General features: G+C 42.7%; 2 protein-coding genes across 4 annotated transcripts; both read right to left on the reverse strand.

The window, feature by feature from the left end:
* Positions 1-265: 265 nt before the first annotated feature.
* DCUN1D4 (defective in cullin neddylation 1 domain containing 4) lies at positions 266-61668 on the reverse strand. 2 transcript variants are annotated; one of them, XM_016207002.2, is made up of 11 exons: positions 61567-61668; positions 40713-40783; positions 40500-40539; positions 31796-31910; positions 28587-28678; positions 24737-24807; positions 20976-21067; positions 15337-15445; positions 3322-3426; positions 1159-1261; positions 266-1066 (listed from the first exon to the last, which is right to left on the reverse strand). In XM_016207002.2, exons 1-11 carry the CDS (start codon positions 61589-61591, stop codon positions 1011-1013), a joined length of 879 nt encoding a protein of 292 aa, XP_016062488.1. In that variant the 5' UTR covers positions 61592-61668; the 3' UTR covers positions 266-1010. The 2 variants fall into 2 exon arrangements, with proteins under 2 accessions (XP_016062488.1, XP_016062495.1); XM_016207009.2 differs by lacking the exon at positions 3322-3426.
* A 20486-nt stretch (positions 61669-82154) lies between these two features.
* CWH43 (cell wall biogenesis 43 C-terminal homolog) lies at positions 82155-119492 on the reverse strand. 2 transcript variants are annotated; one of them, XM_087816793.1, is made up of 16 exons: positions 119450-119492; positions 117537-117728; positions 115265-115385; positions 114740-114894; positions 112091-112292; positions 108143-108231; positions 103879-104136; positions 101261-101386; positions 98982-99061; positions 96603-96708; positions 95443-95578; positions 93658-93807; positions 88632-88776; positions 86260-86321; positions 85303-85458; positions 82155-82319 (listed from the first exon to the last, which is right to left on the reverse strand). In XM_087816793.1, the coding sequence occupies exons 1-16, from the start codon at positions 119490-119492 to the stop codon at positions 82241-82243; spliced, it is 2100 nt and encodes a 699-aa protein (XP_087672919.1). In that variant the 3' UTR covers positions 82155-82240. The 2 variants fall into 2 exon arrangements, with proteins under 2 accessions (XP_087672919.1, XP_087672918.1); XM_087816792.1 differs by having other exon boundaries at positions 96603-96728; positions 98978-99061.
* Positions 119493-144179: the final 24687 nt, after the last annotated feature.

Genomic DNA, 144179 nt, shown 5'->3' on the forward strand with positions numbered 1-144179 from the left:
AACAAGGAAAGAAAACGAAACAAAACACCTCACTTACAATAGAGCTCTTTTTCCAAAAAACTAGAAAATTCGACACCATGAAAGTTTAACTAAAAATCCAAGCCACAACTAAACACTGCTCTGCAATTAGAAAACGCCAGCAAACCATCGGGTTTCCATGGAGGAGGCAAAACTAACTTTACTGAGAATAGCACAGAGGCATCAGCAGGCCAAACACTAACGAGAAGAAAGCAAAAGACAAAGGAAAACCACTGAAGAAAGTATAAGTTTATAACCGTTCTATTAAAAAAAGGTGCAATTTTAATTTGTTCATTTGTACCTATATTCAAATCACTACAGCTTCTTAACATTAGAAAATAAAAACCTAAACCTTGCATGGTGGAAATGATCGGTGACATGGTACATGTCTCTATGTTCAAATAATTGTAAGTCTCATCATTTAAAAATGCTAATATTCAGGTAAACCAAATTATATTTGGCATATGCCTCTGCAAAGTAGTAACTCCCACCTCCTTCCAAAAGTTGGCCTCTTGAACAATAAGGTGAATTCTGGCAACATTTACTTATGGTAAAATTCTTCTGTCTTGTTTTCTGAAATGCTACATTTGAGACCAAATAAAGTATAATTGGTTCATCTGAAAAAAGGGACTAGAAATATGCCACAAAAATTATTTTTACAATACATTTTTGCAGAAATAATCTCTAGGTGAAGCTTTTTCTTTTTATACACATATACAAAATTTAAACAGCAATATACACATAATCACAGTGAGGACGTTGGCAAATTCACCAATCTGTAGTGTAAATACAAACTGCAAAAGCAGCCTTCCAAGAGAACAATGCTACTCAGCAGGCAGAGCTGGCCATTCAATAGCAAACACCAAAAACGTCCCTGCAAAAGGGAGACAGTGCAAGAAAAGCAGCATGCGCTTTGATACGAACAGCAATTTATGGCTAATGGCTGACAGAACTGTGGTAACAGCGACTCTCGAGCTGCTATGAGTCAAGTCCTAGGACATCTGCTTGTCTTTATACCACTCCACAAACTCGTCCAACAAAACTGGCCCTGAAGAGAGAGAGAAAACAGATGGTTCAGGCTTTTACAACAAGGACGCGCGAGCATGCCGCGCAGGGAAGGGGGCCCAGCTACGTACTTACATGCGCCATCTTCGTCGTAGTTGCTGAGGTCAAGGTTAATTGTCCTGCTAAACTCTAGCACATTGCACCACTGGTCTTTGTTAATAACTTTGTATTTTGATTGCTGATGGAGGGAAAAGTAACAGGAATTACTGACACAATTAACAAATGTGACGCTTCAATTGCTGTACGAATCGACTTAACACAGTTCATAAAGGTGAACTCCGCCCATCTGGTGTGTGAGCACCCGTCTAGGAAGACAGGGAGAGCGCAGGGGCAGAGCTTAAGACGACAACTTTCCTTACAAAATATTACGGGGCCCACACAAAATGAAACGCACATCAAAGAAACACAATTTTATACCCCTAGAAGTGAAATTTCTAGCCTGTAAAAGCCCTTTTATATAAAATGGGAATAATGTCTACTTGACAGAGATGCTGCAAGGATTAAGAGATAACTTAGGTAATTTATGTAAAGTCCTTCATTCACGCTTGGCACACAGCAAGCGCTAAATAAAGAGTAGCTCCATGAAGAAGTCCTGAAATGGCCAGGATGCTCTGTGCCAAGCTGTGAGCTAAAGCACACCCAGCAGTGGCAACCTGACCAGAGGGCTCAGACTATGTGCTCTAGCCATTGAAGAAATTACTGTTCTAATAAGTCAAAACTTCAATCTGGTCATAAAAGTAATCAGAATAGCCATGGAGTAGTTTTCTATTCCTCTCAGACAAGAAATATGCCATTTGTGTATTTTAAAATACAGTATTCTTGTATGAAGATTTGAAAATAAAAGCCAGATCCAACAATTTTTAAATCCTAACCACTAATATCAGATATACTAGAAAACAATACAAGCACACAAAAACCAAAGAGAGTTGAGCCAATAGTTTTGAGGGTGCAAACACAAGAAAAGCTAAAAATGAAAAAATTACTGTCTCCTTTTAAAAGAAAAATGCAAATAAGAAAGAGAACAAAGCAGACTAGATGTTTCACTTTCTAAGCAACTAAAAGCAAGAACCAGTCACTAAGACAGTTGGTGAGGCTCCTGGAACTGTGCAGAGTCGAACTGGCTTGCGGCAAGGACTTCCGCTAAAGAATCCTTCACACTCAGGCTCAAATCCACTAAACTCTCTCAGAGCAAGAACCTGTTTCTACTCAGCTTCCAAATAGAGCTAACACTTCACAGGATTATCAGAGGAATAAAGAAATACTTCTTATATTAAAACTAGTTTTTATACCTTTCTTGAGGAGTTCCAGCTAGCAGCGTTACAAGAACTTTTTAGTAACAGTCCTCAAAGAATCGTATCAGTTGGAAGTTCTTCCAGACAATTACATAAAGTCGTAAGAAGGATTATTTCAAGAGCGAAGCTGGAGTCCGGGAAAGGTCCAGGAATCTCTCAAAGACCCAACACCCTCATCCTTTCATGCGAAGAACATTTTTTAAAAGGGTTTGGGGCAAAGGGGAAAAAAGAGGGAGTTTGGGGCTGGAGGACAAGAAGGATGCTATCTATATATGACAAACCTACTAACTCACACTTACATCTCAAGTACTTCCAACTCCTACACTATCTCACTGCATCAAAACCAGCTCCTCATAGCCAGTAGCTCAAAGTTTTTATTCATCCTTAAAGCAACAAATGATGAGGTAAAGTGCTGGATTGTTTCTAACACAAAGTGAAGGAAATTTAAACTAAAGCAGATTCTGTCAGTTTGCCTAACGCTTAGATTGATTCAAGGTCCTCAAGTTGCTTGGAGATAAGAGTAAAGATGACTACATTACACACTTCTTTTAACAAGAAGGCCGACGTCTACTTTTTAATCTCTGCTTAATAAAAGTGAAAATTCACCTAAAGCCACAGAGGAGAGTAAATCTTGTTTTACTATTGTTATAAGGAGCAGGAAATCTGAACAAAAGTAAAGCCTTTAAAATGGTGACGAGAGAGGAGAGCAAAGCACAGAGTTGTAGCTGTTTCTGATGGATTTGTACTGGGAGCGATGCAACACAGTATTAAATTCACACAGATGCCCGCAGAGAACAGGAGTTGCTGATTGACAGCAGTTATGCCACCATAATTCCTATAGGCAGAGAAGTATAACAAACAGAAAATTACATAAAATAGTTAAATAAAGTATACTTGGTAGTTCTAAGCAAGCAAAAATACATTCCATAAAATAACAATTTGGTACCTCTAAGAACTGGTGAAAAACTGGAAAAAGGGGCCAGATTTTTCCTAATAACAGTCCCAACATGCACTTGGCAGTGTTTATGTCTAGGCTGCGCTGGTCCTTTTCCTGTTTAACAAACAAAAACAAGGATGAGCCAGATGCCCCAAATAATAAATTCCAATCATCCAAATTTCTATTTCATGTCAGCAAGACATTAGCAAGCAGCTCGACCATTTATCATACACCATAAAATCCCTGGGTCTTGACTAAGATGGGGGAAGGGAGGCAGGCAAACACAATGGAGGTTTGCTCACTCAGGTACTACATAAACATACTGGCAGGAAGATTCATGTCAATTGAATGATCACCCTGATGCAAAATCCATTAGTTATGTAGTAACAGTATCTACCATTATTTCACAGGATAAATAAAAATCTGTAACTCAATCACTTGCTGTTTGACATTTATGATAATTACCAAAATCATAACTGCTCACCCCAAAGCCCAAAGTTTAACTAAATGGAGTTTAAAGGTTTTGATTTCCATGCTTAGGAATCAGGAAAATATTATTTTTCTAACAATTTATTTCGTTGAGTTGTTTTTCTTGTACCTGAAAACACTGGCATTAAAATCAGCTCACAATAAATGCTGGGGCGCTGGAGATTCTCTCCAAGTAAGGGGGTGTACTCACCCACCCTCTCTGGGAGGTAACAGTCTATTAGTCTTCTTACCTTGGACTTGTTGGATGTGAAATCTCCTAGCAGAATACCCCTAACTAGTAACCGAGTGAAAGACAACATTTCATAAAGAAACCAGAAAAATAGTAGTACATAAACCTGAAACGGGCAGATGAAGCTCATCCACTTATATTTGCAACTAGGGTCCTAATTTCTCATTCTCTGCTAACAAATTCTCCTTTCGGAACTACAAATGGGGAGTTTCTATGTGAAGGGACAGAGGACCCGGGGCCATAAGCCGTAACCAGACACACAGCCAAAGCCAGCCTCCACGTGACAGCTCAGCTCCCGTGGAAATTTGCAGAAGCCCGCTCCTACAGAGGGAGAGCTCCCGGCTACCGCGCTTGCAGGGGAGTCTAAATGCTCGCCACACTAAGGGATGACGCCGTGACCACCGCAGCAGCCCACGCAGCCATGCGCGTCTCCCGCTGAAATGCAGCACTACCTCACCGACTCGGACGGTGAAGTGCTCTTCAGTACACGGAGACTTCTGGCCTTGACACTGAATTTAAAAGCGAAGGATTTAAACACAGCAAAGGTAAGGCCTCACTCAACAGCAAACACAGTGGATGAAGATACGGAAAGATGTGCACTAGGTCTGTCCTTTGGTCCCGGTCATACAACCTAACGACCGTTCACCAACAGACCAGGTCAGGTAGCTCCGCATCACCCTTCTCTGTTAACAGGCCACACAACTTATGTCTAGTGGGGGGCTCCCCGATCCCACAGTTCAATGCCAACAGGGAGGGCCTCCTTCCCACAGCATTCTCTGCCTGTCTGGACCATGCAGAGCACCCTGCTCAGGGCCACAGCCTTAGTCCTGGAGGGGAGGACAAGAGAAAGGTACTCTAGAGACTGTCCACCTTTTGCCAACCAAGCCTCACTGGTTCGCTGCATTTCAAAGGCTTCTACTTCTGTGATACACTGTGCAAGAAATGGAAAACTTCCTCTTACCCGTGACAGAGGCATGGCAGACGGCGCCAGCACACCATTCTATAAAGCAATCCACATGAAAAATGAGTCAGCTGCTGAAAACACACGTGGCACCGCAGGGCTGGGCCAAAGTTGAACAACAGCCCACGTAGCACCGGGCTGACGGCACTGGCACTTGGGAAAAGCTTTCCCTTGGAAAAGTTTGTAATCATTCACTAAACCTGAAATCACTGGTCTTGCCATGATACATACTGTGCCTTTTTCCCACATCATCAACACCTATGTCCCCATCACAATGGACATACACCAAGGTGACAAAAAGAAAAAAAAGATACAAAAGACCTGGACAAGACTCTGCAACAATATAATCATCTGACAAACTGATGATCATGAAGGACTTCGATGTATGTGTTTGGTTGGCAGTGATGCCCAGACAGGGAGGAAAGGCATCAGACTCACAGGACCGGAAGCTGAACAGCACTCACTCACTCCTGCTCTGCAAGGGTGCCAGCCGGCAGCTCGCAATCACTAACACCATCTTCTGCCTAGCAAATAAGAGAGAGATATTATGGATGCACTCAAGATCTGAACAGTGGCATCTCACCGGTAACCAACATTGCCTGTGGGTAGATTTGAGGCTACATGCAAATGTCCGTAACTGGAAACACTCAGAATTCCTGGGAACAACAGTCGAGAGACCCCACAACAAAAAGCTACTGGATATCAAAATGGAGACACGCCCATGGGTTCTCTGACAGCAATGATCCTAACAGCATTCTCTGCCAGGGAGTTCCCAATTAAAAGTAAAATGAATCTCCCAGGATGCTATGAAGCAGGGCGTTTAAAAAATGATGATCACCATAACTAATTCAGAGAGTACAGCAAAGCCATCCAGAAGCTCCTCGCAAGAAATCACAGTAGACAACTGCTCCCAGGTCCATCTAAGCAGAAAGAACCTTGAGACAGGCTCTCAAGAGTCAATCAGCACCCCCAGCAGGCCCATCAAGTTCAAAGAGGAAATGAAACTCTTCTCTGTGCTCACCTCTTGACTCAAGATGTGTTGGTATGTATTTCATAAATTTTAATTTACATCAGATCAGGCCTCTCAGTGGTGCAGCTATAAAACCAAAGGATCCTACTCTGAATATTCTAAGAAGTTATGTTTTGTATATGGAATAAATGCACTCCTCCAGCTAAAGACTAGTAACAGCTAATGTACAGAATATTGACATTTTATTAAGGTCTGATTTGAAGTTCTAATATGAAAAAAAAATTACTGCCTTTGTTTATGTAACACTGTTCCAGTATAAGTCTTCCTATGATATGTGAAAATTAAGCATTTTTTTCTTTAAATGGCACAAATGGCTTAAGAAACAATAATTGAAACAAATAGGTAACTATATATAAGCAAATATAAATGGTATCATAAAAATGAAATCCTTAACTATCTAGGTATCCAGATATGCTAGTCAGAGGCCCCCAAGTACTACAGGTGACCCATTTCCAATTTTCACAAAGCTTTGATAGCTTAGGACTTGTATGTGAAAGGTGAACATTTAATTATTAAAATTATAAAGAAAAAAATCTTCAAAAGGAAAAAAAATATTCCTAAAATTTTCAAGAACTAGTTGGACTCAAAAAAAACCATGATTCACCAACATAAACGGTGACAACCAAGTCAGAAACTGGCACGTGAAATCAAAAGGACTAAAATGAAGACCTATGACATACATCACAGAATTCCATCTGATACCACAGGGATTACAAAAAATAGAGAAAATGCAGTCCCTTCTTTAACACAGCTACCTAAGTCAACAAACACAAGGTAAAAACAGAGAGCTCTAACTCGAATCTTAAGTAATGTGACTCAGTTTACTGAAAATTTAGTCAATCAGTTATTTGAATGGGAGCTGAGTTTTTTCCTTTTAATATACATTGAAAAAAACCACACAGCCAGGCTGGGAGTGGCTCAGTGGCTGAGCATCAGCCTAGGATCCAGGCGATTGGGGTTCGATTCCCAGTCAGGGTACATGCCCGGGTTGCAGCCTCGATCACCAGTCGTGGGTGTGCAGGGGGCAGCCGATCAATGACTCTCTCATCATTGATGTTTCTCTCTCTCCCTCTCCTTTCCTCTCTCTGAAATCAATAAAGATATATTTAAAAAGAAAAAAACCACACAAGCCATAAAACCCAAGAGTATCGTCCCACTGGGAAAAATGAATCTAAAGAATTATGCTCTTAGAACTTACCCAGAGTTATTTACAGATCACAATGTTTGCAAGGTAATTCATTAAGCTTAACTATTGACATTTCCTTAACAAAAGAAAAAAATCTGCCAAAGGGCACAGTCTTTCCTCATCGTTTTATTTGGTACAGATTCTCTTACTAAGCATCTCTCTTGGAAAATAACGAGGTTTGCAGACACCTAAGCAATATGAGTAATAATTCAACAACCATTTCTAATTCTCTGGTTAAATTTTAGTGAGAATTTAATCTGAGTCAGAAATTGTTCCAAGTACCTTATACTTAAATTCATTTAATACACTAACCCTTTTAGGATAGGCATTATTATTATCCCCAATTAATAAATAAGAAAACTGAGGCAAAGGGGGTTAAAATGATAGTTATTAAGTGGTAGAGCTGGGACTTGAACTGGGAAGTCTGATTCCAAACCTTCATTGTGTACCATCTCACTTCCCTGAGAAGTAATGAGGAAGAGAGGTTTAAATATAAACTCACATACAGTCCAATTAGCTCTACAAGTAACTGGAGAGCAAATCTGTGTCTGCAATAACCAGAGTAATTTTTTTAATTGAGGTATAATTGACATACAATATTATATTAGTTTCAGGTGTAAAACAGAGTGATTCAACATTAACATACATTATGAACAAAGAGTAATCTTAAAGATAAAACTGACAAGGTTTTCAGGATAACGGACCTGGGATCCGATGACTACATATTCTTCCTACTCGTGTCCTCACCTAACCTACCTTCTCTCTTTTCTTTGTAGTTTACAATGAAAATATGAGAAAATGTAGAGAGGTGCATGTGTGTGTGTGTGTGTGGTGTATTTCAGGAGTTGTGTGGAGAGGGAAACAAATACATTAACAAGCATAGTAGTTAAGAAGAAACTGACTTGTTAGGACATGAATGAAAATGGTCATGACAGGCTGAGGTTAGTCTGGTGGATCCTCTGATGAACACAAGACCCAGTAAATTTTCCCTAGCAAATTCTATGAATAACATCCATAATAATTTCTAGTTTAAATAGAAGTGACTGAGCTATTGTTTTACCTAGAAAGAGGAAGCCTTAACTTTAACAAGTGTGAACTCTTTCATCTTCCAATACCTCCTCAGAGATGGCAAATAGAAGCACTGGTACCTAGTGCTGGAGAAGTGAGTGCATCAAGGGACGGCCTGGCTTTGCCTCCAGAAAGCCCTGCTTACACCTTCTTAAAGCTTTATTTCAAGGAGTGCGAAAGCAAAGACCCCTCCCCACCGAGAAAGCTCCCAGAGTCCTGCTCACTGCCATTCCTTCTTCCTCACCTTGCAGGCCTCCTTTCTCTCCATCTAGCAGCTTCTCCTACCTTCGCTGACCCATCTCAATCCATCTCCATCACTCTAGGAAGGGGCTCCTCTCGACTCCCCTCTGCCCTCCAAGCCCACACACTTCTCCCTCCCAGTCCATCTCATTACTCTCTCCTTCCTGCATCGAGGCTGGACCACACCATTAGAACAGAATCCAAGAGCAGCATCACCATGAATTCATGGTGTCTGCTCTTGGCCAGGCCAAGATGCTGCTGCTACCAGGGCCTCTCTCAGCCCAGCATTTATCCTTCTCAAAATCCAGTGTCAACTCCCCCATGACTTTCAGCATAGTGCCTGGCCTCTGACTCAGAGAATGGAGAAAAATCAAACTTAACTGATGGTCAACAACTATTCCCAGATCAACAAAAAATTACTGTACTTAGTCTTTTATCTCATTCTCTCTGTCCAATCTTAATCTCTCCAGGTCCTTTCAAAAAGAGGAATCAAGGAAAAAAAAAAATGGCTCTTTTATTTAAAGGAATTAATATAACAATTTTTGTTTATATAGTAAGTAAAATTTACATAGGGGAGAAAACCCTACATATAAACATACTGAGATAAAATTCTACTTGCATGAGAGAACTGGCCATTTCAGCCCTTGAATTTATATCCCACCATCTTCCTCTAACAAGATCCCATAGGATGCTGACAGCTGTAAGTCAGGGAAGGTGGGGTGCCCCTGTGGAGAGGACACTGGCCTGCACCTTAGGGGCAGAGCTCGGACGTGTTAGCCCCTTCTCTCTGGCTGTTTATCCATCTGCATAGTGACAAGACTGGACCAGATGGCTTCTTATGGTTTCTGTCAGCTGCAAAGTTTCATAAGTCTATGATACCCGTAACACTACAAATAAGTTCAAGTCAAAGTAAAATTAGGAGAAAAATAATATAACTTGATAGCCAAGTGCTGTTTTTAATTGGCTACAAAGTGTGACGGTGAAGAAAAATATGATTACTCCCTTAGAATTATAATCTGGGTGCAGAGATGTTAAAGGGGTCATTTGATCACTTCCTGGTATTGTACTATAGTTTCTTTCCTAGCATATTAAAGCATAATATTTAACATATGCCATTGTTACTTTGAATATTTAGGATATTATAACTACCGAAAAGTTTAATTCCATTACAAGTTTGATTTTCAAAGGTCTGCTATGTTAATTATAAGTTACTACCTCTAGGACTCATTTTTCTAGTAGAAAAGAAATTGGAAAGATAAAAAGCTGAGTTCTGCTTCTACTCAAGGTGGAGTTAGAAAAATTAGATTTCCCCTTTTCACTTCAAACAGCCAGAAAACTGGATGGAATATATGAAATGATGGCTTTCACACACTGGACAACAGGAAGCACAGCACCATGACCCCTGAGAAAGAGGAAGCCTAAGGTGAGCTCTACAGTGATACCAGCTTACTGGGTGGAGGTGGTTTCCAGGCCACACAGCACAGGAAGGGGGAACCCAAACTGAGCCCAGTGGCCTTGCTGAGTTGGAAAAGACAGAGTTCGAGGAGGTGAAGATAACTACAATCTGCAGGTCAAAATACCAGCAAGATGGGAGCTGCACAGAGAAAAATCTGGAGCTCTACAGTGTGTCCCCAATCTGTGACTGAGGACTTATCTGTGCATATGTGGAGGAAACTGCTCGAGCCCAGAGAAAGACCACTGCAAAAGAGTAAGCAGGAATCCCCAGAGTTCACACAGGGCTGGGATCAGTTCGGATTCCCACCAGCCAGAGTGGAAAGATCTCATAAATGCTCAAGGGCTTAGGGTAGTAGAACCCTCAGAAGGGTACTGCTTTCCGAGTGGGGCTAAAGGCTGAAGGCTGCTCAGGACCAGCCCTTTCAAAGGATCAAATTAATTCTATGTAACTTATGTACCAGAAAAAAATTTAAATCCAACACTATTTAAAGGCATACAAGAAGACCCAGTAACCAACAACATAAAATTTATTATATCCAGCATCCAATTAAAAAAAAACAAGAACTACTAGTAACGCAAAGAAGCTATAAAATATTACTCATGGTCAAGATAAAAATTAACCAACAAAAAGAGACCCAGAAATGGCAGGGATGATGGAATGTGAAGACAACACTGTTAATACACTTGCTAGAAATATGTTCTGAATGTCCCAGAAGGTGGAAGAAAATATTATGATGGAGAGAGAAATGGAACAAAAAACAAAGAAAGACCCAAATGGAACTTCTACAGATGAAAAATAACAGTATCTGAAATGAAAAATATACTATACTGGCTAGGATTAACAGCAGATTAGACACTGCAGAAGAGCAGATTAATATTAGAAGACATAGTAATAAACACTACCAAGGAAACAGAAAGGGGGGAAAAACTGAAAAAAACTAAACATGGCATCAGGGGCCCGTGGGACAAGCATCTAACAGATATAACTGAACTCCCAGAAGAAGAATAGGGGAAGAACAGAAAAAAATACTGAAAGAAACAACAGTTGAAAAATTTCCCCATTTAATACAAACTATAAGCCCACAGATCCAAGAAACTCAACAAACCCTAACCAGAAAAAACATAAAATTATGCCTGCCCTGGACAGTTTTGCCCAGTGATTAGAGCATCAGCCCACGGACTGAAGGGTCCTGGGTTCAATTCTGCCCAAGGGCACGTACCTCGGTTGCAGCTCGATCCCCTATGTGGGAGGCAAGCAAGCAATGTGTCTCTCTCACATCGATGTTTCTCTCTCCAAAAAACAATGGAAAAAATATCCTCGGGTGAGGATTAAAAAAAAAAGAAAATTATGCCAAAGTCCCTTGTAATCAACTTGGGAAAAGTAGTGAAGAGAATAAAAGCAGCCAGAAAACAAGGCATTACGTTCAGAGGAATAATGAACATCAGACTTATCAGAAGTTACCAAAGACAGAAGGCAACAGAGAGGTCTCATTAAAGTGCTGAAAGAATATTTGACCAACCTAGAATCTTTTATCCAGAGAAGTACCTTTCTAAATTGAAGGCAGAACAAAAGCTTAGAGAATTCATCATCATCAGATCTGTACTATGACAAATGTTAAAAGAAAATTTGGGGGACAGAAGGCAAATGATAGCAGAAAGAAATCTATAACTATACAAAAGAAATGGAGAGCACAGAAATGACATATATTTGGGTAAATATAAAAGACATTTTTACCAAAATAAAAAAATACATATGCTATGGTCTAATGTTTGTGTCCCTCCAAAATTCATGTCAATATCCTAACCTCTCAGGTTGGGTTCCGCCCTCACGAATGTGGGTTAGTGCTCTAATGAAAAAGATCCCAGGCAGATCCCTGCTCCTTTTCGACACTGTGAGGTCACAGCTAGTGGCCTTTCAGCAGATATCTGATCTAATCTGTCGGTGCCTTTTGTTGTTTATAAACTGCTCAGTCTCTGAAATAACAGCCTGAAATAACTAATATGAGATTTCCAGCTTACGTATAAAAATGTATGACAACAGCAGCAAAAAGTACAGGAGGGCAAAATGAAAGCATCCTGCTATAAAGGTTCTTGCGTTATAATGAAGTGGTATATTCTTATTTGAAGAAAACGTGTGAAAATTTAGATACTGTAAAGCCTACAGCAACCATAAGAAAAATAAAACAGAGGGATATAGTTAACAAGGCAATAGTGGAAATAAAATGAAATCATAAAAAAAAATTCAATCTAAAAGAAGTCATGAAGAGGAAAAAATGAACAAAAACCAGATGGGACAAATGAGAGGGGAGGGGGGATATAGCAAGATAGAAGTTGTAAAGTTAACCATACCAATAATTATAGTAAATGTAAATGTAAAGGGTTCAAGCATCCCAAGACAGATAATGTCAGACAGACCTAACTATATGTTATCTATAAGAAACCCACACTAAATATAAAGACACAAACAGGTTAAAAATAAAAGGATGGAAAAGACATATCTTGCAGGCTTTAATCAAAAGAAAGCTGGAGTGGCCAGACACTTCTGAACAAGTACTATTACCAGAGATATAGACTTTCATAATGCTAAAGGGTCAATTCTTCACGAAGACATAACAATACAAAGCGTATCTCAACCTTATATCTGAGCATCAAAATACAGGAAACAAAAATAATGGTAGAAGTGACAGGAGAAATATTATAGTTGGAGAGTTCAACATCCCTCTCAGTGACTGATAGAACGGCTGGGCAGAAATCGGTAAGGGTATAGAAGACTGAGCAACACTATCCACCAGCCTGACCTAACTGACATTTATGGAACTCTCCACCGAGCAGCAGCACAGTGCTCCTTCTTTCTGGGACACATAAAGCATCCACTGCAGCAGCCCATATTCTGGGCTATAAATCAAGCCTCCACGCACTTAAGGGGACTTAAATTATACAGGGTATGTTTTCTGACCACGGCAGGATTAACCAAGGTATCTATAATAAAAAGATCACTAGGAAAATCCTAAAAACTTAGAAAAGAACACAAACAACACACTAATAAATAACCAATGAGCTAAAAAAAAAAATCACAAGGGAAACTGCAAAATATTTTTAACTGAATGTAAATAAAAATACAATATCTCCTAAACAAAACAAAAAAAGGATGTGATAACAAATTTATCTTACAGCATAATTTAGCTGAACAGTGGCTGTTAGTTATCATTGTGTAAGACAGCTTAATTCACTGATATTTACTGATCCTCCCTTAAAAGCAAAGAACTCTGCTGGCTGCTACTGAGGATACCTAGAAAAAAAACATGTAGTCCCTTAATCTGGCAGATAAAATTAAGGCCTTTACCTAAACTCCAAAGCCAAGCTAGAGGAGATAGGAGCACTCTGTAAGTGAAGACACAGACCCCTCCAGGACAAGCAGGAGCAGGCCAGGCTGTGACAGTGGAAGCGTGTGGCTTGGGCTTAGAAGCCTAACAATGCAGAGAGCTGTGTGAGTACAACCAGGGCTCTAGCCAGAGGTCCAGCATGACAAAGACAGAAAGGCCAAAAAGGCAGGTGGCAGGTTCAATGAACAGCTAATTCAACTTCATTAGACAGGCATGCACCACAGGCCCCATATGAAGAGAGGAAGCTTAGGACTCGATTGTAAGGGCCTGGAGTGACTTGCAGACTAGACTTGGAGCCAGAACCTGGGTGAGTCCTGGGTCTATTGTTGATTAACAATGGGACCATGGTCCAATTTCTCCATTCTCTGAGGCCCACTTTCCTCCTCTGAAGTAGACTGACAGCATCCTGTCACTCGGAGTTGCTGTGGAAGCAACTGCACCACACACAGGGTGAAGCACTACATGACACAAGGCAGGGGGAAGGTACCGAAGGCTCCTGTGAGCTGGAGGGTGGCCGAGAGACCCTGGGGCTGAAGGAAAATGAACTGACACCCTACTGCCGTGAATGCTGGATGAGAAGAATGTGGAAATAAGGCAGTGCAGGCAAGAAGCAACAAGGGCCTCAACTAGTGAGGCTGGGGGAGAAGCACCAAGGAGAGGCGAACAAGGGAGCCATCAGGAGACTGACGGGGGATGGGATGGGAGGCCAGGGAGGAGTAAAGTGGAACCTGGGTCTAAAGCAGTGGACACGTGAGAAAATTTGACCCCCAAACAGGGAAGTTAGAAAATAAGCCTTATTTTCTAGGTATAATGCTTCCAAACAAATTTTCACCCATACAATAAGAAACAGCTGACTATGGAAGGAAAATAAAATCTCATGTAAAAAAAAAAATTAATCCTAGAAACTATGCATCTATTCTAAAAGCATCTAGCAAACAACTCCTATATGTAATTATGCAAGTGCCATTTAGTAAAACACTATAGATGAATTTTACCATCTAATTTCTAACACATATGAATTTTCATGCATGTTGTCATTTTATTTGAAGGTTGCAATAATGCAAAAATTCACAAATGAGGACACCACAGAAAACTACTAATGTAATATAGTATATGCACCAGAATTTATCAACAAAAAAAATCTTTGGTGCCACACTGGCAGAGCCAAACAGGTAAAGTGTGAAAAAGTCAGCATGGTGGTACGGGGGGAAAAAATCATTTGTCACTGAGTTTTCTGCTTTAATAAAAAATTCATTATAAAACGCAATCAATCAAGAAAGCCTGAATCTACTAAACACACAAACGTAACAGAAAACACCATTCTTGAATAAAGTGTAATTGTATGAGCTGTGGATTGTGTATGAATGAACACAATGCCAACTAGTGCCCCAGAATTCTACCTATGCTTATTAGGCTGAAAAATAAGACCTATCTCACTCCAACAGAACCACTGTCACATACTTGGACCTGGTTCACTATGTAACAATATGATCACTTTTCAAAATGATTAGAAATCATGTATGAATAATGTTCATTGAAATTAGGTTAGGCCTGAAATTCTTAAAAAAAAAGAGTCAAATGATTTCCAAATACAATATAGCACTCAAAGTAAAAATAGATTAGATATAACTAGCTTATTCCAATAAATTCAATGGGTGAAGGCTTGTTGTTTCGCGAGGTGCTTTTCCAAGCTTATCTAAGAGATACTTAGAACAGTGTCTATTACATGCCCATTCACAAATTATGTCTAAGACAATCGCAAGAACCATTAAAGGTCTTCCATTACAGCTTTCTGCTAACAGACTCTGTTTTTTGCGCAGAATCAGTTAGTTTAGAAAGCATACATGTAGAAAGAAATTCTAACTAGTGTCCTGGGGGTAACTTACTTAACTTCTTTGCTGTCATATGTAAAAACAAACCTCACAAGGCAATCAAAAGGGGGAGGGAGGAGGGAAACATCTGGATAGGCTCCAGAGAACTCACCCGTGCAAAGTCAAACGCATATCTGTAAATAAGTTTAAAGTTTGTAGAATCATTTAATAATGATCTTAAGTAATCCAAAGTATTTCTGAGTTTTTCTGTTGTATCACATCTAGAAAAACAGAATAAAGGCAAATTATAACCTGAGTTTTTTTCTTAATTGGGGCAGTAATATAAAACACAATACCAAAAGACAGAATAAAAACTCTGGAGTTGTAACACATCCATGATGACCTATTTTTCCTACACTTTTTATTTAAAAAAATTTCAAATGTACAGAAGTTGAAGAGTAAATAAGCACCCATATATCCATCACCTCGGTTCACAATAAACATTGTTACACTTGTGCTCTCTCACATACATGCACTTTTTTTCTGTACCATTTGAAAGCAAGTTGCCAACTAATGACATCCCTAACACTTAAATACCATCATCACTCTTAATTTTCTACCAATGCTAACTTTCTTAGCTAATATACAACTCACATTGTCAATTTCCCAACTGTTCCCCCAATTTTCCTTAAAGCTGCTGCTTTTTTTTCAATCCAGGATCCAATCAAGGTTCGTGCACTGCTTTTAGTTGTCATATCTCCTTAGTCTACGAAGGGTGTCCCACCTTTTTTCTTTCTTGACAATGTCATTTTTAAAGAGATCAGGCTAGTTGTTTTGAAGAATTTCAACTTGTCAGATAACTTCTCTGTGGTTATATTTAGGTTAAACAAGTATGATAAGAACACTACACATGATGTCCTTCTCAGTGCACTCCACGAGGAGGCTCACACAAGTCTGCCCCATCACTGGTGGTACTGAGCCGATTGATTTCGATAAGGTGGTGTCCACTAGATTCCCCATGTAAAGGTACCATCCCCTCTGGAATAGTACATAATCTGGGGGATGAGATCCTGAGACTCTGAATCCTGTTCCTCAACAACCTTCCTCGATTCTGCCATCCACTCACTGATTATACCTGCCTGAATTGATTTTACATTTGAAGATGCAAAATGGTGATTTTTCCAACTCTATCATGCTTCTACACTTACTGGCTGGAATTCTTCTATAAAGAAAAGCTCTACTCACCACTTTTCTTATTTTGGGAATTAAGAACTTTTGTTTTTTATTTGGTGTTATAAGCTACTACTGTCTTTATTCTTTTCGATGTACAAACTGTCCTGATTTGGGCCATGGCCCCTTCAAGCTAGCTCCTGTGTCCTTCTGACATGCCTTCAAGCACGTCCTCACTTTCTGGCACAAGATATTCCAGCTCACTTTGTACTTTCCCTGCCTTAGACTTGAAATCAGCTATTTCTCTAAAGAGCCCTGGTGATGATAACCTATTTTTACAGGAAAGTGACACACTGTTTATTTTTCCTAAGGAAGTAGACTAATTGGTTATTTTTACATACTAATTTTGTTTGTAATATCTAGCCCTTAAAAATGAGAACCAAGAGTTCCCATTTTCACCGGCAATATTCAAGCTTTTCAAATGCTGATGCATTTTTTGTGTGTTTCTCTATAGAGCTTTTATACCTACTACTAAGTATAGATCACACATATTACAAGTATTACCAATGTTAATATTATAAATACTTTATAAACTAAAATATGGTTCATAATAGAACACACCGATCTATTTTTAGGAAATCTGTGGAAGCTAAATACAAAAAAGTCCCCATGATCTATTAAGATAAAATATCTAAAAGCGAAAAATTAGAGTAAATGTTTCATTTGTGAGTCTATAACAACTCAGAATGTCCTTTATTTCTTCCTAATGTTTGAAAAATTTTTTTAAAAAGATAAAAATCAGATATTTTAGAAGTCAGAAACAGCTTCAAGGGACTAACATGTAAACTGGGAACTGAAAGATAAGAAGAAACTTGATGTTTTTGGAGGGGATGGGTTTCCAGATAAAAGGAACAGCATGTGCAAAGGCCTTGTGGTAGAAGAGAGCACAGAGAGACCAAAGATGAAAACCACTGTGACTAGACTAGGTAGAGCAAAAGCGGACGTGGTACAAGATGAAGCTGAAAGGGAGATGGGATCAGGCCATAAAGAGTTTCTGTGGCCCACAGTGTTTTATTTTTTAATTGAATCCTAGAGCCAATGGAAACCACCTTCTACCATGGAAAGACCAAGATCAGGCTTGCATCTTGAAAAGCTCATTCTGGATCTCTGTGGAGAAGGGTGGGGAGGGAGGAAAAAAGAGACACTGAGAGCCTACTCAGAGATCCAGAGCCAGAACCCAGCTGAGGGCCAATGGAGAATAAAAGGACAGGATACACAAGAAAGCAGTAAGTGGGAGCACAGCTCACTTTGCATTGGGCACTCTACAGTATGGTTTTATTTATTAGCATAAATATAAATAAATAACAGTAATAATATGGGGAGTGTCAAAGAGGAGGGAGTGCTAACTGCAAAACATACAAGGTTGAGGTCCCTGCTCCTCAGTGGAAACGAAAGTTAAGGACCAAAGCTACAGGAAACTGGCCAGATTTTGGCTGGTGATTTAGTTTAGCCCTGCTCAATGAGAAGAAGAGCAGTTGTTTGTTTCAACAGATTCAAAGACAGGAAGCACTCATTTAGATAAGGCTACATAGTTAAAAGGAAATAAAGAAGCTTAGAGTCTTTGGGTAGAGCTGCAAGGCAAAATGTCAAGTTCTGAAGCATGCTGGGGAGTGGGAGTGAGTCCAGCCACCCTGGCAAAAGATGTCCCTATATTTGAAAGACCAGAGATCTTGTCTGGAGTGTAAAGTATAAAATGCCCAAAGTAACATTTCAATTTTATGTATCTATTAAGGATAGTTACATGGGTTAGATATGATATTGTCAATAAAGAATTTAATCTCCTTTAAAAGGGGCTTTAGACAGAAGACCCTCTGGACCAACCCCCAATCGGGAAGCAGTCCATTGAGTCCCCAGGTCTGAACCATAGACTGCCATCTAGTGGCCACTCAACAAGCTCATTCACAAAGGTGTCGGTTCTTACAAAAGGCCTGTGAACAGACAGGGGTGGGAAGTGTAAGCAACCAGCCTGAGATTTTTCAGGAAGCAGCCACATCTTCAATCAGTTTCCCCCTGCTGTTGTGTTAACCACATATAAGAAAACTCGCAGAAGCTGTAGGGTGATAGTGCCACACAGCTATGGAACATCATTTGTCAAAACAAGATATACACATGTAGTGGGACCATTTCTTGAGTTTTGCTGCCACAAAACACATTTGTAATCAACAGAAATCAGGACAATAACCCTCAAAAGTTATAAAATCAAAGGTAGTTCTCCCCCATTACCCAGAAAAGGCCTTCACTCCTTCACGCAGTCAGCCAAAAAGGTATTTTCCCAGCCCACTATCAGTTCTGTGCAAAGTTAGCTACAACTCTAACACACTTCATTTTGTTTTTAGCTTAAACATCCCTACAAAGCAGCGATTTTCAACCTTTTTCATCTCACAGCACACATAAACCAATTACTTAAATTCTGAAGCACATCAAAAACTATATTTTTTGCCAATCTGACAAAAAAAATAGTTATAATTTTGATTCATTCACACTGGACAGCTATTGTTGTGTTGGCTGTTGTCATTTTTAAATTTGACAATCTAAGGGAAAAGAGGTCAGTGCCCCTAACTGAATAGTCAGATATTGCACGTTTTAAAAATTCTTGCAGCACACGGGTTGAAAATTGCCGCTATAAAACTTATTTAATTCATCAGTGGTAGCCTTAAAACTACATGTTGGAACAAGGCAATAAATAGTTAAAACAAGAGCTGTGCCTTCTCTGACTGAGGATGACCTAGGGAGCACGAGGAAAGACATTCCCTACCAGCTGCTGTCACTTATTCCAGCCTGGAGAGGCCACATTCACAAGGCTCATTTCCGAGTGCCCAAATGTCTGCTGCATTTCATAGCTTCACCCTCCTGGTTTTACAAATGCTACCAGAGACGCCCAGGAGGTGGCCAAACTGATTAAAAACTGCATATTTCACTCCTCAGGTGGTGAGGCCTTCAAAGCACATGGGAAAGGCCTGGCATCATGTAATATTCTTTTGTAAAGGCAAATATAAGAGTACAATCGAGAACTATACAAAAATATTATATTCTCTTAAGACAAATGAAAATGTGCCTGAAGTGGTGACGGTGCCTCCTCTGAAGCCTTGAAACAAAATCTTCATGTGGCCATACAGTCACATTACAAGGACACTTCACAAAGAGCAGTCATCACATACTCTATTCGGAAAGCAACAAAGAAAGGCAGCGAGGAAAACAATGAAAGAGTTAAAGGCTTAAAATCATAAGTTGTTTGCCAACATGACAACACAATTTTAGAGATTTCAAAGACTTAACCCTAAAATTCTGGAGTATTCTGAGAGGAAAGTGTGTTTGTAAAAAGGTGATTTGGCTTTTACTTAAAACTCACTTGCCATCAGACAATAGTTGTTAGAGGAAGAATGTGACTTCAGAATCAGAAGTCTTGGGTTTCCTCCCATCTCTGCCGCTTACTTTCACAAATCACGAATCCTGAGCCTCAGTTTCCTTACTTATAAAATGCACAAGGATCAAGCTTGATCTGTCTAAGTAGCCGTGAGGCCCAAATGGGAAAACAGCGATAAGGCTCCATAAGCCACTAAAGCCCAATGCCAATAAAGCATTCCTATCAGTAACAATGGACAAGGATACTAAAAGTAGACAAATCCCAAAATTACTCCATGAAAACCACTTCAACTCCAGTTTTAATCTAATAAAAACTGAAGTCTTATTTCGAGTTAAAGTGAAAAAAAGAGGTCATTTCAAGCACTCTAGATCAAAGCTATGTATCTTCCATTAACGTCTAAAATGTTTAGTCACCCACCTCAACTGTGTCCTTCAATGCATAGTACAGAATAACAATTTGTTTTCTTGAATGAAACTCTTAGCAAACGCACACATACATACACAAACACACCAAACACAAGCACAAAGTGAACACATAAAACCACTGATTTTTTTTAGGTAACACAAACAGAATCTTTATTATTACTATTTTTTAATCACTAGAGTAATGAGGTCCCGATTTTACCCTAAACTAAAACAGAATATATAAAATAGAAGATATCAAACATTTTCACTTATAAGTTATACTTCACTCAACTTTTTCTCATTAACTGTAAACCAGAGTCTAGAAAGCCTTTGCTTTTCAAGCTCTAACCCTGTGCAGTCTAATACCGTAGCCACTAGACACATGTGGCTACTGAGCACCTGAAATGAAGCTAATGCAAACTGAGATGTATCATATAAATAAAATATATTAAAATTAATTTTACCTGTTTCTCTTTACACTTTCTTAGTGTGGCTATTGGAAAATTTTAAATTACATATGTGGCTCATATATATGAGAAAAGGCTGGTCTATTTCTACTGGGCAGAGCTGCTCTAGAAGAATACTAAAATAAATAATATACACTCACATAAAAATCTTAATTGCTAAAATTCAACCATAAAGCCCTCCTCATCATATAAAAACGGCACATGGTCTTCACGCCCATGGCTCCAGTGGAAGTCTACCCAGATCACCTGGCTTTCCTCCAGGCACTCAAGCCAGGCTCCCTGAGGTCCCAGAGAGCAGGCAGCCAGCTTGGGAGTAGCGACCCCCTAGGACAGTCTCAGGACTTACTGTAGAGAAGTCATTCCTTTTAACCATTCCTGCAGAGTAAAATAACCCATATTTTGTGCATCCAATTTCCAAGCTAGGACAAGCATAACTACCTGTTTAAAAAAAAAACAAGAAAGCCCAGTCAAATCAGAACAACATATCTCAGCAATTAAATACATTAACATCTCACCAAATGCTTCTGTTCACGGTAGTTTGATCACTGAAATATGAACAGAATAACTTCAAAAAAGTTCTAGTTGCCAAACATCTAGAAGTTTGATCATTCAGTGTGCTGACAAGGGTTTGGAGAAACATGAACTCTTATAATGCATGCTGGTGAAAATGTAGAGATTAACCTCCTCAGAGGGCAATTTATTTTTATTTATTTATTTGTTTGTTTATTTTAAATATATCTTTATTGATTTCAGAGAAAGGAAGGGAGAGGGAGAGAGAGAGAGAAAAACAACAATGAGAGCGTTGTCATTGATCGGCTGCCTCCTGCACGCCCTTGACTGGGGATCAGGCCTGCAACCCGGGCATGTGCCCTGACCGGGAATCGAACCACGATCTCCCGGATCCTGGGTCGATGCTCAACTGCTGAGCCAGGACCAGCTGGGCCCCAGAGGGTAACTTAGCAGCATCAAAATTAAAGCCAGTTGTTGACTCAGCAATTCCACCTACGGAAAGTTACCTTATAGATATACCTGCACATGTATGCTAACATGTATGTTCAGCAATGCTTACCACAGTACTATCTGTAGAAGCAAAAGACTGAAAACCCACATTTCTAAATAAGGGACTAGTAATTAAATACTTCTTTGCTAAATACACTCCACAGGAAGGAATACGATGTCCCCACAAGACAAATAAGTAGAGCTATCAGTACAAATAGGGAACGACCTCCCAGATTTATTAAGTGAAAAGAACAAGGTGCAAAACAGAGTATTAAAAATTAAAAAGGTGGGTGGTGGGATGTACACTGGGGTTGTACCACAAATGATGTTTGTAAATTCAACTGTATAGACTGAGGCAAATTATATAAAAGTAGCTCAATACTCCACGTAAACAGCACTGTGCCTGTACTGAACACCAGAGTAGCAGCAGGGCCAATCACTTCTCAGTGGAGTGCCACACAAAAACACCACAACGGCTGTGCTGCGATGGTACAATTAAGTGTACTTTTTCTGTTTAAAATCTCCTTTCATCAAATATGAATTAAATCAGTACATATCAATTTTTAAAGTCACCAGGTGTTTTAGATTTCAAAAATCTAGATTACTAGGTAGATTATGAGGACTGATTAGTAAGCCAATGTTTCTATCTTATTTTGCACATCACAAAATGATTGTTAAGTAGGTTACAGAATGGAACTTAAGAGACCAATGGGCTACTTAGAAGAATTTTCCCAAAAGTAGTAGTTGTATGTTCTTCAAAGTATTCACACATTAGAGGATTTTCTCATCTCTTGAACATTTTCTAATTCAAACTTGGTATGTTCTCAATACATATAATCAATCATCCACTAGGAAAGATTAAAAATCCCACATAAGCCCAGCCAGTGTGGCTCAGCTGTGGAGCATAAACCTATGATACAGGAGACTTCGGTTCGATTCCCAGTCAGGGCACATGCCCTGGGTTCTGGCTCCGTCTCCAGTAGGGGGTGTGCAGGAGGCAGCCAATTAATGACTCTCATCATTGATGTTTCTATCTCTCCCTCTCCCTTCCTCTTTCTGAAATCAATAAGGACATATTTAAAAAAAATTCCACATAAACATGTTAAAAAAACGGTGAAGGCACAAGAACACAGACACTGTACATGAAATGTGTCTAAACTGCCAAAGTGAATGTTCACAATGGGTATTAATTACACAAAACACCTTTTTCTTATGACAGCTAGTAAGAAAGCTAACTACTTAAATAAAGGATCTTGCTGTTACTTTAGTAAATGAAAGTAGACTTAAATTTTACAACCTGCTTAAATGTCATAAGCTATAAATAACAGGCAAGGTGAGAGTTTAAAGTACTTTAAAGTGCTTACTCATTGATGAAAATAGCCTTTTAAAAACTATTTTGCTGCTCGTTTTCAAATATTAACATTTCTGAAATTATGATGTATCCCCCATTAACAGGCACAGCAGAATTTATTTAGCATCAATTTTTTCTTTCTTAGTGATGACACAACTTACATAACTTCTATTAGTGGCATCTTAGAACTGAAGTACAGTTATAAATACTTTAAAATAATATTCTAAATTCGGTCTTTTAGTCTTCAATGGGCGTGATTCAACATCTCAAGACTAATTCTACAGAAAGAAAGAGCTAAAGGACTCATAACTGCCTAGAAAGGAGTAATAATAGGAGCTCTCTTTTATTGAGTACTGGTGTTTGGGGATGAGGAACTCTGAAGAGCTGGGAACCCCCCTTTCAGTTAGAGTCCACATCAGCACTCCCTCACACCGACAGGCCGTTCCACCCGAGCGTCAGTGCTCGCCCAGCCCCTCCCACCCCGCAGCCTGCCCTGGCCCCCGGCCTCCGAGCCTCCTCAGCCCGCTGCCCGTCCTCTGAGCAGCCGGGGACTGCTGGCCTCTGGCAGAATCTCCGGAGCCTCTCTCAAGCCCATTCACTCATACTCAGAAAACACCCTGCCAGCCTCGGTCCAGCTCCCATCAGGACATGGCCTTCTTAAAGTCAGTGAATGTTCTTTTCTGTGTCTACAAGTAGTCTATGGACCAGAGCAGGAAAAATACTATTGACCCAGTTGTCCCCAAACCTTTACGCCAAGCTGAATAATTTATCTAGATACCTGAACTAGATCACATTAAAGTTTAAAATACAAGACAAAAACCCAAGTAATAAGTTAAAAGACATTCCAAAGGCTCTTTATAAATTTTAAAATGTTATTAGGGGAAAGTAGGGGAGAACAGAGGCATAGAAATGGTAGGGACCCAAAAAAAGTTTTAATGAAAAAGTGTAAAGTCTCAATTCCTAGTTTTCTTTAAGAGCATGGCACATATGCATGGGCACCAGATATCCTGATAAGAGCCTGAATGAAGAGGAAGATCCTGAGATCGCTTCCAGATCATAAGTTAATTTAGGATCCAAGGCATATTTGTTAAACTGAAGGCTAATGTAATATTAAACTGCACAGTTAATGATCCAGGGCATTTGCATGAGCATAATTTTTCATTTTAGTATAAGAGAGATGTGGGAACAGGAAAAAATATTCAACAATAACATGCTGATAATTAGGCAAATATAATTAAGCATATAAAATAACTTCTAATTAAAAATTTTAAGGGAAATACTTAGGGCCCTTACACTGAAAAGCAATCACTTTCTGAGCTAAATGCAAACGGAAGTAAAAGAGCCATGAAAAATTCTTGATAATTACAACCTACTCAAAACCCTTTTTCAAAGTCCTGGATAAACTCTACATTAGGCTAAAACAGCTACAAAAGGAGAGAAAGGGACACATACTGCGCCTCGGCCCCCAAGTTGATCTGTCACTGTTGATACACGTGCCCACACCACTTTTAAAAAGTCTAGTTTAACTACCTTATTAGTGTACCTTTTAGATACAGGAACTAAAACACGAGAAAAAATGTACACCATACCACTTACAACAAAAATTTCACTTACAAATCAAATTAGAATTGAACCTAAGTTGTTAGATTGCCTCATAAAAACTAACTTACTTTCTTATTGTTGCTTTATTTGTCAAGGGACAAAAGACTTAAGAAAAATAATTAACTGATTCACCCGAATTAATAACTTAGACTCACGTTTTCTGGTTCAACACCAATGTCTTCACAAAATTTCTCCATGCCTTCAGGACCTACAACATCATCAGTACCTGCAGTGAAATGCAATCTTATATAAATTAAACCTAACCATGTACTCTATTACATTGTGGTAGTATTATATTGTCAAATACTTATTATCCAAGTAAACTAAAATCAAATAACACTTAAGGCTAGAACTCCCTTCTGAAGAAAGAAATCACCAAGTATAAATTGAAAAATATTCTAGCATTTCAATTATATCTTTAAAGGATTCGACTCTGCAAAATGAGTTAAGTCAGTTTACTGCATGTCTCTCAACCTATGGACATATGACAGCCATAATTTATGTCTAAAGATAAGGGTACCTGCAAAGTCACTAATACCCCCTACTTGCCAAATGTAATAGACAGAGTCCATCTTTATGTTATTGGCCCTCAAAGAAGGTTTGCTGATGTATACTGTGCAGGAATGTTAGTTATCATGGTCTTCCTTTTCTCCACATTTTATGCAATGCCACTGTCTTATTAATTGCATACACTTGCCCTGTGTGTTTTAAGAGAGCCAAGTTTTCAACAGTATGATTTGCAATGGTATCATTGCAAATGTAACTATTTTATCCTAAAAATATTAAAATATAGTTTGTCAATTTACATTATTTAAAAGCCACCCATAATCCTGCTATCTAAAACAACTTTTTCATCTCATTATCTTTCTCATACACTTATTTAGATCTATCTGTAATCACACTGTTCATTGGGATTATGGTTATATTTATACTGAAGTTATCGATTCCCCTATAGAACTGAGCAAACTCATTCTAACAAATATGCCACTGGCTAACATAAAGTGGGTTAGAAGTGAGGTTTGAGGAAGATGTTTTAAAAAAAGCCATTATATCTAAAATAAGCTATGGAATGCCCTGGTGACAAGATACTGGAGATACATTTGGAAGACAGACATACTGACAGTAATCTAGAAAAAAGTAGTCCTCCCACGTTCCCTCCCATTTTAAGCAGGGGCCCCTAATTATATTTAACCTTTTCATGATGGGCCAAGATCCTCCTGGTCAAGTTTCCATAATTATACCATGCTGTGTCATGGAGGCAAATGGGCCCCACCATCAACTTTGGTAGCTTTTAACATCTCTTCCTTTGCTGACAGTGCACTTGGTCACTTAGCACCTACTTCTGGTCCCTAATCTCATATTGGTAAACCAAAAAATCATTCTGCTATAAAACTTAATCAAAATAGAGACTAAGGGCCTATAATCAGGACTTGTAGAACTTCTATGACCTACAAATGTGAGCTTTAGGGTAACTCTAAAATCAACGTTGGCACTTGTGTATTTGGCTTAATTTCTTAATTTTATATATACTCCCAGAAAGTGGAAGTTCAAAATTAGATAAATTATTTATGTAAAACAGGGATTCTAGTTTCACAAGGAGGTCTAAATAACCACCTCCCACCTTCCCCCACCCCATCCTTTCTAAAGTCACAGAGAACTGAAGTACTAAAGTACGAAAGGGAGTAAACCACACAGAACAGTAGAAAGAGTCTTCAGTGGAGTGGGTTTCATTTATTAAATTTCTGAGAATCAGTTACTGAGTTGATAGGGATTTTAAAAAGTGGTTAGTTCACATCATAGAACGTGCAAAGGACAGCTGGGGTTAACTGGCCAGGCAGACGCTGAAGAGCTGCGCTCAGACTGCAGAAGCCATGGATAGCAGACAGCAAGGAAAGGAGTGGAACGGAAAATTCTGGAAAGAATTGAAGGTCCATCCATGTGAAACAACTGCACACCAAGACCTCTGCTGCCCCACCACCCTCTCCAAATTAAAGTACGGGAGTCAGCCCACACCAGCAGCTCTCTCCTAGGGAAAGCGAACACCATGGGTGGTAAAGCCTTCCTCATTTCAGGGGGCTCACCCTACAGTACAACCTGTAAGTCATCTTTGAAAAATACTGACCTACAGTTTTTATTCATGTGGTTGGGGGGTATTAAAAGTGAAACAGGTGCCACTTGGGACTTTTAATTATTCCCATTTTCAAACCATTTTCCCTACTGATAAGATACAGAAGAAGGAAAAGGGAGGAGGCAGGTATAAAAACAGAGCTAGCCACACCCCCAGAAACTTCTTTTGGGAATGGACTACCAGGAACCACACAGCAGGCATCTCAGGGAACCTAAAGAATGTGGCTTAAGCTTTATCCCAAATGTCATCTTTCTGAGCCAAAGAAAAGCAAACAAGAAGGGAAATTGTAGCCTGCTCTCTTTTTAAAGAAAACAGAAGTGTGGCTTATACTATGGAAAAATTTATGCTTACTTGTAAAGGAAGACACAAAAAAATAAAAATAGCTATGCTATGGTGGTGGGATTAAGTGTTCCTTTTATGTTTAAAATTTTCTTCTTATAATACATTTCATAACAATAAATGTGAGCCAAGAAGAAAGCAAAAGGTCTTCATAATCAAAGTGATACAAATATGAGCAATGAGCAAACTCTTCCTTCATTTCAGCATCCACGTACCAAATACCTGGAAAAGTGCCAAACACTTTTACTAGGAAGACAAATGTCTTCAAGAGATTTGTGTTCTTATGACACAGATGTGAAAATATATAAATACTATGTAAGTGTTTGTACTAGTGTCCATGCCCTACAAACAAAATCCAGCTCAACTTGTTCAAATAATGAAGGAGAGACAATTCCCTAGGAAGACATTGGGGTAGCTCACAAAAATCCAATGAACTACAGGAAGCAGGATCAGGATTGCATCCTTTCAAGTCCACACCAGAAGAGAAAGATTCTTCTCCTAGCTTCCTGATAATCCTAGGAAGTTTAATCTGATTGGCCTGGCCTGGATTCCCTGTCAGTCCCTGGAATAATCTCTGTGGCCAAAACAGGCAAGGCTCTTACCAAAAAAAAGGGTGGAGTGTGGGGAGGGGGGGCGGAATGGCAAGATCAGGCCATGGGAGGAACCCTCACTTTGATACCCAGTAAAATAGTATCAGAACTAGTTATGAACAATGTCCTAGAGAAGTACAAAGGCAATTAAGCTAATTAGGGGGCTTTAAAGTGATATAGCATCTTGAGAGATGGAAAAATGGAGAAAAGCACTCCAGACAAAGGGATGGCACGGAACTAGTTTCTTTTTTCCTGTAAGTAGCAAGGATTTTAAGTGATATGAAGCGGGACTTGGGTAGGTAGATAATAGGAACGTTGTTTTGAAGGATGCTGTGATAGGTTGATAGAAAATAAGTTAGGGAAGAGGAAAAGTTAAAGAACCTACAGCTCAAACTTGTCTGAAAATTTTTTTCTCTTTTACAATATACACAACCACAAAAACCACCAAACCCTAGATTTCAGTATTACACTAGCCAACCAATTATAATAAGTTGCAAAAATGGAACTGAATTTAACACATTTAAATGACAAAACAAACATTTTCTGCCAAATGATCTTTCAAAATAGACACTTAATATAAGAAATTCTGTTGCATTACGTAAAGGTTCAAAACAGCAAAGCTTATTTTAACTACAATGTGTAAACCAAATAATCACCTATTACCAGCATTTGAATAGGTTTCCTAGCAATGCAAAGTATTTCTTCCAAGAGCATTTCATCTTTTCAGTTCGGTTCTAGTGTTCTGAATTCTTTGGCTTAGCTGCTGGCTATAAATAGGACATTTGGTGATTTGTTTCAACGATGTTCTCTCCCTCAAACAGGGACACACACATACACACACACACAACCCAAATTCAAAAAGTACACATTTCTTAATTTCCTAATCTCCTCTAAGGTAGTCCCTACTTTGAAGGTGATCGGTCTTAGATGATATAAGTGATTACCTACCTGCATATTCATAGAACCACTCTAAGCACCTCTTACTTGAAAAAGCTTCTTCCTCAGTCTTTATTCTAGTTGAATCATATTTTCTGTACATGCTAGAAATTGAGAAAGCAGTTTTAAGTTATTCAAAGTAGAGATTCTGATTTCTTTTAAAGTAGCAGATAAATTTTATTCATTTACCCAAACCACACATCTATTTAATCAGTATTTCAAGTACATTTTAAATATTTTACTTCCTGCATTTGGAAGCTTCAGCTTTTATAACTAGTTTTTAAACACAGTCACACCCAATAGAATTAAACGGCAAGCACTTAATATGGGTTTTTCTCTAACAGATAATCAGAAGAACTGAATAGAACAGGTATTTTGATAGACCCCCTTCTACCTCACTAGCCAGCACTAAGTGCAGAATCATAGTGAGATACAGCAAGAAATGTCTACAGTGTTTTCTTCAATTGATGACCCTACAACTCACTCCTGTCTCTCATTAAGTTCTCCTGACTTGTGTGTCTTATGAGTCACACTGGGCACAGTCTAAGGAAGACCCTTGTCAATATTAGACACTTCAAGAGAACTTTAAGAAAATAAAAAGAAACCTCAAAATGTTCAAGCCTCCGGGGGGAAAAAAAAGTGACGTGTATGGTTGATCACCTCATTGGATGGTTTCTTGATTAGGATAACCTTAAAAAGCTCAGGAGGGAGAAATATAGAGAAACCCTGGCTTATGTCATTCTCTTACAATTCCATACTACTGTGGAAACAGCCAGCATAAGCTGATGAACTGAACCAGGAAGCAGCCTCTTCCTGTAACACTGTGACCTTCAGCAAGAATTTCTTATTTCATAATGACCTGGGGCTGAGGACTGAAATATTCCCTACCTAGGAAGGGAAGGCAGTTTCTTTACAAATAGTAATTTGGATAGAAAACTTATTAGTATATACTTTTCTTACCCTTTATTTATATATAAATTGCCTAAATAGTTATAAACATAAACATTTATAAATATAATTTTCATTTACATAGTATAGAAAAAGCACATGTAATTCTTTTCTAATGAGCATTTATTCATAACCCACACATTCACCAGAATATCTGTATACACCTCTGATTAGAGATTCTGAGTTTCAATATCAAAAAAGGAACATGGCTATAGGGTGGTAAGATACTGAAACTGTAGACCACCAGTTTTATTTTCTTTGAAAAAGGTAGCCATAATACTGGAAACAAAGGTGGATACCGTCCGAGGGTTCAAACAGATATGCTCCTATCCTGGGCCTCAACAGTTCTTTCTCAGCTCAAAGTCTTTAACTGTTTAATAATCTAGAGACCTTTATATAACACTGTAATGTCTGAACTGCTTAAACATGCTCTACATAAAAAAGGATAATGGAATACCATTTAGCCAGTAGAAGAAAAGAAAGATATGTGCTGTAACGTGGATGAACCTCAAAAAACATTAAGTGAAAGAAGCAACACACAAAAGATCACTTATATAAAATGATCAGAAAAGGCAAATCTGTAGAGCTAGAAAGCAGATTGATGGTTACCTGGAGTGCGGGATGGGGAACAGGGAGTGAATGTGAATGGGCTGGGCATCCAGAATCTCACTGGGGTGATGGAAATCTTCTAAAACTGGTTTGTAGTGATGGTTGTACAACTCTAACAACTTAGTTAAAATCACTGAATTTGTACACTTAAAATGGATGAAGAATCCGGCCAGTGTGGCTCAGCGGCTGAGCATTGACCTAAGATCCAGGAGATTGAGGTTTGATTCCCGGGCAGGGCACATGCCCGGGTTGTGGGCTCAATCCCCAGTTGGGGGCGTGCAGGAGGCAGCTGGTCAATGACTCTCTCATCATTGATGTTTCTCTCTCTCTCTCCCCCTCTCCCTTCCTCTCTCTAAAATCAATAAAGACATATTAAAAAAAAAAAAGAAAAAGGGGAAAAAAAAGGATGACCATTATAGAATGTAAAAAGAGTTGTTTAAAAAAAAAAAGACCAAGAATGAAGCTCAGATAATGCTATAGCTCCCTCCCCCTTGGGTGACCATGGAATATTATCAATAAAAGTACCTCACACCCTTCTGCAACTCCACTACCAGTTCTTAAACTGGCTTTATCATCTTAAATAATATAGGCTGTGGTGAAAAGCTAATACACGCCATATATAGTCACAAAATGCTACGTGATTATTAGAATTTGACAATTCTCCCAATAATCACATCTATACCACCAAGGAAGTATAAAGTAACCTGGCTTCGTAATGCTGAAAAGCACTGGTCTACACATTGCTAGTGATTATCTACTAACTCATTACTATCTGCTTTTAGATAATATTTTCTACTCATTTGGGATATGAACAGTGACATTATTTTCATATTTTCAGAGTCCATTGCCCTATCCCTCTGAGTTGTAGCATATTAAGTATCAGAGCAAGAAAGAAACAGAAAAGTCTCATCCAATCTCCTTGATTTGTAGATGTGAAAATTCAGGCCCACTAGTGAATTGACCTACAGATCTAGAATAAAGGGAGACGAAAAGAGGCAGAAAGGATTAAAACTGATGTTTGTTGATTGTTTTAAAAAAAAGAGAAGAAAAAAATAACTTATTAAAAATCAGGGTGAAACAATCAAGATGCCTAAAATAAACAGGTCCACCAGACCTTTGGAGTCACCAAATTAACAGTTCACTTGTCTGAAAGAGAAGTGGTTTAAACAAATTTTCTAACAAATCTGTTTCTAACAAATTCTCACTCTTCTGAGAATAAACCTCAGCTCAGCTAATACTCACACTGGCTTAAGAGCATTCAGTGCAGGCAGCTCTCTCTGGCCACTCAGCCCAGGTCCCCTGCAAAGGCAATTATGGGATTCCTGTGGAGTATTTAGTGAGAACACATACCAATCTTGTGGTCCTCAGCAGGCAGACACCAGGCCCATAAAAGGAAAGAAAGAAACTCTACACCAGTTTTGGTGGGTCAGTGGACTAAGATAAAACTTTAATTTCTAAGAACTCAAATTACCTAATATGTTTTTGTTTTATAAACCCACACATAAAATAAGTGACATGAAATAATTACACTTTGAAAGTCTGTCTGGCAGAAACAAAATAATGTTCCAGTTGGCATTTGTACACTTAGAAGACCCACAATGGATCAGGCAGAATTGTGCCTTTTTTACACCAATGTCATTAATTTTGACCTGTCTGTGTCATACCTATCATGTCTACTTTTCTTGGCAGATAAGTCATCTCCAGAGGCAGGTCTTCTCTTTTTCCTTGGTGGCATCACTTTACTGAAGCAGTCCGAAGAACTACAAGACCGCAGGCTTCCTACAAAACAAGGAGTCACAAGGCATAAGACTGAGGTATGCCACATGCCGACACTTCCAAAAATACACCCCGCCAAATCAGAAACTGTCACCGCCGGTACTGTAAAGGGTTTAGATGTTACCTGTAAATGCTATGAAGTGAAAAAAATGGTTTTTAGTTTCTCTTTGAGAAAATGTTATAGTCAAGAATAAACCTAGCAGTGACACAAGTTAATACTTTCCCCCAAATTACACCAGAAATAGAAGTTATCACAACTTCAATTTACTCTCCAAAAACACTAAGATAAATCACCTAGGCTTTCAGCTCCTCCTATATGTCAATGTTCCTTCAAAAGAACTGCACGGCTATCTTATGCATGCACTTCCCTCGGCAAGGCCAGTCTAGCCTTCGAATCAAAACACAGGAGTGTCAGTCCCGATATTCTTAAGCTTTAGGATATATCTGGTTTGGAATTTAAGAAAACAGGATTTGGATTTTGGGGGAAGAAGCCTGACATGATCTTGAGCAAAGTTTCCATAATAATTTTTAGTTTGTCCTTGCCACCTGAAAAAGAATTTGCCACTTTCATTCAGGATTTTCAGAAGCATACCCTTCATCTGGTAAAACATTAAAATGCAGTAACAACAGACGATAACAACATGAAACACTTACTGAGACCTTCCTGTGAGTCAGGTTACATGTATTAACCTCTTAACCTCATAACAAGTTTATGAAAAAGAACCATCATTACTGCTTATGCAGATGAGAAAATGGATGCAGAGTTAGTTAGGTAGGTGGCAAAATTGGGAGTCAAACCCTGACAGTCTTGCTTCAGCCTGCCTTAAACCATTATAAATTACAAGACAATTAGAAGATAATTGAAATCCTCCATCTTAGCACAAGTATTAGCAGATATATTATGTCAACAACCCCAAATGACAGCAGGGCAGAGGTAATTATCTCGAGAGATGGAAAAACTGAGGCTCAGGCATCCGAATCACTTTCCAAGGTCTCAGAAGTGCTAAGTGGTGCATTCTGGACCACAAGTCTTACTCCTTCCACTGGTAGAGACCCTGGGCTCTCAGCGACCCAAGAGGACAAGAGCAAAGGGGTGCTGGGTATGAATGATCTGCAGTCAATGAATGAGTTCCCGGTCTTCACCTAACTACATGGCTTGGTCAATCGTTGACCTAGTCTTGGTCTCTGGTGCGTCACTGGAAGAATGAGAACTGTGGTATACAGGTACATCCATTCAACAGTTGCCAAGCACTGTGCTGACAGATGTGGGAGATATAAAGAAACATGTTTCAAGTGACATAATGGAGGTATGCCCGTGGTCTCTGGCTGGACCTTAGTGCTCAGTGGATCCTCACAACCCTGCATTGTAGGAATCTGTTAGCATCCCCATTTTTACAATGAAGAAATTGAACCACAGAGACTAGATGGCAGATGGAAAGCAGTAGGAGAAGTCAAGGGTCAAACCCAAGCAGCCCAGCAGCAAAGCCCAAGCTCTCCGTCACTACTTACTACCGCTGCCACTAGACCGTAAGAGCAGAGGCTGAGAAGCAGAGAGAACTAAGGACAGAGCCCTGGGAGTGTGGAAAATCAAGGGGCCGGGAAAAGAAAGCAAAACCTGGGTAGGGAGAAAACCTAGGGGAGGGTAACGTCCTAGAAGCCAAAGGAGAAGAGAGTGTTTCAAGGAGGGAGTGGTCAGCTGCACACGGACATCGGCGCAGGAAGCAGTGACGGGACGCCTTGAATTTAGCAATCAAGTCCAGTAGCAATGGGCTGGTGATGGGGAGGCTAAACTGCAGTGAGCTGGGGAACATGGGAGGTGAGGGAGAACTACTGAACTGGACAACTCTTTTAGAAAGCTGTTCGAAAGGCAGGGAAAGCGTTGTCAGGAGCTAACACAACCCTGGTAAGAGCAATGGTCAGGACTGGAACCTAAATCCCCATTTATACTTGGGCTCCCACCATTGTGGTAAGTTACCAGGCTAACATACTTCAAGAAAATACCAGCCAAATGCACTATTCTATCATAAAACAAGACTATAGCCCGAATGGGGTGCCGGCCCAGTGCCGGGTCCTGGACAGCGCATGTGCCCGAGGACCGTGCCTGCTGCTTCAGCACACAAGCAGCCCCTCAGCCACCTGCCTGGGGGACCAACCAGGCCCTGCCCTTCCCGGGGGCAGGGAGTACAGGGTTCTTCCAAGACACAAGATGCCCCAATTTCTCTCCCCACAATAGCAAGAACTGGAAGAGAATGGGCCATAGAAAGTGCTGCCCATCACCAACAAGCACCTCACTCACCTTCCCTATGAAAGGGCGGCCCTGTTCACAAACAACACTAAAGCGTTCAAAAAGGTGCCAAGAGCTGCACAGTAACACAAGCATTTGCAGACTGCCACCATACAGGAATGCCTTGGGGTGGGGTTTGCAGATGGAAACGGACCCCCGCAGAGGTGAACAGCCTGCACCACAGCTGAGAAGTCAGTCTGCCTTAAGCCTCGAGGCGCGCTTCTCTGCCTTGGGTGTGCGCAGGGAAGGTGTTTTCTTCCTGCCCTGGTCAAGGTTTGGTTCTGAGCATCGGCTCTGGCAGGAGCCTCCACCAGTGTCTGCAGAACACAGAGGAAAACACACTCACCTCCTCGGCCGTGGAAGGTGAGCACTAAAGTACTTTCACGGATATTCGCCAGTCAGGGCGCGTCCGCCGGCCCCTCCACCACCTGCGCGCTCGCGGAGACACGGCCGTAACGTCGGCCTCTCACCGCATCCGGCTTGTCAAGGGTCACCAGGTTCTTGGTAAACTCACACACCACGTTCACCAACCTTCTCAACCTTCTCTACTTCTCCTTAGTGATGAACACTTTACGTGAAAAAGTTTCACGAATCACCTTTTCTCACGTCTGTGTAAAACTTATTCAAAGTTTGACTCCCAAATTATCCCCAACTTGGCATTTTATTCTTTCATTTATTCAACATTTTTATCTCCTGGCTAACGCCACTGCTTCTGCTCAGGTCACTGTACTCTAATGTTCAGCATGAGCGAGTGGCCACGTCGGGGCCATCTTTCGCAAGAATCAAGCGGTTACTTGTCAACACAAGAAACGATGTCTGTTCACCTCCCTGACGCCCACAGGCTTGCTGACCTCTGACCCCACCTCACAGGAAGGACGAGTCAAACTCAAACCCCACGGATGCTGCAAAGGACACAGCTCTTCCGGTAGAACCCTAGAAGCCACGACGACAGCGAAAAGTATCAGGCTACATAAAAAGCCATTTTTAATGCTGTGGAAAACTAATTTTACTTAAAATAATTTGCCAACATGAACCAACTCAACAAAATACACAGAGAAAACACAATTCAAGGCTTGTTTGTCCCAAACCTAACATGGCTCCAAGGATCCTACCTGAGCAAGGGTAACAACAAGGGTTTTTAAGTGCACTACAAAGGCACATCTTGGTTGGCAGGGCCCGTTTGGGTCACCTGTGCATACACAGCAGCTAACAAAGTATCTTAGTGCAGTAATAATAAGATACATGCACTGGGAGTCCTGCAGCAGACTCTCAATGTTTGTTGAATAAATGTTCCTAAAAGATGTGTAAATCAAATTCTGCTAAAAAAAAAAAAAAAAAGCCATACATTTCCCGAGATTTAAAACCCTTATGAATAAATAATACACTGTAACTTCAGACTTTTTTCCATTTCTCAGTAAAACAAACACTTGACTTTAAGTTTCTTGGCAGGTAGGATTTTTTTAAAACACATATTCTAGAATGTTTGCTTCTTAAAATAACTGTGATGTCTTTTTATAATAAGAATACTTAAATTTAAGCAAATATATTTTACAAATTTGTATTTATTTGTATAGTTTTGTTTGTTTTTAAATGTCCTTATTGTTAAATTTAAGGGAAAAGGAGAGAGAGAGATAGAAGCATCAATGATGAGAGAGTCATGGATCGGCTGCCTCCTGAGCGACCCCCACTAGGGATGGAGCCCGCAACCCGGGCCTGTGCCCTGACCAGAAATGGAACTGCAATCTCCTGGATCATAGGTGGATGCTCAACCGCTGAGCCACGCCAGTGGGGCTATTTGTAGAGTTTTAAATTCACACATTTTGTCTCAGAACCTTTATCACAATCTACTTCAATTAGACTATCTTTAAACTAAAAAAATTTAGTAAGCAAATAATATAAACAAGCATGTTATGGAATGTTTATCTGCTTTAAAGAATGACCTATTTTAACCCTTTAAAGTATCTACTTGAGTACAATCTGATATTACCGGCAGAGGCAAAATATTAAGGTTGATGTTTCAAATAAAAGCAACTTTCTAACAAGCTTTAAGAAACCCAGAAATTCATGTGAAATGATCAGAGCTGCAAGTTTTCATTTTCTTACACTCACCAAGGAAAAGCAGTGATAAAGATTCTGGGGAGCTACCTTAAATCTCATAAGAAATGTTTGGCAGGAACATATGAAAGAGGAAAGCCTTTTATAATAATAACAAAGAGTGAGGAATAGGAGAAGAATAATCTCAACCAGTAGTCCCAAACTATGAGTCAGGCCCCTTACTATTATTATTGTGGTTGATCTTCCGGTGTTCAGTCTAACTATTTCTATATTAAATGAACAGTGAGTAAAAGCCCTCCCAACTCTCCCATGATTAGAAGCTCTTTCTTGATGCTTTCATATTTATATGATCCCTAGGAAGACAATTTTTTTATATTTTTTATCCAAGGGTTATGATTTGAGTTCAGGTCTATTTCCTTTTGGTTCAGTGTTCAAAGAGAACAAAAAAATTGTTCTATTAACCAGCTATATTTTCAAATAAATCAGGTACTGAATGAATATAGCCATTCTCCCCACATTAAACAATTAGAAATACTGACAACATTGTTCAACAGATCTATCCTGATATTTGGTCCCAGAAAATCATTTTAAAAAGCAACTTGAGTTTACCTGAATCAGACCCAAGGCCCTTTAATGTCTACTACCCAGCTTGCTGTTTTTGTTTTGATAATGATTTAACTAAGCATGTTATTCTCAATAATGCTACCTAAGTAGGTGCTCCATTGCCTCTATTATTTTTAAATCTTTCCACTTGTGGGTCTCAAGTGAAAAAAAGTCCTGTTTAGGATTCATTTTCTGTAAAACACATAAAATCGTGTGCCCAATTTCTAATAAAAGGTCTATAAAATCAGAGAATTTTTCTGACTTTTCCAAACTTAGTATAAATTCATGTTCCAATACAAAAACCTTACTGTCTAATTCTTCATTTTGGTGACTTTGTTGTATCATGTAGCTTTGTTTCACTTAATAACATTTTACATGGTTCAATGTGCCACTTCAATACTTTTTAGATAGCTATTTCAACCTCACTTGTCACTGAACAATGTCACAAAGATGTAACAATTTGAGCTGATAAATAGGTTGCATTTTAAGACACCTTACCAGTACCTAATATTTTATTTCACTTTCTTGAACGGTCGTTGAACTACTTGCTTGCTTCAGTAAAACTACTAGTTTGTCTAAATGCACAATTTTTATCCCACTATTTAAGGCAAACAATTTTCCTTTCCTTTCTCTCTAAATAATATTGACATCTGTCATCTTTCTTCACCATTTTTTGCCTCCCTGGTATTTTTTACTTGCTCCCAGTATTTTGGGGAACTTCTCCAATATTAACTGTCTCTCTCTTACTTTTTTTCTTTTGGTGGTAGGAAGATTGAAAGCACCCAAGAAAAGTGGTGGAAACAGAGCAGGAAGATGCCGGCCTCTTTTGCACTTGGCGTTTGGCTCTTCCATACACAGTTGTTACAGCTATTGCTCAGACGATTGTTGGGAAAGAGATTCAAACAGGCATTACAGTGATTAACTGCCTCAGATTCCTAAACATTATACATTTTATGTTGCTTCATTTTTAAAGTATACTCTGTCAGGTATAATAATCACCAGTGATGCAATAACCAGATGTAGAAATGTTAATGAAATTGACAACTCTTAGAAATTACTAACACTAATTGACATTGACAGCACTTACGAGGTACCAGGCACTGCACCAGCATGTCACATACCAAACATCAGACATACCCACTATCCCCAGGGGTGAGAGAGGAGGCATGCGGCCAAACACACTTTCCACTTTCATTTTCCTTAGAGTTATTAAACTGCCACATTCAGATAAAATATTTAAATGTGAAATTACTAGAGTAACCATATTCTTTTTAATCCAAAGTTCAAAGTTAACTACATAATGTACAATATTCAGAACTTAGAGGTTTTATTACCTTAGCTAAGGGGAGGACAACCTAAAGGATTTACAAAAACAAAATTCAGTTTTAAAAATCCCCAAAACCACCCGGCCAGGCGTGGTTCAGCAGTTGAGCGTCGACCTTGGATCCAGGCGATCAGGGTTTGATTCCCGGTCAGGACACATGCCCGGGTTGCAGGCTAGCCAATCAATGACTCTCTCATCATTGATGTTTCTATCTCTCTCTCCCTCTCCTTTCCTCTCTCTAAAATCAATAAAGATATATTTAAAAATTAAAATTAAAATTAAAAAATTCCCAAAACCTACCAACATACTGTTGCAGAATAGGAAAGAAGTGTGCTTTTTTCTTAACTATTAAAACTGGCCCTGAAAATTTTATTTCAGCATTATCAGTAGTTAAAAGTTAAACACACTTAAATGTGTACCAATAGAGACATATTATGATATATCCATGAATTAGAAGATTATGCATTGTTTAAAAAATAAAGCAAATGCTTTACAAATGTGTTACTGTGAAAAGATCTCCAAGATATCCTGAGTGACAAAAACAAGAGGCACATACAGATGTACACTTATATTTGGGGGGAAATATGTATTATCATCATCACCATCACCATCTGGGAACAAATAAAAGAATGTAAGAGTTACCTGTGGAGAGTCAAATGTATAGTACTAGTGGGGATGAGACGGGAGCTGGGGTAATAAAATGCAACAGAAACCTTCATTTTTTGTTGTTGTTTTATACCTTTTCGACGCTTCTTTTAAAACCGTGCATACATTGCTTTTAAATATTAAGGAAGCTGCTTCTGACTGCCTTTCAACTGATTTATATTTACGAAAACAAAAAGATCGGCTATAGGGGGATCTGTGGCCTGGCCTTCTAGAACACTCCTGGCACAGACTCTGCCCCCTGGTCTCACTCCTTCCCCTGGAAGGAGCAGTGTCTGATCTAACTGGTGATCCAGGGAGAAGGAACTGAGTAGAGGGGCCCAGCCCCTTCTTGAACTCCCTTTCAGCTCAGCCTGCCAACAGAAGCTCAGGCCCTTCCACTGTCACAAGTGGGGGTTCAAGAGGGAACAGAGGGTGTGCTGTCCTGTGCTCATCTGGTTGTGGGGATGATTCAGTGTAAGGCTAGTATCTAATTCAGGTGAAATACTGAAAAGCCTCTGCATTTTTGCTACAGAACTAAGCTGTGTTTTCCAATGAACTTGTTACTTCAATCTCCATCTTGTTGTCTAATTTTCAACTGATTCTGAACCAATTTGGAGAGGTGGGCGGGGAGAATTCCAAATCCCAACAACCTCCAAGATATACCATTAAATGAAAAAAGAATGATGCTGTACAATATGTACAGTATGATCTCACCAATGCTAAAAACAAAACAAAACACTACTATAAAAATATATGCATGTATAAAAATATCTGAAAGAACAAACATTAACCTGGGAGAAGGCTGGATTGGGAAACGTGAAAGGGGACTGTCACTTTTTACTCCTAAATTTACTTTCATGCTATTCAAAATTCTCCAACAAGCATGTATTCATATATTATTGTGATAATTTTCAAAAAAGTTAAAGTATATTTTAATTTGTGCTGGAAGTTTTAGCAACTATAGATCAAGTGCAAGTTTCTAAACTTTATGATTATCAACAGTTTAAAGAGGTGTTTCTCCAAGTGTGATCTCCAGACCACCTGCATCAGCATCTCCTAGAAGCTTGTCAAATATGCAAACACTGGGGCCCCACCCCAAACCTATAGGGATCAGAAACACTGGGGGTGGAACCCAGCAATCTGTTTTAACAAGCCCAGCTAAGTGATTATAATGCTAACTAAAACCTGAGAACCACAGGGCTAGAGAATCACTTACAATAATCAAGTTTCAATTTTCCCATTCATAAATCCTCAGGACCTATACAACACACACACACACACACACACACACACACACACACACCACCTATGAAATCATTTTTCATCTCAATTCAATAAATATTTATAGAATATCTTTCAAATTGCATTACTGTAGTAACTTTTTAGTACAAACTAAAATACTTCAGTAGAGAAATGATATCTTGAAACCACTAGGGAGAATCTACATCCGCTCTAAAGGGACAGAAGTATTCTCTCTGTCATAGCCAGAGCCCGGAACAGATTTCCAGCTGCGAAGGAACTGTAACATGGCTGCCTCATACACTCTGAAAAAGTCCTCAACCAAGTAACAACTTGTTAATGGAATGTATTAAAATGCTGAGCATTCTCAGCTAATATTTCTCCCTTGTAACTTTATATTAGGAAGTTTCTTTAAAATTGAGTAGCGTTAGTATTTAGATACCTGTTTGGTGATCGTCTTGGCCAACGTCTTCTGTTAGATTCTGCAAGAAATAAGTTCATTATTACCAAGAAATCACATACCATCCTAAGTTTTAAAGTTCAATATTTTCATAAGCAGCTGATATCTTAATATCTATAAACTAAACTTTTATCAACTACATTTAAAACAACTATTTAAACAGTTGGTAGTTTTGTCATTAAAAGATTGACTTACTAGCTTATTAAGGGTGTGGTAGATCTTATGAATATTTGCCAGTGTTGAGAGATGAGAATTCAGCTGAAAGTCTTTAAAAAAGAAAAAGAGGAAAATTCAGTGTCATTTATTTCCCAAACTGGAAAGACTATAAAAAAAAGAAAGCTCAGACTGATGATAAACAAATGTTTTGATGTAACTGAATAGTATCTTCATTAACTTGATACTTATTAAATAAAATACAACATGCAACTACTGACCTATCTCCAAGAAATAGTCTGAAAATAAAGTTAAATTCCCAACCAAATGTTAAAGTTGATGAAATTTTCATGTGAATTGTAAGGTAAAATGAAATACTTCAGTAGTGATCCAATCCTACCAACAATGAACCTGAACTTAATAGAAGAATATCAATAATGTTAGCAAATTAAACAAGTTACACAAATAGAAGGCAGATCTCAAATGAAACGTGTTCACTTTCTCTTTCCTTTTCTCTTCCTCAGAATTACTAGTAAAATATCAAGCTCCTCACAAGAAAATAATAGAAAAGCATATCAACTATTTGGCAGTTCTTACAGTATATTTATTTTATTGGCTCTACTACAACAGAAAGAGCAAAAGAGGAACCTAAGCTCCCCCACCCCCTTCCATTAGTCAAACATAGACAAATGATTCTGCAAACTGAGTTTGGTAGGCTGAGCCCTACAATGGAGTCTATAGTTACTTGTACTGCAATACTCAATGTCCCCAGGAACCAGAAACACAGAAGCAGAAATCACACTCAGAAAAACATGTCCAAAGCAAAGAATGCACCAGCTATTGAATCATCACCAATAGTTGAAGAATTACACATTAAATCAGACATGAGAAGAATTAGGTTGCTCCATCTTAGAATCCTGCACAATAGAACGCTTTCAGTTAAGCCATTAGGCTTTTGAATTTCTAATGTTGAATGATTTTTATAAGGTATGCTTGCATGCATAGTAGGCTATGTAAAAGTGAGTTAAAAGTCTGTAAGTAATCTCATTTGAATAAGCAGCAACAGATGTATTTTCACAAAATATCAGGATTTATGTTAGTTGCTTTTCTTCACTATCAAAAAGTTAGTCTTAAAAGCAACCTAGAAAAAAACCTGCAACTCTCCAACTTATGCCATCCCGATAGAAAAGAAAAAAAATCACTCTTCACTGGGATATTTATTTGGGGCATGTATCAGATGCCAAGAACAAACCCAAAGGGAAGACTACAATAAAAGTTGTCTGTGCAGGGGGACTGGATTCTCTGGGCAGCTGCTTTGAATCTGGAAAGCAAGCTGATTTCCCTGCCAGTATTTAGAAAGCTTTTCTTTCTTTTCTAAATCGTGGCAGGAATCCAGTTCTTGGCTGGCCTACAGGGCAGAGGGGCCAGCAGGCAGCAGAGTCCTGACATTCACACTCCACGGTCAGGAGCAGCAGGCCACACATGTACTCGTACACATGTACTGCTCCAGCCTACCTGGCCGCAGCCAAACACCTAACACCACGGCCACAGCCAATGGGAATGCTCCACGAGAGTTTTGGCTGAGAGACAACCACAGCAGGGCCTCAGGTTCTAAATGGGCCTCAAATATAGACAAGTGTTAATTGTTTGGCATCTAAATAGCTTAGCCATATTTAAAGTAAATGGTGACATAATGTGGCACAGAACCTTTTCCATCTTAATTAGTGCATTGCACAGAGAAGGTTTAAAGTATCAGGAGTAAGTGCATGTCTGTATTATGTATGTGTGTGTATTTACTTATGTTTATATTTAATAAACATGGATAGTGATCTCTAAAGCTAGAAGCAACAGCTCTCTCATGACCTGCAAGAGGCAATGAAGAGCTTAACCACACAACACTCCCTCCCCCTGCATCTACTACTGAGCCAAAACCCCCCTTTTTGTTCTCTCAATTTAAAAACAGGAAGACAAATGATACATTCCATTATCATCTTGAAATTAAATCCTGAGTTAAACTCTTGGGCCCCCCAAAGAACAAAAACAAAAACAGAAAACTTAAGGATCTCGATTCTTTTTTTTTTAACTGAGGCCTCAGAGGAGGGAGGGAGAAAGGGACTCACCGAAGATTACAGAGCAATGTGGCGTGCAGGCCCCCCATGCTATACTTTTTTCACCACCCTGATGTTAATTCAACTGTCAAAATTCACATAAAAGAATCTTAACAAGTTAAAATTGCTAAATCCTTCTACACACACACACACACACACACACACACACACACAGAGTTCCTGCCCAAATACCACTGTTCTTTAGTACCTCTCTCTGGAGTCTGACAGCTGGTTTGAATCTTAGGTCTACCAGTTACTTAACCTAAATTTCTATGTCGTCACCTGGAAAATGAGGTTATAATGCCTAGATGTGGCAGACATTCATTACAATGCCTGGACCATAATAAGTGCTCAATAAAAAATATCGATTACCACTATATTTGCTTATACCATTTTCCATACCACACAGCTATCTAAAATGGTCTCTAATTTCCATGGGTCCAAAAAAACCCCACCTCAGAAACCCAAAAGTTGGTGCTCCCTCCCTCTGTGAATGAGGCACATGGCCTGGTACATCTCCACAGCCTATGATGGCATTGCTATATTTGTACACCATGTTCATGATAGTTGAAGATAATCTCGATATAGTGGGGCGGCGTTTAAAAGCAGGTTCTGTACACGAAGTTTCACTTTACAGGCAATGAGAATAACAAGATTCATTTCACAAATCACAAAATATATGACAGCAATTCTCCATTTCCATATCAGATGTTTACTACCATCACCACCTCACTGTCACTTCACACACACATACAAAAAGCAAAAAGCAAAGGAACCAACAACATAAAGAAATTTTCTTTAGTTTCATGAAAGTAAGAAGAAACTAAGGAGGAGACACAAATTTAAAGAAAAAAGACAAAAATCGCATTAAAAGATAAATTCACAAAGGTTAACACATTAAGTTTGTGGTTTATCTGTTCAGGGCTCAGAGCAAGTAATAGACCCTAAAATCTAAAACAGATTTTACATCCTTAAGGAATAGATGTTAAGGGTAAAGAGCAAATGCTTTACAGAGAACATACTTGGGAAAGCACTAACTGACTCATAAAAATCTCTGGCTCACATTTCAATTTCAAAGGATAATGCTAGGTTAGTCAACTTTATTCCATGATCAAATGGCTCTCCACAGGAAAGCAGTGCCTGGATTTGACTCTCCTGTGTGACATGCAGACTCTATCTTCTGTATTAAAAGCAACAAATGACTCTGTAAAAAGGCACAGCCCGCTTGATAAATAGCTTGCTTAAATTATTGTCTGGGTATTTTTTAAAACATCCAACAAAAGCTGATTGGGCATAAAGTTTCTGGTGCTTGCTTGTTTATTTTTAATTGCTGTGACCTATATAACATGAAAAAAATGAATGCCACTGAGAGGTCAAAGTCCATTCCCCCATACTACCCACAACATACACAAAGATATAAATATTCAGAATGAAACAATTACGGGTAAGTTCAGACAATGACCATCAACCAAAAAAAATCAAATTTAAAAATTAACAGTCCTAATAGAAGTTTACTTCTATAAGAGGGTCAGAAACAATCTGAATGCATAAAAATCAAAAACTTTTCTTCATACCATAGTCACTTGTAAAGTACAGCTGGGAAGTGATCTCAATCATAACAGCAACAAAAAGCAGTAATACATGTAGAAATAAACTTAAATATGCAACATTCAAGTGAAGAAACAATGAAAGTTTACTGAAACACATTATATTCCTGAAATGGAAAGACCCAGTATTGTTAAACATATCTCCCTTTACTAAACTACAAATTAAATGTAATCAAATTCCTACTCTTTGTTCCTCCCAGTTCCCCACCCCAAGAAAGAGGTGGGGAAAGGGAGGCAGGCTGGTTCTAAAGTTCATCTGAAAGAACAAACATGCTAGACTTGCCAAGAAATGGTTGAGAAAGAATGAGGAAGAATTTGCCCTATCAGATATCAATACATAGGGTAAAGCAGAGGTTGGTAAACCCTCTGTAGAAGGTCAGATCATTAATATTCTGGACTTTTTGGGCTATATGATCTCGGTTGCAACTACATTGCCATTGGAGCTCAAAAGCAACCATAAACAATACATAAACAAATGAGTGTGGCTGTGTTCTAATAAAACTTTATAAAAAACTAGGTGGTGAACCAGATTTGGCCCATGGACTGTAGTTTGCCAATGCCTGATATAAAGGTACAGTAGTCAGTCCTATCCATGCTTTTGCTTCCTGTGGTTTCAGCTGACCAAAGTCAACCACAGTCCAAAAATATTAAATGGAAAATTCCAGAAATAAACAATTTAAAAGTTTTAAATTGTGTGCCATTCTGAATAGCGTGATGAAACCTCATGCATGCCTAAATGTAAACCAACCCTTTGTCCAGTGTATCCACACTCTATAAGCTCATGACCTGTTAGTCACGTACCAAATGGACTGTTACGATACTGCAGTGCTTGTGTTTAAGTGATCCTTATTTTACTTAATAATAATGGCCCCAAAGCTCAAGAGTAGTGATGCTAGCAATTTGGATATAACAAAGAGAAGTTGTAAAGTGCTTCCTTTAAGTAAAAGGGTGTGTATGTATAGGAGAAAACATGGTGTATATATATATATAATCTGCGGTTCAGGCATCCACTGAAGGTCTTAGAACATATCCCCCATGGATACAGGGAAGCACTGTATAGTAACTATAACAGGATGGTATATGTGCAAGAAGACAAACCAATGGAAGAGTGTTGATAAACATGTATGTGTGTATGTATGTACATATGTTTGTAGAAACACATATAATCAATACATGATAAAGTTGCATTTGAAATCATGGGTAAGAGATAATTATTCAGTAAGTACAGGGGCAACTCGCTAGCATGTGAGCAAATAAAAATTAATTTCAACTTCACCCAAAAGTTACTGATGGAAGGGCACAGCATTCAAGGCAAAAGGCAAGTCGTCGTCATGGACTCAGTGCTCTGCACACTCTGCCTCTACCCATCTACCCAGCCTCATCTGCTGCTCTCCCCCCCTCGCTCACGCTTCGCAGTCACAGCGCCCTGCCCGCTGTTTGCGAGCGCTCTAAGCGCACTCCTACTCAGGGAACTGCAAGGCCAGGCTGCCTCTGCCTTGGGCCCTACTCCCTCTAACAGTAACGGGCCTTGCGCTTGCCCTAGTACTTCATCAGCCTGTCGCTTACAGATCACCTACTTCCGAAGCCCTGCCACAGCCAACAAACAGGGCTCCTTCACTCTATCGCCTACCCTGCTTGACTTCTCTTTGTGGCACTGGCACACTGGTACTGCCTGATACTATGTCATACATCTGTCATCTTCCTCTCCCATTAGAATGTAAGCTTCATGAACTGCTGTATCCCTAGTACCTAAGACTATTCATACTTGGCATATACTAAGTGCTCAATGAATACTCAGTGAATAAATGGATTCAGACACAAAGCCACCAAGACCTAAATTCAGTACGTTCAGAACATTTCAGTGCACCCACACAATTAGATCTTCCACTGTGAGCAGCATGGTGATAGAGGAGAATCTAGAGGATGGGGAAGGTCAGGAAAAAAGACTGAATCCTGCTTTAGAGTTTAGATTTCATCTCCTAAATATTTCCAACTGGGCCACCATATAATATGCAAATGTAACAGATACACATGGCACATTCAAGCAGCATCAATTCTACTCAATGGTAATTCATCTACAAGAGTTTTACATGAAAACAAAAGCAGAATTATGGCACTAGACTTTGAAGAAATTTCACCATACTGAGTTAGGCTCCCAGGACCCTGAGGGTACCTAATTCACTGAACCTCTGCCAGAGCAGAAGGCTGGGAAGAAGTCTGAGAAGCACTGGGTGCCATGCAAGTTGTTTAAATTAGGAGTTTTTTAGGAAGCTCATTCTATGGCAAATGTGTGGCAGAGGTGATGGGTGGCCTGGGTTTAGAATGGCCTTTCATGAAGACTATTGGAAGTGAGATGGGAAATGATTAAGGCCTTAAGTTAGATAGTGGCAGTAAAAATAGAAATCCTAAGTACAGTGAGACTACGGAATGCCCACATTTAACTCACACAAATTCAACTTTATTCACTTGGCCAAAAAAAAGGGGAGGAAGGGAGAGAGACAGGCAACATGAATCCCATAGTCACTTAGTTTCCACATGCCAATCACATATACACATCTCACAACACTGTATGAGTCTAGTATTTAAAGATGTATTTTTCATAAAACATGGTCCCTAAACATAAGCCAGCTGCTTCAACTGGTGCTCAACTGAAGAGCCAGCTACCTGTTCCAATGCTGGAGGAAAGAACTGACTGTGCTGGATTTATCTGACACAACCTCCAATGGGGCACCTTCTGAAAGTATTTCCAGGTATATTTCTAATATGAGTGACTGTCACCTGACATACAGACGACTTTAGAACTAACTTCTATATAAAATATGACTGCACTCTAAGGAAAACCACTAAGGCTGCATTCGGGAGATGAGACTGAGGAACTGTGTTGCATGTCCTTTTGCCCACTTCTCACTTGACTAGCTCAAGTAGGTCAACCAGCTAGCTACAGCCAGCTGGGAGTCAGTCACAACTTCTAATTCCCAATCCAAAGCCCATTCCTCCATGCTAGCTTATTTCTAATCAAAGCAAACACTGATCTATTTTCATGCTCCATATGAGGAAAAAAGCAACATCTTTTCCCACCCAAAGCTGTTACTTGTCAAGCACATAAACTTAGGGTAATATTTCTTTAAGTTACTACAACTAGCTACATCTAAAACCTACCATCTTTTTTTTTTTTTAAAGAAAAGAAGTGCAGAAAAGATACTATCAGTAACACCAATGCTATTTCTATTCCAAGTGCACTTCTTTCTTCTGGTCACTAAAGTTTCATGGAAGTATTATTATCTAAAGTCCAGTTGGCCAATCAGTGAGCAATGCTCTCAGGTATAAAAGTTTTTAATGCAGCACTATGCACAGGTATGTACTTAATAACTATTTTTTGATGACAATGAAAATGATGAACTAAGGCTTGGGGTGGGGGAGTCACTGGACACCGGGATAACGATAGAATAATGACCATGTTATTGCCAAAACCGTGAAACAGAATTGGGCAAAATTAAAGGTTAGCAAAATCAGCATTCATCCTAAATGTTTCTCAGACAGAACAAGTCATGATCTAGCAGAGTAGGGCCAGGCCTCTAACTGGGAGTCAACATGGAATGTTTAGGGGTTTTCTAAGCCATCAGTGATGTGGTCCATCTACCTAAAATGTCAATTTTAGACAGCGATACAAAAAAGGAAAATAATTTCGTTGTTAAAGTTAAGGGAGTAGTGCAGTTGAGAGCCATGGTGTAGGTCGCCTTGCCTCCTTCCTTCTAGAGAACAGCCTTCTGTCCCATGGACTTTAGATAAACAGAGGATGAGAACGTCGATGATGTCGGATAGAGACCTCCATCAACTTCCAAAGGACCTTTGATTTCAGTCAGAGATTTTGGATTTGTTACTGCAGCATGAATGAAAAGAATCCAAGTTTTCAACAAGTCCTTATAAAGCCCTACATAACCTAAGTTACCTGACCTAAGTCATCCCACTCCACTATTCTCGTTCACTCCACTGCAGTCATATTCCTCCTTGAATAGTCATGTGAATTCCTACCTCAGGGCCTTTGCATTTAACATAACATGCCCTCTGCCTCCAAAATCTCTGATGTTCACAAGACCTGACAGGTGACTTTGTTGAAATATCTACTCAAATGTCACCCTGTCAGAGGTATCCCCTGACCTTCATATCCAAAGCAGCACCTCCATCTCCCACCAGATTCAGATGATTACATAGCACTCGCCACTTTCCGACATTTAACAGCTTTATTGAGATATAATTCACAAACCATATAATTCACCCTTTAAAGTAAATGGTTTCCAGTGTATTCAAAGAGTTGTGCAACCATCACCACATCTAATTAAAAATTTTTTTTTAAAAATATGTCATTATTGACTTTCAGTCACTCCCCAGTTCTCCCCTCACTCCCTTCAGCCCTAGGCCACCATGAATCTACTTTCTGTCTCTATAGGTCTGCCTATTCTGGATTTTCTATATCAAAAGAATCATACAATCTGAGGTCCTTTGTGAACATGACATTGTATTTTACATATATTTACATGTTTAAGCTTTATCACTCTCCCGAGAGCACAAGCTCCATGAGGACAGGGACTTTCTTTCTTTTGCTTTGTTCTCCACTGTATCCTGATACACAGAATAGCAAAATCCTAGCACATGACAAGTACCAATAAACAGGGGAATGGATGCTTTAAAAGTATGCAGTCACTGGATTTAGCAACGTGGAGGTTACTCTGTGATCTTGGTGGAAATTTCGAAGCCAGAACTGAGGCCAGCTTGAAGAGGGCTGAGGATACAACAGGAGATGAGGGAACAGTCTATGCCAAAAATAAAAATCTTATCCCAGAAGTTTCAGTGTGAAAGGCAGACTACAAATGCACATGGGATTGAGGGGGTATTGATTTGGGTTTTATGATGGCGAGGCTAGAGCATGTTTAAAATACTGGTATTAGATCTGCTTGTATCCTGGAAGGTTGCTTAGTATCCTGGAAGCCCAAGGGTAAAATGCAGGTCAGATCACAAGTCAGTGCAGATCTACACATGAGCTCAAATGTGTGATTTTAAAAGAAAAATACAAAATGCAACTTTAAGTAAAAAAGATGATTAAAAATGAGTTCTACCTCAAAATGACTTGGAAAATCTACCATAAAGTGAAGGCTTTTTTTTTTTTTTTTTTTAACACTATAAAAAGTAGTGTCTTAAATGATCCACAATACCAATTTACACCTTTGCCTACCAACTGACAGTCATTTAGCTATATGAGATGGTACAGGTATACATCTCATTTGTAGAAACAAATATATTCCTAGCTGAGGCCAAATTATTAAAACACAAAGATGTGAAATGTTTTCCATATCAAAAAACTAGGAAAACCCAAAAGCTAGGTTTGAGGGTCAGTTTCACTCTATACACCCTTCAATGCCAGAAGTAGAAATCCCTTTATCTATAAAATGGATGATGACAGTTCCAGCTTCATAAGGATATTGTAAGGATTAAATGAGCTGCTGCTGCAGTGTGCTTAGAACAGTGCCTGGCACACAGTAAGAGCTACCTAAGTGCTGGCTATGATATCACATGGTGAGCAGAAATGGTCTGTGCTACCTACCCAGGGCAGGGCCCAGGAAAAGCTGAAGCTTTGAGCCCTCTCCCCCACAGTTCAAACCAAACCGAGTTTACAAATTAAGCTATTTAAAACCAATCCAGTGACTGCACATCAGAATGACCCTGGGAGCTTGAAAAAAATGCCAGTGCCAGGGCCCCAACCCAGATCAAGAAATAAAAATTAGGCGGGGGTAGGGGGGACTGATCTTTTCTCAAGCAGCCCAGGTATTTCTAATGTGCAACCAGAGAGCTGAGTTCTATTTCCCATCCTCGACTCAATCCCCCAACTGCTGGCAGCCAATCCATTCCTGGAACAACCTCAGCACAAAACACGACAGAAATCCAACTCATTCACAAGTATTTAGAAAGGAAAAAAAAAAGATCAAGACTCAGGGAAAAGATTACAAAGCTGAAAAGCCAGGGAAAAAATGAAAAGAAACAAAGTAGCCATGACGAAGGTATTAACGTCATTGTCATCAATAAATATTTGCTATTTACAAGGCACAAAGCCAAAAAGGCAGGCATAGAAAGGGGAAAATCACTAAGGAGTGGGAAGCAGGTCATCATAGGTGACTCAGCATTTTCCCTGAACACACGATCCAAAGTTAAAGCCATCCAAGCACACCGCTGCTGGCTTTTTCCTAACTCTCACAGGACCCATAAAACAGGCTGGGAGGAGAAACCACCCGCACCCTATCTTCCACCTCACAGCCTGTGCCTGCAGGAGCCATCTCAAAGGAGTCGGCCACTTCAGGACACCCGGTCTGGCTGCACTCCAAATGTGACAACGTACAAAGGGCCCTAGATTCATTCCCTCCACCCCACTCTCCCACTAAAGAACACAGATCCACTCCACAGTTCAGAGTAAAAAAAATCATCCTTTAACCTCATTAATGTTACAAGAGCCCAGGTTTAGGTTAGAGAGTGCAGCTTTGGCATCTGAGAGCCCTGGGTTACAGTCCCAGTTCTGGGGCAACCTAGTTGAGTGACCATTCCCCTACCCAACCTCACTGTGTCTCAGTGTCCTCATCTGTACAGCTGAAATAACAGGACCCTCTTTCACAAGGTTACTGGGAGGATTAAATGAGACGATGCATGCCAAGCATTTAGCAGAGTGCTGGCCCACTAATATGCACTAATAAAGGTTCATTGTTTTAATCCCTATTATTATTGGAATGTGAAAGAGCCTAAAACAGACTGAACCTAGATCAAAAAGTAAAGACAGCAGAAGGGATGACAAGGTGACGGGTCTTAAAAGCTCTGACTTCAATAGCCAGGACTTGAATGTACAACTCTCCTTTCTCAGCTTCCTGTTTAATGAAGAACAAGTAATCAATTGGTGGCCTAATTTTGGGAATGGCACTTGAAAGAGATCTTAAAGGGAAAAGAGATTTCAATTCATCCTCAACTAAAGAAAAGAAAAAAAAATGTCAAAGATGTTACACAAAAACCACATCAGTAAGTAGCTCTACTAAAAGGTAAGTTTTACATTTTCTGAAATGTTGTTACATATCTCCTATATTTTTAAAAATAATATAAAAAGTGTGCATTTAAGAAGTATTTAACACATGTCTAAAAATCTAAGAAGACTAAAAGTGAGTTAAAAAGAAGTCTGGAAATATTTTTTTCACAATTAAAATCCATTTTAAATGCCTATTGTCATGGCAAGTAAATTGGCAGAAATGAGAAGAGGAGGAGTGGGAAAGAAGGAATTCAACCTAGACCCTGATCCTCTTGGGACCCATTCCAAGAAGGAAAGAACCAAAAGCAAAAAGGAGATATCATAGCAACTGGCTCTGCTGTCATCTTTCATAGGCCAGTGAAAAATATGGAATTCCAATATACCTGCAGGGTTACCACAAGGATGATATGAAAAGCACAAATAAAATGTTGAGTATTACTTTATTGGCAGTGGTGGGGCATCTAGACCCTGGAGTCAGAATGCCTGAGTAAGACTCTCAATGCACCATTTACAAACTGTAAAGAGTTAACCTGAGGTTAATTAATTAAGCTTTCCGCACCTCAGCTTCCTCATCTGTAAAATGGGGATAATAATAGTACATAACCTACTTCAGAGGGTTGCTGCAAAGCAGCTGAGCAGCCCAAGAATAATCACCAGTCCCCCTTTCCCTTTGTTCCTCCTCTCTCCCTGCACCCACCTTCTAACTTCTCTCTTCCCTTCTCTCACTTTCTGGTGTCTCTTTTCAGCCCCCCTCCTGTAGCTCCAGCTCACCCCTCCACCTCCTCTCCCCTTCACTCGGCCTCCCAAACTCCCATTCGGCAGCCACAGTCCTGGGTACTCTCACCCATGCTGCTCCCTCTGCTTGGAGAGCACCCTTCCCCCTCCCCCTCCCCCCTCCCCAGGTGCACACAGATCCTTTTCTTCATGTAATAAAACTTCAAAAGCTAAACCCACATGACAGTTGCTAACCCTTCCCTGAAGTCTAATTTTAATGACTCCATATTTATTCCCAATGCACCCTGGCACCCATCTAACCCAGCAGCCACAGCCCGTCCTTCACGTCCATTACTCCTCTGCCTCCACCACTTAACCTGGAAGGAAGCTCCCTAAACACAGGGACCCTGCCAGCCGTGTCTGCCACTGCAGTGCCTGGCCACAAGGGAAACCTCCAATGTTTGGTGAATGGCTGAGTGAGGAAATGCCTCCCTCACTTGGTGGTTCTTCCAATCTCTTTTCCTGTCCAGGCTCTCCTTTTAAAGTCTGAGGAGACTGTCATTACCCAGGGATCATTAGCAACAAAAACAGAAAAGTGCCAAGCACTTCTTTGAACGCTGTATCTCCTTTAATCCTTCAGATCATTTTTGATCTTTCCTACTCCTCTCTTCTCCTCAGCCCAACCCCAACTCCACTCTAAGCACACCGGCCTCTTTGCTGTTCCCCAAATACAGGCCTGCTCCCCTCTCAGGGCCTCAACATGTATGTTCCTGCTGCCTGGAATGACTCCTCACCTCCATCAGGTCTTAACTAAAACCTTCTTAGTGAGGCCTTCCCTGACCATGCTATTAAAATTACAGCATTCTCCACTCCCCCTCCTCCCCACTCAGTTACAGAGGTGCCTGTGCTCTCCCCCTTCCCTGCTTTATTTTCCTCTATAGAACTCATCACCATCTGACATACTACACAATTTACCTGTTTATTATTTGCCTCCTCTCCTACACCAGAATGAAAACTTCATGAAAGATGAAGAACAAAGCCTGGTATATATAGTAGGTGCTCAATAAACACTTGTTGACTGATCAACTCCATACCCTACAGTAGCTATTTCTTATGCATGAGAACTCTGAAGCACACACAAAGTAGTTGAGTAACTTACCCACGCTCACACAGCTAATACAGAGCAGAGGCAAGGATTTGAACCCAGACATTATGACTCTTAGACCCACACTTACCACCTACTACGCCTTCCTGCCTCCCAACCTGAACCAGATAACAATTAAAAGACATCATCATATCCACGGAACAAATCCAAGCATTGTATGTCTTTAGGCCACAGAAAAGCAAGAAAACCCATTCACTGGAAAACCTTTTAAGAGAACAAGTCATCATCTAACTCTAGAGTTTCATGAGGTAAAGTATTAACAGATTTATAATCTATACAGCAGTGATCATTTTTCTTTGGATTTAATAGTTCAGAAAAAAAGAGGAAGATTTATCACACCTTTTTATACTGTAATATCCCATGAGCAGCAAAATAACAAATTACCACCTAACACGGAGAAGGCCTAGGGTGATACATATGGAAAGCTAAACACTACAGTGAGAAGCACAGACTAGAAGGGGCACAGGGATAGGTTACACCAGTATAGACATTTATCAAAATTATCAAACTGTATATTTAATATACATCCAATTTTATAACAGGTAAATTATACTCAATAAAGTTGATTAAAAAGCAATTAAAACTATCAGATATGAATTCTAGCTAAACAAATATTCCTCCAAAAGAGCCACAAATATTATTTCCACAGCTAATATTCCCAAGTCAGATCCAAAAAGATGCACAAGAAGTTACACATTAGCTCCTGAACACACCTCTTTTTTGGGGGGGAGGGGGTGGGATAAAGGTGATTAGGGAAAGACAGCAATAGAGAGTTCCATATGATGAAATCCAGTGGGGTGACTCATATGTGGCTCTGAATCCTGCCTGACCACCACCAGCAAAGGCAGCCCCCCACAACTGACATGCTTGTGTGCTGCACTCCTTCAGTCCTCTAAGTCACCCGGAGCCAGGACTCTTGGACTGGGAACCTACCAGGCAGATCACTGCTCTCCACAGGGCCTCCACGGGTAACTGAGCAGTGAGTGGTCTGGATGCTGAATTTGTCAGAAGTCTCAGTTGTGAGCATCAGAAATCAATTAGTCAACTTAAACAGAAGAGTGATTTGTTTTTCAAAGGCTATTGCACAGTTCACAGAATTTCTAGGAAATCCAAAGAACCAAGCGTATCAGCTACACAACCAAAACAATGCCTACAGGCACACAACAGAGTGCACCATCCACACAGCCAGGACCAACCTGGCCCCTGGGACCACAGCCTCAAGACTCTAGAAACAGAAACAGCACTGCTACCACCACTGTCCATCCTCTCCAAATGGCCTGAGGCACGCCCCCCCCCATTCTTCCCATCACTTGCCTCCAGCTTCAGATTCACACTCTGGGGTGGGTGTGTCTGAGCAGCTTTGCCTCGAAGGTAGGAATTCCCCAAATAAGTGGAAGAGCCAGGTCCCTGCCCACCAGACACAAATGGATGACACACCATCTCTGCAAATACTGCTGATATAGGTCAGCAAGTAATGAAAGGTTTTCAAAAAATATTCACAAGAAAAAAAAAAATCCTCAAAGATAGAACTAAAAGGAATCATACCCAGAAGTAGTGCTATTTGGGAAGGGTCTTTTTCATATTACTTAGTGTTTTATTCAGTATATTAATTAGTTTCAAAAACTACAAGTTTACCTTCCTAGTTTGAAAATAACTCATTAACATTTTCTAACTGAAAGAAAAAAATTCAAATCTGAAGTAACAGTTTGTCTGCTTGAATACTGAACATGATATGAAAAATATCCTTAGAACTGTAATAGCCATGCAATAATTGCTAAAATATATGATTCTATGTAAAATGTAGTATTTTGAGCCCGGCCACTGTGGCTCAGTGGTTGAGAGTCAACCCATGCACTAAGAGGTCACCAGTTCAATTCCCAGTAAGGGCACATGCCTAGGTTTTGGACTCGATTCCAAGTACAGGGTGTGCAGGAGGCAGCCAACTGATCTTTCTATCTCTCCCTCTCCCCTTCTCTCTAAAATCAATAAAAACATATTTAAAAGGTAGTATTTCAATACCTTTCTCTACCAGAGGGAAGGGGGTGCACGGCTGGGTGGAAGTGGGCAGGGGAAGGAAATAGGGACATCTGTAATAGTGTCAACAATAAAAATAAAGTGGCCCTGGCAGGTTTGGCTCAGTGGTTAGAGCGTCGGACTGTGGACTGAAGGGTCCCGGTTGGATTCTGGCCAAGGGCACGTACCTCGGTTGCAGGTACAATTCCCGGCCCAGTGGTCAGGGCATGTGCAGGAGACAACCAATAGATGTGTCTCTTTCACATCTATGTTTCTCCCTCTCGACATGTCTCTCCCTTCCACTCTCTGAAAAGCAATGGAAAAAGTATCCTTAAGTGAGGATTAAAAAAAGAAAATAAAAATAAAGTAAAAATAAATAAATGTAGTGTTTCGATACTTCCTTCTACTTAAAACATAAGCCACAAATTATAACCTCTTTTATAGCCACAAATATTTTTAAGTGTATGTTCAGCTTAAAAGTCTAATTCTCAAGAGGTACTTCTAACCTGAATCTCAGAGTAAGAGAAAAGAACAAGCTATGAAAAGCTATTAACACTAGTTCAAGCTGACCAACTATAAAAAGGTATCAGGCATTGTCAGTCTCAGAAAACTCACTTCCAACTAAGAAAGTTTACTTTCTAAATGAAGAAAGTCTTTCATTGATCTCAATGTATTGTTAATATTCAGAAATAAAACCTTAAGACCAGAATTGGTGATAAAACAAAGAGGGCAGAAGTAGAAACACTCCAGGCCCCTTAATGTCACACCTGTCAAGCCCTGCCTTAGCCTTCCTTCTCCACACAGGACTGTTACACACCAGATCTGAAATGCACAAGTGCACTTTCCCATGAAGACTTTTGGCTCTTCAGTACATCATTAGCATTTTATTCTCTCCTTGAGAATTTCTCCATGCCATAGGCCTTCTTCAAAATTGATATATGCATGTATTTTTAAAAGAAATATCATTTAAATTGGTTTGCATATGGCTGACTTTGTCAAAAAAGGCAGAGATAAATGAAAGTTAGCACTCCCTGAAGATAATGAAAGACAACTAAAAGCAGGCTAGATAGCAGGAGGAAGAATTAAAATTTTCCAGGTAATTCACAAACTAGTCAAGAGCTGACCAGTTAAATTCAATTCAATACATATATGAGAACCTAAGCAAGACATCATGCTGGACAACCAAGTGGATACTAAGTAAGACATAGTCCCAGATCCCTAGGGCGTAATAATCTAATTGGGAAGAGGAACAAAAAGTAAACAAGCAGCTATTGTTATATAAGATACAGCTGAAAAGTGAAGTAAATAGTACTTTGGAGATTCAATGGAGTGAGAGTCTCACTGGAGCAAGGGAACAAGGAAGGCAGTAAAGTTCCATCAGAAGTAGCAGTGAGGGCAGTGGGCAAGGAGGGAGAAGTCCAGGGGGAAGAAACTGAGCTGAAACTGCAGAAGCTGGTTCAGCCCCACTTTCTGAGGAGTCTGTGTTTCAGTATCAACGGGGAGCCCACAGGGCTTCTGGGTAGGGGAACCGAGAGCACGAGGATGATTCAACTAGTGACAGGAAAGACAGTTACAGGAGGCTGAGCCAGGCAAAAGGACTATTGGTTATTACAATACAAGAAAAGATGGATCAGACCTATGGTGATGGCAAAAGACAGATACAGGAAAAGACAGGATGGGAAGATAAGACATGCAGCCTCTCTTTCACAACTGACCAGGGAAAGAGGATGAGAAATGTCTAAGCTTCTAGCTTTGTTAGTAAATGAATTAGAATTTATTAACCAAATGAATAGAATTAGTTGGTCTTGTTTTCCTCTTTGTTTTGCCTACTAGGAAGCTCAGAGCCAAATATATGGCTTATTTTTAATATATGGCAAGCATTTATGTGCAGCCTGTAAATCTATAGTTTATTTTCCTTCCTTGACAGGATTTTAATCTATATTTCGTAGGTCACCTCTAATTACTTTAGCATGAGACAGAAAAAAAGTCAACATATAAAAAGACCAGGGAACAGTTAGACCAAGTGCTGGTTCAGGGATATAACCCGTATGTTGCCAACAGAGAGCATTCTCCTCACCCTTCTTCCACACTAGCAAAGGCCATGTCCCATGACAGAAGCTGAAAAATGCCTGATTTCACTTTCTCAACCTCTCTCACAAGTAGCAGGGGCATGAGATCAGTTCTAACTAATGAAACTGGAGAAGTCTCCAAGGTGACCTTCTGGAAAAGACTCCTATCTGTTAAGAGGAAGTTGTAAGTAAATAAACTCGTTCCCTATCTATCTTACATAGGCATGATGTCTGGTGCTGCAGCAACCACTTTGCAAACAGGAGGCAATGAGCCTGAGACTTTTGATAAGCCAAAATACTAAGAAGAGAGGAAAAAAAGGCTAGAAGCAGTATAGGCTCTTAAGTTATCATTAAGATGCTGCACCAGCCTTAGAACCTAGACAAGATAAAAAAAAAGTCTTATCTCTAGATGTCTTGCTTCTGGACAATAAGCTCTATTATTTAAGCCATTTTTAATTGAGTACTGTTACCTGCCAAAGGCATTCTAACTGAAACGGAGGTCATAACAAGGTCAGTTTCTGACAGTTTGAATTTTAAACTGCTGAGTTAACATTATTGAAATGAGAATAATGCAAACATACTACGGTCAAGAAGACAGCAGTAAGTTAGTAAGTGCTTCAGCACCCTGGCTGGTTTGGCTCAGTGGTTAGAGCATCAGCCTGCGGACTGAAGGGTCCCGGGTTCGATTCCAGCCAAGGGCACACCCTCGGAGGCAGGCTTCTTCCCCGGAGCCAGTCAGGATCCATGCAGGAGGCAACCAATCAATGTCTCTCTTACACACGGATGTTTCTCTCTGCCTCTCTCTCCCTTCCACTCACTCTGAAAAGGAATGGAAAAAATATCCTCCATTAGGGATTTTTAAAAAAGCTTCTGGGAGCACCTAAAGATAAAAACAAAATGATTAATAACATTTGAAAAGATGTGATCACAAGTTAGTAGGAGCACTTCTCAGAGGCAGGAATACAGGAAGAAAAACGTAAATGTACAGAAGTGCGCTTAAGTGGAGAAAATTATGGAGACTTTCTTTTCTGGCAACGTTATAGACAAGATAACCTAAAAATCCTTCCCAATATAAAAGAATCCAAAAATTCTGGGCAAAGTGTAAGAAACATCTGTTTAAATGCAAAGCTAAGTTCACAAGAAAATAAAGGACCTCTCCAAAGGCCAAAAATCAAGGAACCTAAAAACCAAAGCAGAAAGTATAAGCTGATAATGTATAGACACCTAGGGTTTAGGGGGCTAGGGTAGGGAGCGGGTTGTATATGTGTAAAGGATACCTGCCCTTTGGACTGTAATACAAAAAGAACAAGGGAAGGAAATGACTAACCTAATATTTTCTTTAAAAAACACCATCTTGAAGACAATTACAACTCATTTTCAGCCTCCTACACTTTACCCTTTATGAGAGCAAACTGCACAATTAAATGTACATTTTTAAAAACATGTCCAAATCACATATTTACATATCATAAAGGGTTTCCTGGATATTTCACCACAAACAAATAAAACATAAGATAGAGATATAAATTATTTCCTCCCAAAACCGCACACTGCCCAATTTTTCAGCCATTATGAAAAGAATCATCATTGAATCAAGTACTCATGTTCAGTATATTTGTAACCATACTAAAAGGTTTCCAAATCTTAGGACTTTGGGGTAAAATATGTGTCATTAGGGTCATTATAATATTCTTCTAGTGACTATGTTACCAATAGTTTCAAAAATACCACATAAAAGTGATCGGTCACCTCTGGGCTAATCTTATGGCACTCTATATTACAGATTTTTTAAATCATTGCATATAAATGGTAAAGGGAACCCACAAAGGATATGATGTTTGGGGAATCTACAGACTAAGAGGATTGGGCTCTAATATTAAAAAAGGCAGGCAGAAGGAATTATAATATATGCCACAGCAAAACCCATGAAAACCTCTAAATATCCTCCAATGAATTTACTTTCCTCTAGCCTCATTTGCTTCCCATGCTTCTTTGAAAACTGAAGACATATATTCCCATTATTCATCATCATATTTTCACGCTGGCTTAATGAATGGGACCACCCTAAATTCTATTAAGCCACTTCCATCACTCAGTTCAAGATCATGTTTTTTTAAAAAGTCTCCTCATTCTTGGACAATCCAGAGCCCAAGAAGTACACACACATAATTTATAGCATCATCACAAGGCTCACATTTGTTTCCACTGCTTTCCCACATTTATATAAGACTGAACCTTTTAACCTAGTGTTTACACACAACAGATGCCACAAAAAATACACCATCTTAAACACTTCTTTATATTGTGTTGTATCTTGAATGTTTTTCCCACAACCTATGTGGTAGATAGGATTTATTCTACAAATAAGGCCACCAAATGCAGGGGGGAAATAATCAAGTCCGGGATCAAAAACCCAAGTGTGAAAGGACTGTACTTGGCTTGGTTCTCCCCAAGGAGACGGTCTAGAGAACCTCCTCCAGTCCCAGGGGACAGGAGAGCCTCCCGAGAGCGCTCGGGGATCCTCTGGGAATAAAGCACGAGTTAGCTGAGAAGGGAGGCTCCAAGGGGCGCGCTGCATTCTGGGACTCGTTTCCACAGTTACCCACGTGCACCCAACCCAACCGCGGCCAGGACTACAAGTCCCAGAATTCCATAGAACCGCCTTTCCCCTTCACACCCGGCGACTGGAGGCAGACCCTAAAGGAAACCCCTAAAGCGCTCTCCTCACAAGCCTGGGAGAGGTCACGCCCCCCCAGGCGCTCCTCGGGGTCTCTGATCCTGCGCTCCCTTGCAGGGAGGTGGGTCCCGAGGCACCAGCCTCCACACCTGACGACCAAATATTAGAAAACTGCGTCACAGACTGCCAAATCCAGGGACCGTCAGGGACCCCCGCCACCTCCTCTGCGCAAACACTCCCCCCCACCAGGCCTCCAGGGCCCGACCCTCCAGCTCCTGCCGCGGAAAACCCGCAGCCCACGCCCCTGCCCCGCCCCCCAGTCCTGCAGCCCGAGCCCGCGCCAGCGCTGACCTCGCTACCCGCCGCTCCAGGGGAATCGCGGCCAGCGCCAACCTCGGGGCACCTCCCCCGCCCCCTCCACCTCGGCCCCGCCCCCTCCTTCCCCCACACCCCGAAGCTCAGGGCTCCCCACTCCAGAGACACTGCCTTGGTGGGGGCGGGGGAGGAACACCTCCCCAAAACACAGTCTCACACCTTACCTCCCACCCCCAAGCCCAGCATAGACGGAATCTGGACTTGACAGTCCATCCCCTGCCCTAGCCTCTCCCAACCTCCCTTTCCTCCCAACTAGCTCTTCACCCACACCGCACCTCCTTTACCCCTGCCCCCATCCTGTATCCCAAACCCTCCCCTCCTTTCCTCTCCTCTTACTCACAATTACTCTGTCTTCCCAACACCTGCTCCATCCTATTACCACGACGTCTACCCCCTCTCACCACTCCGTTACCCCACCAGCCTTCCAATGCCCCTCCACCCGCCGGACTGCCCAACTATCCCATCACACCCCAATCCCTCCCACCATCTCGCTCTCCCGTTACATCAGCCCTCTTCCTCTTTGCCCGCCCTCCTGCCCCGCTCGGCCGCTGCCCCCATTCCCCCACCCCATTGTTCCCCCCCCCACCCCCGCCAACCAGCCCTTCTTCCCATTGTCCCCGCCCCCGCGCTCCCCCCAGCACTCACCCGCCTTTCTCACCCAGCCGCCCGCACCACTCGGCTCAGCCCCTAGGAAATCCTCACCCTAGCGCCCCGCTCGCTCGCTCTCTCCCTCTCTCCTCCTCCGGTGCCACCCCCGGCCCTGCCCGCTAGCGCCCGCCACCGCTTCCACCTCCATTCACCCCAGACACTCCGGTCCCGGCCCTTCATCACACGTCCCACCCCCCTGCCCCCAGCACTGAAATGAAGCCAGTCCCCACCCCCCTCACCTCCGCCCTCCCCTAGCAGGCCGGCCCCTTCCCCCGACGCCCGCCCCCGCCCCGCGCCGCCCGAGGCGTCACCGCCCGCCCCGGCCCCAGGAGGGGTAGGGGTGGCTCTGGGGCAGAGGCTCCCGGCACATTTCGGGACAGGAGGTGCGGGCGCAGGGACTGAGAAACCAGAGCGGACAGTGCTGGCAGCCACCCGGCTCCGACCCACTCTCTCTGTTACTCACTGACAGCGGCAGCATCCGAGTGCATTTTCGGACAGCTCACACCCTGCTAGCCGCCCAGGATCCCGCGCTCGCCTCGCGGTATCCCCACCGGCTCGCCGCACCTCGGCTGGAGCTGAGGACCCGCCGCCAGGCACTCCGGGTCCGCCCACCTCGCCGCCTCCATTGGCTGAACCTCGGATGAAGAACCGCCCCTCCGCGTCTCTCATTTGATAAAAGGAGTGCAGAGAGCGCCGTTCTGGAGCGGTCAAGGAGGCCCCGCCCCCTCACGTCCAATGCGATTGGTCCCGGCGCCTGGGCCCCGTAACGCCCCTGGCGGAGACCACGCTCTGGAGTATCATGTTGGGCCCGGCTGCTGTCACTCATCCCCGGGGGTCCAAAAGCGCGTGTAGGGGCGGGGCTGGGGAATTGGTCCACCTTGACCCTGACGCTCCGCCCCGTCGCGGGCGGGATTGGTGGAGCTGCAGACCAACCAAGAAAGATGGGTCGGCGTCTGAAACAAAGCACGCGAAGTGTTCCCAGAAAAACCTAGAAGGGGAGGCGCGGTCGGGGCAGTTTGTATCTCGCTGCTCCGAGGGGGAGAGGCCGCCATTCCCCCGCACCTGGCGCATCGCGACCGGGACTCCCGCTCGTCTCGCACGCCTCAGAGCGGCTCTGCGCAGGAGCCCGTCCGCGCCGAGCTCGGACTGGCGCTCCTCTCGCCAGCAGATTCCTGCAGCTGGAAACTGGAATCGGAATCGCCGCGTCTTCATTGCCAGCGAGCCCTCTGGTGAGGAACAAATAGCCATTCCTTGTACAACAGTCCATGCTCTCGCCGTTTTCGATGTGCGCTTTTCCGGAGTTAGCGCGCTTCGCCCGCGTCGTCACAGATGGGCAGTTCTAACGGCGTCGAATGTTCCAGGCAGTGCCCGTCGCACGCACCTGCGGGCTGCCGACGCTGACAGCGAATCCAGCGCCGCGTCCTGACGCGCGGGCGCCGGGTGGCACGTGGGCAGGTCACCAGCCCTCCAGGGACGACGAGCACAGCTGGCGTAAGCTAAGACCACCGAAGTCATCGACGCTGGGTGGCGGTCCAGGAAACAAAATTGGCTGTCCCTTCGCAGAGGAAGACGTTCATTCAGGGGAACGCTAACCATTGAGTTTCCTAAGTCAAAAATTTGCACCATTTTCATGAGTTCGACCAGTTTTTTCAGTGCTTTCAAACCAACTCATCCCACATTATTGTAGTGAGTAATAGTATTTTGAGGCATTACCGGAGGGTTGTCCCCTCCTACCCCAACCACAGCACACCGGACACCACCACTTCCCTGTATGCCAAGGCCCTGCCCCAGCTGGCACCGGGGCACTCTGCTGATCCTGCCTCGGAGAGTGGGTGACACCACAAACAACTGGTGACACAACATCAGCCGTTTTGGGTTTAGATTTCTACCGCCAAGGCTCCTGAGTTGCAGGGTTCTGAAATTTACGTTTCAAATCAGGGCATAATGTGACACCAAACACAAGGAATTTAAGAACAGAATCAAACCAGTTCCTCCGTCCAGCACCACTGGCACTCAATCCATAGTGTCTCAATAAATTATATCCTTGTAATTTATAAAACATAATCTATGGTGTTCCTATCATTCAAGCAGTTATGAATCACTTCATCTAATCATAGAATCTCAGGATTGAACCTGAATTTATCCACCTCAGTTTCCTTCTCAAGACAAGAGTATCATCCGTATGGGTGACTTTAACCTGACAGCGTCAGCTGGGCCGCACAGAGAGGGGTAGGTACCTCTGGGCTCCGAGATAGGCCATCCTTGTCAAGCAGATTAATTGTAAAAATATCTGTCCTTGCTCTCAGCAGAAAAGCTGCTCCTGCATTCTTTATCCCATTTGTGTTTTAACCTATATCTAGGAAGTAATAAATTATATATAGTTTATTCAAGTTTGTAATATTCTGTATATGTAATATTTGTATGGGTTTTTTTTCGTGCTCATCATATTTCAAGGGCTGAGACACAGATGTTATTTGCATAGGAAAAGGCTTGCTTCCTGACACCTCTAAAATTCAAATAAGTCCACAATTCATTTGTTTTAGGTAGCCATTTCCTATATGGATTTATCTGCAGCAAACTTAGTAATAATGTGTTTAATAACAATTAAGCTACATGAGGGCCCTGCCGGCTACTTTGCCCCTAACACCCAGCAGTCTTTGGGCACAGGGTGTCCCTAGAAAAATATAGAATGTACAGCCTTTGTTATTTTTTTTCAGTTGAGTCAGTATGATTATTTTCAAATAAAAAACAATAATTTATACAGATCTTTGTAGTGGGTTACCTACAGCTGGAAAATTGAAAAGCAAACCTCATTCTTAGTCTGCTAAACCTCACTGCCCCCACATGTTTTTGAATAATAACACAGGTATAAATGACTACATAATATTCTGTAAATATTATCCCATCATTTTAATAATTCATAAGATTATAAACCTTTAAGGGCAGGAAACTTGTTACATTTAGCTTTATGTCCCTAGTACCTAGTACAGTGCTTTCAAATAGTAGGTACTAGTTAACTGTTCCTTAAAGTGAACTGAATGTTGACTGTAAAATGAAATTTTAGGTCTGGAAGGAAACTTGGAGATTATCAAATCCAAATTCCTCATTTTAAGAATATGAAACTTGAAGTCCAAAAGAGTTAAATGTCTAATCCAAGTCACTCAGCTAGTTAATAACAAAGCATTAATTAAATTCAACTTTCCTAACTCCTAGACCAGGCAGGTATTTTCCCCTGCACCACACTGTCCAATCAGTATCAAAGCTTCGAATTCCAAAGATGGGTAAATTATTCTCCCTTCCCATTTGAAAGTTATTATATCAATCTAATACAAATTCTATACTTCAGAGCTGGAATATTCACTTTTTAAATGAAATTCAGTAAGAATTTTTTTAAATATACATTTCAATTTTTTTCTTGTTGGTAGCATTCCCAAATAACTTGATCCCTGTGGGGATGTTTACTGAGATAATAGAGTTACACTCTATGTGTTTATATTCAAATCCTTGGAGAAAAAAATTAATAATTATCTTAGGACTGTGATGGGTAGAGATATTTGGGAACACAGTCTTTCTGCCATCTTGCTTCACCTGGTTACTGCTTTAAGGTGATTTTAAAGCAAGTAAACTTGTGTCAACTGATACCTAATTGCATTGGATTTTTCTATTTTATTAGTTGTACAATATTAATTTTAATCAGATATATTTTTAAATACCCTAAACCTAGATTAAAATTTGATAGGGAAAAGTCTAGTGAGAGAGAAAACAGCAGAGCTCTAAATCAAATTTTAAAACTTCCTCCCCCCCAATTCTACAAACCCCACAATAGCATGGTTTTCCTGCAGGTGTTAGGGTTGGTGGTATAGAATGAGGAATGGCATAATCCTCAAAACTAAAATAACGTTGGGCCTTCTCAGACAAATAGATAAATGTGCCCCTGGTAAGATTTGAAGAGAGTGAGAAAGAACATATGCCAGGGAGGAAGTAAATACAGTTGACCCTTGAACAATGCAGGACTGAGGGGTGCTGACCCCACTCACAGTCAAAAAGCCACATACAACTTTTGACTCCCTCAAAACTTAACTGTTAATAGCCTTAAGGATAGCATAAATAATTAACACATACTTTGTACATTATACGTATTACATACTGTATTCCTACAATACAGTAAGCCAGAGAAAAGAAAATATTAAAATCGTAAGGAAAACATATTTACAGTATTTATTTTTTTTAAAATCCATGTATAAGCGGACCCATATAGTTCAAACCCTTGTTGTTCGAGGATCAACTGTATATCCACAGAGGTCAACATCGTTCATTTCTCCAAACTCATAACCAGCTCACAGTTTGCCAACCCAAATAATGATAACTCTTTTTAGTGTTTCCAAGGTGATAGACACTACTCTTATAGTGCTTTGCTTGTAAATTATTCCACCACCCCAGTGGGGTACTACTATTATCCCCACTTTATTGGTAAGTTGACCAAGGCTTAGAGAGCTTCAGTAACTTGCCACTCAGCTAATAGATAATAGTGTCCCTAAGTAGCCAAACTCCCTATGTTATAATGTTCCCATGCTGGGGTTCAGTTCCCTCTCTTTTTATTAATACATGCCCTACATACCTGAGAGATTTATTTATAAGATTACAAGAATATGGATGTGAATGTGTTTTAAAAGATAGTGACATCTGACCTCTTTCTTGAGTTGAATATCTAACCACTCAGGCTGCCTTTGTAGACACATATTAGGAAAAATATCAGTCAGATTATTTCCAGGTTACTACATCTTTCTTATCTATTTTATTCTTTTGACCTTATTTCAACAGCAACTATCCACTTCACGGTATATTATTAATAAAATTATCCAGAGTCTCTAGTGAGGCTCTGCTGAATGTAAAAAATTCTCTACTCTGAAAAATCAGTGAGAGGGGGCAGCCTCTTCAACCTACTGGAATTCACCTTTTAACCACTGAGGCCTGTGTTAATTTCAGCTTGTAAGCTTTTAATTACATATGATTGTCACTGTAACATATGTTGCTTTTCACATACATACATAGAACAGTTTTGCTAATAGCCACTTGCCAGATGCTACTAGGGTAATAAAAATGTTGGTTTAATTTTTCAATACCTGCATACAATCAGGTCTTAATTATCAGGTTAGTGGGAAAAGCATAGAAGTAGGCATTGACCTCACTGTCACCAGTGAGGACGGCCTCTCCTCAAAACTGGCAGTGACTGACAAGCTGTAAAGATGGCAATGGCATCATTTGCCTGCCATCTTGCTTTACTACGCTTTCTCTGTTATCAGACTCCTTTTTCCCTACCTACCTCACACCAGAGGTCAGACGCTGACAAACACATAATCACTACAAGTTACTTCATAGAACTGTTATGTCCCTGTCACGTAGGCTTATAATGCACATTCAAGAGATTTCCATTTTTTCATCATCCTTCACTGGGGCTACGACATGTTCCTCAATGTAAAAAAACCCTTCACAGATGGAACTTTCTAGAACCAATTCACACTGGGCATTTTATCCTTGGGAGTCCTTTTGCCATTTTTTTCTGAGGCAGAACTAAGGCTTTCTGGAGCTAGATGGTCTGGATCAAAATCCCATTGGGTCCACCACTTAAGAAGACAAATTACTGCCCGGCCGGGCGTGGCTCAGCGCTTGAGCATCGACCTAGGATCCAGACGATCGGAGTTCGATTCCTGGTCAGGGCACATGCCCGGGTTGCGGGCTCGGTCTTCGGTCGGGGGCGTGCAGGAGGCAGCCGATCAATGATGTTTCTATCTCTCTCTCTCCCTCTCCTTTCCTCTCTCTGAAATCAATAAAGATATTAAAAAGAAAAAAGACATTATTTCACACCACTGTGACTTGGTTTCCTATCTGCAAAACAGTGAAAATATAGTATCTACTTCATAGGTATGTTATGAGGATTAAATGAATGAATAAATTCAAGTAAAGCACTTAAAAGTACCTGGCACATAGTAATGCTCAATAAATGTTAGGGGCAGCCCTGGCCAGGTAGCTCAGTTGCTTAGAGCATCATCTGATTACGCCAAGGTTTGTGGGTTCGATTCCCAGTCAGGGCACACACAAGAATCAACCAATGATGCATAAATAAGTGGAACAACAAATCGATGTTTCTCTCAAAGCAGTAAATAAATAAAAATAAATGTTAGGGGCTGTTGTCATTGTGACGATCTCCAGTACTCCTTACATTCTTGTATCAACTTTTTAAAAAATTTATCTTTATTGTTGAAAGTATTACAAATGTCCCCTCTTTTTCCCCATTGACCTCCTCCACCTGCTCCCGCCTCCTCCACAGGCCTTCACTGAGGTGTTCAATCAACTCTTCCTCCTCATCCCAAATCTGTCTCTTCCTCTAAGCTAGTCTCCGGTTGCACAGTCACTGTTTTATTAACTTGGCTTCCTTCCTCCCTTCTAGAGTTAACGGCGAACATTGAGTTAGCATGCAAAAGTGTCCTTCCCCAGGACATGCCACCAATGGGAAATTCGCCTAGTTTAGAACTGAAATGTGAGACTTTACACAGTGAAGTAAAAGATGAATACCCAATATCAATGCTGTGTTGTTCAAACTCTTTGAAAACTAACTTAATAAGGATTGATACTAGAAGCTCAAATGTATATAGGAAATTCCTGTGGATATTAGAAAGACAGCATCCTAAACAAGTAAACAGATTTTAATAAATTACACGAGATTCTACATAAATAGAGACACATATTGTGTTCCCAGAATGAATAATTTCTCTTGTACTTTGAAATAATGTTACCCTTCCCTGAAAGCCACAATTACTGATATAAAAGATTTTTAATCTACTATACCAGAGGCAAAGGCAAAATGTCTTCAAGTATTACCCTTGGGCCAGGCTGAACTAAGACTCAAACCCTACCACTTAAACCCCTGAGCAGGCATTAAACTTGTCTGGAGTTTCAGTGCCTTCATCTATAAAAATGGTAGTAGTACCTTCAAGGAATAAATAGGGCTAAATAAGATAAAATATGTAAAAAGCATTTATCAAAGGAGGAGAGGGAAGCAGGAATAAATGCATGAGCACCAGTTATGTGATGCAATCGCATATTTCTTTGTGAACCTAATGCGATCCTATGCAGTGCAGTTGGCTAATTTTTATGCTCGAGACTATTTCAAGTAAAAAGGAGTCCATATTTTTAAATTTCTAGAAAATCTTGGTTTCTTTCTTTCTGAAGCAGCCATCTTAAGGATTTTTCAGAAAAGCTAACAATGTTCCAATTCTGCTGAGATTTGATATGAGTGTTTCAATTTCATTTAGCAATAATTTTTTTTTACCTCCCCTCAATATAGAGAAAATTTAATTTATTTTTAAAACTATTTCTAACTTCCAGGATTTCTTGACACATGACTATCAGGGTAGCATTAATAAGCCTTTTTTTTCTTTTTGCTAATCTTTTTCTCCAGCCCAACTATAGGATACTTAAACTGACACTTTTCTTTTTGACCCAGGGCCTTTTATTTTACATAAACCACACCTGCCTACAGATTTAACAGTGTGTTCAAAGAGAAATGCATTTATTCATCGCCACATGTTCTTCCCCGAATTGGGTATTTCACCTGATTCGCACTGAGCTAATCGAGTCCTAACGATGTCACATTGAATCGATCTCAGAAGGTGTAATTTTCCAATTGAATCTAAACAATGCATGACCTTTACAGTGACTTTCAGGAACATAGCATCGCTTCAGTTACTCCAGCTAGCAGGGAATGGACAAGAAGAATGAACATTTTACTTGGACAGTGGCTTCTGCGTGTTGTCAGGCTCTTTCTCCATTCCTCCTTGCCTTTTCTATCCTGCTCCCAAGAATGCAACGCCTTTTAGTGTCCCTCTCAGGGCAGCCCAGGGGGCCATCCATCTCCAGGCTGGGTGGCGCTCAGCAGCCGGGCCTCTCGTTAGGGCAGAGGGAAGGCCCTGGGGGGCCGGGAGGGGAGGAGAGGAGGGAGCTGGGGGAAATCTATGCTCCCTTCCTTGGTGACGATGCCATATTACGGAAGTAAGGACTTCCTGTTCAGAGAGGCAGAGAATGGAGGATGTCAAAAACCTGTGACTAAGCAGGTTCTGCAACCAAGTCTCTACAACGCGGTCACACCTGCCTCGGCCACCCGGTGCCTCCTGACACTCAGACCCGAACCCCCAGCTGAAGCAACCACATGAGCCGTGTGGGTGGGAGGAAAACAATGAATCCAAGCATCTAAGAAAAAAATCTGTGGCCCCGAAATAGGAAAAGAGAAGACTCTGGAGACACACACACACACATACACGTACATGCACATACGTGAGCGCACACACGTGCACACATCACTAACTTATGGAACTGAAAATCATTCTCTTCCAACTAACCTAAACGCCTACAATTTACTTTGTTACACTGTCTTAGCCAAACTAGATTAAAGCAAATTCCCTTAAATTTTTGAGTCACAGGCCCCTTTAAGAATCATTGAAAATGATGACTCTGTCAAGGGCCTGAAACCTGCCTATTCCCACCCCATTACTCCACAAATTAATAATTCCTAGATTAGATATTCCATGTGCGTTTCCAAGTATATTCTTTTTAGAATCCAGGCACTTCAGGGACTGGTCAGTGGCTATTGGTAATTTGGTTAGTGACGAATGAGTTCTACTTTGTTAGTTTTGCTCCCAAGTCTGGGTGACATCTGAGCCTGCACTCAAATAATGGGAATTTTGTTAGGGAACTGTAGCGGAGGGAGGGGGCCGAGGCGGTTTCAGGCTGTGGAGCAGCGAGTGGGAGAGGAGGAAGGCTTGGCTCTGGGGGCAGCATTTTGAAAGCAGAATGGAAGTATTGGACATAGGGCAAGAGAGAAGTGCTCTCTGGAGAGGAGATGCCACATTTAAACTTCCATCTCTTTCTACATTTTGCTCACCTCTCCTTGCAAAACTGCTTTTACTGCAGCTACCCACACCCAGACTCTGGGTCCTACTCTACCCACAGTCGCCCTTTGCCTTCTCTCTCATCTGATTGCTTCCTTCCTTCACCCCCTGACCCCAGGCCTCACTGCACTCTAGGCCCCCAGCCACCCTGCTCCCACCCCCAGGGTCTGGTCAGTTTATCCTGAAAGTCCAGCCTTGAGTCCCTACAACTGCTTCTGTTTTATCTTTCACCCCTCTATCTGACAATCACTTTTCTGGCTTTGAAGCTCTCTCACTGCAACCTTAGTCTGTTCTAAGCCTCCACGCAAATTTTTTATAACTTTAGCTTTGGGAAACATTTCAAATCCACAGACAATACTTTGGGGAATATAAATATTGACAAACACTTAAGTCCCATCACTTGGCACCAGATACTGTTCTAGTGCTTGAATTAGTTCATTGAACCCTCCCAACAATCCCAAGAGGTAGGAACTTTTGTTAAACTCATTTTACAAGTGAAGAGACTGAGGCACAGATGGGTAAAGTAACTTGCCCAAAGTCATACAGCTAGTAAGCGGCAGAACTGGGAAAATTAAGGCCAAGCAGACCAGCTTCAGACCTGTATTCTTTATCGCTGTGCTATATCGCGGCTTTGTATAGCATTTTACAGAGGGCTGCTTGTTCACCCCATTCCCCCTCCCTCAACACAGACTCCATGCCCATTACTGTGGAAGCTGTACCTATTCTAGCACCAGGAGGCAGTCACATGGAGCATAGTTCTAAGGCCCAGGGCAAATGCCCAGCGTCCTCTCTGCCCACCATTCTAGCAGCAGGGAACAGTTTCCCCAGTTCCAGATTCTGGAACTTTACTCTCTTCCTTGTGAAACTGATTTGAGGATCCAACAACAGGACTACAGGTTGGGGTATGTATGAGGAGGCCCCAAAGCCGCAGAGTGTGGTCGCAGGCAATTAAGCTTTAAAGGGTAACCACTTGCCTGGCAGGGCGTGGCTCAGCAGCTGAGAGTCGACCTAGGATCCAGGTGATCGGGGTTCGATTCCTGGTCAGGGCACATGCCCGGGTTGTGGGCTCGATCAATGACTCTCTCATCATTGATGTTTCTATCTCTCTCTCTCCCTCTCCTTTCCTCTCTCTGAAATAAATAAAGACATATTTTTAAAAAAATAAATAAATAAAGAGTAACCACTGAACACAGTCTAAACTGTACCATGTGCCCCTGCTCGCACTTCCCCTTGGTGAGCTTCCCTCGCTCTCCCAGCTCCCCTTCCAGGTGCCCAAGCTCCCACTGAAGTGCCTGGTGGACAGCCCTCCTGGACAGACCACTTCCATTTTCAGGATGAGGCCCATCCTTAGCAAGTGAAGGCGAACCTCACTGTCCCCAGTAGGAACAAGACTAAAGAAGACTGAAATGGGCTTAGTCAACATGCCACAAAGGGGGAACCTGAGGATTTGGAAGGGAGGCAGACAGGTGCCTAGAGGTTATCGTACTTAATGATCATGAGAAGGGTTTAGGGCCAATTGTGTAAGGGTTTAGGGATCCTTCTTTCTTCCCGGCCTCGCTGAGACACTCTCCTGCATTGGAGCAAATCCCCTCCACCCCCCACCCCCACAGCCCTACACCCTCACCCTGTCAGCACAGGTGCAAAGTGTACATAGACCCCAGGCTGGCCCGCCTAAATGATACACCCTAGAGATGCTTGTACTCCAGAGTCTCATTTTCTCAGATCCTTGTAGCTGACAAGCTTGCTGTTCTCGAATAAGCTAATTCAAGGGAAAGTATAGATGAGTTAACATGGTACATTTACAAAGATATTCGCATTTAAAAAAACCCTAACAACCCGGCCGGTGTTGCTTAGTGGTTGAGTGTCAACCTATGAACGAGGAGGTCACGGTTCAATTCCTGGTCAGGGCACAAGCCAGGGTTGCGGGCTCCATCCCCAGCAGGGGGCTTCTCTGTCTGTGGACTCATAATCTGCAAGCAACCATGGCTCCCACCTCATAGAAAAGCCAGTCCAAGGGAAATAAAAAAACAAACACTCATTTGCTTGCTCATCGGCAGGAGGCAGCCGATCAATGACTCGCTCTCATCATTGATGTTTCTCTCTTTACCTCTCCCTTCCTCTCTCACTGAAATCAATGAAAACATATATTTTTAAAAATCTTAACAAACAAATGGCGCCACACCGATACCTAACACTTCTCCCAGCCAGCCCCTCACCCTGAAGTCTCTTCCCTTCTTCCTCTCTCCATGTACGACAACTCCTCAGCCTTTCCAACTCAGCTCCAGGCTCACCTCCATGAGGGCTCCCTTGACTGAGGCTGCCCACAGTCATGTCTTTTTCCACTAACACCTGCAGCACTAGAGGGAGTTTGGGAGGAAGAACAGAACCAGAACCAGAACCCAGAACAAAAAGGACTAGAACATTGAACTGAACGATCTTAGTGGTGAGCTCAGCACATTCCCACATGGCAGATCATGGCAGGGTGGGGGCACCTGGAGTTGTTTCTGTCCACCTCTCCCCTCTTTCGCTAGGAAGAGCCCTTTCTTCTTTGGGGGAACTGCTCACCCCACCATTCATTTAACAGAGCTTTGATATGGGGTGCCAATCAGGGTGCCTCCCACTCCCAGTAAGCATGTGATCCAGCTGGGCCAATTAGCATCCTTGCCTGGAATTTTCAAAATCGGAATTAAGGTGAGGCAGCCTTCTCTGTCTGTGGACTCATAAGCTGCAAGCAACCATGGCTCCCACCTCATAGAAAAAGCCAATCCAAGGGAAATAAAAAAACAAACACTCATTTGCTTGCTCATTCATTTATTCATGAAACAACCATTATTTATAAAGGACCTTCCATGCGCCCAGACACTTCTGGGCTCTAGGAATAACACATGGAGCAAAAATAAAACCAGTTGCTGCCCTCTTGGGACTTACAAGCTTGCAGGGGAGACATTTCTTTAAAAATCATGCAAACAAAATAGAACAGCTATTTTGACAAGTAGTAAGGAGAAAAGCTATACAATTTTCCGAGAGCATAGAATAGGGGATCTGACTCAGCTGCTCTGTACACTTGTACAGTTTGCACACTGCACAAAAAACACAGCCGAGAGGGCAGGTGAGCTGAAATCCCACTCACAGTCCACTCACCAAGCCATGGGGGCCCAGAGGAAGGGGGCCCAGAGGAAGGGGCCCCTTTTTCTTCACACACTGGCACTGTCTACACAAAAGGGTCAGCTTTTTCTAATTTGCCCCAAAGTCTTGAATAGATCAGCCAGGACTCTGTGTCATACAGTCGGGCAGAGGACTGGGGGGAGGGGAGGCGAGGAGGTGACTGGAGGCACATGAATAATGAGTGTGGTAGGTAGACTAAGAGGGAGAGAAAAGCTTTCCAGACCAGGGAACAGTGGCCTGCTTTTGATGGCTATCTAGTCCTTGGTTCCAGTCACTCTGAGGCCTGGCTGATCCTCTCCCCTTCCAGGGGATTGGTTTCCTGACAGTGCATTTTCTCTTTGTAATTCAAATTACGTCTGTCACTTGCAACCAGGAAATCCTGGCTCATAAGGCCAAGCTTGGTGCAGCTCTTCTCCCTAACCCAGTGGCCTCCCCACTCTTCCAGGCTGCATCCTTCCGTGTTAGAAACCTTCAGCACAGGAGCTCTGTCTTTGATGATCTAGCACCGTCTCCAGTACGTAACAGGAACTCAATAAACATTTCATGCATCAGGAGTTAATTAACCCTCTGCTGCTGATCTTCTGTCCGAAGTGTCAGAGGACAAAGGGGCTTTTCTGCACTCCTCCCATCACCCACCAAGTTCATCCAGGGTTTCTCCTGAGCACATGCCGTCTCCCGCTTACCCTTATGTTAATAGATGACTCTGATGTGTCTAGAATTAGGCTGTGGAGAGCTAGTGGGACTGATCTCATAAGGAAGAGTCAGCAGCATTTACTCTGTTTCTGCAATGCTGAGCCCAGTGGGGCCTAGGAATGTGCCAATTTCACAAGCTCTCCAGGTAATTCTTATTCACTAACGGTTGGGCGCGCTTCCCAGGTCTCCTAGGGAGAAGCGTTGGCCAACACTTTTCACCATTTCCCATTTACTAACTGGGCTGTGTCTGCTGTCAGGTGTCTGCCATCAGGCTGAGCATGCACAGCTGGAATCAGAGGCTATCTTTTCTCTCAGGATAAGCAGACGTGGCTTTTCCTACCTGTTCCTCAAGACAGTGTGACACTGAACTGCTCCAGTCTACAGCATCACTGACACTGCTATTCTTTGCAGCTTGGAACTTCAACGGACAATTACATGCAACTCTTGGAAAGGGAAAATATGTTGAATAAACTCATTCCTTGCCCTCTCCATCTGTCATCATTGTCAAGGCTTCACAAAGTGTAATTACCAGGTTACAGTCTGTAGACCATAAGAGACTTTAGGGGGGGCTTCCATACATGTAACATACTGATGTGTTTGAGGACCAATAGATCTGCCCTAGCAGGCAGAAGAACTTACTGAACCTGCTGATGCCGTGGGGACCACAGCTCTAAGGGGAAAGGCAGAACCAAGCATCTATTTCGTGCTCAAGGCTCACTACGTGTTTCTGGTATACACGAGCTCATTTAACTCTCATCACAGTCTGTAAGATAGTAACACCTCACTTTATTCTCATTTTCCAGAGTGATTAAGTGACTTGCTTAAGCTCACCCAGGAAGAAGAAGAGGCTACATGACTTCCCCACCCCAGAGTTCATTAGCAAAACAGACAAGGGAAGAGAGGAATATGTGGTTCTTGAGTCAGCAAGTTTTCACCACAGCATCATCTTCAAACCTCTTTGTTTGAGCATCCATCCCATCAGTAAAGACTTCTGAGTGCATCTCCCCCATGTGTGCATTTATTTATAAACATATAATATACACTAGAAGCCAGTTTGCTCTTTAAATTTTAATGGGTATCAGAATGACCTGGAGAGCTTGCTCAAGCACAGATTATGGGGCCCACCCCAGAGCATCAGAGATTCTGTGGGTTTGAGATGGGACCCAAGGATTTGCATTTCTAACAGGTTCCCAGGTGATCCCAATGCTGCCTGGGATGGAACTCACTTTCATCACTTTCACTGCCATATAAACATAACCCAAAACAGAAATTTAAAATAAGAACATACTATGGCGTAAAATAGTAATTCTAATTAATTATTTTCCTGTACCTCAGATAATGGTTATATGTAGCTTCAGGAGTCCAAGACCCCATTTTGGAAACCACTGCACTAAACTTAGCCACACTGGCTTTCTTTGCTAGAGAGGCAAGCTCAGTGGCAGGCACTTCATAAATCACCCAGAAATTTCCCAAGCCTTAGACATTGCAGATAAAGGAGATAATAAAGGGATACATCAGACAGGCACAGCTCGCAGTCCCACTAATGCTCCCCCACAGTGCTCAAGCTCTGCCTTTCATTTTCTACTATCATCTTTCCTCTGCTTTAATTTTTTCCCCTTTGTGATAACAGCTCCTATCACTTGTAGGCATTGCAATCTAGCACTCCTGTTGTTCCTCTTACGGAAATCCTAGCCACTGCAAGTACATGCGGTACTTGATATCCACAAAGCAAAAATGTTCCAAGTGAACAATGTTTTGATTGAACTTTAATTCTGCTGTGACTTTGAAGTCTGGGCTCTGGGTAAGGGATGTGCCATTCTGCAGGGTGACATTCAGAAGCACCTGGAAGGGAATTTTCCCTGCTCACATGTGATACAGATTTCCAGCGTGCTTTTGTAGATTTCTTCAGCGCTTTTGCTATTTGGTGGAAAATGAGGCAGATTTAAATGCAGTAAATAAAACCAATCCCAGCATTTTGAAAGAGGAGAGACAAGTTGTTTGCTAAGACTTGATACATAAATTTAAATCTAAAGGATAATATAGAAATAGGCCGTTATAGCAATATAATGATAACATAAATAAAATAATATATCATTAATAATATAATTATAATATAAAATAATATTATATAATGTAGCAATAGGCTCCACCATCATAAGAAAAAAGGAAAGGGTTAGTATAGCCATTGCTTCACTAGAAAAGAGGCATCTTCTGAAATTTTGAGATAAGGGAAAGTGGAAACAGAGCTTATTGGTAAAGACAGAGTGCCAGAGATAACCCCAGGATTTCCTGTGACCAAATCTGAGCAATAGAGCAAAGGTCGAGTACTGGGAGGTGCTTTTCAAAAAGCCATTTGTACTGTACAGAAAAACAGCTGTGAAACACCCTCTGGTTTTTGTTGAATGATGCCTCGGTTTAAAACCAGATTCCAAAGGACTGATTCATATTGGTCAATGAAGTGGCTCAGACTTACTGCTTCACCCCACAACTATTTATTTCCTGACTAGTTTCCCATCCCCATTAATCTCAAATAAATGTGCTTCTTCCATGGGTTAAGCCCTTTGCTTGCTCAGAACTCAAGATGATGTTAACCCAGCAGCATACACCAAGGGCAACGGTCGGTGCCAGTACAGTCACCCGGACCCCCAGTTCTTATAGAAAGTCTTCCAGCCCTTTCCCTCTTGCCCCCAACCTCATATCTGCTTAGGGAAAGAAATGGGCCAGATGGAAAAAGACAGGCACTGGAACCATGTACCATCATAAACGGAGACAGTCAAGGGCCCGTCTGGCTCCTCAAATGCCCTGGCCTCCCCCAATAACTTTTTTTAAAGGAGAAGCAAAATGAAGCAGTATTAGCATAGTATGTTCTTAAAATATTTGAGTCCAACAAGGTGATCAGCAATATATGTACACTAGCCTTGGAATCAGCAGTCCTGGGGCGGCGCCCCACCTTCCCCGCTCACTAGCTGTACCACTCTGGGCAAGTCCTCTATTAGCCTGAGTATTAGTTTCCTCATCTAGACAATGCAAGCAACACACTCTGAAGCCTAGCTGTGGCAGGTTAAAGATGGCCACATCCTTTTTGGCACTGTCACATGAGTAAAGCCAGCTTATACTCTCTGGTCCAGCTCAGCCACCATCCAAATACCAGCAAATGAGCCCAGTCAGTGCTATAAGGGACAGAAGGATTGCCCAGCCACGCTCTGTCCAAACTTCTAACCCAAGACATAGTTTATTATACTATAATAGATAATCAGAACATTAGCTAAAGAGATGATTGTGAGAATAACAAAAAATTGTACTAGGTGGAAAAGAATTTGTAGACTACAAAGCAACATGTTTTGTCCATATTATATCAAAGAGCAAATATGGGCTCTGACCACAGGAGTTTTCAATTATTAACTTTTGTAATATTTGCCATTCCTGCTTGGGGATGCAGTCAATTGTCATCAGGCGACAACGGTGGAGATGAAGAGAAATGCATTCAACTTCTTGTTCTTTACTCTGATGAGGGCCATGAGCTTTGTGAGTCAGGGATACGACCCGAACTACAGCTGAGAAAAAAATATACCATCAGGCTTTAAGTTATTTGTTCCATTAAGGAATTTGGAACTGTGATTTCTTTTCTTTTCCTATGACTATATTCACCTTAGAATATTTTGAAATAATAATCTCTGTTAGGAGTTTGTCCACTGTAAAGCAGGGGGAGAGATGTGGATGTTTCCATTTTCCCCCAGAGGGTTCTGCTTTGCCAACCCACAGACCACTCCACCCCAAGTTCAGAGCCACTGGGTTGCCTTAGTAACCCAGTTCTCTTAGTCAGTTCGGGCAGCTATAACGAATTTCCATAGATGGAGGGCTTACACTACAAGCGTTGCTCATGGTTCTGGAGACTGGGAAGTACAAAATCAAGGTGCCAGCAGATCTGGGGTCTGGTGAAGGCCTCTTTCTGATTTGCAGAAGGCTGCCTTTTCCTTGTATCTTTACATGACCGACAACAGAAAGTTCTTGTATTTCTTCTTAGAGGCCGCTAATCCGGTTCATGGCAGCTCCACCCTCATGGCCTAATTACCTCACTCAAAGGCCCCATCTTCTCCTACATTAGGGGTTAGAATTTCAACATATGGATTTGGGGACAGCACATAGATTCAGTCCATAACACCTGTCCCCCTAAGGGCATACTCAACAAACAAATGAATTCTCATCTTAAATTTAAAAGGAATGTGGGGGGAAAAAGAAAGCAAAGACCATTTGCAACATCTTGCTAACTAGCTAAATATTTTAAAGGGGGGGGGTATTAAAGTGAAAAACTGCCAGAAATGTTAGAAAAATGTTTACAAAGATATTGTTAGAAAGTTCCTGATGGCAAAAAACAAACAAAAGATGTTTATATAGTGCTTTACTCTGCTAGGAAGCAGTACAAACATAGGAATGTGCACATATCCTTCTCTGCAAAGTAAACTGGAACAGAAGGGGCCTGAGGTCCCCAGGATTCCCAATCATCCTGGATCGAATTACGGCGTATGAACTCTGATGTCATCATCATTAACAAGAACCCCACATTTCCATAGAATTGATTTAATTTCTGATCTGTAGATTTCCTCAGAAACCTTAAAAATAAGGCGAGCTAAGAGCATGTTATATTTTTCTGGCTTGACAGATTATGCCAGTTTACTGCTCATTTCAAGTCCAGCTACCTTATCAAAGTCTCCAAAGCAGTCCCCTGATCCGAAAATGGCAATCTTTGCTCCCCCACAAGTTACCACAGGCCTTCGCCTCTCCCTCCAAGGCTGTCCGATGAGTCTGCTCAGAAGGACCCGGCAATCAGAAGAGCTGTGGTCAGCCACACCCTCCCTCCACCCAAAACATCAGGGCTTTTATTGTACCTCAGGAGTCAGCAATAGCAGGGGTGTGCCGGGCTGGGAAGGTTCGAGGCGCTGTGAATTACTGTGCTGGCCCAGGAAGAATCACCATCAGCCAAGCGGGGTACGTAATTCCAGTGATCCATGTCCTTTCTGTTAAAGCTAGTAAAAGGTGTATACTTTGACTTACACAAAGCACACCACTGTAGGATGGCATAATGGGATTGTTAAATGTGTTTATTTCTATGTTACCAGGATAGTGTCTTTGCAAATATTTAAAAGATGCATTTGCATTTTACCCTGGTCCCTATTTCCTGGGAGCCTTCCATCTGTACATCTGAGCTTCTTCTGACCGATCTTCCAGTTCTGCTAGTTGTCTATTCTGATGTAGAATGATTTTACTGAATTCTTAATTTCAGTGACAGAATTTTTGAGAATTCTAGAATTTTTCTTTTTTTCAAACCTGCTGTCATCTTTTATCGTTTTAGTTTCCTGACAGATTGTTCAACCTTGACTTTTATGTCCTTGAATACAGGAAGCACAGTTTTTAAGTCTATATCTAATGAATTTCACACCTGAAGCCGTACTATGTCTGTTTCCCTTGGCTGTTATTTCAGCTGATCATGGTTTATGGTGCCTTATTCCCTGTGTGCTCAGTAATCTTTGATTGTGTGCTGGAAATTGTGTATGGGAAAAAAATTATTTGTAGACATAATTTGAGCTCTATTATCTTCCTCCTAGGAAGATTAATTGTGTATTATTTTGTTTACTTATTTTGCCAGGTATCTAGTGACATCCAGAATCACCTCAGTCTCACAGTTCAGGGCGTTAGATTTTTGATCCACCAGGATCAAGGCCTCTCAAACGGACATCACCTGTGTGGGGATCTTGTCAAAGTGCAAATTCTGATGTAGTAGGCAAGACTTGAAGCTCCACATTTTTAACAAGATCCCAGGTGATTTCAGTGCTTCTGATGGTAAGTTTTATGTCTCCACAGGGTGCCCAAACTAAACATTATTTCTGGGTGTGTCTATTAGGGTGTGTCTGAATGCAATTAGTGTTGGCATCCATAGATTCAGTAAAGTAGATTGCCTTCCTCAGTATGGATGGACTTTATACAATCCATTGAGGGCCCAAGAACTTGATGAACAAGAGACTGAGAAAAAGAGATAGTTAATCTGATTTGCAGTAGAGAATTAACAGAAATTTGGGGGAGGTGCGAAAAGATAACCAGAGAAGATAAAGAGATTCCTAAAGCACAGGATATGGAGGAGACAAGATTTGTAAAACAAGGGGATAGCTAATTATTCTACTTGAAGACGCTTGAGTTTCTATAACGTAAGCCCCCTCTTTCTACATGTTCAGTAAAACATGCTACCCACTGGAACACAGGGTGGGAGTGTTGTGTTTTACTGTTTTGAGGAAGTCAAGGAAAGGACCAAATTCTATGTTTGCCTGGCATGGTTCAGAGGCGGTACTTTCTGTGTGCAGACCTGCTTCCCCAGCAATTTGGGAAATCTTGAGCACCTGCTGAGTGCCAGGCACTTCTAGGTGCATTAAATGCATTCTTTCCTTGCATTAACCTTGCATTGTAGCATAATCCAATTTAGAAATGCAAAAGTGAGACCATCTATGGACTGAAATATGACAGTGGGAGGAGACCAGTGAGAGGTAACCATAAAAATATGAACCTTGACCCTTAACCTACCCCGATTCACAGAAATCTTGGGGAGGACAGTCTTCAGGAGGGAGTGAAATGGGGGTTCTGGCTATCTTATCCAGAGCTGAAAGGTAAGGAGACCCCAGTTGGCATCTGGGCTGCATAACCTTACAATATTGTCAGGAGATAACGTGGTAAAGCACTTGGCTCAACAGAGGGTCAATAGTCAGTAGTTACTATTCAGGCTGTCTTAGCATCTTTCTGTCTGCCACATTTGGCAATTCGAACCCAGAGATAAGGGCAATGTCTTTTTCAGTTAAGCTTCACTTCCTACACCACCACCTGCCTAGCACAGTAGTATGGATATAATAGACGCCAAGTAAATATTTGTTGTTGCCAGCTTCTCAAAGTTCCCCAGACATGAATAAGTTCAAGAGCTGTATCATTACTAAGCACTGATGCATAGTAAATTACCCCAATACATCGGTGGCTTAAAACAATAGTTATCATCTATTAAGAATTTAGGAGCAGCTAAATCAGGTGGTTGGCTTAGGTCTCTCATGAGTTGCAGTCAAAATGTCAAGTGGAGCTGAAGAACAACTTGGAAGCCTGGCTGGGGCTGGAAGCTGCACATCTAAGGTGGCTCGTTCCCGTGGTTGTTGGCAAGAGGCCTCAGTTCCTTTCCACAGGGCTGCTCATGACACGGCAGCTGGCTTCTCTCAGGTCCAAGGGCGTGAGACTAAAGCAGGAGCCGCAATATCTTTTATCACCTGAGCTTGGAAGACACACGCCATCTCTTTCACTTCGTTCTCATCAGAAGTGAGTCACTAAGTCTAGCCCACACTCAAAGAGATGCAAATTAGGTTCCACTTACTGGAGGAAGTACCAAATCATCTGTGGACATATTTTTAAAACCATCACTGGGACATAATGTCTTACATATGGCTGTGTGCTCAATATGACATGTTTATTAAATAGATCCAAGGAACTCCCTTAGATTGCGACATAAACCCTTAGGAAATTCTCTCTCTTGTAATTTTTATCTCTGCCCTCAAAGACAAAACAACATTTAGAGCCCATTCTGGGTCTATGATGTTATGTGCCTCCCTGAAGAGCATTTAAACCACTATTCCTCTGGAGCTGGTGCTCTTGGGCTGAATTTTCCTGTCACCTGCCTGCTTAATTCTAGGGGAGAAAATTCACTCCTTGGGACCCTTCTGTGTGTTGAGATTTGCTCCCTGGCAGCTGGTGAGCTGACTGATTGGAGACATCACCACAGTGTGTTACGTGCAGCCACAGAGTGATATAAGCCTGGGGGAAGGGACAGGTGACTCTGCCGCAGGTGAGAGGACAGTGAGAGGCTCGCTGCCACTGCTGAGTCAGCGGCAGGTATGTGTGTGTGCCGATTCTTCCAACAATTAGCCTCAGTCTTCAAACATTTCCCTCTGCTTTGTCCCAAGAGGGATTTAAGACTGTCTGATTTTGTAAACAGTTCTTCCAGCTCATCAAGAAATGACTTTATTTTAAAGCACTGCAAAGGTAACACACTGTAATGATTTTGTGCCTAGTAGTGAAACTTTCTTGTATTACCCACACACTGTTTCTTATCAAAAACTAAAAGGCAATTTGGAGAAATGCTTTTATTAAGCAACACATTTTATAAATTGATAGAATTTCCCACTGCATAGACACCATACATTTTCAAAATTGAGGTTCTTTGTGTGTAGTTTCCCACTTTCATCCATCTTTTCATCTTACATACTTTTGTTCTCCTTAGACTTGCTCAGTCAGTGAATTCTGGTTTTAAACAGTTCATAAAAAGTATTTCGGTGTACTCATATGAAAATGATGGTTGTTCTCATAATTGTGTCCTTCTTTGTAGGATCCAAATCTATTTTTAAAAAAAGCAATTGACATGTAAAAAACATTCAGAAAGGTATGTTCTTCCGTGAAATTTCAACCATAACCTATTGTGGTTTTACTTATCTATCAAACAACCAGGAGAGATGTGATCACTTTATAAAAGAGCGAATGGAGAAATAAAGAAGGATCCATGCATCTGGGAATGACAGACTAACATCTGAACCTCCACAGTCCTCTTTCTATGATTATGGATCATTCCAGAAGCACAACTGTGTAAGAATTATTGGCTGATAACATTAGTGAAAAATAAATCTGGATTTTCTCTTTGGTCCTCAGCTTTAATAATATCCATTTTATAGGTGAAGGAATCATGAAATCTGCAATGTTGTTCATGTTACAATTACACATGCATAAAATTTGTTCTGGCACAATTGCAACTTCTAAGTCTTGTGGTGCGCAAGTGCTGCAGCTGAACTGTTTCCTGATGAAAAAGGAATTAATTACATAGGTCTAGCTGGGACGATGAAATACGAAAGGCACTGGAAAGGGAGCTAAGGCCTGAGAAAATGAAACCCTTGACTTCCTTTTCTTCATCAGCAAATAACCTCCACAACGTAGGAGGTAGGAGACCTGTTTACTTTGTCACCTCAAAACAATAAGAAATAATAAAACTTTGCCCAACCTTTGACCCTGTTGCTGCACATCTAGAACTGAGTCCTAAGGAAGTAGTCAAGGATTTGCCCAAAGGTATAAGAAGTCCCTGGGAGACTTTTTATATTAATGAAAAAATAAATGTGCGAAAACAACTAAATTGGTTAACTAAAGTTTGGTACATCTAAACAATGGAACATTATGCAATCATTAAAAAACATTTTCAGGGCAATACTTCTTTTTGGAAGGATGTTTGTAATATATTGTCTAGATGGAAAAAAATCAGGTTAGTAAATAGAATGAATACACACATACATGTGTTATATATGTTTCATATATTTACCAAGTTGGAATAATTGTGTGATATATAGATATATATGCATATAGATAGCAAAAATGTATACAAAAAATTTTTACCAGTGATAATCTTTGAATTGTCTGTCTCCCCACCAGAACATAAAGTTTATAAAGACTTGGCCTCATTCGCTACTCTGTCCTCAGTATCTAGCACAGGGCCAGCAGGTGCTGGCATCATGGACTCTATGACTATTTTGTTACATTAAAGAATGGGATTTTTGGCGAACTTAGTATTCTCTATTTCTATTTTATGTTTTCATATGTATATATTTTTTATAAGAAATTTTTACATTAAGTCAGGCCTTCTACTTATCCTTATTTTCATAACTAAACAGAGTGGGATCTAGCTCCCTTTACACTTGGTTTGGATCAATCTGCAGTTGTGGTTAGCCATAAATATTTTTTAAGATTTTTTAAAAATTGATTTTTGGAGAGAGAGGAAGGGGGGGGGAGAGAAACATCGTTGTGAGAGCAGAACATTGATCTAGCCAAAAATATTTTATTTGAACTTCTGCACACTCCTGGTGTAACGAATAAGGACATGGAACTACCTTTTGCTTCCCAGATCTCCCAACTTCCATTTCAGGGTCACTTCAATCAGCAAAAGGAGAGAAACTTTCTATGCATTTTGGGTCTACTGTTAACACAACAAATACTACTGTTGCTATTGCGGCTACTGGCCACTGAGCATCGACCACGAACTATTCTGAAAACATTCTGTGTCATTAAAATCTCAAATAACCTTCGAGGTAGGCACTGTTTCCCCGTTTGCCAGGTGAGGGGCCTGAGGCGCGAGCGCCGGGCACCCAGTTGCATGGCTGTGCCCGGGTTTGGACCGGGCGCGGCCCAGCCCACGCCCTTCGCGGCCACGAGGGGCCGCCCGTCGCCCTCCCACACGCATCGCCTGCGCTCGGCCCGGGAGAGGCGGGAAGAAAAAACGAATGTCACTGTTTCCTCCCGAACAAAATGAGGTCGGAGGAGTTTCTGCAGCTATCAGTTGGTAAAACTAGTAAAACGTCAAGAACTAATAATGCACGTGACGTGCCCCGGGTTTGGTTTTATGCAGATGTTTCTCCTCATAATCCAGTGGTGGGGGGAAGAAAGAACACATCCCCCCAATCACAGCCTTGCTGCAAACAGGTTTCTCAGGTGACCTCTAAACTAAACAAACTCAACAGCTTCACGTGGCAGAATATCGGCGATGACAATGAATCATTCACTGTCCGCAGTCTCAATCCTATCTGCGCATTAGAACAACCTGGCAAGATGTTTGAAAGTCCCAGGCCCGGGCCATGAAGAGGCGGGGTGGACCCCACACAGCGGCCGCTTCTACAAGCTCCCCCGAGCCCCTCAGCCCTGTCCCCGACTAGCCTTGTCACCCCAGTGAACTTATTTCCTGTTGCTCTGCCTCCGCTCCCTTACCTCTAAAATGGGGATAACAGAAGTCCCGCCCCCATGGGATGAATCAGGATAACACACGAAGCACTCAGATCAGGGTCTGGGACATGGGAGCACTCCAGCGTCAGGGGCTGCTGCGGCGTTAATGACGGCGACAGTGACGATGATGCCTATGTGATCTTTTCACCTGAAGCTCGGACTACAACACATTTCTCTATCTCAGAGGGCAGGGACCGTAACTTCAATCCTAAATAAGATTTTTTTTTAAATCCTTACCTGAGGATATTTTTTCCATTGATTTTTCAGAAGGAGTGGAAGAGAGAGAGAGAGAGAGAAACATTGATGTAAGAGAGACACATCCATTGGTTGCCTCCCACATGCTGCCAGGGCCGGGGATTGACCCTGCAACTAAGATACGTGCCCTCGGCTGGAATCAAACCCGGGACCCTTCAGGCCACCGGCTCATCTTTACCCTGAGCTCCCTTACCTGAATGAAGCTCTAGAACCAAATGTAATTTGTAGCTCATTGTGGGATCATATTTAGGTCCCTAGAGGGGATGCTGGGTCTCATAACCGTAGTCTACAACATAAAGGAGCCCACTCACCTGGGATTGAAATGAATTTTCTTGGGAACTTCCCTGTGGTCTGTGACCACTCTCTGGTTGTCTCTATAATTAATGGGGTCATCAGGGATCCTAAATTTGGCCATCTGAATTTCAGAGTCACTCAGTTCAGCGTGGGAGATTCTTGCATAACCCAATCTGTGGCAGAAATAGTAGTGGTTTGGAAAGATTTTATTGTCATTCAGAAATCTGATGAGATCTAGTAGAAAACACCTTCATTATTAAGTCAATTTCTCACTTCTAACAATACTCTCTCTCACTAGAATTATCTTGATTTGTTACTCTAAATATTTATCAACATATTACTTTTATGACATAAGTGAATAAAGGACATGCTCATAGATTTAATTAAACATACTAGACAACCTTACCCTACTTTTCTACATTAATGAATATTCTGTCTCTACAAACTGCCTCTCAAACAATATTTTGGAATATATATAAAGTATTCACTTTTTACATGGGATGATATATTTTTAAGGATGTGATTTACCTAGAGACCTCACCACAATATAGTAGTGGCTCTAACAATTTAGTTTACTAACTTAAGGTTACATGATTAGAAGCTGACAATGCTGGAATTCAAGCTCGAGGCTTTCTTATTTCATGGTCCGTGCTGTTTCCGCCATGCCAGACAGCCAAAATTAGAGCCATTCCTAACACGTGCTGGCAGTTACATACCTATGCTTAATAGCTTACATAGCATCCTCTTTGTATAATTAAGCTCAATTTGCTTAGCCATTTATTCCTTCTTAAATTGTTAGGCTGTGTCTTGAAAAAAATGTTAAACTGCACAACCAACCAAATCGATGTTTATAAAAAGTAACAAAATTAATTAAAATTAATTAACTGCTTCCATAAAGTTTTTCTCTCCAGGATAGACCCAAAAGGTCACAGTAACAATAGATTTTTTAAAAAAAATCAAACACTTATGCTCACCTGATCAACCCTCGATACATAATGTATTCACACCATCTGTCTTGATCCGTGCTGTCAATATCCTAATAAACAGAGAATGTTTAAAGCATTGAAATAGTGCTCTGCTCTGAGCTGCCAAGAAAATGTGTGAGCTACAGCAATAGACATGCCTTTGTGCATGCTATTTTCTCTGCCTGGCTCCCACTGATCCTTGAAGGTCCAATTTACTCCTTCTACAGATATTTCTGGAGCATCTACTATATGCCCACCTGGCCCTGGTACTAAATGCTAGGAGTACAAAGGTGAACACGGTCTAGAGAGGGAGTTAGGCAGGGAGCCCAACGATTTCATACAGTGCCTGGCTCCCTGCAGCTTTCCAAGTCTCTCCTCCCAAGCAGAGCTTACAGCATCTTCCTCGGTCCCCCTCCACATGCCCACCAGCTCTAGTGTTCTCTACGGTTATTTGTCTCTATATATCCACCCCCCTCGTCCTGAGCAAAGGAACTCTTAATCACTCTCGCTCTCTGGCACTCAGCAAGAAACCTGGCATTTGGCAGGCGCTCAATCTGTGTTTGTTAAATTGAATCACTGCAAATAAACACATTTTGGAGTAATCATGAGTCTTTGGGATATTGAAAGCTTGAGACCAGGGTTATTTTTCACCAGAGAAGCAGAACATACACATATTTTTTTTCTATAGTGTGTTAGGAAAACTCTAAATATGGAACTCTTATACTAAAGAAATTTCCATTTTCTTCTTTTTAAAAGTCCTATAAATAGCCCAGCCAGCGTGGCTCAGTGGTTGAGCATTGACCTATGAACCAGGAGGTCACGGTTCAATTCCTGGTCAGGGCACATGCCCAGGTTCAGGGCCTGATCCCCAGTCGGGGGCGTGCAGGAGGCAGCTAACTGATGCTTCTCCCCTCTCCCTTCCTCTCTCTCTAAAGTCAATAAAAAATATTTTTAAAAAACATTAAAATATTGCACCTCCCCACTTCCTATACATCAAAGTGTGGCCACGGACTACATTCCAGTCCATGAAATGTGAGCACAGTGCTGGAGGCCAGTTTCCTGCACCTTCCCGACAGAGAGAACCTGCACACGCTCTAGCCCCTTCTTCACTCCGTCCTCTCCGTCCTGCTGACCAGGACACGGCGCTGCCGTCCTGGACCAAGAGGCAGCCTTGGGAACGGAGGCTTCATCAGTGGAGCGACAAGCTAGGAGGGGCCTTCACACCGCTGTGCGGCTCTGGTGCTGAATCTCCTACCCGGGCTTCCACAGAAAGAAATGCTGCACTTCTACAGCCAAAAAAGAAAGGAAGCAACGCACTTCTCTCTATTGAAGCCACCCTGTGTTCTCCGTCATGTGCAGAAAGGGCTCATCATGCCTCCCTGTCCCCACCTGTCTTCCCGAGCACTTGATAAGTGAGATGAGCTTTCCTCTCCGCAGACAGTGTCTCACGTCATGCGCATCCCATGTCACGTGTATGTTCTCACGTCATAAAGTCAAAGGACCAAGACATCTACCCAGGGCTCACCGAAACATAACAATTCTATTTCTCGCTATCAATTCATGCTGTCAGCACTCTAGTGTATCTATCAGTCTCCAGATGTGGTTTGTGTGAGTCCCCAAAGCATGATTACATCTGGGTACACTGACAAACCCGGTGTTTTAGACCTGAACAGGTAAGGGCTAATTCAGTGGCATTTAGCGAGGCCCTGTCTGGCCGATCAGCCAGCCCCTCTGTTTGCCATTTCATTTTATCTTTTCCTCTCAACATCATAATTAACTTTCATATTGGGGAAGACTGTATTTTTGAAATATGGTTACTTTCCACACAGTATTGTTATAATGTGATGTCGATACTCCTTGAGGGGTTTATGTGTCTGCCACTCGAGTGAGAGCCTGCTGTGACAACTGCGGAAGTCACACTCTATGACTTCCAAGGCTAGGTCATATGAGGCAGTACAGCTTCTTCCTAATTCTCTTGGGACACTTACTCTTGGAACCCAGCCATCATGTAGGGAGGAAACCCAAATACTCCTTAGAGGATAACCAGGACCCCAAGCCCAAAGCCCCAGTTGGGCTTCTAGTCCACAGCCAGCACCAACTTGCCACCTGTAAGCCACCTGCAGCATAAATACCCCAGTCCCCAGCTCAGCCCCTAGCTGCGTGGGATGGAGATGAGCTACCCCCCGAGGCCTGTCCAAACTGCAGATGCCTGAGCAAACTGATGATTGCTGTTGTTTAAAGCTAGTGTATTTTTAGATGGTTTCCTATGCAGCAGTAGATGATTAGAATACATATTAAACTGTTGGGTTGGTTTATTTTTTCTTAAACATGAAGAACAAACATAGTACTTAATAAATCAAATCCTATTAAGATTGCATTACCTTCACATTTCCATGTTCAATAAGCTGTCGATAATCTCTGGAACCAGGTGCCGAGGTGATATATCCCAGAAATATCACTTGATTAGAGATACTTTTCAGGAGTTTTGAAACAGCAATAGCCTGAAGTTTTCTGTCGAGGTCATCTCTAAAAAAAAAAAAAAAAAACACAAAAAATGTAATTTTGTTTTGCATTGGCAAAACAATTTTTAAAGTCTTAGGTACCTAAGTTCCCAAAAATTATCTTCAAGTAGAGCACAAACCCAGAGTAATTCCTACTTGGGCAAATGTCTTAATGTTCTGGAAAGGAACAAGACCGAGACAGACAACTTCCACTGGGTAGGCTGACAAACTTTGGATGAAGAACAGCATCATCTTTCCCCACAAATCATTTGGAGTCAACTTGATTTAATTATCTAGTCCAAAACAGCATTAACTTTTTGTCAGGAGAAATTATGTCAATAATCATCTGAGACCTGGTCATCAGTATTACAGCTAAAGACTAGTAATAAAAAAAATATATTTTTAAAGCAGCAGCAGCAGCCCTGATAAGTGGGAGAATCCTAACATTCACAGAGCACACCAGGCTTTTATGTACTCAGCTCCCTCAACGGAACACCTTCTAAAAGTGGCTAAGCATAAAACTTTTATTATGCAAAGCACTGTTAGTGTATAAATGAGGTAAGTAGGCAAGGACATCAAGCTTTGGGGTGGTTTACAATCTATTTGGGGGAAAATAAGGACATCATATTTGAAAGGATGCAGCCAGGAAAACTGAGAGCATACTAGGTGTTTCAAACAAAGGTAATTTAATATAGGGAACTGGTTACGGAGGTGATGTGAAGCCAAACAGTAGTCAGTGAGGCAACTGGAGTTTTGCAACAAGGAGAAACCAGTACCACTTCTAGGGCCACAGGGACAACAGAAGGAGGCCCCGCAGCCAAAAGCCAGCCCTGACTGATGGGAGAGACGGTGCTACGGAGGAGTCTGCCCAAAAGGACCGGGGGCCATCTAAGGAGGAGCTGGAGCCACACAACACTCACCTGCTGCCAGAAAACCAGAGAAAGCAGGGAGGCAAGATGGGAAATACCCTGGCTTCTCCCCAACCCTTGCCCCAGCTTTGCAAGTGCTTCCCAGTGGCTGCACCTCCGCAGCAGCCAGAGGGTAACCGGCTCTGGGAAGCGTGGTTCCCTACAATGTGCAGCCGAGAGGGGGACAAGCCCGGAACGGATCCAAGAGCCAACAGGCGGTAGGACAACACAGACATTTACAGAGAAAGATCGCGAATAAATGATTAAAGAAAAAACAAACAATAATGCAGGAAGCTAGTGGGAGATCACCGAGGACTGAGAAGACTGGAGACACCTCATTAAGGTAGGATCTGAAGACGGGACTAAGCTGAGTATGTGTGGACAGCTGAGTACTATTAAAAGGTGTCTCAAGAAATGAAAGAGTGAAAAGAATGATTGTTTAACATCTTTGATACTGAATTCTGTTAATAACCGAGAGGGCAGGCGTTAGCTCTATCTTTAAATGATGCTGAGTAAGTAACATGTCCATGGCTATTTTCCATCTCCCCTGCCCAGATCCATTCTCAGCCTTTCTCTATGCCCTGGGAGGCGGACCCCTGCAGATCTCATCTCCTGGGCTCCCCTGTCTGCTGATTTCCAGTGATGTTTCACCAATCGGAGGCCCCAGCAGGAGAAGGAAGGTTGAGAGGAGAAAGAAGTCAGGGTATTCCTTCCCCAGTCCCTGTGGCAATAGTTGCATTTCCCACACCGGTGGCCCATCTTCCTGGTCCAGCTCTTACTCTGGGAACACTATTTCCTCTGCTTGTCCCTAAGGATGGTACTGATTCCCCACTGCTACTAGTGCCTGAGTGCCTCAGCATCTCTTATCGGTCCCTTTGACCCTTCTAATATGTTGGTAAGTAGTCCATTAAGTCTGCAGCGAATTCTGTTCCTTCTGACACATGGAACCAGGATTCAAATCCAAGTGTAGAAAATTCCAAAGTCACTGCAACACAGTGTTTTTGTACAAATATATTTTAGCAATATATGACTGGAAAATAATCTACGAATGTGGTTTACATTTTCTCAGCAGATACATGTTATCCAGTGATGATAATAAAAACAGAAAGCCTATGTATAGACATAAGGCAAGGAAAGAGAGAGCACACAGATACATTTTCTGATCTGTTAATATTTGCTCAGCCCAACAGCCTTATAATGGGGGCTAGAAAAGAGAATTTTATCCAATTTTCAGCAACAAGTGACCTGAAATTCACCACAGTTATGTTACACCAGAACCAAAACTAGAACACAGGTCTTCAGACTACAGGTTCTGTGCTCTTTCCTGTTTGTACATTTATGCACGTTTATAGAAGAAAGAGAGAAAACAGTGGCGATTAACTGGTGGCTTAGTTAACCGACAATGCTGAATCCACAAATGCTGTTTCTTACTTATTGGCTCTAAAGAGATATTTGAGTAGTCAGGAATTTTTTAAATCTTATCGAATCAGCTAATAACATGCACAAGCATTGCGTATGTCATTCCTACGTGAGTTCATGCTTGTAGGCCGTAATCACTAGAAACGGAGATCTTGATTTATTCACAGTATGAATCTTGTACTTAGTATTACAGTTTGTATTAGTATTTTTGTTTGTCCTTTCCAACAAAGACAAACAAAAATATGTAATGTTGGCTTCACAAAGCATTTGAAGCGTGAACTTCCTCATGTCACTTGTTGGGAGGACAGTGTTCACGGACAGGCTTCTAAGGAGGGACACAGAGCTGTGGCTCGAAGCACAGAGACTGCACACAGCACTGGGCTTCTGGCATGGCAGATGCTCGGTTTATGTTTGATGAATGAATTCTTTCCTAAGCTGCCCCACGTACTTTACGTTTGGAGTCATCTGACTTGGTTTAACAATAATGGCCAGCATTAATTGGGCACTTACTGTATTCATGTACTTTGCATGAAAGAAGATATCTCATTTAATCCTCATGAGAATCCTATGAAACAGGCAGGATTATTGCCCCTGATTTACAGAGGAGAAAGCTAGTTAAGTAACTTGAAGGATGCACTTTGGATTAGGATTCAAACCAGACTGTCTGATTCTCGGTTCTGGAACTCATAGCTCTTGACCATGACACTACACTGCCTCTCTCCCTCCCTCGAGGTACATCTCCCGAACAAGGGTTAGCTATTATTGCTACTGCTACTGTTGTCAGTATTATTAAATGCAGTGAGTCAGATAGGAAGTAAAGGATCTAGTGTTGCTGACAGAGCTCTAAAGATGCGGTTAATGGAAACTTAAACAAGGCTCTCCTTCCAACCCAGTCTGAGCTCCGTCTCTCAGCCTTGTCTTCCCTTCAAGTCTGTTCTTTATGTTTCAGAGGAGTTGAAGGGGGAAGGGGGAAAAAGCAAACTAAAAAGGGAAGGAGCAGATTCAACTGCTTCTTGGGTAAAAACCTTGCAACCTTTAAACACAGAAGTGCCTATTTTTAAAAAGATAAACACAACTCAACTGCTATTATTTTTGAATGCCTATACTTGCTACATGAAAATTACTGGGAGAAACAGAAGGCGTTTCTCCAAACAGCTTTTTAAAGAGATAAGGACCATCTCTGTCATCTGTCTTCTCTCCAAGGAGGCAAGCAGAGGCTGATCGCACGATCTGATGATCTGTCTGTATTACTTAGGCCCTTACTTCAGAAAGTATGCAAGCCTGCTTTCACAGATCCCCACAATACTGTGAGAAAAGCGAGGTAAAAGAAAACAGGGGTACAGACACAGTTGTTTTGTTTAGCTAAAACCTATAGTGTGACAATGTTGTTTTCTAATGTCCTGTATGTCACATTAAAGCTCTGTGGCCTCGTGTTATCGATGCGAACAGAGCCCGTTTGCCTATTTTATAGCACTCAGCCCTTCACATCAGTGTTTTTTGTTATCATCACAGAATGTTTGCTATGGTAGAGTATCAATTATATACCTTTATCTTTGCCTTTACAATCTATTCTTGGCATTGTTCACGATTTAGTCAGTCGTAAGTCCCTGGTTGTGAATGTGATTTGAGGGATAAAACTCATTCTCCATTCCTCGTGTGTCCTCGCAGAGGGACTTTCTTAGAAAACCACCTCTGGCCCCTCTCTCTCCACTCTCCTCTTTTGGGGAGGACTTTTTATAATTAATTAAGTTTAGAAGGATTAACTGGAAGAATTATGGGCAGGCTTGTCTCAAGTCCTTCCTCTCTCTTCTTGGAAACTGCTAGTTTGTAAACACAGTGTTTTCTGGCTCTCTCTGCCGAGGTGGGGGCTTGGCAGGGCAGACTCTGCTGTCAGGCCTGCTGTTTGGGGGAGTCAGTTTTGTGTATTGTTGGGAGATGTATTAGCAGGTCCACATGGACACACTTAAGTCGTGTTGTCCAAATAGGCTTATCAGAATTAAAGAGGATATTTTGATCTCCCTGCCAGATTCCTCTGCCCCCTATCAGTTGACTGTGCAAACACGAAGAGGAAAAGGAATGCCATTTAGTGCTCTCAAATCCCAACGGTGCTTCCAACTGTAGTAACCTCGTAGGAAAAGGGAATTTCCTTTTTCTATAGTCCCGTTTTCCTTGTGGTACCAAGTACTGGCAGGCTCTGAGTTGGGTCTACCTGATTCCTAGCTGTGTGGCCCTGGGTGGACAAGTCATGTAACTCTCTCAGCCTAGTTTCTTTATTGACAAAATGGGGCTATAAGAGTACATACCTCCAGCAGAATGAAGATTAAATAGTACTTAGCACAGCACCTCTCAGTAGCTGCTGGCTAACACAACCACTGTTGCTGCCTCGTGCCATCACTAAGGGCTGCCTGCATCTCAAATGTTTCTATGCCTGATTTTTAAAAGCAATTACACAGGGGAAAATACTTTGGGAGAAAAAGAAAAAAAAAGAAGAAGGATAGGTCATTGCACGGAAATCAAACTAATGTGTTAATAATGTTTCTTGGCAGTTGTGTATCGTTACATAAACCTAAGAAACCCACTCGTGATTCCCAAAGTGTGTCACAACGAAATCCACCAGTTTGCCCGAGATGTTCACAGTCAGGGCGATGGCTGGTGCGATCTCGCCCTCTGGCGACGGAAGAAGGTGGTGCTCCGATTTCACGATGGGGTGTCTCGACAGAGCCATAATCCTGCAGGGGAATGAAAAGAAGCGTCACTGCTGCTCCGACCGCATCACGCCCGCGGGACCAAGCAAATGTGTTCATGGGGGACGTGCCACACCTGCGGCTTCCCGCCGAGGGCCACTCAGAGCAATAACGCCGCAGACTTATGCGGCAGCCTGTCTGTGCATTGCATTTCTCACTGTGTCACTAATAAACTCTGATCAGTTTTATCAACTCTATTTTAGTAAATGTTATGGAGACGCGAAAAGGGAAGAATTAGTAATCCACAAAGTCCATTTTACTTGCATTGCTCCTTTAGCAACATATTTGCATAAACAGTTCTAACAGCAATCAACACATTTGGAAATGTGCAATCTTGCCAGCAAGGACACAAAGTCATGATTTATAAAATTAGAAATTAAAACCTGTCCAATAAAGATATGAAAGCATGTTCTACCTCAATCTAAGTCAAAGAACTACACGATGGGTGAGCAGAACTGAGGCACCGGCTAGCCTCCATCCCCTGGCGGCGCCTACTCTCTCTGCCCCCTCATGGAGCCCCTCCGACGGGACTGTCCCCACTGATGAGGGCTGAATGTACATGCCCAGCCTGTCCTGTCCCACTCAGCTCTCCAGGCTACACACAGTTGCCTACTGGATGTCACTTGCCTGGCCAGGGACATCTCAAACAGCACCATCCTGCTGCTTCCTGGTTACGCCCGTGCCATTCAATGACATATCTCCTGTCAGGTATTTAGGCCAAAAACCTACACATTGCCCTTGGCTCTTAACTTCTGGGCCCTTGGCACCTAGCCCATCACTCAGTTCTGTCAGCTCTGCTCCAAGACAGCTCCTGAATCTGTGCCACCCTCTCCCCGGCCCTCACTGCCACCGCTCGCCCGTGCCACTGCGCCCGCCCCACTCTGTTCTTCCAAGGACAGCTGGAATGACCTTTAACAACGTGCATCAGATCACATCGCTCCGTGTTTTAAACCCTCGAATGGCTTCCCATGGCAATTTAATTAAGTCAAGTCCTGGGCAGGGATGACGGGTCCCTCAGATGAGGTGCCCGCCCTTGGCCTCGCTTTGCGCCGGGTGTCCCTCGGGCCCTATGCTTCAGGCGCACCACGCTGGATCCTGCCTCAGACCTTGGCCCCGGTGGTCCCCTCAGCTCCTCCCAAGGCTGGGCTCTATGTCCTCATGAGGTTTTCGAGGAACCTTCCTGACCATTCCACCTGCGTTAGCATCCCCCTTGCCCCTGCCGCCCAGTCGCTTTCTCTCGTTAGCTTGTTTCCTTTTCTGCAGAGCACAAAAACACTGTCTCTAATGATCTTATTTACTTCTTTCTGTGTTTATTTTCTGTCTCTTCGCACTAGAGTGTAAGCTCCATGAGGACAATGTCCGGGTCAGACATGCCATCTGCTATAATCTCAGCACCTACGCTGAATGGTTCATTACAGTAAATTGAAAATATCCAGTAACAGGGAAACCATTAAAACAGTTACAGAATATGCGTATTTTCAGGCCCTGCTCATCTCCCAAGAAGCATCGCTGGGGCACAGTCATAGGACGAAGGTAAGACAATCTCACCTTTCCGCCCTAGGCCTACGCTGCTTAGTCTCGCAGAGCTGCGTTCAGGACCAGCAGCCAAGGTACACTCACCCCCAAGTGTGATCCCTTGTGCTCGGGCCAAAGTCAGTATAGAAACCCAGCTTCTCCCCTAACCACATGGTTAAGTCATTGTTCCCGATATAGGGCTTAGAAGCATCGCTCTCCAAAATTGTTATGAAATCTGCACCTGTTCAGGAAAAAAAAAGCACGTAGTGATAAACCACAACCATGCAAAAACAATTAGCAAAACGTTGTTCCTGAACCCTTTGCTTTCACTCATAAATCTAAAACAAATTCTTGATGAGTCACAAAAGTGAAGTGGACCGAACCTGAGCTATTAGAAAATTTTCCCATATTTAGAATGTAATTAATATGTGGGGCACCTTAAGAAAATGCAGGAAAGTGTAAAAGCATAACTTTTCTAAATTTGCAAATATTATTGACATCATTCTCCAAGTCTCAAATAAGCTTAATGCCTTTCTCAAATACCCAATTTATGTTCAGAAAAGAGTGGTGTGCGACAGCATTTTATTCTTGGGCAAACCCTCCATGGTATTGGCACAGAAGTAAGTGTATTGGCCAGATGTGCCTTGAAGGAGGCCTGTAATCAGGACTAAAGGACTAAAGGCCAAAGAACTTTCTTAGCTGCATTAGACTGGAGCAGTTTCCCAGGAGACGGGCTCATCATTAGGGGTAACCAGAACCATTCAGCCCTTTACATAGCTTGCTCCATGCTCCATCCTCCATGCAGTTGATGTAGGAGCCAAGCACCCACATAGTTTCAAGGATGAGCTCCCTCAAGCACGAAAGCTTAAAAATTGTCCCTTAGGCTCTTGAAAGTGATTTGCTTCTCAAATGAGCATCACTCTGACCCGTGCTGCCTTTTAAGCCAACAGTTTTCTGGTCCCCAGAGTGAGTCCCCAAGTGACAGGAGCCACCAGCAGAGGCATCTCTGAGAGCAAAGGCATGACAAGAATCCCCTGTAGATACCCAGGGTGAGGCTTTGTTCAGAATCAACAGAAGTAATTGCTCTCAAACAAGGACAGATGTGGTTACAGATGCTTAACCTGCAGCTGCCCACCAAAGGAAAGCCTTTTTAAGAAATGGTTTATGACCCAGCAAACCCTCCTCCTGTTTCTTATGATCTTGCTCAAAATAAAAGTAATAAAAGTAGTGTCTCAAAACCTAGAACTAATTCCAGTAAGACTTACCTGTTTCATTAAGCAGTCGAGCTGATCTTTCTAGACTAGGCCATCCTTCATTGTCGTAGCCAAACCTGAAAGGCCAGATGGCGGCAGAGACCTCTGTGGTTGGTGCCTGAGGAAGTTTTAATGGGACTTAGGGCGGCATGTAAACAATGGCAGGTTCAATGACCCAGTTTTCTCTACCTCTATCTGCCAAAATTCATATTTCAGCAAAGGAATTTCCTTAGACATCTGTCCACATTTATTTCATAAAATAAGGAGATTTTTGCTGCATGGTGCTCTCATAATCTTCTGTGACTTTGTAGCTTAAGCTTAGAAGTTTGGAAAGTGAGCATTGGCAATAAACATTGTTTATGACAGCAAACACTTAGAAACAGTCTGGCTGTTGTTTCAATAGGAAAATAAATAAATTGCATCACATATGTATAATGGAATACTACACAGTGCTAATAACTACATATTTCCATATGGACAAATCTCACAAAGATGATTTTAAGAAAAAGTAAGTTGCAAAATGTATATGTTAAGTGTTATTTAGATAAAGATAAAAACATGGGGAAAAATATTGTCTAGGGATAGATCATCTATCATAACAATATAAAGAAATTCATGGAAATAATAAACATCACATTCAGGAGAGGGTTTCCCTTGCTCCAGAGATGAAAGAGACCAGAGGGATACAGAAAGTCCTTTAATATATTTGCACAGTGGTGTGCCCATTCTAACCGAGGTATGGATGGTGTTACTCCCCTACTGTCCCGGCAAGGCCGAGCTTCGGGACAGCCCCTTTGGGGGTTCCTCTTTTGGGTCCATGGGCTCAGTCAGGGAATGCACTGCCCAACCCTAACCATCGCCTCAAACTAACACCTCCTGACCCACAGCAGGGATCCCGTGAAAGAGGGCGGCTGGATTAGAATGAATCTGTCACCACAACTGAAAAACAACTCAGAGTGGACCACAGGAGCTCGGACTGGGAGAAGCAGCAGCCTCTAGGCGCAGGAGGGCTGTTACTCAACACAAAAAGCTCAGTGTGCACCAGCAGTGAGCTGGGCGTTTCATCTCTACACAAGAGAGTGTCCAGCTTACTGAGCGTCACATAAAGAGAATGGAACCATCCACAGAGATCTCGAGAAGCCCGGTTATAGTCATCGAGCCATCCCTTTTCATGCAACTTCATCATTAACTCTGGGTTTGATCACTCCAAAATCTGGCATCCACTGATTCTTCCAATCGCAGTCACTGCTACCTCCGTCCATCAGTTCCCCAAGCCAAGACCCAGAAGTCATCCTGATCCCTTATTTGTTCCTCTGAATACTGTCTTTCTCCCCTAGAATGTAAACTCCGTGAGAGGGGGCATCTTGGCCAACTCGTTTACCTCCGAATCTCTGTCACCAGGCGCAAAAGAGAAATTCAATAGACTTATCAAATGAATGAGTGAACAAAAAAACAGGTACAAAATCCAACTGAAACGACTCCTTTTTAAAAGAATCCCTGACATTACATATCTTCTTCTGACATTATTTGCAATAACAGCAACTAATAAACCAAGGAGAGGAAGAACACAATCATGTAGTGAGATATTCACTTACTTAAGAAGTAGTTAACTGAGTTCCGAGCATGTGCCAGGCACTCCCTGAGGCACTAGAACAAAGGTCCGTGAGAGAAGCACAGCCTGCAGCTTCAGGATAGCTTTTAATTTAACATGAAACATTTTCTTGGTAATACAGATTGCTAAAACCCAAAGTTAACCTGCAAATGCTATTTTACCCCAAACCGCAACTCTAACTGCATTATGAAACACATCAGGCTTTTGATCAGAGCAGAGGGAAAGCGTAACATAGCACTGACTTACTCCTGCCCACCTTTCTAGCAGAGAAAGGGACTGTAAGACATACAAAACCACAGACAGCAAGAGGGAAAAGAGACAGGAAAACGTTCACAGCTCATCACTGCACAAGTGACCCTAAATCTGCAAAATCAAGAATTATCTGTAAGATTGTTCTTAAACCAAAGAATCTCACATTATTGCCTTCAGCAACATCTACCAGACAGTACAAGAAAGCCCATTATAAAATAGTTATTTATTTCATAGTTTAGACATGTTAAACTGTGGGGTGAGAAAAATCACTTCATATAACAAAATCACGAGCCGTTTGCCTCTACTCTACGTATCTGTCCTGCCCCAGGAACCAACCCAACTTCATCAAATAATTCTACTGTGCCACCAGCCTCTGACCCAAGGGTTACGGAGCTGAGATAGAGGGCCCTGAGATAGAGGGCCATTGGATCCAGGTCTAGAGTTCAATCATGATAGAGAAGTGTACAAATGTGTGTATATACATACATGTCATCTAAAGTTCTATGGTAAAATTTTTAATCACTTACCCTTTTGCCCAACTTCCTCTCATAGCTTTTATGCCGCAGTCCCAGGCCTAACAGCCCCACGCCAACGAGCAGCCACAAAACTAAAAAGAAAGCAAAGACACTTGTTTAAAAGAAATTAAGCCTGCTTAAAAAAATAATTTTCATGACATTACTGAACCTATTAAGCAAGGATCTTGTGCAAACTAGAACGAGAAGTGGGGAGGAAGGGAATAAGAAATACAAAGCCCAATCCATGCAAAAGAAAGCAAGAAGGTAAACAAGGAAAAATAGGCCTGGAGAAAGTAGAAAAAGTACGATGATAGAAGTAAATCATAATACACGAGAAACTGCGAAAAAAATAGATTAAACTCTGAAGTTAAAAGGCGAAGGCTGGCGTTCTAGAAAAGGCAAACCGCTGAAGGCAGTGGCTGAGGGAGTTCGGAGGGAGGGAAGGATGGGTAGGTGCCGCTCAGGGATGTTCAGGAGCGACTCTGCCTGATGCTGTAACGGGAGGGACGTGATCATACCTTTATCAAGACCCACAGAACATAAACAACAAGCGTGAACTCTAATGTAAACTATGCACTTTAGTTCATAATAATTTAGCAATATTGGCTCTTCATTTGTAACAAATGCACCACAATCATGCAAGACGTGAATCGCGGGGGGAGCTGTGGGGGTGGGAGTCAGACGGGGTGCATGGGAACTCTACTCCCTATTTTCTCTGTAACCTAAACCCGCTCTAAAAAAATTAAATCTATTAACGTTTTAAAAAGACAAAACTAGTGGTTGCCATGGGCAGGGGGAGGGAGGAATGAATAATAGGCAGGTCCCAGAGGATTTTTTAAGGCAGTAAAACTACCCTGTATGATACTATGATGGTAGAAACGTGTCAGTATCTGTTTGCCCAAACCCACAGAATCTGCAACATCAAGAGTAAACCCTCCTGTGAACTATGGGCTCTGTGGACGGTCATCAATGGGAGTGAACGCACCACCCCAGTGGGGGATGTTGATCGTGGGGGAGGCTGCGTGCATGGGCCAGGGGTATATGGGAAATCTCTCTACTTTCTGATCAATTTTGCTATGAACCTAAAATGGCTCTAAAAAATAGTCTATTTTTAAAAATCACATAAAACTGTCTAAACGACTTTGTAAGGAAACTGTTCCAAATGCCTCAATTTAATGAATCAATTAAAAAATTACGGTTCTTAATAATAAAAAAGACAAAGATTGTCAGGATTAAAAACAAACGAGCAAAAACTGCCAGATCTTGGTTTCAAAGGACGTAACTAAAACATAAGAACACGAAAAAAACCCTCTAAATTTTAAAAAAGTCCCTTAAGCCCTAGCCGGTTTGTTCAGTGGTTAGAGCACTGGACCTCAGACTGAAGGGTCCCAGGTTTGATTCCAGCCAAGGGCATGTACCCCGGTTGCAGGCTGGATCCCCTGCCCTGGTCGGGGAGCGTGTGGGAGGCAACTAATCAACGTGTCTCTCTCACATCAACGTTTCTCTCTCTCTCTCTCCCTTCCACTCTCTCTGAAAAGCAATGGAAAAAATATCATCAGGTGAGGATTTTTTAAAAAAGTCCCTTAAATTTTAGAATAATCTTTTCAAATTGTGATAGAACACATATTAAGGTTTTTATATAATGGTCTTACTGCTTTGCAACACGTCTTTCAAAAATATACTGAAACTTTATTTAGCTTCTTGAGTGTTTTCTATCTCTTTATAATATTTTGCCTTCATTAGTAAAGTATCAACTCACTGAGGATGAGGACTCGTTTTTACATGTCTTTAAATCCTACATAACACTATGTAGTTATGAAATTTATTGTATCCTAATACACTATCTGCAAATTTTATGCATTCAATAAATCTTTAGTCAATCCAGTTCATTTGAAATGTCATATTAAATAGTAAACTTATTTTCACATTTGAGTTTCTAGCTCATCAATATTCTAACAGTTAAAATATTTAATTTCCTAAAAAAGGAGAACAAGAAATGGAATTAAAACAAAGCATTTTGGAAATTTTACCTGTTAAATCAACTTATCTACGTTAGAAGTGAAACAAAACCAACACAGAGTATTTACGGTTGAAATGACATCAGGGGTTTGCTTTAAAGTATTTCACCAAAAACAGTAGGGAAGGTAGCTGTAATAACACAGGAAAATTGTTAACAACTGTTGGAACTGGGTGATGGGTACACCAGGGTTCCTTATACTCTAATTTCATATATGTTTGAAGCTTTATATTTTAAATAAATGCTTTTTTAAAAGAAATCAAACTATACTTACAAAGTTTCACGTATTTTTCACTCTTTCTGAAAAGCACTTTAGGACTGTTTTTTGTTTGAAGAAGAAAGTCAAGACTTTTCTTAGGACCAAATAGCATATCCAGCCCAATAATTAGCATCACTGTCCCTATTAAAAGAGAAAGAATATATTAGACTGTATTACATTTCAATCCAAAAATCCTTCCAATGATAAATTCCAGGAGCCAAGATTTCAATTAAATGAGCACACCCTGGAAATTGTTATTAAATTAATTTATCTCAGTACCTAAGCAGTTACTCTAGCAGTACTTTTGATCATTGGGATGATCATGAGAAATAAGCTCGGCAGAACCCTGATGGATTTCTTCTAATTTCCTGAGCGTTTCCTAGTTGTTAGGTTGCTGGGAGTGTGATTCACTGCTAACTGGGCAGAGGCAGGTGGAGCTCAAGAGAAAGGAGCTTCCAAAAGGCCTTAAGGATTCTGTCTTCTCCACTGAAGAGACTTCACCTGCACCAAGCTGAGGCTGTGTAGGTTCTCAGCACCGCAGTATTGTGTCAGTGATTCTGGCCTGGGATGTGGGTATCCTGGGCACAGGCTCCTCGTGGAGAATGCATGCTTGAATATGCCTGTGCCAATGAGTTGGGCCCATAAAGTTGAGCTCAACTGGGATGCATTACATTGTAGCTTACATGTAAAGTTTCCATACTTCTAAAATTTATCTACTAAGAATGGAAACAGAGGTATGACTGAACAATATATAAATTCAGAAATGCCAAGTAAAAGTCAAGTTTAGGTGGCAGGCTAGCAAAAAAAAATTTTTTTTTAATTATGTGCAATTTCCAGGAAATAGCAGGAGAAACCCAGACAATAAAATAATAACTAGTTTCTGATTTAATATAGATTTCTTTTCAACTGTATAAAAGCTACTCTGAACATTACCAACATTTCTTAATTTTGTGGCCTTATCAATATAGTGTCGCTCTTACTACAAAAAAATTCTCAGTTGAAAAGCACTCCAAAAGCACATATTTCATAACACTCTAAAGAAATAAACTTATGCTCAGAATGACTCTTACTTTCATTCGGTCTCTCCACATGGCAGACCCCTAAGCAAGCTGGAGTAAGGAAAAAGCAGGGCATTGGACAGGAGGACAGAGCAGGACAGAGTACACACACCTGAAAGAAACCAGAAGAAATACAAAGTTCGCAAAGCCAAAGTTAGTGCAGAGGAAATGCAGCCATGGACTTCTCTAATCAGATGAGAGCTTGGGAATTTGCCAGAAATATCAAACTCTCAAAGGTCATTTTAAGTATTTTATGTAACTTAAAAATATATCTTCCAAATTATAGCCTGTCCTGACATATGTCTAGCCTGTGGAATAGAGAAAGTCATGTGAAAATGTATGGAGTAGTTGGATATATACCCAGGGCATGGTGGGAAGAGCAAAGGAACTCAAGTAGAAGCCTAGACTATGTGCAGGCCTCACCCCAACTGTAATTCCATGGGTATTTGTCTTATTTTATGCATGGTGTTTCCCCCACTACACTGAAGCTTCAGGTAGGCACGGGCACTATGTTTCTTAAATCTCCAGCACCTGGCACTGTGCCTGGAACACAGGAGGTGTGCAACGATTCTTATTTAATGAGTAAATGAACAAATGGAAAAATGAATGCATGAACAAACAAGAACTGAATCCCCTACATGTTTTGGCACCTCATGTTTCAAAGATGTTATCCTGGGAGCATCTGACATGTTTTACTTAAACTAAAATGATAAGCACCATTTGATTTATATATTATACATCAGTAATTTCATCATGGCCAGCGGACAATTTTTAAAGTACTAAACCGAGATGGGTTTATGAAATTTTAATTTTGGCACATAAGTTCATAACCACTGAAATGAAAAATGTATTTCTTCTATGACTTAGAAATTTATCATTTACACTAAGATTCACATATGCAAAATATGTTTTATGGGTAAAAATATAGTAAATAAAAATCATAGACCCGGCTGGGCGTGGCTCAGCGGTTGAGTATCGACCTACAATCCAGGAGATCCTGGTTGATTCCCAGTCAGGGTACATGACCGGGTTGCGGGTTCAGTTCCCTAGTGGGGGGCGTGCAGGAGGCAGCCAATCAAGGACTCATCATTGATGTTTCTATCTCTCTCCCTCTCCTTTCCTCTCCCTGAAATCAATAAAGATATATATTTTTAAATCACAGATAAAATTCAGAAGAACCCAAGAAAATCACAATTCCTATATATATTTATATGCCTACCATTGAAATAGTGATGTGAGCATCTTTATCACACCCTTTCCCAACATAGCATAAATGCAAGTATTACCTAGTACCTCTTTTATTCTTTATTATGAATTAAACTTGTTTTTCACAATTCACTTAAAAGGACTTTGTAGTAATAAATATTACTGAAACTCAGATGAATGAAGAAATTTGTTTTCAAGTCATAATTTAGACATTCCTCCAGTTGTTTTTTTAACCAAGAGACTCTGTTTTAATGAGAAAAGCAGATCACCTTATTTATTTCCACCGGTCATGTAAAGCGCTAAATCCCAGTCTTAAAGGGTCATTTCCAGTAGTCATGACTCTAACCCAGGCCTTTCAAATGTACTCACCCAAAAGCACATCGGATCTTTCTCTAGCGTACACACCTCCTGGAACAAATTTAAAAGCTGTGCACCATGCACAGAAAAATGTATCTAGGAGATAAAACATCATGGCAACGGTCATGGCTTTCCCGGGGCTCGACCCTGAGCTGACAAGGTGTCCGAGCGCTGCAGGCCACCTGGACGCCGTGAAGAGCGCGAGCGCACAGCCAGAGGCGGCGGCCGCCCCCGCGGGCAGGCCCAGGAGGCCGGCGGCCGAGGCCGCTCCTGTTCGGGAGAGAGAACCGAGTCAGGCAGGGCAGCGGGAACAGCTCCTGCCACCTTCTCAAGAATAAAAAGGGGGGAGGGAGAATAAGCTTGTGGGACGGCTGATGCACAGCCACTGAGAGCCAGGAGGGGCCTGGGGGCAGACGGTCCAATCTGCACACCAATGAGGAATGGGGTGTCTTCCTGGAGGTCACACAGTGAGTTACTTGCACCCCTCGAGGTGGGATGTGGGCCCAGTGAATCTCGGTTCTGTGATGTTTCTTCAGGAATGGGTGGGGGAGGGGAGAAGGCATTTTTAGATTATTTGTGTTAAGATCCTAAGGGCGATAAAAAATGAAAAAAGTGAACTTACCTGTAATACCAAAACATGTCCATTTAATTTAACTAGCCAGATCCAGGACATTAGAAAACATGTAGTCAGTGTGGTTTCTAGGGTGTTTTTGTTAAGGAACGTTCTGAAGGCATTTCTGTCCACTTAAACACTGCCTCTTGTCCTACATTAAGTAAGTTGTTTTTCCCAACCACATGGGCCCGAAAGAAGATGTGACTGAGATGGTGTTGTAGACACGCTGCTGTGGCCCGTCTGCAGGCCGCTCACCCCTTATGAACAGCCTTGCAGGTCTGGGGCTGTGCAACCTGCCTGGTCCACAGCACGTGCTTAGCAGATGCTGGCTGATTTGTTGAGCCAATCCTAAGGAAATATAGCAATTCTCTCCCAGGTCCTGTGAAGTCGGCTTTGAGAAAGTGTATCAGGGTCTTACAGCACCCCGTTTTGGAGCCATCAATATAACACTTCTCCATAGAATATGACATTTTCTAGACATTATGACATTTTCTAGACATTTCAATCAATGTCGTATCATTGTGACCCACCCTTCAAGGCTGTCTGCCGCAGACTCCTCACTGCTCGGGGCAAGAACCAGATTCCAGGGCCCTCTACAACTCATAGACTTGAACTCCACAGTTGAGACCATCCCACACTTACACCCCACAATGGATATTTTAATAACAGGGGGAAAATAATTTCATTTTGAAGTAAAATATATAATTTCCATTCACTGTAGACATTTTAAAAACACAGAACTGTAAGGAAGCAATTAAGAATAGCCTAAGACTAAGATGACCACAGCCAATACTCCAATGTATTTCTCCTAAGCTTCTTCTACGTCTATATGGAAATATTTTTACATAAATGGAACCATGCCATGTGTTGAGGATTATATTCTGGTTCTTATGTGACATTATATCAAGAACATTTCCTCGTGTTACTAATGATTTGCCTGAAACATGTTATGTATGTATACTATTCCACTGGGTAAACACACCACAGTATCAGCAACCATGTTCTTATCGCTGGCCATGTATGAAGCTTCCGACACTGTGAGGAACACCTTTCTTTGCCAATTAATCTCTTACTACAACTCTATTTCCTTAAAACAGACTCTTAGAAGTACAATTACTGTGTCAAGAGGTAAAAGCATTTTAAAGAGTCATTACCTGTGGTCACCTGCTTTCTTGAAAGTTGCACCAGTGTTCTTTCCCCCAGAAACCTTGCCAAAAGTCTCACCTTTGGAGCCCAGCCAAAGTTATTTTTTTCTAAAAATCTTTTCCAAATTACCGCAAATAGCATCACATTCTAAATTACATGTGTTTATTAGTGAGATTACATTTTCCTGTTTACTATCTTACAAGATAATTTTTTTAAATGAGTCCTGTTTTGATATTCTAAAGACATAAGAATGGCTGTTTTCTTGTACCTCAGAGAATTATCTGGAGGGAAAGAAAACATCTCTTCAAATTTCCCTTGACTGTTACTGCCTTTTTTTAAAACTTACTTTCTATTTTTACATAGGCTATATATTCTTAAGTCCACTAAAATTGTATTTTTTAAAAAGGCTATCAATTCAAAATCCAAAATTTGAAAGGCAGAAGAGTCCTTCTGACCAACGTCACCCACAAATGAAGAGACCAATGTGAGCATTTTCTGCATCTGTCCAGAGACACCTGTGCATAGGAAGAAATACACATGTGCGCACATGTCTCTTTTTGTACACCAGTGGCGGCATGTGACACGCACTCTTAGTCACTTTGCCTTTTTCACTTAATTGTATATATTAACTGTTTTTTGTTTGAGATGAGTCTCTCAAGTAATTTCCTCCAAATCTTTACGTCCAAGATACCAAATAGAATTAATGGTAACTGAACATTCCAATAATGTTTATAATGTCTAACATGTTCATTTTCAAAAGATCAACTTCTGCATATAATAAAATTATAGGCACACTGTATAGTACACTGGGGTCTTATGAATGTGTTTGGTACATTTACGTCTTTTTTTAAAATGGAACTTTGATTTTACTAATGCAATTGCCATCAAGATTTTAAGCTCTTTGCATTCATGAAATTCTATTAGTCATTACCATAATTCATTTCATGCTGCAATCCAGTTGGGATTTCCAACTTTAACTGTACAATGAAAAAATATGATTCCTTTTTCTACACTCTGCTTTAGGATGTGATTTCCAGGGATGGATCAGTGAAAAGTGGGTACCATCTCGAGATAATTAAGTGTGAACTCCAACTTATTTCAGGTGAGCAGGCGAACAGGGAGGGAGATGAAGCTCGTGAATTATGGCCCTGCTTTCCTGTCTACTGCAAAGAGCCTATTAGAAGCCTTCAATCTGTTTGCCCCTAGAGTCTTTTAAATTACCATTTAATACTCCAGAGAGACCGCAACACTAGATTAGATTCAACTCTCAAGGATAGGGCCTTACTTACCTGGGGAAATAAATATAAGCATGACACTAAGCTCACAGCTTTTCTGTTCTCTAACTAACAGTTGTTATGTCTGCGGACCTCAGTTTTCCCATGTTTAAAATGAAGCTGTTAATTACCTGCCCCATGAGCATTTTGCTTCTGTTCCAGGAGGAAAGGCATGATATAAATGCTTCGCAGACTTTTCATGTATTTCATGTTCCTTTTCCCAGATTAAGAAGCTATATATGCTCATTACAAACTCAGCATTAGCGAAGGTATCTGGCCCTTTTCTTGAGGAATCTCAGAGGCATCCCTCTGATGAGAAGAAAGGTTACGCCAGTATTCACACAAACTTCCTCAGACCCCACGGAAAACACCCAAGCGAGTAAAACAGCTCACCGCGGCTGCACCGCGGCGCTCACACAGCTCAGGAGCAGGAGGCCCGGCCGCCCCCGCTAACGGAGCAGCCTGTCTGGATTTCACGGACACCTCCACGCGAGGTGATGGTGCTTGGGGGGACACAAGTTTACTTATTGCGTCGTTCAACCCACATCTGTTCCGGATGCACACAGGCCCGCATGGCCACACAGCACCCAGCACAGCACTCCCACTCACCCGCTCGATCAGCACGTGGAAGGGTCTCTCTCCTCACAGACAGCAAATACAGTATCTGCTCTGTCACACAGTGGGGGGTTTATTAACACTGAACCGGGCTCTAACCATTTCTGCTTTTGAAGGGAAGGGCGAGGAGTGGCCTAACTCAGCATAGAAGAGCAAGCAGAATGCTCCTGAGCGTGACGGCCCCACTGATATCCTGTGATCCTAACGGGAGGGGACGATCCCGGCTCTGGATAAGCCAACACGGCCCCAAAGCGGGGCAGAGGGGTGAGGAACGAAACTGATGCGTGTAAAAGAGAGCGGGAAACTGAGCTTCATTAAGGGGTCCCAAAGGGGGGCGTCCTGAAAGCCAGAGGCAAGGAGTGTCCGAGAGGGAGGCGGTCTGGCAACGGCGATGGGCAGCCCTCCATCTCCTGAGAGCTTCTGCAAATCGCAAGGCACCTGACACGTGTGTCTTAGAGAAGTCGTTTGGGAGACGGGGGAGGTCGAGCGGCTGCATCTGGTCATAGCAGCCCACTGGGCAACAGCACATGCGAGTACGGCCGCCTCGGTCATCTGCTCCGTCTAGGTGCACGTGCTCGCAAGCGACTTGGACAAGCACGTTGCCGCACTTGCGGGTGAGCCCACATACCTGTTACCCACCACATTAAACTGGTGCCCGGGAACCACGAACAAGCTGGAAGCATCAATCCGCTCACAAAAGCCAGCAGAACTGCACCTCTGTAAAAAAAAAAAAAAAAAAAAGGACATGCCATAAGACAGCTGACATTATTAATATTTCATTGTCCCATACATAAAAAAAGAAATGTATCTCCTACCTCTAGGTACACCCAAGAGATAATATGAGTGTGAAATAACCAATGAGATATTGAGAGCCCACGGGAGCCCATATTCTATACACTCAGAACACTGAGGTAATAGCAGCTCTGACTAGGAATAAATGAGATCTGTAGTCTATATGCTCAATAAAGTAATTGCGTTTTCTCATATTATTAAGTTATAGTCCATACTGGCATGCGACTCATTTTAAATGACTCTGCCGGAGATGAAAATAAAAAGTCATTGGGAATAGTTCCTGTTTTGTTTGCCTCTTTTCTCTCTTTCCTCTGCTTCAGTATAGCCTCCGCCTTCCTGGGACCTGTGTCAATTGGATAATTGATAGTTATGTGTTTTTAAAACAACCACACACTATTTCATTCTTTTGCTTCTTTAGCAAAAACTTGTAAGAGGAGGAAAAAAGAATTTAACTAAACTTGCGTGGGGAAACCAAGCAGCAATAACAGCTGTAATACAAATATAAGCTAAAAAACATAGCACTTACTACCTAGCAGGCACTGCTTACAGGTTTTTTGTTTAATTACATTAGCTCATTTAATCCTCGTGAGGCTGTAAGGGAAGTGCTATATCAGGCCCATTTTGCAGAGGGGAACACTGGCAGAAAGAGCACTTAAGTGACGAAGGCCATACATTGCAGTGTGCCCAGGACTAAGGATCTTTTCAAAAAGGCGCCCAGCCCGCACACAGAACTGTCGCAGGTTTGATGCCTGGTCAAGGGCAGGTACTTGTGTTGAGGGTTCATCCCCTGGCCCTGGTTGGGTGTGTGCGGGAGGAAACCTATCTATGTGTCTCTCTCACATCGATGTTTCCCTCTCCCTCTCTCTTTTTCCCCCTCGCTCTATCTAAAAGCAATGGGAAAATATCCTTGGGAGGAGAGGGGAAATGGAATAACAAAAAAAAGGAACTCTGGCTCTGGAGTGATGCCCCCTCACCCACTGCTGCTCTCTTGCCTGTGCCCACATCTTAAGGTTAAGGATAATCCTGGGTCCACAGAAGACCAGATGTGACAAAGGGCCATGGAGGACACCGCTGATCTTTTTCTATCCCCAATGCAACAAGAAATGTTTGTGAGGACCTACTATGTGCCAGGCTCTCTGCTAGGGGCTAGGGACAGACACATCCGTGAACAAAGCTCCCTTTCCTCCATAGGGCTCATGTTCCAGTGTGAGGAGGAGGACAGATAATAAACACAATTAACCAATAGTGCAGGATATCAAAGCTGGAAAGCGCTACAGAGAGTAAGAGTAAGATTAAGCGGGTCACGAGCCCGGGGTGGACTGATGGGAAGTGGGAACATGTGGCTAAGACACAGTCTGTCCTGCTCCCTCATCACCCCCGGGTCTGTGTCTAAGCGATCCTTCAGCTTCCCCAAGTCTCTCTAGCGCCCCTGAGCCTCTCTCTCGCCTCCTCTCATTTCTCACATCTCTATCCCATCAAAGCTTACCTCTGACCCATCCCCTTAAGTCAAATCCAGTGAACTTTCTAAAGAAACTCCTACTATGGTGGTCATGGGAGATGGTACAACATTTCTCAAACAGGGGTTCTGAGAAATGCCAGTTTTATGAGATGTGAATAGGTGCTCTAAAGAAGGAATGCCATGTTCCAATAAGTTTAAGGAACTCCCAAGAGTCTCTGACATGCGCATGTGCCTCGTGAAGCACAAAGAAAGGAATATGAGATGTGATATTTCCTCAAACTATTTGATCTGGATGTTTTTCCTCTCAGGGTACCTACTGACATCTCAAGAAATCCGCGTTCCACAGAACACAGTTTGGGAATGCTGCTCTCTGAGTTATGCCTCCATCTTCAATGTCTTGCCCCAACATACAGAATTACAAAATGTCTCAAAAGAAACCTGTCATTGTACAGTGAGAAAACAGGGCCAGGGATGTCAGGTCACTGGTCCAAAGTCAGGTGAGCTGCTGGCCAACCAGGACTCCGGCCTGCACGCCTGGCCTCGGGCTGCTGGGCCAGCTCTCTTTTTGCTCTTTCACACAACTCATGCTTGGTTCACAGGGAACTTTGGAGTTGTAGTTTTATATGTGAGAATAAACTCCTCTCTTCCCCTCTCCTCCTCTGTGCCTTTCTTCCTTTCTCTCTTCCTCCCAGACATGCTAGAGCATCCAGGATTAAAGAGATACAGAGTCTGAATGAGACAGCATATGTAAAATTCCTGCTCAGTGCCCAACACAGAGCAAGTCATAAATATTAGTTTCTTTTCTCATTCCCTGACCTCAGGAGCATGGTGTCTAGAAAGGAAGGAAGACATCAAAAACTCTTTATTCAAAAAAATTGTAATACAGAGTAATAATAAGAGATATGTGGGAGTGGAGATTCAAGAGAGTAAGTGGCATAAAGGAATCCTTGGGAGAATCAGAGATTTCACTGAGGAAATGCTTGAGCTGGGTTTTGAAGGGTAAGAGCTTGCCAGGATATCAAGGCAGGGAAAGCAGCCCAGACAGAGGAACAAGCACATACACTGAGATGGAGGGCTGGGGCATCTGGTATTTCCAAGGAACTGAAAGTGATATCAGCTCAGGTGAAGCCAGGTAGGGAGCATTTGTCAAAGTAAGGGGAGGGGGTACAGATCCTGTCTCATGTGACCTGATATGGGGGGGCATCTGAAAGGTTTAAAGCAAAGGAGTGATGGAATCAGATTTGCATTTTAGAGAACTCACTCTGGGGCAGTGTGGAGAAGGCCACGCTGAAGAGGGACCATTAGAAGACAATAGCAATAGCATGGATGAAAGACGGTGAGGACTCCACTAAGGCAGACTGGGTTGCAGACAGGGAGGAAGGGTAGATTCTTCCAGAGAAGTAGTAGAACTGACTGAACTTAATGACCAACTAGGTGCAGAAAATGAGGAAGACTCGGAATCCCAGGATGACTTGGCAGAGTGGACCAAGGAAGAACATGTTGGGGGACTGGGAACTACTGAGTCCAGATGTGGACATGCTGAGCTTGAGACGCCTGTGGGATATGCCCAGATGTTTGCTGGGGACAGTTTTTTACATGTATCCAAATCTGGGAATTTCAGCACTTTAAGAGAAAACAGGTATCTGAAGCAGATGTTTTCAAAGTCCCTCCAATCTTTTAACATGAATGGCGAGGACTCACCACTGGAGAAAAGAGGTGTCAGGAAGAGCAGAGAGAGGGTAATGAGGACTGAGCACAGGGACCAGCACTTGAATTCAAGGCTGCTGGATCCTTGGGTACCCCATGGTTGGAGCAAGTCCCAAAATACCAGAGGATGCAGAGATCTCCCATGGCTTCCGTCCTTTGCAGAAAATCAAGATCTATGTCCAGCCTGCCAACCCAGTCCCTCATCAGGGCATCTGGTCCCATCCTACCAAGTGCCCATTACTGTAACAGGGCGCGTGGGGGAAAGTTTCTAGAGAAAATGGCCGGGGAGTGCCCTGCCTTCCTTGCCACTGAGCATGGTCTTCTATGCAGGGATTCCTGAGCCTCAGGATGCCCATGCAGGAGCTCCCAGAACCTCTCGCTTAGCTGTGCACAGTCCTCAGCTCTCCCTCATTCACCCTGTAGCAATCCTTCAGCCAACACCCTTCTGGCTCCTCCATCTCCAGAGAACACAATGAGTTCATGCAACGTTCCTAATGTCTAAAGAAAATAGAATTGGAAATGTGGCAGAGATCCAGCTGCTCAACAAAGAAGGTATTTCCTCCTTCAACCATAACAGCCTATTTCCAAACCCAAACTCACCCAAAAACCCAAACTCACCCAAATGGGTTTGGATCTGGCCCTGAGTGGGGATGCCCACTCACTGCCCATCTGGAAACAAGAGAGACTTCTCCGAAAATCCAGTGGGTGAGGAACACAAGACTGCCAAAGGCAGCCCCTGCCAACAACCAGTGAGGCCTACAGGCCATCCCCTTAGCTGCCTCGCCGGTCTTTTTTCCCTCCGGTTTACTGCAGTCACCACCTAGAATAGAAAATGGAAAAGGGTCGGTTACGTGGAAATGTAGCCTCTATATTTAAGAGACTTTCAGCGAGTAAGAAATGGTACCTGGCTTCCAGGCGCGTAATTAGAAGGGGATGAGACAAACTGCCACAACACAAAGAGGAATCTGCTGAGAGCTAGAAGGGGGGAGAGGTTATTTTAGGCAGGCTAGGTCAGGGAGGGCTTAGGGAGAACAAAGCATCTTGAAATGTGACAAGTGAAAATGCCGAAAGTTAGTTACTTCACGTGCAGTTAACAGTAGGAGCAAATCTAGATGTAGGAAAAGTGAATGGTATGTTCAGGGAACAAAGGAGTGGAATGTTTCCAGTACGCTAGGCAACTCTCCCCAAAGAGCAGGGCTCTCATCTGACCCTGTACCCAGAGTAATGACAGTCACTGACAGAGCAGTGACCATGTGCTAAGCCCTGTTCCGAGCCCTCTTTCTGAGCTCATTTAATCTTCACAACAACTTTATAGAGTTGACTCGATTACTAATCCCGCTTTACAGATTAGAAAGCTGAAGCCTACAAAGAGAGAAAGTGACTGGCCCAAGAACAGCTAGTAAAGAGAAACTGGGATGGGAACCTGGGCTATCCGCTCCAGTGCCTGTGTACTTAACTAGACTATAGTTCAGGGACTGTTTAACCAAGAGGTCTCAGCTCATTGCATAAATGACTTACCAAGCAAAAATGTAATAAGTGGAGCACTTGCTGGCAGGAGAATTTCAGGCAGGAACAGAGAGCCTGCTGGGCAGACACTTTATGACACTGTGAAGCTCTCTGCAGGACAGAGAGATTCCTCAGGGGCTACTTTAGGCGCTGGCAGCCCCATTTCACAAGAAGAATGCCATTCTGCCAGAAAAGGAGTCTGGAAGGAGGAGCAGAGCTGGAAGCTCTGGGGATGAGGGAGAGGGTGGTGAAGACAGAGGGAGGTCAAGGCCTGGAGCCCAGGCAGACAGTCTTTGGAGGAGAAAGATACCTAAGCTAAATTTGCTGAGTAATATGCTACGTATTATGGTGGGTGACCCTTGCCCCAGGACCCAGCAAATATTTGATAAAACTACAAAAAATGCTTGGTATGATCAGATAGCCTGGAGAAGCTGGTGAGGAGTCTGGAGTTTTGTAAATGTGAGCATAGGGGAGAAAGCAGGAAGGGACCGACAACTGGGTCATGTGAACTGAAAACAGAGGCAAGAAAGAAGAAAATGGCCCGGCTGGCGTGGCTCAGTGGTTAAGCATCGACCTACGAACCAGGAGATTGTGGTTCGATTCCCAGTCAGGGCACATGCCCGGGTTCTGGTCTCCATTCCCAGCTGGGGGTGTGCAGGAGGCAGCCGATCAATGACTCTCTCATCATTGATGTTTCTATCTCTCTCTCTCCCCTTCTCCCTTCTCTCTGAAATCAATAAAGACATATTTAAAAAAAGAAAGAAAGAAGAAAACGCAGGTCAGGAAAGGTAAAGGACACCTTGAAGCTCAGGTCCTTATCAGGCTGTATCTGTGAAATTTGCTGCTTGTGTTTCCACCTTTAGATGTTAGTGTTTTATAAAATATAAAACACGCATTAGGGCTCTAAACCAAGTCCTGAATGTTCTAACTAATATTACTGTCACTTGACCAATTCACTTGCATGATGTTCTCCTATTCTCACTACCCCAGCTCATGCCAGAATTGGGGCCAAACGGGGATTACACAAGCACTCTGTTCATGGTGAGCCAAAATCCTCTAAACTTCCATGAATCTGTGAGATTTCGCCTTGTATTTACAAAAGAACAGTGACTCATTCAGAGTTACACAAAAAGCCAGGGGCAAATTAATTAGAACTTGGTAACACTTCTCCCTTCTTTTCAGAAGGGTGTCCAGTTAGCCTAGAAAGCACACATCCAAGTTGGATGTATGTCCATCCTGGAGAAAGTCGGTTCCAGAGAGAGGCAGGTGATTTGAACGGTGGTGTGAATATGCAAGATTTCCTTTCTTTTCAAGTTTCAGGTTGAGAGTTTTATTATCTTCGGACTCCTGGAAATAAAAAGCCCAGGTAGTTCCCTTGGCCCTGGCTCACAAATAACTTTCCATTGGGTGAAAGAGATGCTGGGGTCAGAGGAGGAGGGATGAAGGATCCCATCCTGTCCAGAGGGGGGGAGAAGTGCAGGGCTGACAACCAGCTGGGGGCACGGCCTGGTCTCTCCCTCTCCACGGCCATGCGAGCCAGAGGCGGCTTTCTACTGTCACCTGCTGCGTCGCAAGGAAAAGGCGCCCTCCGCTTAGGCAACAGTCCACGGACTGCACCGGTTACATTTCAGAGGGAGAAAAAGTTGAAAGAGAGAAACAGCGCAGAAGGACCATTTTTATCTTTCCAAGATGTTACATTTAGTTCAGAAATATAAACTATGCAAGAGAGGAAATCCCTAAATGGACTGGGCACACACGTACCTGTGGAAATGCGATCAAGGGTGGCTATGGCACTCAACGTCAGTATCACTCTGTTGGACACCTGATAGCTCCAGACTGGGTTTAGTGAAGTGTACCATATGCGGAGAGCAAGAAGAAGAATCTGCCCTAAAATGAATCCCCAGATTCTGAGGTACCTGTAAGTGCAAAAGTATTTTTAAAGGCTTTTTATGTGGTTTCAATGAGCTGCATCCATCATGAATTTCAGACTTCCATAGAATGAGTATATGAAATATTCTGCTTGGTAATTTGCAGTAATATACATGACTTGGCCTTTATCTAGCCCATAACCTAGGCAACTTGTCAAAATTCCTTCATTCTCAAGACATTATTAAGACTGGTGGCAGGTATTCATGCCCTGATTTTGTGAAAAGGGGGAAAAAAGAGACTTCTATGAGGCCAGATGGGAGGTAAATACTATAACCTGGAACTCCTGGTCCCAACTTCCCCTTTGGTAACTGATCACTACACTTATTTATCTCTAGGTGCACAGGATATGAACCATACCTTTGCAAACCGCTTCCTGTCCACCATGTCACAGCTTGCACTATCAGCGAGGAAGACACGCCAAGCGCCAGGATCACTAGCCGGAGTTCGGCATTTGGAGCCTGGAAGGAGGCTATGCTGCCTACAAACAAATTACAGAGAGTTAAATGTTCCTGGCAAATCATGCATTGGTACTCAACCCTCTGCCTTTCATAACTGTTGTGTCTGATCCCATTTTTATACTCAGAAAGAGAGAGTTAATGTAAAATTGTGGGTGTATAAAATCTTTTTTTAAAATTATCATTCATATCATAAAATTCACCATGTTGAAGTGTACAATTTCATGGTTTTAAATATATTCACAAAGATGTGTTACTATTACCACTAACTCCAGAATAATTTCATCATCCCAAGAAGAAACCCATACCTGTTAGCAATCACTCCCTTTTCTTCCACCCCAGGCCCCAGCCCCTTCCTGTCCATATACATTTTTCCTATTTTTGAAATTTCATATAAATGAATCATATAATATGTAGTTTTCTGTAATTGGCTTCTTTCGCTAAGCATGATATCTTCAAGGTCTATCCATGTTGTAGCATGTTACCAGGACATCATTCCTTTTCACGGCTGAATCATATTTCATTGCATGGATGTATAGCATTTTGTTTATCCATTCATCAACTGATGACCATCTGGGTTTTCTCCACTTTTAGGCTATTATAAATAACGCTAATATGAACATTCGTTTTCATTTTTCTTGGTATACATCAAGGAGTGGAGTTGGTGGGTCATATGATTACATTTTTATGAACTGCCAAACTGTTTTCCAAAGCAGCAGCATCATTTTACATTCCCAGCAGCAATGTGTGAGTATTGCCAACACTAGTTATTGTCTATCTTTTTTATTACAGCAATTCTAGTGGGTCAAAATCTTTAAGGTAAAAAATAAGCAAAATCAATAGGAGTATGAACTAGTTTAATAGTTAACATCACAGTAATTAGCTTAAAATATCTGAGGTGCCAGAGGTAAGAGAGCACATAACACTCAGCTCTTCTCTGTAGTTACGTAAGAATACCTTAGGACTCTTTAATGAAATTGTTTCATTTCCTTAAGAAGCATCTGAAGGGAGTTTTAGGGCAAATCATGGCCTACTTCAGCCTCTATTTAGCAGCCACAAAGCTCACTGATTACCTGGAAGAGTATCTGGCAGAAGCCAGCTCCTCGCCCTCAACTCTGCATCACTACTACACTCTCTCAAATATAATTCTACCCAAGGTGATGAGTTTCATGGAGGAAGGAGGCGAAAGGGGAGTAACAGAAAGCATCCCAAATACCACAGCCACCCAAAAAGTATTTAATATCACATCTCTGATAGCTGCCAGAAGCTCCTGGGCCAGAACTGGACTTGATAAAAAACTGTCCCAGCAACTGCTCAGACGGTGGCTTTGTAGGAAAGGCACATGGAGCAAAGACAACGAAATAGTGCCAGTAATTCCTGGCCGGGCGTGGCTCAGCGGTTGAGCATCCACCTAGGATCCAGGAGCTCGGGGTTCGATTCCCAGTCAGGGCACATGCCTGGGTTGTGGGCTAGCAGCCGATCAATGACTCTCTCATTGTTGATGTTTCTATCTCTCTCTCTCTCTCCCTCTCCTTTCCTTTCTCTGAAATCAATAAAGATATGTTTTTTTTTTAAAAAAAAAAGTGCCAGTAATGAGATCACTCCCAAAAGAGCCAAGCAGGGAGTGATGAGGAAATGAAACTTGCACAGCTTAGGGAATGTAGTCATTAATATTGTAATAACTCTGTCAGGTGTGTGCAAGACTTATGGGGGATCACTCTGTAAGTTAGATAAATGTCTAACCCTATGCTGTACACCTGAAACTAATATAGTATTGAATGTCAACTGTAATTGAAAAATTTTTTGTCATGTATAATATTCATGTTTTTATGCAGTAGCATTTAACAATTTTTAATGGTTTCTGAGTTTTGTGTCATATTTGGGGGGAAAAAGAAATACCATATATTCAAGAGTTGACCTGTTTACCAGGGCTTCTTTCCCCTCTTCATTTCAGTGATTTTTAGGCTTTTCTAAACTGATGGAAAAGTTAGAAATGTAAAATAATTGGCTTTCGGTCTAGTCTTCCAATTTTACTAAAACTCTTCTAAGGTAATAGTAAGAGAAAGAGAAATCTTTTTTTTCTTTTAATTCAATCGTTTAGCATTTAAAGACCAGGCTACATATTTGCAGTTGATTTTTAACTAGAAAAATCAAGGAATACTTTCAAATCTCACCAACAGTAACTATCCGCAGCAGGGTGAGCATCCACTTTTTGTTAACCAACTTCCAGAAAGAAGGAATTGTTAGGAATATCGGAGAAAGGTACGCTAGGCCAAAAACTTCAAGCCCGGTGAGTTCCAGTGTTTGCAGAGGAAAGTAGTAGATCATTGGAGGCAGGCCATGCCAGAGGGACCAAGAAACGTATCCTAGGAGAAAAAGATTTTTCAGAGAAAGGCCAAGTGTAACTTGGGCATCGTTGGGAACAGTAACCCCCCCTCCACTACCACGGCTCTGGCGGCTGCCCCTCCAGCTCCGCCTCAGCTGGGTTCCCGTCGGAGAACCGCTCCCTGCACCTGGGCGCCCCGGGGGAGAGCGGATCCTGGTGGCCCTGAGTCCCCGGTGGCCCTGAGTCCCTGGTGGCCCTGAGTCCCCGGGCATCATCCCCCTGCTGGTTCCTTTAAACACCCCTACCGGTCATTAAAAACCATTACAACCTTCCTTAAAACCTCTTCATTTGTAACATCTTGTTGAATCTGGTTTCCTGCCAGCCCCTTGACTGGCAACACTTCCTTACCTAAGCTGACTTCTAGAAGGAGAAACAGGAAAACCGACGGGAGCAACCAGCAGACTCCTTCCCCTGCAGGCCCCAGGCAAAGGCCGCTGGGTTGGTCAACATTTTCTCCAGCGTGGACTATTTTAAACCCAACCCTTAGGAGACAGGCATATGCGGTAGTGAAACACCCAGACCTGAAGGCAGCTTCACCTCTGCCACCCACTGGGAAATGACCGACAATAAAGCTAAAAAGGCTGCCCTGCTCGGCTCTGCGCTAGGGCTTTACGCGGATCCTTCTCTTACTGCTCAGCCAACCCCTGTCCTAGGAGACGGACATTATTTCTGCTCCTCTCTTACAAATGCAAAAGCAACACGTCTCCTAAGACTCAGAAAGTTAAGTAATTGTCTAAGGTCACAAAAGCAGCAAAGGCAGAGTGAACTTAAACCCAAGCAGTCTAGCTCCAAACGCAGCTTTCTAACCACTGAGTGCATTAACCTTCTCCGAGTTACGCCTCGGCCTCCTTTCTTAACCAGCAAACGGCGCCTTTACTACCCACCTTGGAGCTGTTCAGAGCTAATGAGATCAAGTGCGAGGCGTACCCAGCACCCTCGCTACCTACTGCCAGTCGCTTTCCAGACTGAGCCAGGAAAATGGGCCCTCGGAGCATTACCAGCTCCCAGAAAATCAAGTTCCCAGGGAGGCGCCCCTCCCCAGCCAGGGGGACGCTCGTTCCGTAATGAAGAGCAGCCTCCCGACTTACCCAGGAATTCCGGTTTTAATCATACAACTCAACAGGATTACACCAACACTTGTTCTTGGGACTCTGTAAAAGCTGCTAAGCGCGCACGCGGGACCCGAGTTCTATGCTTTTCGCCCAATGACCGAATGTGTAGCCTCCGCCACCGAGGCCACTCGTGCGGGGCCGACACGCGCCGCAGCAGCTACGGCCCCGCGCGCTCACCCACAGCCGCCGGAGGAAGCGGGTGCCCCCTTTCTTCTGAACTGTATTAAGTTAGACAATTCAGAGCGGGGGGCTCCGTGGAGCGGGCGGTACCAGCCAGGCGAGTTCAGGGCCGACCCGCGGGGAGCCCGCGCTCCGTCGGAGGCGACCCCAGGGTGGCGTGGGAACTCGGAGGCGCCGGCTCCGCAGGCGCCTCCCTGGGTCCTTGGCTTCGGAGCCTCAGTCTAGGTCTTTCCTTTTTTCTTTTCTCCCCTGCGCTAGCAGAAGTTCCCAGGGGACGATAAGCATCTCTGCTCCGGGCACTGAGAGCGCCTTTCTTCCTCGCGGGGCTCCGCCAGCCTCCGAGCGCCGCGGCTTCGGCGGGGCCGGGGGAGCGGGCGCCCGCGAGCGCGCAGGGGCGGCCTCGGCTTACCCAGGAGGGTCTCCAGCAGGATCTCGGTCCACAGGGAGCGCATGGCCGCGGCGCGGAGCGGCGCTTTCCAGGAAAGCAGCAGGGCGGGCGGGCCCCGCCGCCGCACGCTGCGCCCCCGCCCGCCGCCCGCCGCCCGCCGCCCGCCGCCGCGTCCTCTGGGGCCCTCGTACGCGCCCCACGTCCCCTCGCCGAGTCCGCCGCCGCCCTCAGGCCCGGGTGGCGAGCTCAGACTTGGGTGGGGCGGCAGCCTCCGCCCTGCCACACCCAGACCAGCCCGCCCGGCCTGGCGCCGCCCGTGCGCGCTCCGCTCCGCTCCGCTGCCACCGCCGCGGGCGCCTCGCGTCCCCGTGCCGCCTTCGCTGCGCCGCTTCAGCCAAAGCCGGGCGCCACAGCCAAAGCGACTATACACTGCAGGGGACATGCGTCCGAGCGTGGGGACCTGGGGGACCCCGCCGCGGGGCAAAAGCCGGGTTGTCGGGCGGGCTCCCAGAGCAACCCCGCGGTGGAGCGCTGCCAGCGCGCAGGAGGCGGGAGAGCGCCGCCGGGACGCGCGGTGCCCTGGTTCAAGCGCGGCCCGCAGGGCGAGCAGAAGGCGGCGGGAAAGGCTGGGGACTCGCTGGGACCGCCGGGAGCTTCTGGCGACCAGGTGTGACCAGGCCTTGGGTGCTCGGGGGGCGCTCGGGAGGCGGGCGGCCCCGGCTCCCCGCACCTGCCTGCGCTGCTCCGTTTCCGCTTGCGGAGCGAACAGATTGCTCTCCGGAAAGGCGATCGAAGCGTCTAGCGGCCGCAGGATTTTCGGTGGCCTTTGCAGGCGTCGCACCACTTGCTCCGGGAGAGCGAACAGGTGCGAGGGGAGACCGCCCGCGTGGACGCCGCGCGCCGGGCCCCGAGTGGCCGCGGCCGAGGGGGGGCGCGCTCCGCCCCGCGGCCCCGCCCGCTCGCCGGCTCCCCCCCGCTGCTACCGCTCCCCAGAAGGTCGTCGTTGTTTTTTAGAACCCTCTCAGAGCATTTTGATTTTTTTCGCTTTAAATATGGAATGGGGGTAGTTCATCATTAATCACGTCTGAAAAGTTTGCTCTGAAACTAAAGGATAAGTTGCCTAAAAGTGTAAGAATCACGTAAGGGTAATTATTGCTCCGAGTCCAGTTTGAGGAGAGTTCCACACAATTACTTCCTAGTACTTCGTCACAGGATAAAGTTATGGGTCGATCAATGGAATGAATTGACAGCCCCCAACAAACCCTATCTTTAAGACCAAGTGATTTTCAACGAGCTTCCCAAGACAATTTTGCGGGTAAAAGGATAATCTTTTCGGCTAACTGTTCTTGGACAACTTAACATCCACATGAAAAGGAATGAAGCAGGACCCCCTACCTGGCATCATGTGCAAAAATTAACTCAAAATGCATCGAAGACCTAAATATGAGAGTCAAAACTATAAAACCCATAGAAGAAAACATAGGAGTAAATGTGCATGAGCTTCAGTTAGGCAATGGATTCTGAGATACAACATTAAAAGCACAAATAACAGAAGAAATAACAGGTAAGTTGAACTTCAAATTAAAAGGTTTTGTGCTTCACATGGACAGACAATAGCTCCAGGAAGGCCTGGGGAGGGGTGGGAGCAGGTGGAGGGGGTCAGTGGGCGGGAAAAGCGGACATCTGTAATATTTTCAACAACAAAGGTAAGTTAAAAAAGCTTTTGTGCTTCAAAGGACACTCTCAAGAAAGTGAAAAGACAATGCACAGAATGGGAGAAAATATTTTTAAATCATACATCTGGTAAGAAACTGGTATCCAGAATATGCAAATACACACACAATTACAGCTCAATCATTAAGTGACAAATAACCCAATTTAAAGATGAACAAAAGATTTGATAGACTTTTCTCCTAAGAACATACATATGTAGCCAGTAAGCACAGGGAAATATATTCAATATCATATCATTAGGGAAATGCAAATCAAAACACAGTGATACCCGGCCGGCGGTGTTGCTCAGGGGTTGAGCATCGACCCATGGACCAGAAGGTCAGGGTTCAATTCCCCGTCAGGGCACATGCCTGGGTTGCCGGCTGGATCCCCAGTAGAGGGTGTGCAGGAGGCAGCCAATCAATGATTCTCTCATCATCGACGTTTCTATCTCTCTCTACCTCTCCCTTCCTCTCTCTGAAATCAATAAAAATATAAATATCTTGAAAAGCCACACACACACAATGAGATACCACTTCAGACTCACTAAGATGGCTATCGTAAAAAAACTCAGATAATAGCAAGCGTTGGCAGGGATGTGCAGAAAGTGGAACCGGCCAACATTGCTGGGAATGTAAAATGCTGTGGCTACTTTGGAAAGCAGTATGGCAGTTTCTCAAATGATGAAAAGAGTTACCATATGACCTGACAATTGTACCCATAGGTATACACAACCCCAAAGAAATGAAAACATACATAATGTGTGCACAAATTTTCTTAGAAGTATTATTTGTAATAGCCCAAAAGTGGAAACAACCCAAATGTGCAACAGCTGATAGATGGGATAAGGAAAATGTGTTGTCCACTTATGAGAATATTATTCAGCAATAAAAGGAATGAAGTACTGACATGGGCCACAGCATGGATGAACCTTGCAAACAATGTGCCTTGTGAAAGACGCCAGGCACAAAATGAATTGCATATTGTGTGATTCCATGAATGTGAAATGTCCTGAATAGGCAAATTCGTAATGACTGAGAGTGCGTTAGTGGTTGCTTAGGGCTCGGGGGACGAGTGGTGAAAGAAAGGGAATTAATAGGCATGTCGTTTCTTTCAAGGGGGAATGAAAATCTAAAATTAGATGGTAGCAATGGTTCCACGACCCTGTGAATATACTTAAGAAACATTGCATTGCTCATGTTAAATTATATGGTGTATGAATTATATCTCAATATGGCAGTTTAAAAATGCAACTCATTCTAGTTATATTTTGTAAAAATATTTTGGCTGGGTCCTAGTCATTTAGTATCAGGCGTTTTTGGATGTATGAAGGACTTCAGTGACTAAAGCACGACACACTGCCTTTCCTTCCGCTTGCCCACATAGGTTTATTCTCCGTGCACCTATATAAAAAGCATCCCTTGCATTGCTGTGCGCGCCTAGTAGCTGCTCTGTGAAGTTTGTCCGTTTCAAAGCTAAGTGCTGGGAAAGGCTTTGCTCCTGCTGAGGAGGCAGCGGGTTTTCTCTTCCACTCAGAGCTCAATTTTTAGTCTTAGTATTTTATTTCCCTTCTTTTTTCCAGTTAGATCACAGCTAACTTCAAGGGAATCTGGAAAAACTCAAGTCCAGCTGTGAGCCCAGAAAGGAAAGAAGCTAAGTTGTGCTGAGCAGATGTCTTTGCTTTAAAAACCCACTTTAGCCCTGGCCAATGTGGCTCAGTTGGTTGGGGTGTCATCCATATATGGAAAGGTTGAGGGCTCGATCCCTGGTCGGGGCATGTACGAAAGGCAACCAATCAATCTCTCTCTCTCTCCCCTCCCCTCCTTTTCCTCCCTCTAAAATCGATAAGCATATCCTCCCATGATGATTTTTAAAAAAACACCTACTTTATACATAGAGTCATTCTGAGGTCTAAGTAGTAAATCAAGTAGGGAGGCATTCAGCACATCGCCTATGGTGTTCACAAGTATTCAGTAAACTGTGACCTGCGTTATCATCTGTAGACCCTCATAATGTTCGGCTTTGTGCCAAGCATATGGTAGGAAAGTACATGTTCAGCAATTACATCAATAGCCTCTCCATCCTGAGATATTTTAAGGGCGTTCTCTAGGCTTTCTCCAATTCACTGATTCTTCACCCCCCCAACTGCAGAGACAAGAATGGTGCTCAGCATGCCAGGGGGAGTTTCATCAGAGGTCTTTTTCTTCCTCCTACAGAGGGATAGTAGTGTTTGCAATAATTTTTTTTTTTATTTTATTTACCATTGTGTCCCTCAGTGGCACATCGTGGGAAAATTTATCATGATCCCTGACCCTTTCCTATGGAGTTTGTTAAGTTAGAATTATTGTCCCGATAGCTCGTTAATTACGAAGTTGCTTTTAATTTCATTGTCAGATATCATCACTCAAATAAAATATCCATTTGAACTCTTATCTTGCTCTCCATTGAATTTCATTGCTATTTAACCACTGGTATAATTTTTACTCATTCCACACAGGATTATGAGCGACTGTATAACTGATAACAGCATCATTCAGCTCGGCCTGCTCTGTGAATGTATCCATTATACATAAATTACTGCTGCTACCTCGATTTTCATATTTACAATCTGCCTGGCTTTTATTTAATTTCAAAGGCCATGGTCTTCTCATTGTTGTCAGGATCTCTTTTTTGACCTCAAGCTGCCATTTGCATTCTTACTTTGCATGGAAATGAATGAAACCCATTATGGCACTGCCCACTGCTTCTCTCTTCCTCCCCTATTTCTTGGCCAGTGAACACATCAAGTTCAGTCAGAACAGTGAGATTATTTTTCATTTTATCCGAAGACCAGAATCTCCACTAGGAGACAATACTTTCTATGGCATAATAAAGATCTTCTGGTCTAGCAAAACAACAGAAATGGTTTCCTTTGAAGAGAAGAAATAAAAAGAAACCCCTTCATGTCACTTCAAGCTCTCAATGAGACTCATTAATTTTTAAAAAAGCACCTGTACCACTTTGGGATAAGCCAAGTTCACATTTTCTGATGACGAATGTTTATATCTCACCCACATCACATGTCCTCGGTGGGTCTGCTGCAGCTGCGCCCCACCATCGTGAATCAGGGACTTGGGCTGAAGGAGCGGCCTCCACCTGCAGGTCTCATGACGACCACGTCCCTTCCACTCACGCTCGGCAGCCCAGCGGTCGGGCCGACCTGGATGGGGCAGCGCCTGTTCAAAAGAGGCAGGCAGTGTTGATGAACAGTAATGCAATCTATTGCAGCCCCCTTGTTTATAGGAATATATGGTTCTGTTCTTTTTCTTTTAATTAGCAATTAAATAATAGTTATTTAATTATTCTCTTAGAACATCTGCTTTTTTTGCTAATACATGGAGAGTATTTTCTCATGTCAATAAATGATCTGCAAAGTGGCTTTCAGAGGCTGTGTATTATTCCTAACATCATTACATTTCATTTACTTAGCCATTCCCCCTTTTTTTTTTTTTTTTGCCATTCCCCTTTTGATGGGTATGTAGGTTGCTTTCTTTATGGTAGCACTCAAGTAAACAGGCTTCCTACCTAAAAAACATGAACACTTCTGTTTTTCTTTTGCCATACAGTTTATTCAAAGGAGTTTACGTGTCTCCAGCAAAATGAAAGAAGAATGAACTTCTCTAAAAAAGCAGATAGTCCTTGGCCCGGTTTTAGCCAGTCTTCAAGATGCTGGGCCTTGCCTGACATCATCAGACTTCGAGTTGTGGCTATGAAGAAACAGAGGAGTGTACACTGCCTGCCTCTCTCCACTTTGGACAGGAAAGTTTCTTTCCTTGAATGGACAAAAAGTGGGGGATCCCTATAGCAGAAAAGGTTAACTATCTACCAACCAGTCCTACTTGCCCTCCACAGTCCGCAAAACAGAGTTGTTACTGGAAAGCTGCCAACCAGGGGCTGCATCTCTCAGTGCCCCTGCCATCTCCATGGGGTCTTATGTGACTAGTGCTCACCAGTGGGAAACGACCACGGGATGTGTGTCACTGCTTTTCTCCCCTTCTCTCCTTTTCTGTTTGTGATAATGAGGCCCCAGGGAAAGGCTGAGCCACAGGAGGAAGGGAGCCTAGATCCTTGAACAGGAAGAGGAAAGCTAGCCCGTTGACTGCAGACACTGGCCTTGAACTGTTATGTGCGATTAAGCCACTGAAATATTGAGGTTTATTCAGACAGAACTGGCCCTGTCCGCACCGAGGCACCGGCATGCAGCGCCTTCCCTAGCGGTTCAGGGAGTATGAAAATTAAAGGGAATTCCATTGAGTATTCACCCTGTGCCCCTCTGGGCACAAGAAAGACAAAGAGGTGTGATCAGGTTACCAAATGTGAGTGTGGTGCGAAAACTAATTTCTCCTCCAGGAATCGTCAGGCTGCCCCTGAGGAATATTTGTTCAGTAAACACCATCGAGGGAAATCAGTACAAGCAGGGATCCAGTTTCCTCAACTCCCAGACTCTCCGGTCAGATTTCAGCTAAGGTTACATGTGAAATCACCACGCTGTTTAGAACTGGAACAATGGGAGCATAATGCAACTATGAAGATTGGGGCCTGGCCCTGGCTGGTTTGCGCAGTGGTCAGAGCGTCGGCCTGCAGCCTGAAGGGTCTCAGGTTCAATTCCGGCCAAGGGCACATGCCTCGATTGTAGGCTTGATCCCCGGTCCTGGTTGGGGCGCATGCGGGAGGCATGCAATCGAGACCCATCAATGTCTCTCTCTCCCCCCTTCCCACTCTCCCTGAAAAGCAATGGGAAAAATCTCCTCGGGTGAGGCTTAAACAAAGAGTGGGGCCTTGGAGACAAACCAACCTATATTTTAATCCCAGGGATTAGCTCCTGGCTAACTGTCAAGAGCAGCAGCCAAAGCTGTGCCGTATCTGAGGGGAGAACATGCCCTGCATTGAGCACCGAGGGCCACGCTTTACTCCTCTGCCACGTCCATGCCAGGAACTCAGGGATCCTGCAACTGCTCCTGTCTCCAGCGTCAAAGCCACCGGTGCTCCCAGACCTCGCTTCCAGAGAGAGAGGGTCAGCTTAGGCCCCTCGGGAAGCAGACAGCAAGACAGGATGAGCCCTGGCCAATGTTGCTCAGTGGTTAGAGCACCAGGCCCAGGCATTAAAGGGTCACGGGTTCGATTCCTAGTCAAGGGATCGTACCTGGGTTGCAGGTTCACTCCCTGCCCCCCCCCCCCCGCCCATCGGGGCTCGTGCGGGAGGCAACCAGTCAATGTGTCTCTCACATCAATGTTTCTCTCTCTCTCTCCCGCCCTCCTTTCCTTCCACAGGATAAAAAGACAACACAAAGAGGACAGGATGAGAAGTGGAAGAGATTTATGAGGGAAATGCCTGTGAAAGACACGGGGGGGGAGAGGGGGGAGGGCCTGCAGACCACGATGCAGGTGTGACACCTGTGAGAGAGAGGGGAGAAAGCGGCTTGGGTACAAAGAACCTCAGGCCTCAGGGACCGCTGCGGAAGTCTCGGCCTGGCAGAGCCGTGGCCTATGCAAGTGTCCTGCATGGAGAAGCGTGGCCCAGCCCCTGTGCTTCCTCTGTGCCCATTCAGTGAAGGGAGCCGCCTGGTTAGGGCGGAGGCACGGAATGAATGGTGCAGTGGATGCCAAAGACCATGGTTTAATGACACTCCTCACAGCAGGCTCTCTTGAAGGCAGGTCTGAGTGGCACACCTCCATGCTGCCAGGAGGGCCCCCGCCTTTTCCTTTGACGTTACTGGCTTCTGAGTCGAAGTCTGATGGATGGAGATTAGACCACGTGCTCCTGCTGCAAGGAAGCAGAAGGGGGGGGAGCAAGTGATTGACATTTTCAGCACCCAAGGAGGAAATAGACTCCTTAGATGTAGATCCAAACAAATAAGTGTAAAAGCATGTCAAGCACTTAGCCCCACGCCTGGTGCCCGACAGGTGAATGGAAGCTGTATCCTCACTAACCACAGGGAAGGTGATGGAAGGAGCCTGGGCAGTGGAGTCAGTCTCTCCTGGGCTCAAATCTTGACGCCAGCCTTCCAGCGAAATTGAGCAAGTGTCTTAACCTTTCTGAGCCTCTGTTTCCTCATTTGCAAAGCCTCTTTGCAGAGTCGTTGTGGGGATTTGCGTACTGTACAGAAAATGGTTGGTCCAGAGTAGGCTCTGAGAAAATAACAATGCTCTAATCACTTTGTCGTGAACAGAGAAGCACCGAGATCAGAGTGTAGACACTGGGGGGCGAGCATTGTGCCACGTTGGTCTTCCTAGGCCTGTGGCGCAGTGTGGACCGTGGCATACACCAGGCTCTCAATAGATATTTGTTGATGAGTGAATAAATGAGCAGATGGAGGAACACATTGTTCATATTGGTGCATAACAAAGACAAAGCTGCGTAAATCATTTTAAACTAGGATTCTGTTTTGCAGGCTAATTTTTCCTAATAATGTCTTCCCTGCTCCTGATTTTTTCCTAGTGTTCTCACATTCAATCCAACCTCTCCAGGGAGCTCAGAGATTATTTAGTCAAATAGTTTTATTTTATTTCATTAATTTAATTTTTATTCTTATCGTAGCTTTTAAGACTCACATGATGACAAAACATCTTTCCGCTGGCCCACCCCTCCCTGCCCTTGATTGTTCATTCCTCAGAGAGAACCAGTTTCAACTCCTCAGCTCTTTCTTCTGTGTTTACTGCCTTATTTCTATTTCTTGATTTCTTACAAAAATTTAGACATTTTTTTTTTATTGTAGAAGATGGAGACTTAAATCTCTTCTTCCTACACACACATCCTTCTTCCCTTCTTCCATACAATATAGTGGTTTCAGCAAATTCACAAAATTTTACTAAATCAGTAGTGTGTTTATTGTATTAGGATTAGGTCACTGCCAAGCCATGCAGACTACTCTAATCATATTTTATTTCTTATACAATTTTTGCGTCCTCTTTAGTTTATAATTGATTTATTTTTTCATTTACTTACCTGTGACAATCACAAATTCATTTCCAGACTAACTCCCAGAGCTATAAAGCCTCATGCTAGTCAAACCCGCGGGGTCTGTTCCTAGCCCCCCTTTCCGTGGAGTTGCGTCTCCTGCTCCGGCCTGCGCAGCTTCTCTCCAGCCCTCTCTCAGGAACTGCTCTCCTTTCTCCTGTGTTGAACTCCCTATTCCAGGATCCCATGCCTTCCTCTTAATTGCTTTACTCCAGTGACTTCCTGAGAAAGAGTACATGGGAAGTGAGGTGGGTGGGGTTTTTCTCCCTAGGACTTATCTACAAATGCCATTACCCTACCCTGTCAGTATAATTCATTGAGATTGAGAAATTATTAGAGCAGGAAATACCTTATTGCAATTATTTATCCCAAGGTTTGCCTGCGTGTGACAGAAATTCCGAAATAACAGTAGTTTGAACAAGACTGATGTTTCGTCTCTCTCACATAAATGTTCGCCTAAGTAATCCCAGGCTGGTATGAGGACTCCACCGTCATCAGTCAGGAGCCCAGGCTCTTTCTATCTTGTTTTTCAGCAGGCAAATTCTGCTTCATGATTCAAGATAATTGCTTCAGCTCCACGCTTCCCATCCTCATTTAAACCAAGAATAAGAAAAGGGAAGGAGAAAAAGAAAGGAGGAAGGACGCCCTTGAAGGACATTTTCTAAGACTTGCACACACTGCTTCCAAGTACATGCCATTGACCAGAACTTAGTCATACGATGACATTAACATTCTATCCTATTTTATCTTTGTTTTAAACCTGATTTTCATGATACTTGCCATAGATTTTTTGGACGTATATAGCTGAATCATTGCTATCATTAAATTTTCAGCACATGGTATGAAGTAAACATGCCTCTTAATTTTTGTTACTTTTACATCTTTAATTTGTAACCCAGAGGTTGCTGTCACCAACCACCACTTCTGTTTTATAGGTTAGACTATGTGTGAGGCTCAACATCATCATATCCCCCAGAAGGAAACCCACCCCAGAAATCAATCATGGTTTTTGAAGGTTGGCCTGGTTGTCTTCCAGGGATATTTGTCCATGTGGGTGGCTTTAGGCTTTAGAATTACTTTTAGCTTCCTTGGTGGTGGAAACCACGTGATATAAGGCAGGGAGATGCTATGTGTTTCCCACCATGAGGAAAGAAAGTGGTTTGCACTGAGAGAAAAATGAATGCTACATGGAGAGAAGGGCGGAGAGGAAAGAAGAGTCTCGGCAGCGTCCCAAGCCCTCGCTCTACCTGTTTCTGAGAGCCAGCTGCATGCACACCCTTCCTGGGGTTTGTGCAATGCTTCTACGGGTCCTGTTAGTCAATAAAACTCCCTTTTGTCCAAGCAAGTTCGATGGGGGTTTTTACCACTTGAAAACACAAACATTGTGGCTAATTCATATTCAAACAAAGTAGCTGGCTATAACTGCATTGGAGCTTTCTCTTGTGTACATAGCTAGTTCCCCAGGGGGAGAGGTTGGGGGTGATAGCTAAAGGGTACAAGGTTTCTTTAGGGAGTGATGGAAACACTCCAAAATCGAGGGTGGTGATGGTTGCTTATCTCTGTGAATACACCAAAAGTCCTTGAATTGTTTGCTTTGAATATACTATTTAAATTAGTATTCATTAAATTAATTTAAAATTGAATTTTATCATATATGAACCATATCTCAATAAAGCTGTTTTTAGAAACTATTATAAGTTATAGAATTGCCATCTGTACCTATAAAATAGTTAGCATGAGACTTCCTTAAGTTATATCTACCTGAAGTCAATTTAAACTTGGGATCCTATCAGAGCAGCGATCAAGATGATTAATATCATCCCCGCAAAAGACAAGGCAGGTTGTGTTCCTGCAACAGCAGAACAGGACATAACCTGTCCTCAGAGACCAACAGAAACAATCACCATTACCTGGGACACCAGGGTGTTGGCACCTGTAAAGATCTGCTCGAGTGAACGTTTTCAATGCAATAAAATAGAATAAGAGAGTCTTGAAAAACACTGAGTTCACATTCTAATATAAGCATTAGGTTTTCTTTCATTTATGCATAATCAAGAGCACCATCTTAACACAGGTTAAAAAAAAAAAGTTCCCTTAGAAGACAGGCCTGGAAAACCAAGAATCATTCAGCAGTTTCTTTGATTTATGCGTTTGTACTTATTCATTCTAACATTTCCTGGAAGCGTTCTGTGTGGTAGGAGCTGTCATCATCCTGAGTGCACAGAGCTGATCAAGCCAGCCCCAGCGGTGGAGTCTGAAGCGCTCAGGTAATGACAACCCAGTGTGAGATGAGCAGTGGAGGCACCGGGGTGGGGGAGGGTCCTGGGGGCTCTCAGGGGGAGTCAGCCTGGGAGCCCTGGGACGCAAGGCTGTTATGATCTATTTACTCCGGGCTAATTATCTCAAGCCTCCACTTTCCCACCTGTAAAGTGAAGCCAATTACAGAACATAAGAAATAATTGCACCCGTGCACCAACTGGTCTGACTTGAAAGAGATACAGATCAAACTTATATCACTGTGAGTTAGCTCCCTGAGAAGACTGAGAACTGATACATAAATTTCTAGAAGTAGTCACATACATACAAAAATTCCATTTGTATCGCCAGATTTGCCATTCATTTATTCATCCAATAAATATTAATTGAATGTCTATTATTTATGCTTCTCAAACTGGAATACACAACAGGGGTGAGCAACAGTGTGTCAGAGGATATATCGACTCAGAAATTCAGTATTGCACATCTTGCCAAGACATTAAGTTTACTCAGTGTAAGCAATTCAGAACATTTTTATGTTAAAACAAATATGGGTATGCTACAGAGAAGGGTGAAAAACGCATATGAAGTTTTGGGATAAAGCATTTGGGGCTCATAGTGGGCTTCTTTAATACATCTTCTAGAATTCAGGAGGGGAGATTTGTTCATTCTCATCTGCCATTAATTTTTTCTTTCTTTTGATTTTTCAATTATAGTTGACATTCAATATTATTTTATAGTAGTTTCAGGTGTACAGCACAGTGGACAATTATGTAATTCATGAAGTGTTCCCCCGATATTTTCAGTACCCACCTGGCACCATACATAGTTATTACAATCGTATCCACTGTATTCCCTCTGCTATATTTTACCTCCCCGTGATTATTCTGTAATGACCAATTTGTACTTCTGAACACGTTCACCTTTTCACCCAGCCCTCCAACCCTCACCCCCTCAGTTTGTTCTCTGTTTTGTTTGTTTGTATATTTTGTTCTTTAGATTCCACATGTAAATGAAATTACATGGTATTTTTCTTTCTCTGTCTGACTTATTTCACTTACCCTCTAGGTCCATCCATGTTGTCGCAAATGGTAAGATTTCATTCTTATTTATGCCTGTCATTAATTAAACATCAGTTGTTAAATTAGTATCTTAAAAGATGCAAAATAGGCATCCCTCCAAGTGTGTATAACCTGGGCTGAAACAAGATCATGAACAAGTGAACCAAACAGATGACCGTGTGTGTCTTCTGAGACGTGGGAGAGATTGCTTCCGTGTCTGCAAGGCCATTTCCTATTAGACCCCTGCCGTGAAGGAACTATGAAAAGTCAACCCAGGGGGCCCACTAGAGAAGCCCAGAGAAGTAAACGACATCCAGCAAGCAGCTCATTAAGGAAACAGATGCCGAAATAGCAAAGGAAGGGTCCTTCTTACACAGATCAAGAGCTCACATACTCTCAGAGGACCCAGGCACAGGGGCTTGGAAGGTTGGAGAGGATTACGAAGGACAGGGATTGGGGAAAGGCCATTCCAGGTGAATGGAGGGACATCTAGAAAAGGAACAAAGTCAGGGGGAAAGGAAGATGGTATTTGGGGCTCAGGGAGTAATCCGTTGGTCTAAAATAGACTTTTCAGCAGGCGTGCCAGCACAGCCTAATGAAGGGACCTTGAAACCAAACACAAAGGAAGTGCGATGTACCTGCCACTTAGCACATGCTCAGATGAATTTTGCTGACTTACCCAAACAGGACAAGGCAGATGTGACTATGTATTCCACGGCGCCCTGGCAAGTTAAAACGAGTTCGTGGCCAGTGTCAGCTTGAAATGCTTTCAGTTTGCTTCTTCCTCCTCTCCCCGCTCCTCCCCGTCTACTCTCTCCCACTCCAGCGCACACATGGAAAACGTCTTGCAATCCCTCCCACACCGTTTCATTAATTACAGTTAAGCCCAGGAATAGTCCTGTGTGATGAGGACTCATCCAGGGGTGGAATAAAGAGGGAAAGGGTTGGGGTTGCCCATTTTTTTGGTGTGTGTCAGCGCTGCAAGTTTGTAACTTTTATGTCCTCATGGTTGGTAGATTTTCCACTCGCCCTGGGAAGGAACAGAATGTGTCGATTAATGTAGTTCCCTGTGTCTAGGCATATACAGTGTGGAGGTTTGCGGGAGTCGATAAATAGCACCCTCCTCACCCAGCCCAATCTCTGAACCATCTGAAAGATACAAAGGAAGCAAGCAGATGGAGATGATGTAACTACCGGCTTGATTACTGGTGAAAGCTGAATGGGAGCAGGTGGTAACAATAGATGTCCTAATAACTGACCCAGGCAGACACAGAAGCCCTAGGAAACCCCACGTCTCACCCACCGGGGAGAGCCTTTGTTGGGTGGCCAGTTGCAGAACAGAGAACGTGCTTTCTGCTGACCCATCCCGGAGAGAAAGGGAGAAGGGAGGCCTGGGTGCTGTATGCCAGCAACTTCCTCCCACACCTGGGGAGAGATTTGAGAAAGGTGGCTTGAGAGGACACATGTGTTACCCTATTAAGTGTTGCTAGGGGCCAAGACATCTCCCCGTGTGGCAATACTGAGCATGTGGGAGCTAGTTTGTCTGGGCAGTAGGAAACTTACTAAGGACAACTTGGAACAAGTGGCCCATTGAGCAAAGGTGCTCGGTTAGTCCAGCTGGTCCTCGGTCTGGCGACAGAAGCTGCAGCGCACCTCTTGTCTGGGGAAGAATCATTTCATCGGCCCCGCTTAGTTATGAAGTGCATGGTCCAGGAAGCACGGGAGGAGCGCAAAGGGTGTGTCAGAGGCCTCCTGGCGCTGCCCCCTGGGAGATCTCTAGAATGCAAAGCAGGTCACCAGATGGGTGGGGGTGAGTTTGCATAAGGAATCCAGGGCCTTCTGGGAGAGAATGAACGGGGCCCCAACACACCTGGGAGCCAACATCTGCTTTCAGAAATCTAAAGACTTGCAAACTCACGGGTCACGAGGGAAACAGCATCAATCTTTTCCAAGAGATAATAAAATTTGGGAATACAAAGCTGATCATAACAAAACAGTTTTTATCTTTTATTTAGGTTATTTTTAAAACAATGGTTTTTTTCCCCCTAGAAAGTGGCAATTTGTAACAACAAAAACAAAAGCCTAATGGCACAATGATGCTTTTCCTGGTAATATATACATATATACATATAATATTAATATGACAATATTAAACCAGTAGTAAGCATCATGGAAATGGGCTCCTATAACAGAAGAAGGTGGGGTTCGAGGCCAATTTGACATGAGTGCTGCCATCTAAAAAGATAACAGAAATGATAATATACCAGTACAAGGGGGTCATAGGGACAAACTGGTAATATGTGCTGTCAATTCAAACAGTATTCAAGATTAGCCACTGTACAAAAAAAAAAAAAAATAGAAAATGCCCTGGGATGTTACAACTTGTATGTGAGTGATAGAGATTTCCCCAAATTTAACCATAACCTCTGTATTTGTACATAATGTTACACGTGAACTGTGAAGCTGAGGGAAATTCTTCTCAACTACCAACAGTAAACAAATTTTGATGAATCAGTACTGAGGAGAACCTGAATTATCTTTCTATTCTCGCCGTAGAAAATATTACAAAATCATTTTTTATGAAGAGGCAATCAAAGAATTTTTTAAATGAGGGAGAAAGAGTGTTAGTCAGGTGTGTGAGACAGTTGATTAATAAAAATATTTTCTTTTTCTGGATTATGCAGTGTTTGTGGTAGTTGTCAGCTTTTTGAAATAAATAATTGTCATTTCTTTTCTCATTTTAAAATACTCTTTCATACCTGATTTTTGCACTAGTAATTTTGTATTCTTTCACCTTAAAGAAGACTCCCCAAATATGCTACAGGTCCAACAAAACCAGGACCTGAGCCTGGATATAAGTTAAAATGTCAATGTGCTTTCTTAAAGGAAAAAGTCAGGGCCTCGGTTTGCAGCCTCTTTGGGGCCATCAGACCCTGACCACTGTGGTCATGGGATCGGGGTTGTACTGGGCCTTGACCAGCAGGTGGCAGTGAGATACAACAATGCCAAATAGCCCCAGCTGCATCAAAAATAGCTGAGAGATAAAGGTTATTTTTGTATACTGCCTGGTACCAGATGTTTTACTTTGGTGTTTTGGAATATTTTAGAGGAAGAATGTTTTAAGAAAGATATGAAGCATAAATATAGCTTCCCTAACCAGTTAAAATGTCCTAAAAGAGTCATATTTATTAGCACAGAGACCCCACCCACTCACCCAGATTAAAATTATTTGGTTATACCATCATGAGCACCATACTTTAGAGTTTTACTCCACCAAAGTTAGTTTTTCCTAAGATGTGTTTCTTTCCTTGTTAGCCTGCAGGAGAGGCCATTGTTTTTCTACTTAAGAACAGCCTTTCTAATCTTGAAAAGCAAAAATCAATTTGCAGGATCTGTTATATGCAAAACTAAAAGAATTTCATGTTGTTCTGGCCTGTGTGGCTCAGTGGTAGAGCACAGGGCCGAAGGGTCGTGGGTTTGATTCCTGGTCAGTGCCATGTGCCTGGGTTGCAGGTTCAATCCTGGCCCAGTTGAGGCGAGTGCGGGAGGCAACCAATCAACGTCTCTCTCTCCCTCTCTCTCTCTCTCCCTCCCTCCTTCCCTCCCTTCCACTCTCTCTAAAAACCAATGGAGAAAATATCCTTGAGTGAGGATTAAAAAATAAAATAAAATAGAATTTCATGTTAATAAAGAACAGTTAAAGCGATCATAGCAGCACCATGGGCCATGGCAGGTGGAAAAATCATGGTCAGTTAAACCCCAGGGTCCTTTCCAGGGTCCTTTCCAGGTCCTTGGCATAACTCGTTAGAAACAGTAACTACGAAGTCCATGGGGCTGACTCTGTGCCAGTCGTTTTTCCCAGTTCTTCGTAATATTTTATTAACTCCAATAACGTTCACAACAGTCTCATTAGGTGGCACTGTTACTACTTTTGTTTTCAGACGAGAAAACTGAGCCTCGGAGAGGTTAAATAATTCCCTAAGGTCACAAAGCGAGCGCGGAGCTGGGCTTTGAGAGCAGGCCGCCTGGTTTGTGAACTGAGGCTCCTAGCCACCTGCTCTGCCTCTGCTGCAAGTCCAGTCCTATTTTTATCCCTTCCCAGGAGAACGTCATTACCAAACAACCAGCGGCGCACAGCCTGAGAACAGCAATACCGCCACACTCCGGCCTCCTCAGCCTGATCAAAAGAGCGCTGCCCCCGCCTGGCTCCCCCGCACGCCGAGGGGCGGCATTGCCCGCGAGCGGCAGGGCGCGGAGGGCTTGACCTCGCGGCCCTCTCCCCGCCGCGCGCGCTCCGAAGCTTCCCGCGGCGCGCGCTGCGCTCCCGAGCTGCCAGGGTGTCCCCGCTCTGCGCCGCGGGCCCCTGGAAGACGGCCTGTGCTCTCGCCTCCCGCGCCTGGTCATCCTCCCGCTTCTCAGTCTTCAGCCGAGCTTCTGCTCCACCCGTCCTGGGCAGTCGCTCAGTGACATCACCCGGAGCCTTGGGGAGGCAGCCCCACCTCTCCTAGCCCCCCCCCCAGGCTTCTGCCTCGCTGCCCCCCATCCCGGCCCTGTGCTGACCCCTCGCACCCCCCTCTCCCTCCCCACCCCGCCCGCCCGCACCCTTCTGGCCCGGCTTAGAGTCTGGGGTTCCCACCGCTCGCTCTGCTCCCGTCTCCTACTGGGGCGTCTCCGCTCGAACCACCCCAAGCAGTGCCCTCTGCCCGCCATCCGCGCCGCCTTTCCTAGGCCCCATTCAGCCCCGGCCTCACCCCTCACCAAGCAAAGCCCCAGCACCGCCTCGCATGGCTCCCCTTCCCTGCGGTCCCCGGGCCCTGAGTGCCGGTGACTCTGCCCCTGACCTGCCCCCAGGCCTCGGCCGCTCGGCCTCCACTCCCGCAGCCCTGCCTCGGCCTCGCCGTCCAGGCAGCTCGGAGGACAGCGCTGCCCGTCAGTTGACTGTCCTAACTTGTCCTGGCCACTGCCCCCATCCCCACCTGCCAGCTTCCCCTGTCACACTTTTCTTCCTCAAATAAAGACTGATGGCATCCCGATCCCACTGTAAGACCCTGGTGGCTTCTGAGGGACGCGTATGTCCCTCAGAATGTCATTTAGGGACTGCTGCAGGCTAGTCCCAGCTGGCGTTCCCCAGCTCCCTCCGGCCACAACGCCCGCCCCACGCCCTCACCCAGCCCGCGCCCTGGCCACGCAGCGGGACAGGGCAGAGGACCCAGCGGCTCGGCGGTGCCTGCCTCTCCCGCTTCCAGCTGCGGCTGCAGGGCCGTCACTGAATCCCTGCACCTCAGCCGCTTTGTTTGCAGATGGCCGTGATGACCCTTCCCGCCAGGAACGGCTGTTCACGAGGAAGGGTTTAGAAAGTGCCTGCCATGCTCCAAAGGTCACCTTGGAACGCTATAAACACGAGTTCCCCTTCTCTACGCCTGCTTCCGCCCCACTTTCGTTTTTTTATTAAGTTTATTGGGGCGATGTTGGTTAATAAAAGCATATAACCTCCGCGCCTTTGTTAGTGCAGCTCTTCCTGCCTGAGCAGGCCTCCCCCCGAATCCTTCAAGGCCAGGGTCAGTAGGTGTTTGTGACATTGAGGAATAAGCAAGGGAAGGTTCAGCACTCTCCCTCAGTGCTTGGAACCAGTGATTACACAGTGTATTTTTGTTGTTGTTTGGTTTATACAGTGTATTTTGTTAGCTTTCTAATGCATTCTTTCCTCTTCTCGACTGAGCAGGAGCTCTTTGAAAGTAGGAACGATGTCTTATGTATATTTGCATTTGCTGCCTCTAAATATGTACATGAATACATTCAAGAAGAAAAAATAGAGTGCTATCTATTGTTACCAAGACTTCACCACTCCTAGCATGATTCTCTGGAACTTATTTATAAATACTCTGTGTTGAAGTGTCCAGAACATTTTCAAACTGCCTTTTATTTTATGCTGAATAACTTCCTGCCTTGATACAATAAAACCTTAATTTGCTATATGAAGCTCTAGAGGAAAATGGGCTTTGAATGAACTGTGTTTGCTTTTTCTAATATTTGTGTTAGGAAACAGTTGTTGATTAGTTAGCCAGAAAATAGACTTTGCTGATGTTTGTGCATTATTTTGAATTAATGATGTTTAACTATATGGACTTGTTTCTGCTAATATTACCCACATTTTTGTTATATTGTGTCCCCTCCACTAGAATGTAAATGTTCAAAAGTTGAAAATCTTGTCTATCTTGTTCATTGTGCTGTCCCCAAAGTCTAAAAACTGTGTTTAATAATATCTGTTGACCAGATGATGAAGAAACAAATGTATACTGTTTAAATTCTTAATACAATGTAAATTATTAAACATAAAATATGTGCTCCAATATATTTAAGAAATTAGTTTAATTATGACCTAGATGGTCCAATATTTGTAAATATGTCTATTTGTATGACCTACTAGCACTCAAGACCTCATGCCTAACGTCTATTTGAGTTTCTAGCCCACATCCTAGGCCTTTAGACCCGAATCCCACCCCTTCCTTTCCGCCTCTAAGGACACCCTTGCTTCTTTCCTTACCTGGAAGTTTAGGCCAGCTAATGTGACCTTCTCAACTTCCTTCTCTTCTGTTTCAAAGTTAAGTCGTCATTCACTGGCTTCTCGGTTCCCTCCCCGAGCCTCAGGGTTTCATGTCTCCACAGGTCCCCTTTTCCCAGAGCCCTTTCCCAGCGCCACACGCCTGAACCCCTCACACCCTTCACAGCTTATCACAGAAACCGTCCTCTCTCCAGCCGGAAGTCACTCTCCCCTCGTCTGACCTTTCTCAGCACTTTCTGTACATTTCTTTTAAGGCATCTTAACAAAAATAAGGCCTACTTTGTGCGAGGCTCTGTGTGTGTTGGGAAGGTGAACAGAACATGGGTCCAGCCCTTGAGGAGTTTCCTATCTAGAAAGAGTGTAGTCCAGTAAACAACCATGAAGCAATATTATCAAGAATGTTTTAGATCCCTTCTCAGAATACAAGCTGCCTGAAGCAGGCCTCTGGTTTGCTCGTGTTTATATCCCACAGAGCATCTTGAATGGTGCCGTGCACCAGTAAATGCACGTTTCTAGGTTACTTGAGACGGTTCTGGCTTTCTGCACAAAAATGTGCTTGCCTGCCCTTCACATAACATTGTTCAGAGGAAGTCCTCCGCCATCGTTCCCAGGACAAGGTAAGTTTCCCTAGGATCCGTCAGCAGGTGTGCTCAAAAAAGAGGTTGTTCCTGATTGTTTTTTAAATTTAGCCTGGAAGAAATGAGGACTGGAGCAGAAAAGAAGAAAGAGGTGAAGAGCAGGGCACTTAGGATGTGCTAAAGCCTGGAAAACCCTGAGTTGGCACATGGTTCTTTTCCATAAGAAAAAAGAAAGGGGGAGGGAGAGGGACAGAAAATCAATGAGAGAGGGAACAGGGGAGGGAAGGGAAGGAAAGGAAAGGAGAGGGGAGGGGAGGGGAAGGAAGACACAAGTATTTGTTTTGTTTTTAATGAGGAATATAAGTGTTTTGTTGTTGTTTTTAAATGGTTTCCAAATATATGCCACAGCATGGATGAACCTTAAAAACATTATACTAAGTGAAAGAAGCCATTCGCAAAAGGCCACATATTATGTGAGTCTATTTATATGAAATGTCCAGAATAGGCAAGTCCATAAAAACAGAAAGCACATTAGTGATTCCCAGGGGCTGGGGGAGAAGGAAATGGGGAGCAACTACGAAAAGGTCCCAGTCTCTTTTTTGGGGTGCTGTGATGTAAATGTTCTGGAATGAGAGTTGATGGTTGGGCTATTTTCTGAACATACTTTTAAACACCACTGAATAGTACATTTTAAGAAGGTGAATTTTATGGTATGTAAATTATATCTCAATAAAGCTGTGCTTTAAATAAAACTATTCTTAATAATAAAACTTGAACATCCAGGCAAAGAGGTCTCTTTTCAACCCCTTAAGTCCCTTGTCAGCCTTCCCTTTGCCACAACCCAAAAAGCAGGAATTATCTGGCCAATTGTAATGCCAATATTGCAAGCTAAAATTAGGGAGACATTTTTTCTTCTTATTTGAGAAACCATCCTTAAAGTCTGTAGAGATTCATTCACGTGTCTGTTTATTTTTAATTGGGCTGTTAGGTGGTCCTTAAAAACAAAAATCTATGTAGGTATTTCTTACATTTACAATCTAATTAGATAATGAAGAATTCATTTACATGTCAGATAGTGAATGGTACAAGAATTAAATAGTACAGGAGCAAAAAACCACAGACGTGCTTCAGTTTGTCCAGAGGCTATTTCTAACGACCTTATTTCCTGACCAAAAGATTGGGTACAACCTAAAAGTCCAACATTAGGGGTGGTTAAATTATGGTACATCCCTCTAAATAGAAAAAAAATATTTTTGAGAGAATATAAAATATAGGAAAATGCTCATGAAATGATCATAGATGATCAAAAAGGACACCAAACAGTTTACAAAGTATGATCCCAACTTTATCAAATATATTCATGGGTAAGTGGAGAAAAGACTAGAAGGAAATGCTCAAAATATTCACAGACATAAAATTACAGGCTTAGCAAACTTGGACATGAGCCTGTGGTGCTTTATTTTAATTTTAATTTCAAAAGGAAGTACTTAAATATCATAAAGAATTTAAAGGACACCAATGGATATACAATGAAAAGTCATTCTCTTTCCGTGCCTGTCCCTTAGTCCTTAGTTTGCCTGCTGGAGGCGCCCAGAGCCAGGGCTTCTTGCGGGTCCGAGCAGTTCAGGGCTGGGCTGGGAGGGCTCCCTGGGGGGGCAGTTACCCCTGGAGAGAAGTCGCTGAAGACTATTCCTTCTAGCTACCTCCCGTTTGCATAAATTCACTCTAAAAGGGTCTTCCCATGGGCCTTCCTGTAGCCAAAAGCCTGGCCTGGTATTTTGGGATTCCTCTGGCCTCACAACTTTTCTCCACTTTGCTCCCTGGTGCTTAACATCCTTTTAACCGGAATAGAGCTTGTCATGCACAGTAAAAGTAAAAGATGAAAACTGCCAATGTTGGGGGCTCAGCACTGCAGACTTGTCATTGCGCAGGACACAGACTGGGCATGATCTAGCTGACCGCACGTGGTGACCAGCCATCTTCCTCTGATCCTGTCCCTCCCGTCCCCTGATTCCCAAACTTCAATCATTCACACACCATCTGCAGGATTTTGCTTATCTACTAGTCTATTAATTTTTTCTTTCAATCAACTCACTTTTTCCTCTTAAATACATGTATCTTAAGAGAAAAATTTTGGTTGTTAATCCTCGCCTGCGGATATTTTTTCCATTGCTTTTTCAGAGAGAGTAGAAAGGGGGTGGGGAGAGAGAGAGGGAAGCATCCATGTGAGAGGGACACATGGACTGATTACCTCCCACACGCACCTCGACCAGGGGTGGGGATCGAACTCACAACCGAGATATGTGCCCTCGACTGGAAATCAAACCTGAGATCCTTTGGTGCCAAGGCTCTAACCATTGAGCCACACTGGCCAGGACTAAGAGACATTTTTATATTATTTTTGAATTCACAGTTGAATATAACTATTAACATTTTGAAATGTGTTCGCGTACCTAGGGGTTATCTATGGAACATTTAGTGATGCCGTGAATGAGCTCTGCCGACTCCGTGGGCCCTTACCTGCCGTCATCCTGTGCACAGCCAGTGCTGCACTCACCCTGTTTTGGAACCTCTGCTGCAATCCACGCTGCCTTCATCTGTTAATTTAATCTTCCTAAAATACAAATCTGGTGTTACTTTCCTCATCAAAATTGTTACTGGCTGCGGCTGCACATCCCTTACAGCAGCAAGTCCAAACTCTTTAACTTGGCATTCAAAGCCTCTGCAATATGACTGTAACTCTCTTTAATGTGTTCATTTCATAAAATTTATTTATTAATCACCAGTATGCATCTTTCCACCTGTGTCTTTCACTATCATCTTTAGTGGATAAATCAAGTTCCACTTTAACATATTTTAACCCCAGGCACACTTAAACCCCAGAACATGTCCTGCTCCTTCCTGTCTCTGTTCCTTGGCTCATACTGTTCCATGCCTCCCGGCCACAGTGCCCTTTCACTTCCAGCCACCTCCCTCTGTCAAAATCCTGATCTGCCACAGGACTCAGCTCAAATGCTTTCTCCTCCGTTAGGCCATCCCACAGCCCTCTGGGCCAGAAATAGGCTCTCCCTCCTGTTCTATCCCATAGCCTTTGGCCATCTACAGGGTAGTAAGTGTGTCATAGTTACATTTATGCCTGACTTCACTGCCTTACAAAATGAGCACGTTCCTCAAAGCAATCTTTTTTTTTTTTTAAATATATCTTTATTGATTTCAGAGAGAGGAAAGGAGAGGGAGAGAGAGACAGAAACATCAGTGATGAGAGAGTCATTGATCGAGCCCGCAACCCAGGCCTGTGCCCTGACCGGGAATCGAACCTCGATCGCCCGGATCCCAGGTCGATGCTCAACCGCTGAGCCACACCCGGCAGGGCCCTCAAAGCAATCTTGCCTGAGCAACCTCCCCTCTCTATCCACTGTCTTGCCCAATCCCTTGCATCATTTAATAATGTTTCTTAAATTTACTTACTATGCAAACTGTCTCCTAGTGTCTCAAGTTTTAAAAACGCAAACTAGCCCTAGGACATACGTTTAGGGAGTTGTCACTTGTGCAGAGAAACCTGTATCAGGAGGTTTTCCAGAAGTTTGCGCCCGCTTTGCAAGCCACCCCATTGTGCTGTTCCATTGGCTCGCATTCCAGGCCTGGGTGAAATATTTCAAAAGACAAGGAAAGAAAAGCATGGGGAATTGGAAGATCCATAAATTTTATCTGTGCCAACAGGTTGCCAAGAGGGAGAGTCCCTTGTGAGTAACCATGGTGCCCATGGAAACAAAGGCAAAACATTTCCAGATGCTTGGCCACCGGGAATTGCATCGTCATTCTCTTCATTTCGGCCTTAGCTGGAAAAGTCACGAAGCGCTTTGCATCTTTATTTCTTGGGCTTTCAGCGATGTGGAACTTTGACCCTTTGGGCTTTCCTTTCCCAGTTCACAACTATAAGCTCAGCTCCAGTTAGGCCTCAGTAAAGTGGTATGATGTTTATTCAGAACTTCTTAAATGTTCACCTGCCTCATAGTGGTAAAAAAAAAAACCCATGGAAAGAGCAGCATAAGCGAAACCAGCGTCCCCTCTTAGCGGGCCGCGCCCTTTGCAGTCTGAGTCTTCGGACCTCCAGGTGGGAAGCCCCGAGTTTGTCTCCCCTTGGGACTCTTTCGCCGAGATTCCTGCTGCCACCATCGCCCAGTGGCTTCCGAGGTCTGCTTGCCCCTCCTTTAAGGACCTGGCTCGCGCATATCCCAGCAACTTTTCCTTAGCCTTAGCACAGTACACACGAGGCAGAATTTTCAAGGGCACTTTATAAAACGCCAAAGGGGACACAAGGGACACAAGGGACGTAAATACAGGAAACATAAAAAACATTCTAGTTCTCAAACAGGCTTCCCTAGGGGACATTTAGCAACGTTTGGAGACATTTTTTATTGTCACAACCCGGGAGATGCTATTGTCATCTGGTGAGTAGCATTCCATTCCTCCCGCTACAGTACCTAGAGTACAGTGCTGCTAACCCTCCCATAATGCCCGGCCCAGGCCCTGCAACAAAGAATTGTCTGGTCCCAAACGTCAATAGTGGTGAAGTTGAGAATCCCCGGTCATAAGTTGAGAACCAAAAGGAAGAGGCCCCTTTGGAGCCAGAGTGTCACATGTCAGATGGCAATTAGAATAAGACAGGGCTGAGACTCAGAGAGAAAGTGGTCACATGGAGGGTGTCATGTGAAGACCTCCTTCTTACCATCTCTCTCTAAGTCATAGTGACATCTCTGTGGTCAAGTCCAAGAGAAAGAAGGATCCCCATTCTTACCACCTACACGTCTCCCACCCACTTCTGGGGTAGGGGCTTCTAGCCTAGTTGATGACACAGTGAATTATCTCACCCTTCAGGTATGACCTCACTCCTTAAACATATGACTGTGGCTTTACCTGTACATCCCACAGCATAACATACATTATGCAAAACAACACTGTAGCTTTTACATAACACCAATGCTCCATGTACCACCCACGGAAGTCCTTCAGGTACAAGTAGCATCCATCACTGACAGCTCTAGCAGCTGAGGAAGATTGGCACAAATATTGTCATAGATAGGAAGTCATCCATTCAAAAAGTCCTGGTACCAGTTCCCGTGCTAGGTGCCGGAGACGGCACGCTGAGCAAGATAGATAGGATGATACAAATGACTCAAAAAATCGGCAATTACAGTGAACTGTGTGCCAGATACAATGTCATCTGCTCTATGTACATAATTTCAAATGATTATAACAACAATCCCATGAGTTGGGTACTTTAAAGTTGAGAAAATAGGATCAGAGAGGTTAGGTAACTTGCCCATAGTCGTGCTTTTTATTATTATTATTATTATTATTATTATTGATTTGAGAGGGAGGGAGGAAAGGAGAGAGAGATAGGGAGAGAAACATAATTTGTTGTTCCACTTATTTATGCATTCATTGATTGATTTTTTTTTTAAAATATATCTTTATTGATTTCAGAGAGAGGAAGGGAGAGGGAGAGAGAGATAGAAACGTCAATGATGAGAGAGTCATTGATCGGCTGCCTCCTGCACGCCCCCGACTGGGGATCAAGCCC

Source organism: Miniopterus natalensis, chromosome 1, assembly GCF_054644295.1.
Source record: "Miniopterus natalensis isolate mMinNat1 chromosome 1, mMinNat1.hap1, whole genome shotgun sequence".
NCBI classification, from domain to species: domain Eukaryota; kingdom Metazoa; phylum Chordata; class Mammalia; order Chiroptera; family Miniopteridae; genus Miniopterus; species Miniopterus natalensis.

Bases quoted from the DNA above. Each gene is read 5' to 3' on its own strand.
- CWH43 (XM_087816792.1), bottom strand. From the start codon at position 119,492: ATGCGCTCCCTGTGGACCGAGATCCTGCTGGAGACCCTCCTGG. The intron at 101,387-103,878 runs GTGAGTACATTT...CTCTTTTAATAG, and splicing joins AAGATCCGATGTGCTTTTGG to GGACAGTGATGCTAATTATT. The intron at 95,579-96,602 runs GTAAGTCTTACT...TTTCCTGAACAG, and splicing joins TCGACTGCTTAATGAAACAG to GTGCAGATTTCATAACAATT.
- DCUN1D4 (XM_016207002.2), bottom strand. From the start codon at position 61,591: ATGCACTCGGATGCTGCCGCTGTCA. The intron at 40,784-61,566 runs GTGAGTAACAGA...TCTTTTTTAAAG, and splicing joins CTCGGATGCTGCCGCTGTCA to ACTTTCAGCTGAATTCTCAT. The intron at 21,068-24,736 runs GTGAGTCTAAGT...TTTTTTAAACAG, and splicing joins TTGGTGTTGAACCAGAAAAC to GTAGTTATGCTTGTCCTAGC.